The sequence below is a fragment of the Anser brachyrhynchus genome (genome assembly GCF_964034855.1).
Source record: "Anser brachyrhynchus genome assembly, chromosome: 29".
Taxonomy (NCBI): domain Eukaryota; kingdom Metazoa; phylum Chordata; class Aves; order Anseriformes; family Anatidae; genus Anser; species Anser brachyrhynchus.
In genome coordinates, this window is record NC_137722.1 from 1496909 (window position 1) to 1601908 (window position 105000).

A 105000-nucleotide genomic window follows, 5' to 3' on the forward strand; every position below is an offset into this window, starting at 1 on the left:
CCTTCCCCTCGCATCGCCAGGGCGCGGGGGGGGGGCTCTCATTGGGGTCGGCTTCGGGGGGTGAGGAGCGGGTGTCGGGGGGGCCACGGATGGGGCTGTGCCGGGGGGCGGCTTCTCCACCGAGCGTCAGGGTCCTTGGGGTGCTCTGAGTGTCCCCCCCCGGCCCCTGCCCCTTCACCTCGGCACCTGGGGGGACAGCCCCCCCCCCAGCTGAGGACAGGGCCCTCCTTCCCTTTTTGGGCTGAAAAAGTGAGGAGTCAGCTAAACAGAAAAAATAGCTAAAGGCGAGGGCTCCGCCGCGCTCCGGTATTCGAGGCACGTAGCCCTGAGCCCCGCGTTCCCGCTTCCAAGAAATATTAATCTAAATTACTATTAATAAGGGACAGCTACAAGTTAATTGGCATTACAATAATTCATTTCAATTTGTTAATATTAAATGAGCAGAGAGCACTTTTTGCTCAGGACGTGCTCGGGCTCGGGGCTGCCTCGCCAGCCCCCCGCCTGCCCCACGGGATGGGACGTGCCGGCGAAGCCGGGTGCTCGAGAAGCTCCCGGTGCCTTTCCACCTCCCAGCCTCTGCTGCTTTTTTTTTTTCCCCCGTCTCCCTTTTTTTCCCTCTTTTCCAGGAAAACGCGCCCTCGCCCCCTCCGCGACGCATCCAGGCCTGTGCTCCAAAACCCACCGAGCCCGCGTGCGTCCCCCCCCCCCCCCAGCGCCTCGCCGCCCGCCCGAGACCCTAATAAATATTTACGCCTCGTATCCCGCTATTGATTTTATGGAAAAACGCTCCGCTGCTGGAATTCATTAGGTTTGAGTTACCCCGCTCCTCGGCTGGGTAAAAAGCCCTCTCGTCTCCCATCTGTTTGCATCCCGCGGAGCTAAACAGAGCAAAGCGCCTTGATTAATATTTACGGGGCTCTGCCTTGCTGGCTCCGCGCAGGCAGCCCTTGCCGGGCCGGGGTGCAGGTGGTGCTGAGCCAGCGGGGAGAGGTGGGAAGAGGCTGGGATGAAGGGCTCCGGGTAAAGGGCAGAAGCATCGGGGTGGAGGAAAAAGGGGGGGGGGGCTGCGCCCCGGAATCCCCCCTTTGCCTTCAGTTCTCAACGGGTGTCCTCGCTTCTGGGGTTCGGCTCTCTTTTTCTGTCCTCCCCCGGGATGAAAAGTGCGCAATTTCTGTAAAATTCCAACTCTTGGCCAGTTTGTGGACTTTTAAAGCCAGGCTGGGGCGTGATCTTGCTGGAAACGAGCACCTTTCGCAGCGAAAACCCCGTTTGCAGCAAATTTTCCTGCTCCCCGTGCAGCTGAGTTAATGTTTTTAATTGGGGTGGCGGAGGAAGGGATGGGGCTGCAACACCCCCAACTCCTGGCATCCCCTTTCCAAGGGAAAAAAAAAAAAAAAAGCAAAAAAAAAAAAAAGCCCTTGCAGGGGATTTTGGGGGGATTCCACGCTGTTTTGGGGAGGAGGAGGAGTCAGGGGAATATTTGGGGTGAGGGCTCAGAGGGTGGGATGCGCTGCTCTTTTTTTTGCAGCACACTTGGGCCGAGAAGAAACTTTTTTTGGCACAGGTTTTTGGCCAGATCAGCAACCAGAGCTGCACCATGGGGTGGGGGGGAAGGGGGGGATGAGCCCACAGCCAGCGCATGGCAAGGGGAAGGGGCTTCTCCTCCTGGCACCCACCTCCAGGCATCAAAAGGGCCCCAAAGAGCCCCAAATAAGCAGTTTCCCCAAGAGGGGGGGTGCAGCGATGGGAAGCAGGGCGACGTGCCCAGTCCACACCAGTTCAACCCAGTGCGCCCCCAGCAAGCAAGGAGCTGTTGCCCCGCTCCCATCACCTCCGAATCCCGGGAGCATTGAGGTGAGCGGAGCGTGTGAGGACGTGTGGTGCCGGGGGGGCTTGGCAGGGGACAGCAGCTGCTCGTGCCTGGGGCCACCCATGGGTGCTGATGGGTGCAGGGGGCTGCCTCAGTGCCAAATTTCTCGCTGCATTCCCCAAATTGCGATTCCATCGCCCAGATTGCAGTTGCGTCCCCAAATTCCAGTTTCCTCTCCCATATCGCAAACGCACCCCTAAAATTCAAGCACGTGCCCCAGGTTGCATCCCTAAATCGCTCCCCCAAGTCACTCTTGTAGCCCCAAACTGCAGCTGCGCCCCCAAAATGCAAGTGCATGCCCAGGTTGTGGTTGCATTCCCAGGCTGCAATTGCACCCCCGAATTGTGACTGCAACCCTAAATTGCATTTGCATACACAAGCTGCGATTGCACCCCCCAAATTGCAGTCGTACACTCAGATTGCAATTGCACCCCCAAATCGCAATTGCACCCCCGATTTTACAATTTCCTCCAAAACACAATTGCATCCCCAGCTTGCAGTTGTCTTCAATAGGATTGCATCCCCCAGATAGGGACTGCACCCCCAGATCGTGGCCGCATCCTGCAGATTGCACCCCCAGATTGTGACTGCATCCTGCAGATTGCAATTTGACCCCCCCCAAAACCGTGACCCAGGCTGCCTCTGAGCCCCGGGGGGGTCTCCTCGTGCCTTCCCCTTGGCTTGCAGGGCCGCCGCGGTGGGGTTTTGCCTCTTGCTATGTGGTCCTGGCGCCTCCGCACCTGGCCTGAGCTGCTCCCCAGCGGTGTAATACAGCCTTGGAAGGGGTTCAGAGGAAAGGGCGTGCGAAGGAGGTGATTGCAGAGGCTGCAGGGGCTGAGATAAGAGCGGAAGGAGGAGGGCGTGCACGGTGCTGCCGGGGACACCCCAGAGCAATCCACAGGGCCTGGTGGGGAGATGCCAGGAGGGAGAGAGGTGATGGGGGGAAGGACAGGGGGATCCGTGCACCCTCTCTGCGCGTCGGGAGGTGTGAGGCAGGAACGGCACCGAGCTGGAGCTGCATTGCCCCAAACTGCAGTTGCATTCATTCTACATTGCAATTGCACCCCTGAATGAGGAGGGAATATCTTCTCCTACGCTGCGATTGCTTCTCTTGTATGAGGGAAGACCATTATTCCCCAAACTGCACCTTCATCCCCCCAAACTGCAGCTTCGTCCTCCCAAATTGCTGTTACATCTTCCAAATTGCAGCTTCATCCCCAAACTGCAGCTTCATCCCCCAAATTGCAGTTACGTCTCCCACATTTCAGTTGCATCCCCCATACCGGGGAAAAGCATCATCCCCCCACATTGCAACTGCGTCCCCCAGGTGAGGGAGGGACATCCCAAACTTCAATATCTTCCCCCCCAAATTGCAATTGCAAATAGATCAGCAAAAGTGACACCCGGGTGCCCACTCAGGCATGGGTGCATCTATCTGAATACATCCTTTCCCCTAAAAAACGACCCCAAGACACCCCAGTAGAATCCCCAGCAGCCCTCCAAGCAGTGGTAGCCCTCTTTGGGGTGCCCCCATTGCCCCCCCCGGTCCCGGCAGGCGGCAGCACAGCGATTCCCTGCTCGCGCCCCTCCTGCCTTTGCATAACTCAAGGCTCTTGGCACCGGGCTCTTTAGGAGAAGGATTCTCCGGTCAGCCGCAATAATAAATAGATAAATAAACCCCTGGAAAGTCTCAGGCTAGCCGCTTAAATACATTTTATGGGGTGATTAGAACAAGAGCCGTCCGTTTGAGTGGTTTATTTGTAGCCTCGCTTTGCGCTGGCAGAGGTGTTGGAAGCGTTTCCCGTCCTCGTTAGGGGCTGACTGAGTGTTCAGCAGCAGCGCAGCCTCGGTCTATGAAAAAAAAAATCTGTTGAAAACAGACATTTCCCCCCATAAAAGTTAATTTGATGGTGTAAAAACTGCACTGATCTGCCCCGAGAGAGGCTGGTTTAGGGGGTTGGGATTTGGAAAAAAAAAAATCCCCCGAATACACCCAGCTCCCCGAGAGAGCCCCGGCGCGCGGCGGGGATGGCTCCATCACTCCTAAAGCATCCTCGACAAATGGGTCCCCCCGCCGGGAGCCGCTCCCCGCGCGCACCCCGAGCGGCTCCCAGCCGCCTGCTCTGCCGGCCCGGCGCCGACGTCATGCCTGCTGCTTCGCTTAATTTGTCCCCGCTGCAGCACTGCTCTCTCTTCCCGTTTGCTAATGAGAGAAACGACTCGCCGGCCTCGTTGGAGCAACCTTGGCCATATTTGCAACTGCAGTTCTGCTCCAGCGTCTTGCCGCAAGTCGGATCGTCCTCGCTTTCCCTTGGTAAACCAGGATTTGGGAAGCTTCCAGCTGGGTTATACAGCAACCACCCCATACGGGGGGCTTGTTTTCATCCTCGTCACAGTTTGAGGGGAGGTGACAATTGCCCTTGGATGTCTCCATGTCCCTAGTCCACCGGGAAGACTACAGTCCTTTGCACAGAAGTTCCTTTTTGCTCACTTTGCCCCAAAATCCTTAGGAACTGAGTGCCGTGTTTGGGCACCAGACAGCAGTCTTGGGAGTGGGAACAAGAAGCCAAGCCCTTGAGAGTGAGGAGCGAGTCCTGTTGGCGTGGTGGGACGGCACCTCACCCCATGACTTTGTTGTTGAGTTGGGACCCAACCCACTGGTTGAGCTTGGCCATTACCCAACGGCTGAGCTTAGCCATAACCCAACAGTTGACCCTGGCCATAACCCATTGGTTGAGCATGGCCATAACCCAATGGCTGAGCTTTCCTATAACCCAAAGGTTGAGCTTTGCCATAACCCAACGGTTGAGCTTGGCCAAAACCCAATGGCTGAGCTTTGCCACAACCCAGTGGTTGAGCTTGGCCATAACACAATGGTTGAGCTTCACTGTGGCTCTGCCAACCCCACCTTGGACTCAGCCACCCCGAGGAAACCGTAAGGTTTGGCCACCGTGGAAAACAAACCCACATTTCCCCTTTCCCAAGGACTCTCCAAGTGGATTTTCACCATTTCTCTTACCTAAACCCTGCAGCCAGCCAGGCACCTCCGTGGTTGCACCACACTGAGCCTCCTGCCTCTGTCCATCTCATCCCTTCCCCATCGGGGGCAGCGGGGACCCCATGTCCACCCTGAGCATTTCCCCTGGGCTTGCACCTCATTTCCTACCTGGAGCCCCCAGCCCTGCTCCCGCTGTCCCCTCCACATCCCCCCTGCCCCGACCCCGTTCTCTCTCTGTTTCTTTGGGCTGGAGCAAGCCCAGGCGCTGCCCCCATGCTAACCACAGGCTCCTTCCCAGCTCCACGAAAGAATTACGATACCTTCCTCCCCTGCGTTTCTGTATTTATTCCCACTCTCTGGAAAGACGCAGCAAACTCTGCTTCACCCCGAGCCCTCGCTGGAGTTCAGAGGATGCGAGGACACAGCCTGCCCTCCTCTCCTCCAGCCAAATACCGTCCTCAGGGCTACGGGGGGAGAAGCAACCATAAATTCCCCGTATTTACACAAGGAGACGGAGCGCGGGGCTGGGCGGCGGTAATGCATTTTGCACAGGGTGAGAATATCGCCTTTGTGCTCCCGAGGCTGCCCGGCGCAGGCTGGGCTCCCTCCGGGGCTATCCGTCAGCTCGGGCTTTCTCTCTTTGCCTTATTTATTTGTTTGGCATCTCAAAGGGCGGCTGGCGGGGCTGGGAATCGTCTGGGGCTGCCCGATGCTGGGAAATCTCGGGGTCTGACGATCTTGGGGTGTTTGGGAGGGTTCAGGTTGCATCTGGGTCCTTTTTGCTCCCTGTTCCTATTCCCAAACCTGGGAGTCACAAGAATGCAGAGAAATGGTGAGATTTTTCAATTTCTCCTTGGTGAAATGCTGCCACAAGGAGCAGCCCAGGTGCTTTTTATAGATTTTTTTTTTTTTAGACCCATTTTCCCCATCCTCAAAGGTGGCTCTCGGGGTCCCCTCCCATTCCAGCATCACTGCCAGTGTCCCAGCGTCTTCTCATTGTCCACCCTTGTGTGGTGCCCCCAGCCACGCTGTGGCTTTCTGCATGGAAAGGGCCACCAAGCGTGGGGCAACGGCGCCAGGGTGCTGGTCCCTTAGGTTAATTAAAGCTAAGGCTAATTAAAGATAGTAATGAGTTTCTACAGATGACTCTATCTTCAGGGCCTCTTAAAAGGAGGAAAAGAGGATCCCCGGGTGCCTCATCCATTCATGCAAATCAGGGCAAGGCATTTCATTGCTGCTCATTTTGGGGCTTAACCCAGGCCAGATCTGACCTTAAAAAAAGATAAAAATAAAACCAAAGAAAGAATCTTTGAGATTTCGCTGAAGCCAACATAGCCAAACCACGGTAGGAAGCCTGTTTTCCAAAGGTAATTCCCACGCTGAAATATTTTCCCATGGTGTTTTCCACATCCAGCATCATCCCAGCTGGTGCCATGCCCCGATCCCAAAGGGATTCTGAGCAAAAGGTACCCGCGATGTGGCCACGGGTGGGTGTTTGCACGACAGCATCACGAGGGCCAGACATCGGGTCCCTCCAGGCTCACCCTTTCAGGTGACTTTTGCCCTGGCCAAGGGATTTGCCCAGCATCCTGCATACCGGGGGGGCTCTGACCTGGCTGGGGCTGGTTTCTGAACCCTCCCCGCCAGCCCGAGGTAGGAAACCTTAAGGAAACAAACCAAGCATGGTCAGAGCACCGGTGCTGGAGGCAGGCGGCCGTGGATCAGTGTATTTATGGCCGCAGGCAGTCCATTCATCTGCAAAAGCCTTATAAAGAATCCCTAGCAATCACCTACAAGCAGTGCTGCTTGTTAATGGGTATTAGCTGTGACCTCGAGATTTATGTCCCGCTCCCCGCAGGACTGCCGAGCCTCTGCAAAGCAGGGCAGGGACGCACGGGGAGCCGGCGTCGCCGTCCGTCAGTCCGTCAGTCTGGCTGAAAATCACAGCCTGGGGGCAGAGCTGGCAGCGGGGGTCTTCTCCGAGCTGGGGGTCTCCTCTCCTGGGGGCAGGGCACATTGGCACCCCAAGAGCACCAAGAATTTCTCCTGGTTGGTGTGAGTAGGTGATGGAGAGATGGCGAGATGGGGACAGATGGATGGAGAAGTGGCACTTCGCCTTCCTCCGGGAGCAAAGACCTCCAGCAGTTGCACAATCACCCCGACACCCAAAAGCCACCATGCATGGGGAGCGTGGGGTCCCCCATCCCAAAGCACCCCGCTCCCATCCGCGGCACTGTGGGCACGCAGGGTTCCCCTCCTCCCGATGCACAGGGAGCCCAGCACCCATGGGAGAGCATCCCAAGGGTGCATCCTCTGCATCTTGCTGAGCAAGGTGGAAGGAGGAGAGGATGCTGGCGCCAAGTCCTGCCTCACGGACCTTTGCTTAGGGCCGGAGAATGGAAGCAAATTGCAAAGCAGCAGGAAAAGAAAAAAAAAATAAACCACCACGGTCTCCTCATCTGTCCGCTCGTGGGAGCAGGCAGACTCCTGTCATATTAATATAAGCCAGCCTGGGAAGAGGAGAGGGAACATCTTTATCTCTTCCATTAGGTGATACCTTGTCCTCTCTCTCTTTTATGGCTCATGACCGCTTTGCTCCCCTCCGCAATTCCCCCTTTGTTCGGCGCTGCCAGTGGGTCCGCGCGCCGCAGCGGCTGCGCGGCAGGAAAAGCCACTGAAGCATCTCGAAATATAATTAGAAATCTAAATATGACACCGCTGTTGCACTCCGAGACCTGGCACCATAAAACACCCGGGCTGTGATTTGTAAAAGCCGCGGCAAGCCGCGCCGTGCCGGCCGGCGCAGGATATACACCCCGCCACCCCGACGGCTGAAGTTCATGATTGCTTAAAGATTACCCGGGAGTTTTCAATTACCTCCTATTAATGTATTTACTCGGCGTATCTTTTATCAAGCTAAACGTTGTTTTATTTTTTGCTCGGAGATGCCTTGACTTTCCTAAATGGCACATATTTCAATATTAAAGCCGCTTACTATCATCGTGGGCGTGAGCGATGCCTGCGAGGCGAGGCGGCTGCGCCCGGCATCTTCCGGCATTTAATTAAGTGGGTGCTCGACTTCGCCTGGAGCCATTCGTTAGGGACGGTCATTGATGAAGCCACTGAATGAAGGAGGCTCTGGGAAGGGCCTCCAGTGGAGGTGAGGCAGCACAACGGGGTGGGAGGCTCCATCCCCTCCTCATCGTCCCCAGCACGCTGTGAGCAACCACTTTCCCTGCCTCAGTTTCCCCTTCTGAACCACAGCTCAGTCCCTGCCTTGCGTTTCTCCAGAGGTTGCCCCAATTTGGTGCAGTCTGGGATGCAAGCGCTGGGTTCTCTCTGCTTTGAGCTGAAATGAGTTGAATTCTACCCAAACAGAGGAGCCTGTCCTGCCGGGGCTAGGTGGTGTCTCTTTGGGGTTTGCAGCGAGGGTGACGGGGGCGGTTTTGGGTTAGGGGAGAAAGTCCTCAGAGGTCTCCTAAGATGCGCTGCCCATCCCAGGGCCCTTTTCCGTCATCCCAGCAGATGGATTTGGTGATTTCACATGAAACCCATGAGTTTCCCATTGCCTCCTCCCTGGGCATCAACCACACCAAGCAGCCACACCCGAGAGCCTTCCCCCACCCACTGGGGCCTCGTGTTTTTGTGCTGAAACCCACCAGCTGCACCAGCATCAGCACAAGCTGGGGACCAGCCCAGCCCCAAAATCCCCTCTGGCTCAGAGCAGGGGGGTCCGAAGGAAGGATTTTCCATCATCCCCCACCCGTAAGCTTGATGCTGAGTGCCTGCTGGCCGCACAGTCATTTTGGGGCAATTCACTGAAGAAAAGGGGCTGAGGACCACATGTGCCTGGCAGCGATGTGCGGAGCTGCTGAGGAACGAGCTGTTGAAAGCCAAAATGGTTCTGGTGCAGACTCATCCAGAAAGAATCCGAGCAGTGCGAATATCTGGACGGAGCCGGGAGCAGTTTCCATTTCTGGGCCATTTTTCATTGCATTGTGGCGGCGTTTTTGAGCCTTTTATCAAATACAGAGAAGAGGGAACAAGTCTGAGGCAGAACCGAGCAGTTTCACCACCGAGCCGCGGGGAGGAGGTCCTCGGTGCTTGCTTTCCCTTGGCTTCCTTTTTTAGTTTTTTTTTTTGCCCATAGGAAACTCATTTTTTTTTTTTGTGCTTGCTCCGTTTCATTATTTTTTCCTCCTGCGCGGGGCACGGTGCCCCAGCCCTTTCTTGCCAGGCCAAGTCCTGCTGTGCTTCTGCCACACTCTGTTGGCCAAGCCTTCATGGAGGTCTCAAAGCTGATGCCTCGGTGCTGGTGTAAATCCACACGTGGATGCCTGCAGAGGTGCCCAGCTCCTTGAAGAGCCCGTCGGGATGTAGCCCGGCTGAAGACGTTGCTGTTGCCCAGAAGATCCCAGTGGTGCTTCCATGGGTTTGCCTGAAGCTGACGAGGAGCCCGGTGGTGCACCCTTGGGTGGGTGCAGCTCAGGTGGAAGCGTCCCTAGGAAGGTGCCTGTGTGGGTGGGCCTGCTGGGGACCCATCTGTGCAGGTGCTGGGAGCCCTCTTGCCATGGGACAAGTCCTGCCAAGGGACCCATCCCACCATGGGACCCATCCCACCATGGGACCCATCCCACCATGGGAACCATCCCACCACGCGACTCCCACCCCAACACCCTCCCAAGGGCCAGGTGAGTCCCAGCCCAAAAGCCCTGAGCAACCTCCAGCATCACCCTTCCTTCTCCTTTAGGGAGAAAAAAACACAGATGATTTCATGACCACCAGCACCCCAAAAAAACAAGATAATTACCCACCCCCCCACACACACACAAAGGAGAAGGCAAAAAGATGTTGCTGTTTTTTTTTTTAAATGCCACAAAACTGAATAAGAGACAGATTTCTTTTTCTTTTTCTTTTTTTCTTTTTCTTTTTTTTTCTTTCTTTCCCTCCCCACCAGCTGCTCTCTGGCCCAGCCCCAGCTCAGCCCTGATGCATGGGATGCAGACTCCCCTAGGCCAGCAGCCAGCCCCAGGCTCTCAATGTTGCTCTGGGCCCTTTCCTCACTTTTTTCTCCTCATTTCCTTCTGTAGGATGCATTCCTACTGGATCTGTTCCTATACAACACATTCCTATAGGATCTATTTCTCTAGGACACAGTGCTACAGCTTCTGTACCTCTAGGATCCATTCCTAAAGAGTCCATCCCTATCGGATTCTTTTCTCTAGGATGCACAGCTACAGGATCTACTTCTGTAGGACCCATTCCTTTAGGATCTATTCCTACGGGATGCATTAACCTAGGATCCATTGCTAGAGATTCTGCACCTCTAAAGCACCCCTTCCAATAGAATCTGTTTCCCTAGGATGCATTCCTATAGGATCTGTTCCTATAGGACACATTCCCACAGGATCCGTTCCCATAGGATCCATGTCAATAGGATCTGTCCCTGTAGGATCCAGGATGCACTTCTCTAGGCCCCATTCCTATGAGATCTTTTCCTATGAGATCTGTTCCTATGGGATCTGTTCCTGTAGGACCTGTTACACTGGGTGCATTCCTTTAGGGTCTGTTCTCCTTTCCCATGCTTGTCTTTGGGGTCTTCCATTCCTGCTGATGGGGCTCAGGCTGAGTTTAGGGAGGTGACACTGACCAGGGACGGGTTTGGGACCAGCAGGAGAGGGCGCAAAGGCAGGATTTCAGCTCACTCTGACTTCTTGCTAAAAAAAGCAAATGCTGTCCCGGGAGCACGGCCAGGCCTGCGAGCAGAGCGCTGCAAAGATCCAGACGTGATTGCTGCCTCTGTTATTATCTTTATTTAAGGGCCGCGGACACCCCGAGGGAATATTTCTGTTCTGGTGCCATAATATTTAAAAAATGCATTGGTGTTTACTGCGCAATCGTGTTGACTCTTCAGCTGGGAGTAGCTTCCACTTCTAAGTGATAACCTTTCTTTTTTTATGGCAATAATTATGCTAACGATAACATTATTAAACTGCATGGGAATAACCCCTAAATCAAAGCAGAAAGTTGCCCCTTCAAGAAAATCGCAGTCCATCGGATACTTCTGTCCCCGGGTAAATCGATCAATTGAAGAAGTCAACGTCCCCCCACCCCCACCAATGACTGCGAATTCGGAGGATATATATTTTTTAAGAAGATTATTTATGGTTTATTTTAGACACCAGATCATTTGGCGCTTGTTTCATCAATTTGTCACTGTTTTTATTGTCACCAATTGCCCATAACTGGAGTGCATTTAAAATGTCATTGATCTTGATATTATGGTGTCATAATATGACAGTAATAGTTGTATCTTGTACAGAAAGCCCACTTCCTAAGATTGATGGCTTTCACCATACCAATTATATTCTGTCCATCTAAGTGATAAAGAGAGCGTTGGAGGCATTCAATAGATAAATTAGATATCTTTTCAATTATTCCCTTTATTTTATAGGGTCACGTGCCTGATTAACAACTTTTTACTTCTGTTATTAGCCAGCGAATTTTCGATGCTCACTCCACGTGTTTTAATTTTGTGGATATAATGAAAGACGTTGAGGGCTTTGTGCCGGGCTCCGTAATTGTCTTCAATCCTTCTTGCTGGTGAGTCTTGCTCTCCCTGGTAGTCCGCGAGTGTTTCATTCCTTTTTTTTCCCCAAGATTCAAAAAAAACCACTTCATTTCTCTGGAATCTGCCCTGAGCTGTGAGTTCAGCTGGGTCTGGATGATGTTTGCCAGCAAAGCTTTGCTCCGTAGGATCTCAGCTGATTGTAGAGAGAGTTTTGGGATGTGGAGTGCCCCGTGCCAGAGCATCCCTGAAGTTGCGTGCTTGGCCCATGGAAGGACGTGGTGGTTTTGGGTGCTCTCTGGTCACTTCTCTCAGTCCACCAGTTTGGGGACTTTGGTGCTGGTCGCTGCTCTCACCAGCCCACCCAGGAGATGCTTCAATGACCGCCTCAAGGACCTGGCTCTGCAGCAGTCACGGGGTGGTGAGATGGCTCTTGGCTGCCTCCATCTCCCATGGGCACTCGTCCCGGCCCAGACACGGCTCTCTGGTGGACGGAGTCAGGCTCTGGACATGCCGAGCTCTGTCTGTTGACTTGGCAGGGACCCTGAGCACCCACGTAGGTGGGACCTCATCTCCTGGGCGGCCAAAATGACTCCAAGTGATGGCTGGGCTGGTGGCAAAACTCCCGACACTGCCCTGACCACGTTCCTGCTCCCCACCGGGCTGGGACAACAAGGTCTGTGACCTGTAACACATCAGATCCCCAGAAAGCACTTTTTTTTTTTCCACATTTTTCTTCCTCTGGAGCCAGCCTGGCCCAAGGATGATCTCCTCCAGCTCGGTGCCGCCTGCGTCCCCCCGAAGACGTCAATCCGTGGAGGCGGATGGAAATATTGCGCTGGCGAGGGGGGTCTGCATCTCCCCCCGCCACGCAGTTCCTCATCCTGACCTGCGACACACACAAAGAACAATTCAGGTGGAGTTCCCGTGCGGAGATTTATGGCGTCCGGGGAGGCACATGAGATTTGATACCAAAGCATGAATCAAAGCGGGACAGCCTGGATGTATTTACATTTGTACCGCACACGCATGAATATTGCAAGGAGAATACAAAGTCACCCAGGCGGCGGTTGGCGGAGAATTGCAGCCTGTGGGCTTTGAGGGTTACAGTGGGGGCAGCTCTGTGTCTATGTGGGTGTGGAAGGAATAAAAAAAGGACAATACTGAGAGTAAAGTTGGTTGTGTTTGTGCTGCAGGGCTTCTCCTGTCCAGGCCAGGGGATATATCTGAGTGGGAAATCTTCAGATTTAATAGTGGCTGTGGATGGAGAAGCCACCCCAAGCCTTGTGTCCTCTCGGGAGCTGGTTGCACACGTTGTCTCTACCTTGATATCCTAAATCCCCACCCGTGCAAAACCCAGTGTCAGGAGCAGGACTCAGCTCTGCTTCAGGCTCTGCAAAACCAAACCCGCTGCCTGGCTTCGCTCCTTGCTGCCCAGCTCTTCTCCAAGGGGAGTGCGCTCCTTCTCCACAGTCTGTGCTGAACTAGACACCCCATGGTGGCCTTTGCCACCAGCTTGTCCCCATCTCCACCACCCACAGGGGCTTGGGGAGGAACTGGGGAGCCATGGGTTGGGGGAGTCCAGCTTAAAGAGGGGGCACGGGGGGAGGAAAGGGGTCCAGGGTATGCATTGGGCCACCACAGTACCCGTCCCAGCAAGGGTGCACGGAAGGATGGAGGTTGATTTTTGGGCCTGTTCTACCAAGAAATGGCCAATCCCACATGAGAACACCGAACCCATGGCCATGACCTAGAATGGAGGTTTTTGTTCTCCATCAGGGCTTTCCAGAAAGGCTCGCCCCACACTTCTGACGAATGAACTTTTAATGGAGAAAAATAGACCGCCCGGTTTTAAGTGAGGCATTCGGGTGAAGCTGATGATTTAAACAACTTTAAGTCCATTAAACAAAAGGGGAACTTGGATCTTACAGTCCTCATTCATTCTGAGAAGCGTCTGGCCTGGGATAAACATGACATTAAGTAGCCATCTGAGCATTGCTAAAACATACATATGCCTTTGTAATAAAATGTTTTTGAGATATAATAATGGTTACCTTGAGAGTGGTTCATGCTAGAACCATTTAAAATCCCTCTGCTGAAATACTTCAAGAGGTGCCCATCAACTAATGGAAACCAGACATTTAGGAGATATGAAGATATTGGCAATATTTGGGCCTTTTTTTTTTTTTGAGGAGATGGGGGTACAGGGAGCTGTGCCAGCCCCCAGATTTTTCGCTCCTTTGGTCCCAGTGGATGGAGCTGAAAGCCTAGTGTGTCCAGCGAGGGCCTTGTATCTCCATCACTGACAAGCAAAAAGAGAGGTGTTAGCCCAGCGGGCACCGTGTTTCCATCAGACACACCTGAAGGCAGTCCATCAGAGTCTCAGGAGATGCTAAAGTAGCTCTTAGGATAATTATAAAATGTTCAAAATTCCTCCTTTGTTCATTATTTTGGGGCTTCCTAACAAGTTACCAGGAGCCTTGTGACGAAGGCACCAGGTCCTGCCTGGATGAAAGACAGGAACCCCAATTTTGCCCAAGGAGATAAACTTTCTCCTCCTCTCATCTGTAGCAAACTGAGCAATAAACCCCCAAAATCAAGGAAATTCAGCTCAGGAATTTAAAGAAAAGCTTATGATTTTAATGCCCAGGCTTAATGAAGCACGGAAACATTTGCCTGACTTTAAGCATGTGTTTAGCACCCTGCAGGAGCCTGGAGTTGCAGGAACACCGGTTTTCCTCCCCAGTTTGTCCACTGGAGGAGCAGAGCAGGGAGGCGGTGAGCCAAGGGTCCAGCAAAGAGCTCAGCAAGATTTATGGGAGGGGAAGGGACCCGCTTTCTTTTCTGTGATTAATAAGGAGAAGACAAGAAACCTCCTCGAAGCCCCGGTGGAGGCATTTCCCCTCTCAATGTCCAGTTTGATGGGGTCATTTTGAGCCAAATTCCAGCACGATTGCTGCTGTAGATACCATTTCCTCGGAGGGTCCGATACTGCTCGGGGCCCCCTGTGGTTCCCATCCCCTCCCATGGATCGGGGGCAGCAGAGACACGTGGGTTGGAAGATCTTCTCTCTCCATCCTGCTCCAGGACGCGGTGACCCTGCTGAGATGTTTGGGGGTCACGCTGTAGATGGCAGTGGTGCAGTGACATTGCCTGGGAGGAAGCCGGGTGAAATCGGGGTCTGCCGAGGCAGGTCCCAAATGGGAACGGCCAGGAGGGGAGGAATTCTGTGCTGGAGCCCGTGCTTTGAGCGTTACGCCATCGTCTGCAGAGGGGGAGACCGAATTGGGGTCAGATTCCCAGCTCGGGTGGGGAAATGCCTGGCTGGTTCCCAGGGTCTTGTCCTGGATGAGAACAAGGAGGCGAAAGGGGCTGGAATCAGGGCTGGAAAAAAAGATTAAAAGGTTCAAAATCCCTCAGGAAATCGCATTTACCATCACTGGGACCTTCTCCCCCAGGACAGGAGGTGTGCTGACGGTCTCAGGTGCCAGCAGAGCCCCGTGGATGCTTCAAGAGTGATTTTCCCGGTTGCTCCTCCTGCAGCGTAGCTGCCTCACTCGCAGCCCTGCCCTTGCACATTGCTCGGTCTTGCGTTTCACCATGCGATGTGTCACAAAAAACCCTCTCAGGGCGGCCACAACTCACACGGGTGGCAGGCTGGCAGCCCAGCATACGGCTCCGACATGGAGCGGGTGATTCGCCGGCTGTGAGCAGAGCGGAGCCCGAACGGGGACACTGGGCTGTAATTCTTACCTTGGGGTCACCTGCCAGCCTGCCTCCCCGGTGGCATATAGATCAGCTGGAGGCGTGAATTTAAAGCGGGCGAGATAAATTACATTAAACCCGCGCATGGAGCTGCTCGTTCAAAAGGCAGCCAGCCTTAATTCGGTTTAGCTTTGCGAATTAAGCTAAAGTGAATTAAACCAACTCTAATTCTGAATAAGTGTCCAGAAAGGGGCTTTATGTGTTCTAGCTAATCCACTTTCAAAGTTGATTTGGATTAATGCTGATGAATGTCCCCTTATAGATATGTCTCAGTGCTGCCGGGCTTGCCCAGCTGCCAACGTGCCTCGCAGCGAGGATTTACAGCACTCTGGCTCCCAAACCCGCCTCCCTTGTGTCCTGATCCAGCATCACGAGCTCGCTTGTCCTTCCAGGGGATGCTGAGGCTGAGATTCAGCTGCTTTCTTAAAGGACAGGATCCATCTGGCTTCACCACCCAACCAGTGTTGGGTTTAGCCAAATGTTCCATTCCTGTGGTGTTGATGGAAGGAGACAAGATGGATTTGGGGCACTGATTTGGGGGTTTCCCTTTCCTGGTGCAGGATTCCTGGTGGATTTGCAATGAGCACTTCAATTAAGTCCTGAAGGTGCTTGTCTCTCTCCATTGACCATAGAGAGGATTTGGGGCATGAAGTTCCTAATTTAGGCACATCTATTAAATGACTAATGTTACGCAGATGAAAAGTGCCCACCCAACTGATGAATATTATTTATTATGGATATTATGAAATATCATAATATGAAATTATCATACTATGAAATGATCAAATATTATGAAGGCAGGCATTACAAGGACCATGGCTGCCTCCCAGTCTTTGCGATACCACGGCTGCTTGTGCAAGCTGGGAGCGATTGGAAAGGCCAATGAATCACAGACCAAGAGGCTTGTCCACACTTCTGACAGCCCACCCTAGACCATAGAGCAACTAAACCCCAAACATCCTCACCTCCTGCCAAAAACAGCCTGGCAAACTTTCTCAAGAGTGCATCCCCTTGACTTTGTCCTTTCAGAGTCCGCTGACGCATTAACAGCTAATCCCGTGGCTGCCGGCTTCATTTCTCTTGCAGAACAGCCAATTGGCAATGGATCAATACAGGAGAATGTTAGCAGGATGGTAGCTAAGAAAATTATTTCCCTTCGGGAGGCAACGTGAAGATGGCTGAGAGCAGAGCACCTCGCAGTCCCACAGCCTGCAGATGGGGCTGGTGTAGAGCAAGCTTTGGGATGGTGGAGCCTGGTAGGCTTGCTGTCTCCCTACCGTGACCTTGCACGTGGCTAAAGAATGAGCAGATTGGGTGAAAAAGGTGAAAATTAGCTCAGCAAATCCCCATCCCACCAGAGGACTGTTGGAGTCTGCCTGGCACCACGTCCTTGTCTTTTGCACAGCCCCATGCAGGTCGGGCATCGCTCATTGAAGTAAGGAAAAGCCTGGGGAGGGCAGAACATTTTTTTTTCCAGCACTAGTGGTGGAATTTCCTTGCTCAAATAGAAAATATTGGCATGGATCAGTTGCCCCATCTCCTTCCAAAGTCAACGGAGAAAGGTGGAGCACTCTAGTTTGGGTCCTGAGCATCCCTTTGGAGGATGAGGGAGTGAGCGCCCACCTCTCCCCAGAAAGGGGACAGAAGGGGGAGGCCAGACACTGCCTTTGTAGCCATGGGATTTGGGATGAAGCCAACCTGGAGGCCCTTCTGCCAGCTTCGGGGGGCCTCAGGCTGGGTCCTGCACTGGGGATGCGCCTGATAGGGAACACGCGGGCAGGCAAATCTGAATTAACTAAGGGTTTGAGTTTAAAGTGCATTAATTTAAAGTGCATTTGAAGTGCATGCAAAATGCATGCAAAGTGCACTTTGGTAGGGATGAAAGTGCTCCTCAGTCAATGGAAGGTAATTTACTGCCGCTCCCCCGGTGTTTCGGTCAAGATCCATCTCTCTTTACCGTAGACGCCCGCAGGTCCACGAGCTTCTCGTCTCAGCTCAGGGAGAGAGAAAAGCATCTCCCTCAGCGTGGGCAATTCCCCGCCACCCCCCGTGGCTTACGGGATGCAGCAAATGGCTTCCTGCAGCCGCCCCTCTTCCCCCATTGCCTTTGGGAAGAGGATGGGCAATGCGTCGCAGGGGAGCGAGCAACCGGGAGCCGGGGAGAGCATCCCACCCTCAGGCTGAGCACGGCACGAACCAGACGCCGTCCTCCGTGCCTCCCAGCCCTGCCTCCCCCCGGCCTCGCATGTGCACTGGCTTTGTTTGCAGGGGAAGGCTGATGGTTTTATAGGTCCCACGAAGCTGTATCGGGAAGCCGGCAGCCCCGGGCAGGCAGCTCCGAGAAGCTCAGCCGGAGCCGTGGAGCATTGTGTTGTAACATAAAGGGCAGCCCACCGAGCACCATTAATACCAAGGGCTGAGTGCCAAGGGCTGGGCTTTTAAGCCCAAACAGCTGAGCTTGAAAGAAGTTCTCTCCTAAAAATGGACGGGATGGAGCACACCAAAGTCCTGCTGAAATCCCCCAGGTCAGGGCTGTCTTTGTGGCAAACTAGGGTGAAGCCACCTCTACTCTTTCTTTTTTTTTTTTGTTTGTTCATTTATTTGTTTGTTTGTTTTCACTAAGAAATTTTCAAGGGGAACTTGGGCTTTGGAAGAGAAAAGCCAGCAGGTGTGAGCACCCCAAATGCTCAGGCAAAGCGTTGGAATCGCCAGCGTTGATGTGCAAAGCCAGGGTGCATTAAAAGGATGAGCAAAAGCAGGGAGGAGGGAGGATAAATTCAGCACAGTGCTTCCCACGGCACTGTAACCAAACCCCTGCTTTTCCAGGGCGAGAAAAAGGGTGGAAAATAGTTGAGCTCTCCTAAACCCAAGCACGTCAGCGTGAAACTCAATAATCCTTGAGCGGGGCCGAGTCTTCAAGCACAGGGCAGGGGCGAGCCAGGGCCGTGAGCTCCTTACCAGGGCTTGCCAAGGGAGCGAGCAAAACCAATTACCATAATGAGCAGCAAGGCTTTTTTAGAAAGGATCTCGGGCTTCGAGCTCGAGGTTTTAAATCAATCTCTTCCTAGTGAAGGCCGGGCAGATGAGCACGACCGAGGAGGCTGTCACCGTTTAACAAGCTCTCACCCCTTGGCGGGGCCGCAGTGACACGGTGGTGGGTGATGGGGATGGAGGGAGACAGCTGGGAGCCCTCCGTTTTGGGGTGAGCAGAGAACTTGCATTATCTGGCTCTGCGCAAGCCCTCGAGATGTGTTTTTGTTCCCCTTCCAGCTGGAATTGCCTAAGCCACCGGCTCACTCCTTGGGAAGGGGTTGGGTCACTTTGGGGTGTTTTCCTGGAAATTCCTGATTTGTGCCAATTCTCTCCACTGACTCCAGAGGGAGCCTGGGTGAACCACGACGAGGGGTTTATACCCAAAATGACCTCCACCAAGGCCAGGGATGCACTGAGGCTCCTACATCGCCATCCCAAAGCATCCCTCCCATGGACACTGCAGGAGGGATGTATCAGTGGCTCATACCCTGACCGAGCACCGCCACCTGTAATTACCAATCCCAGCCTCATTAGCAGGATACATTCACCCTGTTCGGGGCGATCGTTCCCCCCCAGCAGCAGGAGGTGACGACATCCATCCTCTGTCTTTTTGGAAGGGCACCCCAAAAGGTGCCCAAGGCACAAGGGGCAGCAGCGGGCGCTGCACCAAGCTCGCAAGGCCGCCGGCACCCACGTCCCCGCCTCGAGCCCCAGAAGTCTATTTATTACTCGCAGCGATTAATAAGCGAGAGAAGGGGAGGCAGACGAGCATTTCTGCTGCCTGTTGCTAATTAGTGCGCTGCTCGGAGGAGCGGGAGACGGGGAGACGAAGGCTGCAGGGAGCTCGTTCGCCCACGACGCTTAATGAAAGCAGCACAACCCTTCGCGTTATTTAATTTAATAGAAGAATTAATATCTGGATGGAGGGCGATCGCCTCTGCTCTGCAGACGGGGGGACGGATGCAACATCCATCTTGCTTTATTCCGAAAAGCGTCTCAAAGGCGATTTGATTACACGGTAATAGGCGGGTTTTGGTGGTGTTGGTGGTGTTGGTTTTGGGGTCGGTTTTCCCTTTTCGGCTCGGTGGGGTAGAGGCCTCCATCCTTCCATCGCCCAACAAATGAAATCCGCGCCTAACCCTTCACCCAGCGCAATCTGCTGATAAAGTCCCCCAATCTTAATTCAATCTGTAAAGATTAGGCCAGCAATAAGAAGCATCAGAGGGCTGACGTCCGCGGAGTCTCCCCGGGGCGGGTGACAAATGGCTTTGTGACAGTAATCGCAAAATTAGAATCTGCATCGCAATCCCCTCCGCTCGCATCCCGCCGCCGCGCCGCGCTCCTCCCCAGAAGCCGGTGCAAAGAAAGGTCACGCAGCGGCACCGAGCGCCTTGCATGCTAATGCACGGGGAGGATTTCGGGTTAAAAAAAAAAAAAAAAAAGAAAGAAAGAAAAAAAAAAGCGGGTGTTTATTTATTTATTGTCCATTGTTCTCGCGCGGCGCTGGGAGAGGGCTGCTGGCGCGCTGCAGAGCATTTGAGCCAGAGTCTCTTGCTTGATGCACCCGCGGATGGAGCGGGGGTGAGCGGGTTTCCAGCTGGGGATTTCCAGCGTGCTGGGGGCAGCCGGTCCCCGGGGCATTTCCAATCCAATAATGATGAAGGCAAATGGCTGGGCCATGCGCCCTGGTCTAGCAACGAGGCCAAACCACGCTGCCCGCCCCGGCTCCCACCGGGCTCCTGTGCTCTGCGTCCCAAGAAATCCGCTCCTGGTTGTGCCCAGCATGGTGAGCCAGGGAGATGCTTTGCACCGACACGTATCTATCACCCCAGCCTGCTCCCACCTTTTTGGCTGCAGTTCACAGCTGCATTAAATCCGTACAAAGCCGCACGTTGCACGCCTGCGCGAAGCCACCTGCCCTTTGCCTCATGCATGCAAGGGTGTGCAAGGGGCCTCCTGCACCCTCCCGAGGGCTGTGGGAAGAAGCCCAGGAGGGGAAGGGGCTGGGGCGGCCCCCACTCGTCTCGTTAGCGCGGGGCGAGGCTGCCTGGAAGCTCTCATTACTGGAACGCCGCGAGCGCGAGTCCCGCTTGACCTTTCCGCCGTACGAGGTGCAATTGAGTTAGCGCCGAGTTGTGATTTAATTCCCGGAATGGAGTTGTAATTCGCTTACAGCAGCCATTTTCCGGGCGCGCTCGAGCAGCCGGCGAGCTCCCGGCTCCTCCGGGGTGCCGGCATTTCACGGCAGCAAGCAGGGTGCCCGTCGCCCCCGGCTGGGGCTTCGGCAGGCAGAAGGGATGCAGATCCTCCTGCTGCCCTCATCTGTCCTGTGCAAAAACATGCCTTGCACAATGGTGCCACCCCAAATATACACATGGGTGTGCTCATGAATTAGGAAAACACCTGCATAAGGGAAAACACACCTCTGCACCACGCCAGGGCATGTGCACACATGTCTAGTAGCATTTAGCCCTCATCCGTACTCCAACACGCACAGGAGATGAATAGTCATCTAAAGGAGAGAAAAATGCACCGAATCTGCAATTGGACGGGATTTGCACTTTCTCTCCTCATTTTTCACCCTTGCAGTGGTTGCTCTTGCTTGCACCAGGTTCCTTGAAGGGGACTGGGACATGTCTCTTTCTGAGCATGGTGCCAGCTACCCGCTTGCACCCCCAAGTTTGGCACCCAGGAGGATAAAGTCCTCCCCCAGTGGAATAATAACTGGCTGGTTGCAACGCCGGGCAAATCATCTCGGAAGCCATGAGGGGGGCAATAAAATAGACTTGGAAGCAGCGTCCTTGTCCCCATGCAGGATGCAGGATGCGGATGCAGGATGTGGAATATGGATGCGGGATGAGGGACGTAGGATGCGGGATGTGGGATGTGGATGCAGGATGTGGATGTGGGATGAGGGATATAAGATGAGGGATGAGGGATGAGGGATGAGGGATGAGGAATGAGAGATGTGGGATGAGGGATGCAGGATGAGGGATGGGAGATGTGGGTTGTGGGATGTGGGATGCAGGATGCGGATGCTCCTGGGTGCTCGGGAGCGGGATGCAGGCGCGGGGAGGAGATGCTGCGGGGAGGAGGCGGCATTGTGCGGGGCTGGAGCGGGCAGGCGGCTGCATACAAACCGGGAGATGAAAAGGGTGAGAGGCCTCGCCAAGCGAGGGCTGTCCGGGTGATTAATGGGGGTGAGCACAGGGTGAGGCCCCTCCTTCCCGAGAGCCACAAGATGGCAAAGTGATTCTAAGAACAAGAGAGCAGTGTTCGCCGAGAAAGCAGCCCAGAGAGCCTCCTGGAAAAAAGAAAATACACTTTATTCCCAGCAGCTTGGAGAGCCAAGAGTTCCTCTCCTCCTTGCCTTGTTGGTTCTTTTGTTTGTTTGGGGTGGTTTGTGTTTTTTTTTTGGTTGATTTTTTTTTAACTATTTTAATGAAAATAAATAAGTGCGACGAGGACGTGTAAATGGCAGTGAGAATTGCAACGTGCTGCTAGGTCAAAGCCGCCTGGGAGCTGCCGTATATTTACATCTCTATTTGCTTAGGAAACAATAACCCACGGGGAGGAAGAGGGGAGACGCCGGCGGAGCGGGAGCTGCACGACATGGCTCTGGGGGGGCTGCTGCAGGGGCCCCCACCCTCCAAAGCCAAAAAAAAGAAGAAAAAAAAAAAAAAAACGGGGACCCAGAGGAGATTTTTGCAAAGCATCCCAAACCCGCTCATTTCTCTCCCTTTTGCTCCGGCACCGTGCCGATGCCGGATTTCGGCTTCTCTTTCCGAATAGCTGCATCCCCGGGGAGGGATGGAGGTGGGCAGGGGGGGCAGCGCTGCAGAGGTGACCCCACACCTGCCCCAATTCCTGTCCCCAGAAGGGATGGAGCGAGGTGGGAAGCCGGCGCTGCTGCCCGTGGCCACGTCTCGCCCGGATTGAACCTGCCGGCAGCCGGGGGCCAAATGCGCAATGCTGTTGGGTACACAGAGCTGTGGGGTTTTCTTAAACGACATAATAGGGCCACAGCAATTTTCCCAGCCCCTTTCCCATGGCAGGAGGCCTCCCCCCAGGCAGATCCTCGCCAGCTCCCCCCCAGGCACAGGATACGCCACCAAATCTCTGGGGCTGGGGGGTGGGATCCGGACCCAGCCCAAGCAGGTCGCTCCGAGCAGCCCCAGGGGCTCCCCAGCTGATTTAACCCCCTCATTTTTGGGGGAAATCATCAGAGCATGCCAAAGATGGGGCAGGATGACGAGCCCCCCCCCCCCCCCATAGACCTGGGTCTGCTCTTCCTCCCTCCTGCTTTTCCTTCCTCCTTTCTTTCTTTATTGCCACCTCTCCCCATCCATCTCGCCGTCCCACCGTGCCTTCTTTAATACGCAGCTAACCAAAGTGACAGCAAAATATAATGCCTGCCACCTCACGAATTGAGATGCAGGAGTTATGCCGAGGGCTCGGAGCCGGGATTAAAGCTCGCCTCCAGCCCAGGCGCGTTGTTTTAAGGAAATTAACGGAGGTTAAGAAACCACGGGAGGCGTCGCAGCGGGAGCCGGGCGTTTTGGTGGTGATGCCGGGGGGCTGCGGGGCTGGGGAGGGTGCTGAGGACGGGGTGCGAGGCAGCATTGCCGTGCCCCGCGGCTGTGGGTGCTATAGAGTCGGGTGTCCCTAGGAGCAGCAGGACCTCGATGACATATCCCAAATGCTGCCGAAATGCGGAGAGAAAAGCTATAGGAGGCCTATAGGAGACCTATAGGAGGTCTATAGGAGACGCCAAGCGACGGGAGGCATGGGGAGGGGTTGGGGGTTAGCCAGGGGTGTCTGCTGGGATGTGCAACCTCCCATGAGATTTTGGGGGAAAAAGACCTGAAAGTTGTCCCCTGGGAGAGCCTCACACGTCTGTGACGTGTCCTGAAAGGGACGGGTGACCGTGGGGTCTGCTCCTGTTTGAGCTGGGGGGCCCTGGGTGGGTTCAGGGGGTGAACAAGGGGACCCCCACCCTCCTTCATGCCCATAGGTGAACCCACCCGAGCAGCACCCTTGGCAGGGTGAAGTCCCCCTGAGCCCCATCCGTGCCAGGTGACACTGCCTGGGGGGCCCAACCGAGCCCCCTCTGCGGATGCGCATCCATATGGCCCGCAAGGAGAGTAAGGAAAACAGAAAAAATATATAAACGCATAGAAAATATATATAAAAAGTACAGAAACAGCACCCTACAGAATTGCAGACATCCAGAAACGGGGACATACAGGCCCCCCCCACGTCTGTGGCTCCGTCCCCACAAATCACCCCACAACCCCCCCTCTGCAGCTCTGTCCCCGAGGCACGTCTCCGCAGTCGGCACGTATATAAGGCTGCCTCTGTGCAGGGCGGTATAGCGATGCTGCAGTTTTGGGGCTGGCTGCAGGAACCCACACAACCTCCCCGGGCACCCCTCGCTGCTCACAGGACCAGCACACGCACAGGCGTAGATACGTATGGAGGCACGTATAGAGACAGGTACATAAAGAGAGAGACGCGTAGTTATGGAGGCATACTTAGAGGGTCATATATATATAGAGGCACGTACATATGGAGGAACATATAGAAGAGAAAGGCACATATAGAAAGAGACATAGAGAGACATATATGTGGAAGCATATGCATATGGAGGCACGTATAGAAGAGAAAGGCACATGTAGAGAGAGGCACATACATATAGAGGCGCATATATATGGAGGCACATACATGTAGAGGCACATATATAGAAGGCCATGTACATATAGAGGCACATGCATATAGAGGCATACAGAGAGGCATGTACATATGGAGGCATGTACATATGGAGGCACATATATAGAGAGGCACACACATATGGAGGCACATATAGAGGCACGTATATAGAGAGGCACATACATGTGGAGGCATGTATAGAGGCACGTGCATAGGGAAGCATACACATATGGAGCCGACGATGCGCACGGGGACCCAGCTGTTGCGCTGGGTGCCAACCACCAGACCCAGGCAGCAATGGGGGGGCCGCATCCTGCACCGGGCCTGGGGAAGGAGGGGGGCACGGCGAGGCGGCCGCGCACCTGCACGCCGCTCGGCGCTGAGCCCGCTTCGTTAGCTCGGAGCATAAATTAGACATGTGCGCACACACACACACGGGCACGCGCACACGCATGCACACGCGCGCGCGCTGGCCCAGAAAGCGATTAGCTGCGGCTCAAATTTGCATCTGATTAACATTCCCACAAGGGTTATCCTACAGCCCAGCGCGGGCGGGGGCTCGCTGCACAAACCCATTTGCGGCACCAAAAAACAAAACAAAACAAAATAAAATTTTGGCTGATGCAGGAGGATGAGGCCAGGCTGGGGGGGGGGGAGGAGAAGGGGCTAGGGGAGGAAGAGCGGGGGGCACCAGGGGAATGTGTGGGGGGGGAAACGGCGTCAGGATCTGGCCCCAAGCAGTGGGAGACGCATTGGGAAGCGAGTCACGTCGAGTAATTTATGGTTGATGCTTCTGCGGGAGTTTAAGACCTCGATGCCTTCCATAAACTATTTTACTTGTTTAAAACCCGCGGTGGCGGGGGCTCGGAAGGAATTCGGGGTGGGGGGTAGGTTTATTTGGATTTCCCTTGGAAAACAGGGCCGGGGGGGGGGGGGGGGCGGGGGGATGTCACCCTCGCCCAAAGCCATCGCTTGGGGGGGATTTGGGGGGATTTTTGCACCCCGTCTCCTGCCACTGGTACCTGCGCGGAGCCAGGACCCCCCATCCGGGCAGCGCTTGAAGAGCAAAGCAATGGGGATGGGGGGGGGGGGGGGGACACGCAGCCCCCGAGTCTCATTCTCAATTAGAAAGCCTTTTACACTCTCGAAACGCAGCAGTTGAGAGAGCGAGCGAGCGAGAGAGGCATTTCCAATAGTCACACTTGTCAAGTGAGACCATCTTTTAGCCCTCAGGAACAGCAAATCCCCGTGAACTCTGGGTGAACCAAGATTGAAGCCATAAATCAGCCCTACAAAAGCCTGCTGTTGGATGCGGGTGCCGGGCTCCTACCTTTAACGCTTTCGCGGGCGAAGGAAGGAGGAAAGGAAGGGGGGGGGGGAAATGCAAAAAAAAAAAATAATATAGCAATAGCAAAAGTTCAAATTATCTGGGTGGGGTGTGAGGAAGAGAAGGGAGGGGGATGAATCTCTTCCCAGGGTGAAATGAAGCCTCTGAGCCCCTCCATGGGGTGGGGTTGGGTTTTTTTGGGGGTGCTGGGGTGGGAAGGGTGGGGTGTAGCTTGGAGAGGAGGAGGTGGGGGGGGTGGGAGGAAGGAAAGGGGTGGAAGGGGAGATGGAGGAGAAAAAAAGCATTGATTAGTGAAAGGAAATAGCTGGCATAATGGATCTGGAGGAGAGGTCTCTTTTGCGGAGGGGCCATCGATCCGCTAATGGGAGAAAGAAAATGGGAGAGAGAAAAATATATAAAAAGCCTATTAAGAAATACCCGGGAGTGTGCGCGGCATACAGATGGGCCCTGGGCGAGCCCCGTGGCTATCTGGGACACGCGTGTCCGTGCTCACACGTGTCTGTGTTCACACATGTCCTTGCACACGCGTGTCCCTGGGCACACGCCAAGGAGGGTCTCGCTCCTTTCAACACCCAACTTCCCCCCTTCCCGAAAAGCAACCCCCCCTGCTCAGCATCCCTCCTGCTCTTGGGGCCAAAAAATTTAAAACAGAACCAGGGAACTACCACCCAGCTCGGCCCCAGCCACGAGAAATATTGCCCCCACCCGCGTCCCCTTCTCCCGCGCGCCCCGCTTGGCTGCTCGGAGATGACAAACAATATGATGGATCTGGTTTATGTTAATTCGCAGTGCCCTTTCCTCCAGAATTTAACTGTAAGTTAATGTACACCGGAAACTCCAGCTCGCCGTGCTTTGCTAATGGGCTGAGGTATTAGCTGCTTCTAACGATGCATACAAATGTACTTGTCTCTGTGGGCTGCCCCAAGATTTATGGCTCTTTTGCCTTCTGTAGCTGTAAACAAGGGAGAAAAAAAAGCCAGTCCATGCACCGCTTACTACCTGAAGGAGCCTTAAAAAAAAAAAAAAAAAATACAACAACCCGGGCTGGAGGAGGGCGACAACCGTGCGTGCAACTTTCTTTTTTTTCTCTCTTTTTTTTTTTCCCCCCCCCCTTTTTTCAGGATGAAAATGCTGGCTGGGAAGCGGGGTGGGGGGGGGGTCGCATTTTGCAGCCCGGGTGCGGAGAGCGGCGCAGCTCCGGGGAGCTTCGGGCGGGGGGGAGCGGCCGGGACCCCCCCTCCAAAGCCGCTGGGGATGCTCGGGGGGCGCGGGGGGCCCGGGGCAAGGAGCGGAGCTGCGCGGAGGGGCCGCGTGGCTTTGGGTTTTCATAAATCCTTTTTTTTTTTCCTTTTTTTTTTTTTTTTTTTTTAATTTCTATTTACACAGCGAAAAGCACGGCGCGCTCTCTCTTTTTTTTTTTTTTTTCCTCCTGCAGGCATTCCCGCTGCCCCCGGAAGAGATTGCGGCTTAAAAAAAAAATAATAATTAATTAAGAATAAATAAGAAGAAAGAAAAAAAAAAAAATCCAAATCGCAGCGAAAAAAAAAATAAGGAGCAATCTGGGGGAAATCCGCTTTTTCCTCCGGCGGAGATCGGGGCGCGGAGCCGCCGCCGGGTTTGCAGCCGCCGGGCTGGGGCGAAGACGCCGGAGTTTGGGTGCAAATTCCAAAGATTTGGGAAGAGTTGGCTAGCTAGAATTATTGTGTTTCTTGAGCGCTGCGGGCCGGTAGGTGAACGCTGAGAGCCGGGGCGGTTTTGTTGGCGTCTCCGTTGGGTTTGGGTCGTTTTAGGGGCTCCGTGAGGCCCTAAAAATGCGTTTCAGAGGGAAAAAAAGGAAAAAAAAAAAAAAAGGAACCGGAGGAGGGAGGGTTGGAAGCGGGATTCAAAGCCCGGTTAGGTTCCTCCTTGCTTTTATTGTGGCTGTTATTGGCTTTTTAGGAAATGAACTTCGGTTTCTTGGCAGAGTTATGGTTCTCGGGGCATTTCGGAAAGTGCCTTTTATCAGCAGGACATCACTGCGGCTCCATTATATATTATATATATATATACAAGCTTTTTTTTTTTTTTAATATATATATATAAAATCCGAAAGCTGCTCGCATTGCACCGAGGGAAAAAAAAAAGAAAAAAAAAAAAAAGGCAACTAAAAACTCACCAAACTACTCCAAGGAGGGGTGGGGACCCGCAATTTTTCCCCGCTTTGCAACCCGGGCTTTGGAGCACGGCTCAAGACACCCTCCTCTCTCCTCCCTCTCTTCGTGGCCGAGCTAAATTTTAGAAAAAAAAAGAAAAAAAAAAAAAAAAAGCCCCGGCCAGCAGCCGCCGCCTCAGCCCTTCCCGGCTCGCCGAGCCGCTCGGAGCAGTTTAATATCCATTTAAGACCCAAATCGGTTATTTTCGGCTGGGCAGAACACGCCTCCTCCTCGTTCACATGTTGCCAATTTAATCTGGTCGCTCTTTAGAACCACTTCTATTTTATTATTTAGGGGAAAAAGGAGGGGGGGGGGGGGGAAGGCAAAAGAACTTGGACGGGGGAAGGAAGCCGAGCCCGTGTGATGGGTCGGAGCCACATGGTGCTCCTTAAAATGTTCGCTTTGAGATTCATAAAATATTTAAAGCCCCGAGTCAAGCCTTTTCTATTTATTGCAGTGTATAATTCAAAATTATCGTGTATTAATAAGCCAATAATGATAATCTCTATAGGAAAAGCATGCTAGTTGTGCTGGTTTTATGGCTGCCCTTATCCTTTCTAATAACCTTTGGCTCGGCTCTGTAATAACTCACCGCCGAATGAGCAATTGCCTGGAGTGCCTTAAATATCTCCCAGCCTTTTCCACACTCCGGACCCCCCCTTTCCCCCCGCCCCGGCCCCGGGGCTCCCACGTGATCCCCGCCCCGTGCCCAGTTCGAGTCCCCGCTCCTCCTGCTCGGGTATAGTGCAGGGTGCAGTGCGAGGTTTGGGGCTAAAAGTCCTTTCTTTTTCACCCTCCTCCCATTATTATTATTATTATTATTATTATTATTATTATTATTATTATTATTATTATTGAGCAAACTTTTGGAGTTCGTTTCCTTTCCAAAAACCAAATCCCTCAACTTGGGAATTCAGGATGAGGATGCAGAACAACTCCAGGACCATGCCTTCAACCCGACCCTGCTCGTTTTCCATTTTCCTCCGCATTTTTGCAAGCCCCAGCTCCTCCAGGGCCTGGCTGGGCCGTCCCCACGAGGGGACAACACGCGTGTACAGCACACGCACATGCCAGCACACGCGACACACGCACGCGTTCCCTGCGCGCGGTGCAGGATCATCGGCCTCCAGCGGCAGCGACTGAGTGCGAAGCAGCTTTTCCACTGAAGTTACTTTTAATCAAGAGCCACCAAGGCCTTTTCCTACAGCTCCCGGGGGGGGAATCGCGGCTGCTGGCGCTTGCAGGGCTTTTTTTAAGAGTTGTAGGTAAACACCGGGCATGGCTTCAAAGGCAGCGAGGGGACACGAACCTGCAGCGAAGTCACCTGTGATGGCACGGGGGGGGGAGGGGGGGGGGGGGGCGCACCGAGTCACAGCGGCTCTTTGGTGGGAAAGGGTCGGAAATGGGGTTTTCTGGAAAGCGGTGTGAAATGGGGATTTGGGCCATAAAAAGGGCTGAAAGGTGGATTTATGGCGTTTCTGCCTCTGCAGTGCCTGCCGCGGCCTCCCCGGGCTAATGCACGGCTGCAGGATGCGCACCCCTACGTGCACACACGCCCCTACATGTGCAACACATCCCTACGTGTGCAACGCACCCCTGTGTGTGCACAGACACCCCTACATGTGCGCACACACACCCCTACATGTGCACACACACCCCTACATGTGCACACACACACACAAGGTCCCAGCCCTGGCTCTGACGTACACACACATGCGTGGCCGCAGCCCCCCCGTTGGATGAAACGTGCCCAATTGCACCCCCATGTACAAAAAAACCCCTCGTGCATCCCCCCAAATCAACCACAGAGCTTTGGCCGCGCACTAGCGCAAAGCCAAGATTTTGCACAGACCTTCCTCCCCAAGAAACAGTGCAAAAAGGGCCAAGGTGTCCCTGTCCCCGTGCCCGAAAGCCGCGTGTGCAGGCAGCACACAGGGAACACGCAGCCAGGGGCACACGCGCAGAGCACGCACCCCAAAGGCAGAGGCTTCCCCCCCAAAAAAAAATACCCCCCCAAGGTGCACAGTAAGCACAGACCCCCATAAACACACACCCTGCAAGGTGCACAGCCAGTGCAGACCCCCCCCCCCAAGGGTTCAAATGCAATGAAAATCCCACCCAAAAGTGCGCACCCAGTGCACCTCCCCCAGCCCCATGTACGGTGCAAACCCACCATTAATGCCTGCCCCCCCCAGACACCCCCATACCCGGGCGGGGGTCTTCTCCAAACCCCCCAGAGCCCCCAAACCTCATTTTCCCAAGCAGCAAACCCACCCAGAGGGGCTGGGGGCAGCATCCCCTCTTACCTGGGCCCCTCCCACCATCTCCAAGCCCCCCCCCCCCCAGTATAAAAGCAGGCCAGCGTTGCTGGTGATCTTGGGCCTTTCTCCAATAAAGCCTGACCTCTGGGTGCCCTTCGGTAAAATATGCAGGGAGACAAAGCCCCAGCCCCCCCGCAGGGCTGCCGGGGGGGGGGGGGGCACCATCCCCAGCCCTCCCTGAGAGGCCTCGCTGCAGCTTTTTTGGGGGGGGGAGATGGGGCTCGCAGCACCCAGCCTGGCCCCCCTCCTGGTGCATGTGCAAAGGGGGGGGCACAATCCTGACCACTGCACCCTGCTGGGGCTGAACAAGCCCCCCCCAGTCCCCAGGCTTGCACTGGGTGCTTGCACTGGGCTCAGCACCACTGTGAGCTGCTCAGCAACACACAAGTGCACACACACATGCCAGACATATTTGCACACTGGTCACACGTGTGTGTGCGTACGTGCCCACCGTGATGCACAGGTATGTGAGCGTGCACCGGGCATGTGTGTGCACACTGATGACACACTCAATGGCACCCATTTGTGCGTGCAAATATGCCCAGCAGCTGCGTGCAGAGGTGTCATACACACCTCTGGGTGCACACGCGTGCATGCACACATGTGCACAGGTATCACCCGTGTGCAAACACGCACGCATGAACACGTTTACACACGTCTCACATTCCTGTGTGCAAACACGGATGCTTCCAGAGGCCTGGAAAAATAGATTTAAATTAAAAAGGCCTGGAAAAAATAGCTTTAAATTAATAGGGGACATAAACCGACGCATTCAGGGCAGGGCAGGGTGAGCAGTGATGGCCTCGGACCCTTGCTGGAAGCACCGTGTCCGTGCCAGGAACTGGGTCCTTATTTTGGCCCCGCAGCATCATGATTGGGGATGGAGCCTTGCAGGGATGTGACCACCTCTGCTGCTTGTGATCCCTCTGTGGCGAGGGTGTTTGAGCAACGCTTGGTGCCTCTGTGCTGCTTCTCCCCACATCTTCCACGCAAAGCCCCTCCAGGCTCTGATCTCACCAGGTTCGGCCCAAAGCAGGTCTCAGATCACCTTTATTCTAGGAGAAAACCCAAGCCCTGAATTAAGAGCATCCACTCGTTAGCGCCCCAGCCCAGTCTCATCTTTGGATGGGAAATTTGGGCGCTCGCCGTGGCGCTGGAGAAATGCTGGGGGGATGCAACCGCACCTCGATTTTCTTCCCCCTCGAGTTGCAACCAGGGCTGGGAAAAAAAAAAAAAAAAGAAAAAAAAAAAAGAAAAAGAAACCAACCATAAACCCCGCTCCTCCAGCAGCAGCAGCACAATATGGTAGGTGAGCGTGTTTGGCTAATCAAGATAAATATTGTATGCATCGCAGGAGCGTGGCAGGCCCTGCTAACGAGCAGAGGGGCGGCCGGGGGAAGCGGTGCTGGGTTTGGATGCTGCGGCTCTGCATCGCCATGGTTACTGGGGGTTAGAACAGCCACATCTCCCCCCTCCCCAAACCCCTTCCCAGCTCCAAGGGGTGCAGGGGGGCTGCACCAGCCAGGCCAACCTCCCCCCCAAAGCTTCCTGCAGGAAAGCAGGGTGGAAAAATAAGCAAAATTCAGGCTTCGGGAACATGGAGATTTTTTTTTCCTTGGGGTGTTTTTGAGGATTTTCCGAACCAGAGCAAACACATCTCCTTTTTTTTTCTTTTTTTTTTTTGGGGGGGGGGGGTAGAGGAAGCTATTATAGGAAACAATGGATTCCATCCTGGCTAATTGTCTCCAGGCTTTTGCTATGAGAACATGCCTGGCATATGCGGATGCACTGAAGAAAGAAAGGGGTGTTGGGGTGCCTGCCCCCATTTCTCTCCCTTCCCTCCTGCCCTTCCTGGGGGCCTTGCCCTGGGGATTTGCCCCATCTTTCCCCCCCCAGTAGAAGTAGAGATGCTGCAATGGGGGGGGGGGGGGGGGAAGGCTGCAGTTTATATCGCTCCATGCTGCAGCTCCCCGGAGAAGGGCGAAGGCGACGGGTCCCAGCCAGGGAGCTGCTGAGCTCCAAAGGGATCAGGTGGGAAGCGGAGAGAAAATTGGGGTTGAAGCATGGGAAAAAAGGAGGGGAATCGAGCACAGGCCTGGCCGGTGTGATGAACAGCGAGCCGGGGCGCGGGGGGAGGGAAGCGCGCTTTAAAACATCTGCTGCCAGGGTTATAAAGCAGTTGGATTTACAGCTTGCCTCCGCCAGACACCCATGCGGAGCCTGCTCAAGGAATCCCCGCTTTGCAACGGGGGAAGACGGGCAGCGCGCACACCCGCACGCAGCCCGTCCGCGTATCAACACTATGGGGCCAGGAGGGTCCCCAAATCTGGGTGGCACCTTGGAGGGGGGCACCCTGCACCCAGGTGGCACCTGGTGCACAGCTGGAGTGCGCCCTAGGGCGACGTCCCACATCTGGACGGCCCCGCGGTGGCAGCACATCTGGGCAGCGCCCGAAGGTGGCCCCTGTGATCCGGGCACTGCCCCACATCTGGACGGCGTCAGCGGCCCCCACATCTGGAGAGCCAAGCGAGCTGGCACCGCACTTCTGGGCACCCCACAGAGGGTTGAGCCCGACACCCAGACCCCCCCTCCCCGGCTGGACACCGCAGGGGGCATCGGCGCACATCTGGATACCTCCACGTGGTAGCGCCGCCCCACACCTGGATGCATTCCCCCTACCCGGACACCCTGCCTGTAGCAGCACCCGCAGCAGGACCCAAGGCTGGGTGCCCCTGAAAAGTGTCTCCCCACATCTGGGCATCCTCCCAAAGCAGCACCCCACATCTGGGCATCCTCCCACATCTGTCCATCTCCCCCCCACACACACACACGCACGAGTATGTGCCCGAGCCGTTCGCTGCAGCCAGGTTTTTCTCTGCTCCTGACCTTTCTGGGGACCTTCCCACTCTTATCTACCCATATTTGGGAAAAAAATGTTTCTTCCCTCCCGGGAAGATGCTTTCCAGATAGCGGAGGTGTTTGGATTAACCGCCCACCACCCCGCGCCCTGCGTCCCAGGGCCCCGCAGGGTGCTGCAGTGCGGGCACGGCGCTCCTGAAAAGCCCCAAACCCCCCAAAAATAAGGGTGGGGGGGACTTTTAGGGCTCTGCCTTGCCCTATTCATCCCTCAAAGTTAGGCTGCGAGGTCTGACCCCTATATTTTCAGAGGGGAGGTGAGAACCCCCCTTCCTTCCTATTGCTCTGCATTTCTCCCCCTACTTATTTCCCCTCCTGTGCTTCTTTCCTTTAAAACCTCTTTGATTCGTTTTTATTTTAAGATAAGGAGGGGATTTTCCCGGGATTATCTTTTTATTTTTTTGGTGAAAAAATAAATAAATTAAAAAAAAAAATAGCGAGCAGGAAAAAATCAGCAATATACTCACACGTTTTCCTAAGGGGGTAAATGGCATTAACTGAACATTTGCCTTTTCCTTCCCTGCAGCTGGATGCAGTCCGAGGATGGAAGAAAAACTTTTCCCTCGGTGTAGCCGTGTGCACCCGGACATGCACGCACACATGTGTACGCAAAAACATATTTAGAGCTCCTTAAATTACACAAATGCATGTCTAATTACATCTCCGCGCAATTACGTCTCCGCAAACGCTGCTGCCCATTAGCGCTAAATGCCCCACGTATTATTGCTAATAAATATTTTCTAATAATTAAAGATGCTCCTGGAGTGCTGATGCGTTTTTTGAAGCCCAGCCGGGAAAATCCTGAAGCTGGCCCCGAAGGTGTCCCCCCCCCCCCGCCAAGACACCGGCCCCGACCCCCAGATGTTATCGGCAGCAAACTTGCTCCATGCGGCCAAGGCAGAGGCCCTTCCCGGCGGCTTTTTTTTTCTGATTTTTTTTTTTTTCCCAATTCAGAATGGGCTAAAAAAGCCTTTTTTTCGGCTGCAACGTGGCATCTGCCGCTACGCTAAGTTGGCAGCCGGCGGGGGCGGCGGGGAAACTCCAAGGGATGGGGAGAAGGGGCAGAGCCCCCAAGCCCCCTGCCCCAACCTCAATCCAGACCCCCCCCCTCAGCCACTTTGGCCCCCCGACTCATTTTGGGAACGGAAAGGGACAGGGCGAGACCCCCCCCCTGCGCGAAATCCCTCCAGCCACCATGGCAAACAATATATATCTTCATTATTTCATATATTACAGATGTATATATATTTTCTTTTTGCCCCCTGAAATGAGGGTTGGGGGAGGATCGGGGTTTTTCTCAGCCCCCCCCCCCCACGGCTTCGGCACCCGCAGGAGCTGATTTCTCCCCAGCAGGCTGGCCCCCCCCCCCCCCGCCCTGCGCCAATTCACCTCCACGGCGGTGAATCACCTCCAAACTACGGGGAGAAATCGTTAAAAACCTGCTAAAATCCCACAAATCCAAATAAAAGCGCCCGCGTTAAATCAATCCCGGCTCGCAGCCCCCTCCCGCACGCACCTCCCCCCCCCCCCCCCAGCTCCTGTCCCCAAATTTGAGGACAGACCCATCAAATTGAACCTGCCGGCCAGGGGCTGGTGGCCGCCCCCGCCCCAGCCCCCCCCCAAAAAAAGCCCCTTTTGTCCTGCTGTCCAAAGCGGGGTCATGACCCAGCTGCTGCAGAGCCAACCTGGACGTAAACACTTTATGGGCTCTTCTTTAAATATTTAGAGGCACTTCAAGGAACCTGGGGTGGGTTTGGGGCTGGGAAGATTTCAGAGTATCTGGGATTTGAGGCGTTTGGGATTTTTTTTTTTCTTTTTCTTTTTTTTTTTCTTATCTCGCGTCCTCTGCAAAACGCCGCTGCCCATCCCTGCGCCCTCCTCCGAGATTAAATCCGGGCAGGGGGAACAAAACGCAGGGAATGCCACGCGTGGTGGGGGATTTAAACGCGGGGGGTGTTCGGGGTTTTAGGCTCGGCGGTGCTTAAAAAAAAAAAATCCCAAGGAATGGCAGAGTTGGGGCTGCAGAGAGCCACGCGTGTCCGTGTACCTGCGCGATGCGGGACACGCGTGGGTGTCCCCGCTTTTATTCCTCCCCGGGCACCTCAGCTCGCAGCTCCCTGCCTTGTGTGACTCTAATTGTCCCTGTAAAAATGGGGGATAATTATAAATTATAATTATGAATGCATCTCGCCGGATTTCTCCGCCTGCCCATGCTCGCTCAGTGGTCCCTATAAATAAATCCATATGTGCTGGCTGCGTGCATGGCTGGGCATGGCTAAAAGTGCACCCGCGGCCGCACTTTTATTTAAAAGTCCCCGATTTTGGGGGGGGGGCAATGCGTCTTCGGAGGGGTGCCACCCCCCACCCCCCCCGGCACACGGCCCAGCACTGGGGGCTCCCCCCGCAGTTTTATTTCCAGGGGAAAGTTGGGAGTAGAAAGCCTCAAGCTGCCAGGTTAGCACTAAAAAATTTAAAAAATAATAATATCTTTTAAAAAAAATCCTCGAATTCCCGATTCTCGACCCACTTTCAGCTTGTTTAAGTTCCTGATCCTGTAACGACGGAATTAACTGGGGAGAGATGCCGAGAGGGGGGTGAAGGTGCGGTTTTTTTGGGGGGGGGTGGGCTGCTATAAATCACCCCTCCTTTCCCACCTTCGGGTGGGCGCCTTCCGCTGCTCAAATCCGTGTTTTATGGCTGCCGGGGGGGGGGGGGTTGTTTGGGCCCCCGGGGATGTTCTGCTGGTTTTCACCCAAACTGGTGGTGCTGCTGAAGGCAAGGGGGTGCGCAGCACCCCCAGGTAAGCCGGGGGGGGGCACAAGAGCCCCCAGAGCTGGGGCTGGGAGCTGAGTGGCAGCTGTCAGCAGAGCGGAGCCGGAGCTGGCAATAGGGAACACACGGAAAAGGAAAAAAGTTTGGGGGAATGCTTTGGAAAAGCCCCCTGACAGCCCCGGCGGGAGAAATGGGAATTTTGTGCCCGAGCAGCGTCGTTTTCCCCGGGTGCTCCTTCCTCTTCCTCGCGGGGCAAGGTATCAAAAAGTGGCAGCAAAGCATCAAACTCCTCGAAAAGAAGGGGAGGGAAAAAAAAATCCCAAATCCGCGGGTGAAGCTATTTTTAGTGCGAGAGTTTCGGTAGCAGCTGAAGGATCTGGAGCAAAGGTTTAAGAGGAAAATAAAAAACAAGTTTCCTTTGGGGGATACAGCTAAATATTCCTTCTGGCGCAGGGAGCGCTCCCACCTCTCCCCTCTGCTGCATCCCAGCGTATCCATTACATGGCTCGGGAAATTATGCGATACATATGTTGGATTAGAGAGCAAGGAAAATGTTAATTAAGACATGGGAAGAAAAGTTAATCATTTACAAAGCAGTATTTAATTCCCTACACAGAAAGGGATGATTTATTTATTTACCTATTATTTATTTTGCTCACTCCACGAGCCTGGAGCTTGTCCCATGCACATCTATTCTCCAAGAAAAAAAAAAATCACCCCAAAACACTACCAGCACGCTTTTTTTTTTTTTTTTTCCCCTTTAAAAAGAGGCGAATCCGGCTGCACTGAAGCAAACACCCAAACAGGCAGGAAGAGGTGATATTTGAAAATTGCTACCAGCATCCCCACCGCGGCTGCTGGCTGTTTGGAAAGGAAATCCGAGTCTTTCACTTAAAAAAAAAAAAAAAAAAATCCCAAAATGTTTAGCTTGGTACCTTGCCCATCAAAATTAATCACGGCGACAGATTAGGAAGTACATAAAACTATATCTCTGGATAATGATATACGAGAGCACAATAAATAAAAGTTGCACGTTGGAGGTGCTGTCAGGGCTGGGGCGAGCCAGTAACTCACTCGTTTAACCCCGGCTGCGTGTTTGCCTTTTAATCCCAATTAACGCCGGGGAGGACGAGTTTGCAGCTCCGGAGCCGGCTGCCAGAGCACCCGCAGCACAGCCCCGGGGCAAAGCGGGGGGAATCCGGCCCGAAAATGAGAAGGAAAGGGGGAAAAGTTCTCCTCCGGCCGCGGGCACCTCGCTGGGGGCCGCTTATCGCCCCGCAGCATCTCTGCAGCTCTGGTTTTTCCTTTCCCGTTTTCTCGCCGCCTCGGCGTACAAAGGCTTCCTGGCGGTTTTATTTATTTATTTATTTGTAACTATTATTTCCCCCCCCCCCCCCCCCCCCCCTTTTCTGGCCACCTAAGCCCTTCGCAAAACGGCTTCCCCAGCCCTCCTGCAACCCGGTTCCTTAAAGAGAGGGGAAAGCGCAATCCAGCTCGGGGCTGCGGAAGGAACCGCTGCAACTTCGCGGGCAACTTCCGAGCAAATCGGGCTCCAGGAACACGAAAGAGGCAAAAGAAAAGCAACCGAACCCAAACGGACCTCAGCTCTTAGCCTGAGCCCCCCAGAAACACGTCGGTGCTGGGAGTTTTATAGCCCCGTATCAAAGTAGGGGGAATTATCCGAGCGGGAACAATGCAGCAGCCGGGTAGGGGGGACACATCCTGCGGCGGAACCTGGAGGTGCCAAGGCCAGCCCTGGGCCCTACAGCCTGGGGGTGAGCAACCCCTGCTTCCTCGGGGGGGGGCACACCTTCCTTCCAGCCGTTTGGCTGTCTGTCCTGCCGGCTGTCCATCTGCCCCCCCCACACCCTGCCCACCTCTGCCCACCTCGCCCTGCAGCAGCCCCTTTCCCAGCCCACCCCAAAACCTCTGCTCCTGGTCACATCCCAATAAACCCCCCCAGCAAAAAATAAAATAATAAAAAAAAGGAACTTTCCGGGGCTCACTTTTTGCTCGGGATTGGTTACGTTAGATTATTTTATTATATTTTCTTTTATTTTATTTCTTTTATTTCTCTTTTTCTTTCTTTTTTTTTTTCTTTCCTTTTACTTACGTGGCTGGGAGCGCTCCTGGGCCAGCCGGGAAGCGGAGCAGCACTGGAGGAAAAGAGGGAGAGAAGTTTGGCCGCCACTTCCCCCTTCTCTCTCCCCTTTTTCTCCCGGCTTATTTCGGAGAGGAGACAATGCCACAACACGCACCGCGTCCCCCCCCCCCGGGCTCGAAAACCCACAAAGCCGCTCACCAGCGCTGCTGCTGCCTCTCAGGCTGGGGCCGCAGACACAGAGGGAACACGGGGGGAGAGGCAGCGGGTCAGGAGGGCTCCGGGGTCAGCCTCCTCGCCTCCAAAGGAGCTGCTGGCACAGAAAAGTTGGCCTCTCCATGAACCCAGTTTTCCCGTTTACCCCAACTTCAATAAAGTTTCTTTCAGCCTCCCTCCATGGAGGCGTCAAGAGGCTGCGAAGGGACGGGGCGGCTGGGGCTTTTTTTTTTTTTCCCTTCCCCCCCCGCCCCCTTCTCCCTTAACACCCCTCCAACCCTATGTTTTAAATTTATTTTTCATTTTTCCCCCGCCTCCCTCGCCTTGTGTCACGGCCAAGTGCCGGGGCTGGGGTGCAGAGCGATGCCAACAGGGACAGGGGCGCTGCCCGCCCCCCCCCCCCGGGTGCCACCCCCGCACCCCTCCCGAGAGCTGGCTGGGAGAAGTAGGGGGGGCAGCACCCCCAGAAACCCCCAAACCAACCCGCAAAACCCTTTTCCCCCCCAAAAAAAAGGGAGAAATCCCATTTTGGGCCATGCTGCGTCCTCCCCATCCTCCTCCAGCGCTGCCCCCCCATCACCCAGGGGGCTGGGGGGGGCTGAAATTTGGGGAGGGTGGGGAGGGATTGCCCCCTTTTCTCCGCAGCTTTTCTGCTGTTTCAAACCTCCCTCTCTCCCCTCCCTGGTGCCTTTTTTCCACCACCTTTTTTTTTTTTTTTTTTTTTTCCCCCTTCTCTGCTTTGATTTCCTGTCTGTCCAGGAGGATATTAAAAATAAACCACGGCACGGGCCGAGCCTCGGGGTGCTGTTTGCCCGGGGTTTTTTGCTTGGGTTTCTTTTTGGAGGGGTCTGGGCTTTATGGGGCTTCCCCGCCTGAGATGTGCGGGCTGGGATCTGGCTCGGAAGAGCAAAAATCCCAACCGGCTCCTCACGGGTCCCTGCTCTGGGCAGGAAACGTTGCAAGAGGAGTAATGGAGCCCTGCCGAGGTGTTTTATCTCCCCAGCCTCGTCCCTATATTAATATCACTAAAGCAGGATGTTAAAAAAAAAAATAGCTGATGAGCTTTACATACAAACTCCCCAGGATAAATTACAACCTTCGCTTCATCCCTTTAAAGATCCGCGTCCCCCAGCTATCACAAAGGGTTTGGAGCCCGTGATTTGTTTAATGGCAGCTTAAATCGATTTTGGAGAGAGAGAAAAAAAAATAAACCAAAATGAAATAAAGCCAGAGGAAGGTGGCTGCCAGGCTGCTCTGCCCTCAGCCCGTCCCAGGCCTCGCTCCCCAGCCCCTGGGCTTTGCAGCAGGGACCTGAGCAAACTTCCCAAAGCCAAGGCCTAAAAAAGGGGGGGCCCAGCCCCAGACCCCCTCCAGGCCCCCCCTGCCCTGCCTGGGAAGCATGGACCCCCTGCACCTTCTCCTAAAATCCCCCCTTGCTGCCAATTTGCATGCTTCCTCCAAAGGCCAGGAGCGATGAATTACAGTTATTAGCACTATTACTACCATTATTCTCATTATTGTTATTGTTATTATTATTATTTAACAGCCTTTTCATTGCCTCTCCAAATTCAATAGGACCTCTTGGCTTTAGGGGCTGAACGAGTCAACAAGAGCACGCCACGACAGCAAAAGAAAATAATAATCATCACCATAATAATAACAATAATAATAATAACACACAGGAGAAAACTTCAAAGCAGGGAGAAGAGATAAAAATAGACAATTTTACGTTGGGTGGGAAGAAAATAAAGAGGTATGAATGGAAGCTAACCCCAATCCACAGCACTGCCCTTGTCTGAAAACCAGATTTATTTTTTTTTCCCCCCATATTTACAGGTTGGGAGGCTCTGAGATTTAAAGTCACTGGCCACGTCGTGATGTCATAAAATCTGGAGTACAGAGTTATCGTTATGTTTGCTTAAACTTAACTTAAGCAGTAACTGGTGCACATGGGATCCATTGCACATCGTCCCAGCATTTTATTATCCTTATTACTATTATTTTGGGGCGGGTTAGGGGGGAGATGTGAGGATAAAATAAGTCACCAGACATAAAAGTAAAACTAATTCACACTGACTGGTTTATTGAACACTGGGACTTTCACATACACACTAAAACTCTTTATTGCAAGTTTACAATGATCATGTAAAATCAGTCCAAAAACACAAATAACCACGACAAAAAAAACTAGCTACTGACTTTTTAAAACCTTCTTCTGCTTTTATTTCTTAAATATGTCACTCTTTCTCTCTCTCTCTCTCTCTCTCTCTCTCTTTTTTTTTCTTCTCAATTTCTCAGCAAAGACTCGTCCACCCTTGTGTGCTGTTTCGTATCTGGTTTTTGTTTGTGGGGTTTTGTTTTTGTTTTCTTTAAATCGTGATTTTTTTAAGCTTATTTCACATTTCTACGAAAGAACTTCATAGCTCCTTCGCTCATTGTGCATTTGTAATGCGGAGGGAAAATATACCTACATTCGCCTGTTTTTTGTTTGTTTGTTTTGCCGTCAATATTATTCCCATTTCTTCATTAAATTCATCTAAACAGAACATTTACCTCTTCCTCCCCCCCGCCCTCCCCCTCCGCCCCCCATCCCCCCGGCTTTAAAAAATAAATAAACCCCTGAAATGGCGTAAAAAAACCTGCAGGTACAGACACCTGGCCTCATGCTATCTGACATGCATCTACAGCCCGTGGTCTTGGGGAGACCCATTGTTTTTTTATACGCGCCGAAAAATAATAATTATTATTATTATCATTTAAAAAAAAAAAGAAAAAAAGAAATCGAACCTACGAGGGAAAAGGGGAGGGGGGGGGGGGGAACGGAACCAAAATATATATATATATATATTAGCTTCTATAAATAATCCAGAGTCATTTGTGGGCGGGTGGGGGTGTTTATAACCTGGTGATATCCTCCGGGCGCGGGTCCTGCGCGGCGGCGGGGGGCAGCTCCTCGCCCCCGGCCGTGCTCGCCGGGGCGGCGGGGGGGGGCGCCGCGGTGGCCGCCGCCCGCACTTTGGTGTTGGGCAGCCTGTGGTCTTTTTTCCATTTCATCCTCCGGTTCTGAAACCAGATTTTGATCTGCCGCTCGGAGAGGCAGAGGGAGTGGGCGATCTCGATGCGCCGCCGCCGGGTCAGGTACCTGTTATAGTGAAACTCCTTCTCCAGCTCCAAAACCTGCTGCCTCGTGTAGGCTGTCCGGGAGCGCTTGGGCTCGCCTCCATTGTAATTGGGATTCACTGGAAAGGAGGGAAAAGAAAAAAAAAAAAAAAAAAACACAAGGAAAATTAGCATGAATGGAGAGAGGGACGGGGGAGAGGGAGAGAGGCGACTGGAGGAGCCGGGAGAAGAAAGTAATAGGCTAAATAGGTAATAAAGAACTTTGGGCAGCTCAAGAGTTTCTATTCTAATAGGAAGGGGTTTCCCTGGCTCAAAAGACTGAATTATTTATGCACCCCTTACAAAGCTTTCGGAGTTTCACACATACATAACAGAACGAGCCACATGGCTAAGGCTGCCCACAGTAGCTCGGCTATAAAATTTATGGTGGGTGTAATTACCCATTCGGAGTCGTAAATCCAGTTCAATTGTGCTAACCCAAAGACTCTCATGGAAGGGAAGGAAATAAAAAAAAAAAAAAAAAAAAGGAGAGAGGAGAGAGCGAGCGAGCGAGCATGGTGTGAAAATAAGAGAGCAGAGAGACAGAAGAGGAAAATAAAAGTTGCATACCAGTACTGACGTGGATTTTTTTCATCCAGGGATAGACTATGGGTTGTTTGGAAGCTGTGCTGTTAGGATGGTCGGGGTTTGGCTGGTTGCAGGCTGGAGGGGCTGGGGAAGGAGTGGTGGAGGAGGTGGAAAGAGCAGCCTGCTCGCAGAGCTGCTGTGCTTTCTCTGAGAGGTGTTGGCCTCCTGGAGTTTGCCCGTGTCCCCTTTGGTGCGCGGCCGGGTTGCCGGGAGCTTGGATACTACCGCAGCTGAACTGGCGGTCGGGGAAGGAGGGTCGTGGCACGGGGTACAGCTCCTGGTGGTGATGCTGGTAGCTGGACTCCCTTGTCCGGCTATAATATTCCGGACTGTGGTCTGGGATGTAATTATTTTGCGAATATTCCTCGCATGGAGGAAATTTCGGATCGATGTAGTTAGAGTCCATCAAATAAGAGCTCATGATCATTAATTTCTGGAGTGGAAAATAATTTTTCTCGCTTTGTCGTTTTTCTGCTCCATAAAGCCCTCCTACTAGCTGGCGACCCCGTAAAGTTACTTTCACCATGTGACTCCCCCGGCCAATCACACCCGCCAGCCCAGTCCCCGGATAAGGAACCAAAAGCTTTTGCAAAATGTACCCAAATTGGGGGGGGGACGACGGGAGTGGGAGTGGGAGAGAGGGCAAGGCTCGGGGTGCACTGCTCCGGCCGGGGGAGCCCGCGGGGGAAGCCCCTTGGGGCCCCCCCCCGGTGTTGTGGGGTGGGAGGTTGGGGGGCGTGGGAACAATGGGGGACCCCACAAAGGGAGGGGGGGGGAGGGGGAATGTGGGGGGTTGGGGCTGAAGGGTGTCCCCCCCCCCCACCCCGGAGTGTGGGCTGGGAACAACGAGCCCCCCCCGGATATGGGGGTCATGGTGTCCTGGCCGGCACTGCAATGACCCTGCAGTCCCCCCCCCCCCCAAAAAAAAAACCTGTCCCCCTGCAGCCCCCAGCTCCTTCACACACCCCCTATCCCTTATCCCCGCCCGGGGAGGGGACAGGGCATTCCGGGGGGGTTGTCCCCACCCCCCCTCCCAGCCACCTCCACTCCAGAGTGGAAAGGGTTAAGCACTGCCAGCATCTTTTTTTTTTTTTTTGGGGGGGGGGGGCACAAGTTACCTGCAAGGTAGAACCGGGCGTGCAGATCCCACGGGTGTTAGTGACCCTGCTTTAAACCAGGGGCGTGCAGGGACACCCCCCCCCCCGCCTACACAAACAGGGACCCCCCCCCGACCCCCCCCCCACTGCAGGCAGCAGGGGGGACCCCTCCTCGTGCTCCCCAAATTCCCTCCTCCTTGCTGAGCCCCACCACTTTGGGAGCAGAGAGGGGTTTTGGGGGGGGGGGGGGCACCCTGCTTTCCCCTCGACCCTGGGTGCTGCAAGTAGGGGACACCCGGGGGGGGGCAGACGGGGTGACACCCCCCCCACCCCACGCGTGTGCAACACACGCGTGTGCACACCCAGGCCGCTTTGCCCTTGCACCGGGCATTTTACCTGCTGGCCCTCAAGCTGGGGAGGGGGCTCCCGAGGATTTTTTTTGGGGAAAAAACTAGAGGGATGCGTTAAAAATGGCTCCCAGCGCCCAGCTGGCAGCCCGCAGAGCCGCCCCGGGCAGGTTAGGGAGCTGCAAATGGATGTCAACATTTTGGGAGGGTTGTAGCTCCCTCAATTAGGGCTTTTTATCTACGGCTCGCCCTAAAGAGAGGGGCAGAGAAGGGAGGTGGGGTATTCCCTCCTTGTGCTTGATAACAATTATAGTTGAAAATCATAGCTTGCAGGGCATTGCCATATTTTACTTGATAACAATAAAAGTGACACATAAAGTTAACTGTTTATGTTTTATTTATTAGACTAAATGTGCCAGCGGTGTCGAAGGCTTTTGGCTGGTTGTTACAGCTTTTTATGGGGTTGTAAAACGCCATAAATCAGTCACTGCGAAATGGTCGGGGCTCTTTGTGCTCTTGGCTGAGAGTTGTGTTTGCGGTAGCTGCTGTTTCTTCTGGAGATGAAAAGTAATAATGGGATTTTATTTTGATTATTATCACCCCCCCCCCCCCGCCCCCCCGCTTCCCAATCATCGCGGTGATTTCGCTCTACCTTTTTAACAAGCCCGCTCCGGCGCTGCCCTGGCAAACGGCAAACGCTGCTTTGCACTTGAATAACTACCTTTTAAAATGACATCAGCAGGATTTGAGGATTTAATTAGAACCGCTGCAATTAAAGGGAATCAAAGGAAAGCACAACTTTCCAAGGCTCTGGCATCGCCCATATATTCCCCTAGAGACGAATTTGTGACTTGGAGACGCTCACACAAATTCGAGCCTACAGGGTACATATAGGCGACGGGAGGGCTGGGGCCGGGGCTGCGGGCTGGGGGGGGCAGCTGGGCCCCCCCCAAAAAAAGCCTGCCCCGGCCGGGGGGGCTCTGGGGCTGGGGGCAGAGGCCACTGCTGGACCAGGTTTGGGACCCCCGCAGGCACGGGATGCGCCTGAACCCCCCGGCTGAGCCCCCCCAGACACCTCCCCCCCAGCCAAGCCCCGTCTGTATTTTGCTCCCCCCCCCCCCCCCCGGAATCCCTCGTTTGCTCGCTTTATTGTTGCCGAGCGTTTATGGGGTTTATTGGCAGCTGATTTGCAGGGCTTGACTAATTGCTTGCCCCGTGCGCTGACAAAGCGTGCTCCTTCCTCAAGTTGTAAATCCAGGACTTGCACAGGGACACGCTGCAGATCTGGAGCAGCAGGTACAGCCCCGGCTCTTCCCAGAAGAGACGGGGACCGAAGGGGGATGGGAGCTGCGAGGCTGGGAAAAAGACATGAATAGAAATGTATTCCGGAACCCAAAACATTGATTTAAATATCTCCAATAAATTCCTTTTCTCCAGCTATACTTCATTCTGCCCAAACACCTCAGACTCATGCAGGGTTTTGACATTTATAGTTCAGACTGATGCAACAACTTTATTCCAAGGCTGAGGGAATATTGAATAAAGATGGAGAGTTAATAAAGTAATTTTTACCTACGCACATCCTTCCCCCCACCCCTTGAATATATGGTTTTCAATAAGAACCAGCAGAATAAATAAATATCCACAGGTAGCTCTCTTAAGGATATGCTGGGTGGGTTTGTTTAAAAAGCAAAATAATCCGCGAAACAAACCAGCAGCAATCAAAGCACTACAAAATCCGAGGCGTGAAGGTCACCTAAACGCATTCCTGCCGCTGTCCAGCCCCAAACTCCCAACTCCTTCGCCAGAGGTGGGGGGGAAACGCAACTTTATTTGCCCCGGCTGCCTCCCCCCACCCCCGGACTCCCCCCAAAATTCTGGGTTTTGGAGCTCTCCGCAAGGACCGGCTCCTCCAGCCCTCTCTTGCCGTCCTCCATTCATCCTGTGTGTGTGTTCGGGAGGGGGGGGGCTTGCCCCCGATGTCTTACAAGTGCACAAAAAATCCTATTTTCCCCCTCTCTTTGCTTGTCTTTCCACACCACTCCCCCCTTTGCCTTTTTGCCTGGAGTTTAGAGCTCCAAGTATCTGGAGGATTTTTATTTTTTTAACACCTTTTTTTTTTTTTTTCCTTTTTTAAAAATTGTTTTCCCCTCTCCGTAAAATAAGTCTGCGGGGACGTGTGAAGAATAGTTGTACAAGAATCTGGCTCTTTTGTCTATAAAGCAGCCCTCCCACCGCTCTCCATCCCTCGTCCCCCCACCAGCACCGTGCCGATGAACACTTCGGGAGTGACAATACCGAGAGCAACGCAGCACCTCGGCAGGAAAAAAAAAAAAAAAAAGGAAAAAAAAATAATTCTGAGCTTTATTTCCTTTTCCTAGCCAGGAAGCAGGCTGCAAAATATACGTCTGGTTACCATTGCGGGGACGTTTTTAAGTACAAAGCGCCTTTTTGACAGTACTGAAGAAAAATAAGTATGCATTGTCTCTCCGGATTCATTGTGTTAGCTATTACCATACTGACCGTTTGGTAACCTGTACCTCAGCCCATTAGCAATCTGTGCTTTCCAGAAAAATGAAGTACCTATCTACTGGGGTTTTGTTATCCAATGTTTAATAATAATAGTAAAAGCAGGGTAAAAGCTCGCGCGGTATGAACTCTGCCTCCTTGAGATTCAGGAGGTGGAAATAAATTTTGGAGTGGAGTTTTATTCCGAGCATTTAAGGGCTTGTTTTGAGGTGATTATTGCACAATAAGTTACATTAGTGGTGGGGGGAGGAAAGACGGATATATTTATATACAATCTTATTTTTTTATTTTCAGGGGGGAAAATAGTTGGATTCTCTCTGACATAAGCAATGACATATAATTAATTAAATTTTAATTTTTCTAACAACTTGAAAGCAGTAAGTGCAAAGAGACCTTTTCTTTTTGTTCCTTCGTAATGCAAATAGACAGGTCTAATTTATGCAAAGAAATATGCAAATGTTTAATTGATTTTTTCTTAAATCTGTTGTCAGTAAAAGTAATGAATCGGCCTAAAACGATTTTAATAAGCAAAGCCTGTCACCCAAAGTCCTAGCCTTCACATTTTTCTTTTGAGCCTCTTTCGTCTCAAAGAAACTAATAATGTAAATATTTATCCCTTCATTTTAAAATATTAAAGATGAATCCCTCTTGTTTGTTTGCGGGGGAAAAAAAATATATATATGCAAACCAGTTTCTCAATCTCTCCCTTCCCTCCTCCCCCCCCCCCCTCCCCTTCTCACCCCACCCAGGAATTCAATTTTCTTCAAATCTCGTTGAAAGTGGCTTTTTAAAAAGTGGGCGCATTTTAATATTGGTTAGACAGCGTGACCTGAATTTCACCTCAACTGTTTGACTTGATCCAATAGGTCACTGCCAAGGAGTTATTGATGGGGGAACTCCATTGAAATTTCTCTCCTCACAAATGGCCTTTAGATCTTCTAGCGAGTTCAATAACTAGTTATAATGTAGAAGGGGAAAAATGAAGCCCAGAGGCAAACTAATTTGATGTTTCATTTTTATGCTGGAGAAATTGTTGGTTTTTGTTCCTCTCACCTCCCGCTCTGCCCCTCTCTCCTTCTCCAAAACGGAGGGGAAAAAATAAAAAATAAAAAAATCCCCAAATCTGGTGTGAGCGAAGACCCCTCTCAGCCGAGCCGAGGTTTGTCTGGGATACAAATATCTTCTATTTTATTTAGCATTTAATTGGCGCTGGCGTCCAGCCCGTGACCTCCTCGGCACCCGGCGGAGCGGGGAGCCCAGCAGAAGTGTAACTTGTTGCTTGGTAGGAAACGCACTTTTTTTTTTTTTTTTCTTTTCAGAAAGGATTTGTTCAAAATAAATCAAAGTAGCTGGGAATCAAGTTTCTATCTCGATCCGCTCCAACTTCTCGTGCGGTTCCAAGCAGGGCTGGGGAGCTCCTTCTTTGTGCTGCAGCCCTGCTCGCCAGCAACCCGAGCCCTGAAAGAGCAGCGCGGAATTGGATTTAAGCAATAACCCTCGGCTCGGCAGTCATTTTAGTCCTTGGGTCCTTATTTGTTTGCTTGTTTGCCCTGGTTCATGTGACTGCGTCTGGGCTCTTCCCTGGTTTCTTGGTCTTGGGGGGGTTCTTCTCTCCTTGGCTCCCTTTCAGATCCATTTTTAGCCTGAAAATATTTATTTATTTGCTGCCGGGGGGGGGGGGGAAGGTCCGGTGGAGCCTCCCCAGCCCGGGCAGGGGAGGCAGAAGCAGAGGCTGGAGGATGCTTTCAAGTGCCATAGACACCGGAGCGAAGGTTTCTCCTTGACTTTTCGGAGACAAAGAATACTTATAATGACCCACCGGATAACTGCTGAACCCTGGGTTAAGTTGAAAAGAAAACATTGGGCTTGTATTGGAGAAAGGGCGGGGGGGCGGGGGGGAAAGTTGCAGGGGAAAGTGTTCAGGGGCTACAGAGAGCCCATTAACAGATCTCTAGCTGTTATTGTATGGGGTGGAAACATATACAAACTTTAGGCTGATCCCTCCTGTTGGAGAGAGCTGCTGCTTGAGTGGTACTTACTGCTCGCCCCTTGGAAATCTTCCTCCAGGATGACAATATTAATAATTAACACCCGCCTCCGCTCCCGGCCTCCTCTCCCGGACCCCCTCGTGTTTACAAACGCACTTCTGAGCCCCGATAACGCCCGAGTCTGGCTTGGGACGGGGATGGGGATGGGGATGGAGGGGGGATGTTGCAGAAGTTTCTCTGGATAATGGACAGAGGCGACAAATGAACTCCTGTCCCCCCACCCAGAAAGTTCATCCAGCCCCAGAAGGGGTTGGAGGGGGGGATTTGAGGGGAAAAATAGAAATAAAAAGCCCTGCTCCGCTGTTAGCTGCAGAGTAAATGTGGCAGAGATTTCTCAGCCTTTGTTTGAGGTGGTGCAGGGACCCCTGGCCAGGTTGGCACCAAGCCGGGGGGGCGAAGGGGAATTAAAGAGCCTTCCCCGAATTGCAAAGCAAAAACTCATTTTTTCCCCTTCATTTTGAGTCCTCCCAGAGCGAAGACGAAGCCCAGGCTTCAGCAGGCTGGGCTCATTCCTTTTGCCACCCTTTCGCAATTAAAAGTCAGTCCGGCGGGGGCAGTCCCCGGGGACACAACCTCATCGCCGGGCACTTTTTTAAGCAAAGGGCAGGGAAGGAAAAAATAAATAAATAAATAAATGAAAACCACTTCGTTTTTCCGCTTCGGTGTTCAAATGGCCGCGTTGCTCTTAGCGAATGCATCCCTGAGCACATCCCTAATGAGATCCACAGCCCTCGTCGATACACCTTGGCCGCTGCCGAGAGCTCGGATCAATAGCCCGCTGTTATTAAAAACCTCGGGTCCCCCTTGCTCTGGGTGGCGGCTGATGAAAGGCGGGGGCGCGGAGGGACGGACGGGAGGACAGGAGGATGGGGAGACGGGAGGACGGGAGGACAGGAGGATGGGGAGACGGGAGGACGGGAGGACAGGAGGGCGAGAGGACAGGAGGACAGGAGGACGGGAGGATGGGAGGACGGGAGGACAGGAAAAGAGAAGGACGGGAGAACAGGATGACAGAAAGACATGGGTACAGAAGGGCAGGAGGACAGGAGAACAGGAGGACAGACGGACAGGAGGACAGGAGGACGGAAGCCCCGCGCAGGGAGGCAGAGCCCCGGCAGCATCACATGGAGGGCAGATCCCCAGCAGCGCGCACCCAGCCGCAGATGTGGAAGCCATGGATCAAGGGCAGGATGATTTAGAGGACCGTTTTATCGCGTTTCGGGCCGTGTTTCAAACTCTCTAGCTGTGTAAACACGCTCTTAAATCCGACATTACACATGCCGGCGGAGAGGGGCACACAGATGCCCGCAGCTCCGCGCACATGTGCGGAGGGAGGAGGACCCCGAGCCTTGACAGCTCGCAGTGAGTCAGGGAAATTTGGCTCCCCCCGGGGCCGATCCGGCTCTTTCCGCTCCCCCGGACCCCCCACCACCCCAATTTGGGGCTGGGGGCTGCGGGACGGGGAGGGGGATCTTCCCCACGCACACAGCCCGCAGCCGCTCCGCCCAGATATCACATGTAGTTAGATCTTAACAATAATTGCAATAATAATAATAATGCCCCGAAAAGACACCTCGGACACCCCGCAGCCCCGGGGACCCTCGTTAAGGCTGGAAACAACGGCTATAACGCTGGGAAAGGCGCTCCCCGTTCCCTCTAATGTTTATTTATTTTTTTTCACTAGGGTACTTTCAGTTTAATCTTTCGCAGTGCAATAAACTATTATCTTAGTTAATCCCCAAGGCGAATCCATCAAAACCTTTTAATAAAAACGTTTCTTGGCTTCCGCGGGGGCCGCGCCTCCAGCACCAAGGGTTCAGGCGGGGTTCGCAGCGATTTGCGGGGTTTTCTCCCCAAAATGTCCTGCCAGCAAAATGCGGGGAGAGGGTCTCCCCCTCGGCGGGGCCATTAGGATTCCGGCGGCATGGGGAGCTGCAGGAGCCATCACTCACAGCCCCGGGAGCAAAAGGAGCCGGGTTTGAACAAGAGGAGCCGCGGGGATGATATACAGAACCAGGCCGCCAGCATCAATCCCGACCTGATAAGAAATCGGCTGCTTTCCTGAAAAAAAAAAAAAAAAAAAAAGGAAAGGAAAAAAAAAAATCACGGCCCGCTCGCCTGGGCCGTAGGGGGAAAAAAATCCTCTTTTCCCAGCCCTAAAGGTGTCCCCTGTCCTTTAGGTTTGCTGGGGAAACTAGGAAAGGTGAGCTGTGGTTTTATGGTTATTTTTCGGGGTGGGGAGGAAGGGAAAAGAAGGGGAAAGCAGCCCTTCTCCCCGAGGACACGGTGAGGGGCGCTGCGGGGAGCAGCCAGCTCCCCCCCAGATCCTATTTTAAGCCCCAGCTCTGACTCGAAGCATCGCGTTTGGGCTAAGTGAAGAATTAGGCATTAGCGCAGGAGCGTTGCAGCGCGCTGCAAGCCTCACATAAAATATAGGTTTGTTCATACTCCACTTCTCCCCTTACACATGACCCAGCGACTCGGAGCCCAGCCTATTTTTTAAAGCTTTCTATTTCTCCACAGTATTATAGGGAATTAATTTCGACAGAGACAGGTACCGAAGAGGAGCAGACACAGATGTAAAGTGTCAGCTTGAGTCTGCAGGTAAATATTTCCCGGCTTCCAGCGTCCGAAAGGCTTTCTTCTTCCCCGAAAGTGCCAGGGAAGGAGAAGAACAAAAATACCCGGAAAGAGGGAATTTTGGTTGCTTGCTTTTAAACCGGAGCGTCGCCCGCAGGCCGATATTTGGGGTGCAAGGGGCTGGGTTTCGGCGGAGCACGGAGGGATGCGGGGGTCGGGGTGCCCCCCCCCCCGCGTGAACACGCATCCGAGTGGCCTTTTCCTAGCAAATCCCACCCGTGTGCTCCAGAGGGAGAATGAGCCCCCCAGTAAGGAAAAGGAACCCCCACCTCAGCATCTACACAAGGCTTTTCTTGGGGGGTGGAAAAAAAAAACCAACGTATTTCTTCCCCTAAATCTCTTTCAGCAGATGAGGAGGGTTGGACGCAGCCGGGTGGCTTTATTTGGGGGGTGGATTTGCTTAGATCCCCGATTTTGGGGGGCGTTTAGGTCAAGCTTGCTGTTCTGCTGGATGCTGGCTGCCAGTGAAGGGTGAAGATGAAGTGTGGGGGAGAAGGAGATGGGGGCCGGGGCGGGGGCCGAGCGACTTCGATATTAATTACAGAAAGCCATCAAGCTCAGCCTGCAATACCCTCTCGTGAAGGCTAAACCCAAAAGGGACGGGTCTTCCACCTCACGCCCCAAAAGGGGGGTGTCTGATCTCTGCAGGAGCTGGGTGCCCCTAAACTGGGTCCCCCACTAAGATCCAGTACAGGAGGAATCTGCTGGGGGGGGGGGGGGGGTTAAAATAATCCCAGGAATGAGAGAATGAGGAGAAAGGGTGGGAAAATTCCCAAGGTGTCGGCGGAGCTGGGCTCTGCTCAGGGGCTGCTTTCTGTGGGTTGTGGGGTGCCTCCGTTTGGGGTGGGAATTCAGGATTTGGGGGGTGGGTGACGAGTGGGCGAAGGAAGGTGGAAAATGTAGGGGAGAAGAGAGAAAGAAGGATGAGGTGTATAGAAAGAGAAAAAATGAGAAGGAAAGAAAAGAGAAAGAATAAGAGAAAGGGGGATGGTGATGGTGTGAAGAGGAGGAAAAGGAAGGAAAGGGGGGGAGAGGAAGAATAAGAAAGAGAGAAAGAAATAGAGAGAGAAGAAGAGGGAGAGAGAAAAAGAAAGAGGGAGAGAGAGAAAGCGAGAAAGAAAATGAGAGGGAAAGAAAAAGACGGAGGAAGGCAAAAAGAGGAGAGAGAAAGAGATGAAGAGAAAGAGAGGAGGAGAGAGAAAGAGAGAAAGAGAGAAAGGAAGGAAGAAAATAAATGAAAAAGAAAGAAAGAAAGAAAGAAAGAAAGAAAGAAAGAAAGAAAGAAAGAAAGAAAGAAAGAAAGAAAGAAAGAAAAGAAAGAAAGAAAGAAAGAAAGAAAGAAAAAGGAAAAGAAAGGAAAGAAGAAAGAAGGGAAAGAAGAAATGAAGAAATGAAGAAAAGAAGAAAGGAAGGAAGGAAGAAAGAAAGGAAGGAAGAAAAGAAGAAAGAAAATTAGATTTTCCAAGGAGAGGGAGAAATGAGGGCAGGGGCGGAGGTGCACTCGCCGCTACCCGAGCGTGGCAGGAGGGCTCTCCCTGTGTCGCGTGTCGCGACTTTTGCCGGTGTGCGGCCGGGGGGGGGCTCCCCCTGGCCCTGAGCGCGGCTGCGGAGCTTGGTGCGGCCGGCAGATCACAGCCGGCTCCTCGCTGCGTGCCCCCCGCCAGTACCGGGCCCTCGCACAAAGCCTGGGCCCCCCCTTGCGGGACACGGACTGGGAGCTGAGCACCACCCCCCCCCCCCCCTCCCCGGCTCCCCAAACCGCAGGGCAAAGCCGGAGATTTGGGGAAGGAGGTGGAAAGGGGGGAGCTGGTGTCTTGAAACCAAAAATTAAAAAGAAAAAAAGAAAAACCAGTATTGCTTACTGGCTCCCTCTTCATATTTTTTCTTAATTTTATTTTTAATTTGGTTTCTTTTTGCCACCGCCAAAGCCCCAGGAAGGAAAATGCCGTGATTTTGGAGGCGGATGAGCTCGGGTTCTGCCACCCCGCCTGCAGCGAGGTAACGAAAGCAGCGAAATACCAGAGGTCAACAGTAGCCGCTCTCCCTTCCCCTGTGATTATTTTACCGCTGAGAGCGAAGCAGAGAAATCCGCTAAGTGCCGAGAAAACATTTAAATATCTCCGTGTCTGTTTACACAAGGGTGCGCGCACGCACGTGTCTGCGCACACGCGGGGCCGGACCCATGTGGGCAGGCTCCCGGCCGCCTATAGATGCCCACGTATAGATCCCTGCCGGTGCCCCGATGGAAATCTGCCCGGACACACAGCCCAAGCAGGAAGAAAAGCAAAAAAAATATGTGTAAAGGCGGAAATTAGATTTTTTTTCCCCCGCGTTTTTGGCCAAACCGCGTTGCCTTGACCCTTTTTCCCTGCGTGGTAAGGAGAAGAAAAGATTTGGGGATAAAGAGGTGTAAAGCATGTGTCAGTGGAGCGAAAGTAACGTGTGTTTGTTTATTTTCCTTCGTCCCCTCCTTCCTTCCTTCCTAAAAGGAGAGAAAGTGGAGGGGAGGGTGGCAAGGGGGGGTGGCAGCTCCCGCGTTTGCCAGGCGAGAGAAAAATCGCAAGCAAACCCCCGAAAAAAAAAGGGAGAGGGGAAAAAAAAAAAAAATCGATAACTCGGAATTCAACTCTTGACCGGGAAAACCCAGATCAAAACATCATTTGATAGGAAGGCGCTTTGAGGAGCGGATAATAAATCAATAAAATCAATCCATCAATACCATCGGCGCGGCTCTGCTGGGGAAAGCAGGGGCAGAGCGGAGCCGAGCTTCCCAAATTCGCTTTGCCCACCTCGGGGAGCAAAACCCTGCGAGCAGCCACCCCCTGCTGCCCCCATCAGCGCCCCAGTTCCCCCCTAGAAACCCATTTTTCCAGCACCGAGCCGGAGGCGAGCAAATTACAATCCCCTGCGTCATTCTCCGTAGGTTTTTTTTTCCCCTCTCTCCTTTTCCTGTCCAATTACGCAGAAAATTATTTTGCTTGGTACTATCAAGTGGCATCTCTTCTGAACTATTTAATGTTTTTTTTTAACCTAGTTCTTTAAATAGACGACCGGACCTGGGAGCAGCACCCCCAAAGGCGAACAGCGTTCACGCTCAACCCCAATGATGCTCAAGCGAAACCCCAAAACCTCCCGAAGCGCTGGCGGCAGTTCTCCAGCCCCAACATTTATTTTTAATGAGTCCCCATCCATCACCGAAAGGAAGAGGTGGAAAAGGAGAGGGCGCACGGGGAAGAACCGGCCAAGTTTCACGTCGGTCGCCAAAACTTTCTCCCTCCAGCCCCAAAATTTGCGAAGCCCCCGCTTTGAGGGGTTCCTGCTGGAGCCTGGGGCATCTCCGAATCCCTTTTATATCCTCCCAGGCTATGAGCGACTTCGTGCTGTCCCAGAACGCGTTTTTAGGTTCTTTTTAGTGGTTTAGGGGTGATGGGAGGGGGGAGACACGACCGGGGGGCTACTCCAGCCCCTGTGCACCCCCAGCCCAGCGATGAAGCTCACCATATTTTTGGCAGGGGGGTTGATTTAGATTTTTATTTTTTTAATACCATCTTTTCCAACTATTAACGTCTGGGAAGAAAAGTCGGGAACCGCGATATTTCTCAGCACCGGAACGATACCGCAGCCCCCAGTGCCACCGGAGGGGGGGGGGGGGGGCGGGGGGGACCGGACCTCCACCCTGCCTGTGGGGCGACAAAAAGGGTGCTGGGAACCCAAGGGCCCCGAGCTGGGGACAGTGGCCTTGTCCCGCAGCCCTGGGGACATCACGCTGCTCCAGGGGGTGTAAAAAAAATACATGTATTTATATTTATTTTGATTTTTCGTTCGGTTTTCTACTCTCTTTTGACATTTTATGATTCTATAGCCCCTCGGTGACTTGCTCTGGGCAGGGGTCTCAGGGCATGCAGACCTATAAGGACGAAGCCCTATAGCGCCCTATAGATGCCCATTGCTGCATAGGGCGCAGGTAAACGCCCCCCCGGGGAGGTGCACACGCCTTCCCAGTGGGACGGGGGGGGATTTTCCCCTCCACCCCCACGACGGAGACCAAAACCCGGCCTTCAAGGACCACCCCCGTGTTTCTCGCCAGACCTCGGGAATATTTCGCTCCGGGGGCAGCCACAGGGGGAGCCGAGGACAGAGACCCCTGCTGAGGGGGGGTCGGAGAGAAAAGGATGCTGACGCTGGAAATGAAGGAGATTTCCGCAACGCAGCGACCTGCCGGGGGCTCCGCATTGATTTGAGCTGCCTGGACGCGGACCCATCCACGCACCCACACCAACACCAACCCCCCAAAAAAAAAAAAAAAAAAGCCCTGCGTGCCCCAGTTGGCGATTCATTGGAAAAATGCCGAAAAGCCGCCAGAAGCCCCCCCAAAACATTCCCTGCGCCCCCCAGGTTTGGTCTTGGCAATGGCCCCATTTGGCCCATGCGTGGCCCACGGCCCTGGAGCCAAAAACAGGGTGGGGGGGGGGGTCAAAGAGGAGGGGGCAGCGAGGGCTGGGGGTGGGCTAAGACACCCCCACCCCCCCCCACAAAGCATCTCGAGGAGGGACTTAAACCCCTCCAACAACACCACAGGGCCGAGGGGGCTGCCCAGGTCCCATTGCTGGGCTGCTCTCTGCTTTTTTTTGGGGGGGGGGGGCTTGACCCCCCCCACGGGGCTATGGAGATTAGTTTTGGGGTCCCTAAGTCTGTCACCGTGCCCCTGCCTCTCGCTCCGGCCTTACCCCAGATTTGTCCCTGCACAAATTGGCTGCAACCCTGCTCCCCCCCGGAGCACCCCAGGGTGGGGGGCAGCCCCCTCGCCTGCTCCCAGCCCAGTGGTGGTCCCTGTGAGGGGGGCTCAGCACCCACAGAGCTCCTGCACCCACAGGGAGGTTGCACACGTGCACTGGGGGGGTTGTGCGCGTGCAAGGCCCTGTGTGTGTTCACACATTTTTGAAAGGGGGGGGTGTGCACAGCTTTGTAGGCACGTGCACACTTGTGTGCATGCGTAGGAGCATGCAGTCGTGTGCCTGGATGTGTACTGGCATGGGTGTGCATGCGGGTGCATTTGCACGTGTGTACAAGTGCTCATGCATTTATGCAGGATTTGCTTCCTTGCATGTGTGTGTGCACGTGTGTGCATGCGTGTGCGTGCCTTTTGCACGCCTGTCCGTGCACACACGTGTGCATGAGTTCGTGTGCGCATGCACACGGGGGTGTAACAGGGCGTGGGTGGGTGCTCCCAGGTGGGAATCACTTCCCAGGGGCATCTCCTGCACGTAAAGCCCCGAGGGTCTCTCTCACCGCTATGGGGGGGGGGGGGGGGATGGAGCCCCCCCATCAGAAAAAAAAACTCATTTCCCCAGCCAAACGCACTGTCCCAGTGTCACACGTGTGTCCCAGCCAGTGCCACCAGGCCGGGGGGGGGGAGGAGGGGGCTGATCCAGGCGCATCATCCCCCCCCCAAAGCCCCACATTAGGAACCTGCAGCTTCCCCAGAACACACCGATCGTGCCCCCCCCCGGGGACAGCATCCCCCCCTCTATACCAGGCTTGAGGCCTGGGGTAAACCCAGGAGGACGGGGCCTAGCAGAGGGGTGCAGGCCCAGGGGGCGGGGGGGCACAAAGCTGAGATTCACCCCCCCAGCACCCAGAGCAGCAGGACTCCCGTGGAAAATAACGGGGGGGTGCCCCACTGCTCCACCCGGGACTGGCTCCACGCAGGGGGGACCCCAAAGTGGGGGTCGAGGGGGCTAAGCCACCTCTACCCCCCCCCCCCCCCCAGTTCCTTGGCTCTGCTGCAAGTTTGACCCCCCCGACGGGACCCCACATCCTCTTTCTGCCTTGGGGGGGTCTCCCAGGGCCCCCAGAGCTTTCCAAGCACGGGGGGCTCCCCAGACTCGGACGTGGGGGGGGTTGCAGCCGCCTCCCACGCGTGGCCACCCCACGGGGGACAAACCGGCGGCTGCCAAGCTGCTCCCCTGCCGGTACACGGCGGGGGGGGGCCGGGACACCCCCGGAGCAGCCTCGGGAGCGGCCCAGCCTCCGCTCACCTGCACCGGCCTCGCTCCCCCGCCTGCCTCCGCCTCCGCGCATGCACTTCGTCAGGGGTGCGTTTTTTTTTTTTAATTTCCTTTTTTTTTTTTTTTTTTTTTCCCTTTCCCCTCCTCTCTTTGCAAAGCCCAACTCTCACCGCACGGGGAGGAAAGAATAAAATAATAATAAAAAAAATAAATAAATCAATGTTCAAACCCCACGCAGACACGAAGAAATCCGCTCAAACTCCTCGCCACGGGGGCGGGGTGGGAACTGGGGGCCACGCACCTTCGGGCTGTGCCCCGGGGGGGGGCCGGCTGGCGGGGGGGGGTGGGTTGCTGAACCAGTACCATAGAGACCTCTTTGGCCTTATCTCGTCTCCAGCAGCCCTGGGGAGGGGAGAGGCGCTGAGATTCCTGCCCGATAAGATGCTCGCCTGCAGCTCGCCCCTTGCAAAACTGCTCGCATTCCTGCCCAACTCCCACGGAAGAAGGGGGGGGGGGGGGGAGAGACTGATTTTAGTTTGCAATTCTACGACCAAAATAAAAAAACAAGGACAATAACAAAGAAAATAATAAATAAATGAATGATACAGAAGGCGAGCCGGGGAAAAAGTGTGAGCAAGGCAAAACTTACGGAGGTCGCCGGGGGATGCTCGGGGTCCGCGCTCCGCCTGGAGCCCCGCCGCCGCCGCGCTCCGCACTAAGCGCCTGTCCCACTGTCCCAGCATTAAACAGCTCTAGCAGCTGCGATGGTGGACAGTTAAGATTATATATGATGTAAATATATTGTGGGTTTGTCAGCTCCCCCAAACCATAAAACTTAGTTTAATGACATCACGTGCTCCCTGAGAGCCATTCAGGGCTTTTGCTTAGGGCCATCCACATAAATAACCTTCAAAAGTTTTAAACTACTAAATTCACATAGAAGCCATGAGTATTTCTGCTAATGTTCTCATGTTCTCGGTGAAACTAAAAGAGCTTTGCTTTTTTAAAAAAAGTCCTGGATTTATATAAAAAAAATGCAACTTTGGTTTGTTTGTTGTTTTTGGGCCATTTTAAGTTCTCACTGGGTTGACACGGATGACGGGGCAAGGTAAGTCCTTTTCTATTTCCTTCTTGTTCGGCAGAGTCTTTGGGAAGGGATTGAGCAGCCGAGAGGGGAAATAAAAGGCAAATCTCTTCAAGACAGCACCAGCAACAACATCCACCAACCATCAACCAGTCCCGAGCAAAATACCCCTAAAGAAGAGAGGGACGAGGGGTCCAAAGAGCCCCCCGGGCCCCCTCGCCCCCCTCCCCAGGGCAGGATGAGCGAATAATTAATCATAAGTAACTGCCTCCGCTCCGCAGGGTGGAAATCCGAAAGTTTGAATTTTAAAGTCTTAGGGTTGGGTTTTTTTAATTATTATTACTATGATTATTTTCGACTGCTCTCGCAGATAAAACACGAGTGGTCTCCGAGACGGTTAACCCTTGCCTTGACAAAACCAAGACGCCTTGACAGCTTCCCGGTTAAAAAGGGAGAGAAAAGACGCTGTTAAAGTACGAAATGTAATCAGAATACAAATAATAATCAAGAGACGGCGCAATAATACCGGTGAGAGTGAGGGTAATACATTGTTTAAGAGAAAATAGAACGGAATAATGAGCAATTACCAGTACACGCCAAGAGGTTTTTGTGCCTGAACAACCAGTCAATAGATTTACACAGCATGGGTAAAAAATAAAATCCTAAAAGGAAATGATTGGAATCGCTACGAGCCCTACCAGCCTCGCTGCAATCACCCCAGGCCCCAAGTCAGGGAGCCCCAGTGGTGAGCGAAAACTGGCTCAGGCAGCAAATAAATGTGCAAGGCGAGCGCTGCTTGGCTTTGCAGTATTTCACTCCAAACGGACGGCAAAATGACAGTTGGGACAGCAAAAAATGGGGATTTTCGCCTGACTGTTAAATGACAGGAAAATTAAATGTCGCCGGGCTTGCGCGAGCATTCTTTGCGGCTCGCAACTCGCCAAATAACCAGAACGCAACGTCCACAAATCATAAATAAATGCAAAAACTAGAGAGAGAGATAGAAAGGAAAAGCCCTCCAGGCTCGGGACGCCTCGTATAATAGCGAGAGATTCCCCACTTGAGCACGCTGTGCTAATTGTACCCGTAAAGGCAGCCGGAGCTGCTGCTGGAAGAAACTTTTGTTTGCAGGTTCAGGAAATTGTTCCATTGTTTCCGCTGTGTAAAGGAAATCCTATAAAGTTTTATGGAGCTTATTGGCTTCTCCAAGCATTTGTTTCTCCTGCAAAGAGCTCGCAAGACACAAGAGGAGTGACCCTGCGTGTGTGTGTGTGTGTGTGTTTGTGTGTGTCTGGGTGCACGGAGGCATGTGCCTGCGAAATATAGGTGCAGCTCTATGCAAATATTCCCGCAGACGTATAGACGTGTGCGCGCACCTCGCCGCGGTGCACGAGCGGCTCTATAGGGTTTTTGCGCCCGCCGTACGCGCCCGCGGGCGGCGAGCACGTGGAGAGGCTCGGGGAGACCCTACACAAACAATTTTCGCAGCCCCGCGCCTATGCCATATGGCTGTAGGGTTGGAGAAGTCCATCTGGAGCCAAGTGTGAGCCTCCGGGACGGATGCGCACTCCCGCTGCAACGCGTGTTTCCACCCCGGGAGCAGAGCCCATGTGTTCCGCATTAGGCCCTCCGCGTTAGCAGAGAGCAAATATACCTCCAAATATTTTAAAAAGCCAAGGAAAAGGTGTCTGGGGGCAGAGCAGCAGGGAAGCGAGGAGGGGAGCAGCCCCCAGCCCTGACCCCAGCACCTCCATCAGCCCTGGGCCCAGCACAGGGGCTCTGGGGGGTGCAGCCCCCCCTTTCCCCAGAGCATCCCTGCAAGCAAAGCCTCTCTCCTGGCTGGGGGGGGACGGACACAACAGGGCCTGGAGCCCCCCCACCCGCCAGACCGCCCCCCAAGCCCATCCCAGTCACCTCCAGTTAGGCACTGGGACCTCCTTGCCGAGTCCAGGTGCTGCCCAACCTGCGGAGAGAGGCACCGGCTGCGAGACTTTGGGCAAAATCCCTTATCCCCGATTACACATTTGGGGAGAGAAGAGGAGGGATGAAGGGGGAAAGGGGTGGGGGAGAGAAAGAGAGAGGGTAATTTTAAACCGATATTCCTATTAAAATGCCATCTGCCAGCCGAGGACACCAGCCTGGAAGGAAAAGCCCGAGAGAAAAAAACAATAAAAAAAAAACCAAGCCCGAGCTGGGTCATGAGCAGCTCACCGGGCACGTCCATAAAGGCCCAGCCAGGAGCTAAACACCAAAAATAAATAAATAAATAAATAAATAAATCTTTTTGCCCCCTTCCCAATACAGTTCTGGGAAATAGGAAGAGCAGCACGTACATTTTCCGGGGAAGGGGAGAAGGACATTCTGCGCTAAAGCACCCCTCCACCCTCTGCTCTCCCGAAAACTGCTTTTAAAAAATAGGAAAAAAAAAATAGGAAAAAAGCAATATAAAGAATCAATACTTTGCCAAAGTAGCAGGAGGAGCCGAAAGCTGCTCCGAGACGGGGAAGGAGCACAGAAAGGCATCTGCCCGGCACGCCAACTTTTTGGGTTATTTACTGTTTATTCCATATGACAAAATATAAGTTTCATGGTCCTCTCGCACACAAAACGGCAACCAATAAATATACCGAGAACATTATTGCGGAATTAAAGAAAAAAAAAAGTTACTGCAATGGACTGAATTTAGACAAAGATGTACAAATCTGGGTTCGCCTTGGCCTTTTAATATATATCTTAGCATTTAGCAAATCTACATTAATTACGCAACAAATAAATACACAATAATATTAAGTCCAGAGGCTATTTCTCCCTCCCCCATCTCCCATGCTGCACTCTCCTGCTCGGAGATTTCGGAGGGTCCGCGCAAGCCGGTGTCTCCCGGTCTATTCATTTCTTTTATATGCAAATAATAATAAAATAACGCCATCCGAGTGCCACGAAAAGCCCCCCCGGGGACCCCCCCGGCCCCTCTGCGAGGCTTCGCGGGGGGCTGAGGACAAGTGCAGGGAGGCAGCGGTGGGGCTTTGCCGAGCCGCAGCCAGGGTCAACATTTTCCTTCCGACTTCAGGGAGCAGAGCGGGGGGGTCCTGCCTGAGCATCCCGGCAGGCAGATGGGGGCTCACCCCCCCCCCCCCCCCCCCAACACACACCAGCCATTTCCTTCCCCCAGAAGGGCGAGCAGAGGGCAAAGAGGAGGCTGGGACTTCAGGCTTGGCGTTTGGCTCTGGGTTTTTTGTTCTTTTCCTCCTTCGCCAGCTCTCTGATTTTTTTTTTTATTTTTATTTTTTTCCTATGAATATTGCGATTTTTAGAGCTGACGGATCAGGACCCAGCCACCCTGCGGATTTATATTTTTTTAGCCTTTTTTTTTTTTCTTTCTTATTTTTTTTTTTTTCGAGCAACCTCACGGTGATTTTTTTCCCCAAAGAGCGCACAGGTTAGGACACTTAGTAACAACCTAAAGAGCGATACACTAAATTTTGCATGAAGCTAACAGCGGGTTTTTGCATACTAACAAGAGATCTCCTTTGTCTGACGGATTTGTGAGGGTACGGACCAGAGTCCATTCAGCATCTCCCTCCCTCCCCACCCCGAAATAAAAGTTTCCTCAAGGTAGCTTACACCAGAACTCGTGGAAAGAGCTGGACCCCCATCTCCTGCGAGCCCACCTAAAGAGCCTCTTTGCTTTTCAACTTGGAATCTTTCTTCCACTTCATCCTCCGGTTTTGAAACCATATTTTGATCTGTCTCTCGTTCAAGCACAGGTTGTTGGCTATCTCAATGCGCCTCCGCCGGGTGAGGTATCTGTTAAAATGAAATTCTTTCTCCAGTTCCAGAGTTTGGTAGCGGGTGTAGCTGGTCCGGGACCGTTTGCCATCCGTTTCTGGAAAACGCAAGACACCACATGAAAAGCCAAACCGATTCTGGAGAGATTTATTTTTGTATTTTTTATTTTATTTCATTATTTTTTTTATTTGTTAAGGATAAAATCGGGGTACAAGAGCGGGATACAGAGAAGTTTGCTGGGGCACTTCGGGCACTTGGGCTTTGGTCACGCAGGGAGGCTGGGAGTGCAGGAGCCTGAAATCCTTCATTCCCCAACACCTTCAGCCCCAAGTCCCCCCCTTCCTTCCAAGGCACAGATCAAACGCATGTAGATTAGCCAGAAGTGAACCTGTTTCCTCTCAGACAATAAGGAAGTGTACAAAGGAGGGAAATATCTTTTCTTGGGGCTCTCGCCTTTCTCTTCCTCAGCCCTGGGAAGGTGGAGGGGAAAATTCTGCCCACGCTTCCCTCCCTCCACCTTCGCTTCTGGTGTCTTTTTTTAAAGCTCACCCTAAAAGAACATGTGTATTTCAAGTTATTTTTAACCCCCCCTTCCCAAAAAAATGGAATATTGCCTTTTATACACGTTTTGTTTCTATGATCCAATTATGCTGTCATAAATTTGGGCGTATATAGCCTCTAAGCCTTTTAGTGGACAGTTTTACGAGCAATTGATGCCTTAGTCGTAAAATTTACGACCTCAGGTTTTTTATTATTTGCCCCGTATGGCCTATAAAACCAAGGCAAATCCTGTGAAACAAAATCAAGAAGTGAAAGTTTTACCATGGCTCATGTGTAGTTTGGTCATCCACGGGTAAATTTGTGGAGGTTGTTGCTGCTGCAGTTGTGGTCCTCCTTGTTGTGCTGTTTGCACGGGCTCAGCTTTGATTTCGCCAGAGCTCTTAGATCTCTCTTCCAGCGCCGTGTTAGCAGTCTTCTGACTGTAAATTCCGGGGTTTAGAGGTGCCTGGTCGTCTCTGGCTAAAGGATGCCCTGAAGAACCCATGACCGTGCAGGAAGGTCGCTCGGGGTTAGCTCGGGGGGCTGCAGACATGTCCAAGCCGCTCAGAGAGTTGGCAGCCCCAGAGGAGGGGAATGTGATGCTTAGATCCAAGCCACTGTAGCAGTACCTGGATGACTGAACCTCAGGCACACTTCCATAATTTCCATAACTTTGCATGGCATAGGCAGGAACATTGGGACTTTGCTTATAAAACGAATTGGCGACGTAAGAACTCATGGCGGAGGAGGGGAAAAAAAAAAAAAGGGGGGGAAAAAATTTGGGGAGGGGGGGGATATATTTTTTGCCTTTTTTTTTTTTTTTTTTTTTTTGTGCAACCGCTTTGATTGGGGTGATTTGTGGCCCTTTGAAGTTCAGGGGTGGGGGGGGGGGTGTGGGGGGGGGCCCGTTTTGTTCCTCCTAAAGTGCAGAATTTATAGGTGGGGATTCTTCTTTCTTTTCCCCCTATATGCTCTGCCCAAATATGGGATATTTAAGTGGCGTCACGTGAAGGAGCCGGCCAGTCATCAATTTGCCTTGATGACCCCGGGCGGGTTATTGATGGGCGCCCGCGAAGCGCCGCGGAAGGCGCGGGGGTGCGCGGGGGGTGCGCGGGGGAGCGCGCCGCGGGACGGCGAGGCGGCAGCGGCACCTAGCGCCCTGCCCCGGCACCGCACCGCCGCTCCGCACCCCCCCGCGCAGCTCCGCGCCCCCCCCCCATCCCTCCGTTCCCACGTTTTTAATTTTTTTTTCCTTTTTTTTTTTTTTTTAATTATTACTGTTATTATTTCCTCCGCCTTGCGCGCATCCCCGGATCGCATCTCGTGGGAAAGGCTCGGTTTTGAGTGGGTGCGAGCTCGCAGCAGCGCGTTGGCTCCGCGTAATAAATCTTGGCGTATTTTTTTTTGCTGGCTGGGTGGAAGGAAGCACTTTCCCCGTTGCTTTTTTTTTTTTTTTTTTTCTTTCCAGATTTAGGGAGTGGTGGCGGTCGGGGAAGCTCCTTAGCGCTATGCACGGGCTGCTCCTCGCATGTAGCTCCTCCAATGCGCCAAAGTTTACATTCCTGTTACCTTTCCCCCTGCAATTTATTGCTGGCAGAAGCCTGGATCTTGCCTGCTGCTCGCTGAGAAACCAGCCCTCTCTTCAAAGGGCACTGCGAGGGAAATAAATGCCTCCAAATCTGACTTTCCAGCCCTCCCTTCTGCACTGGAGCAGGGTGTGTGTGCGGTGGGAGACGAGCAGCACCGAGCCCCCCAGCCTGCTGCGGCTCCGGGCACCGCATTACAGACCTGAGCACATTTCTTTCTATTCGGTATCCATCCAATACCTAGATAATGCCTTCAATGCGCTGGGTGTTGCATATTGCCTTCCTTCTCTCTGTAGACGCTGAATTATATATGTGTGGTGGTGGGTATACGTATGGTTTTGTCCTTTTTTTTTCTTTCTTTCTTTCTTTTTTTTTTTTTTTGAAATTCAAAATGGTTTACACCCAGGGAGCCTCCTGCTCCCTGTCCAGGTCGCTACCCTCTTGCAAAACGCTCTTGGCTTGTGGTTGGTGGTGGTGTTTGCTTGTTTTGTTTCGTTTTAAGACAGATTTTTTTCGTCTTTCCTGCGCCTTTCAAAAATCGCCTGCACATTCCAGGCTGGAGACGAGCAAAGGATGGGCTGAAAAATCCTCCCCAGGCTTTTTTTTTTTTTCTTTTTTTCCTTTTTTTTTCTTTTTTTTTTTCCTTCTTGTCCCTTTTATTTATTTTTTTTTCCTGGTAATGGTCACTTAACACCGAATCCTGGTTTTTTCATAAAAAAAACTTGAAGGGGACTAAGCAGCTTCCAGGGCAGTGTTAGCCCCGGCTGAGTGCTACCTAGTGAACAGCCGAGCAAATAGGAGAGCACTGACAAAGAGGAGAGAAAATGCAGTTTCTTATCCAGCCTTCGTAATACATTATCCGAGCCTGCAATCCACAGCACTCCCATCAGCAGGGTTTGTTTCATAGCGTTATATCGACAATTTCCGCTCTCCCAAGGATGAGTTTCTGGATAAAAGTGGCTCCCCCCTCCCTGGAAAGGTTTATTGGGTCGAGATAGGGCTGAGGGGAAGTGGGTCCTTCCGCAGAGCTGGCAGATTCTCAGCTTTGGAGAGGTCGAATTAAATCAAAATAATAACAATGGTAATAAAAAGAATCAAAACCTTGGAGCTGGTATTTGACTGAGGAGGTTGCAATAAGAAATATATACTGTTTTGAACTTTGGAAATCCATTTTAATCATGAAGCGAGAGGTATGGCATAGATTCCTGATGCCACCGAACAATACAGTAACAAGACTAATTCAAGGAGACAAAGCAAAATGTATTTTTTCCCCCTTTTTTTTTTTTTGGAATACTCTTGAATGAGAGAGGTATGAAGGAGGGAGAAAAAGGAGAGAGGGAGCTGATTTTCAGGAACAACACACAGAAGATAAGTGAACTTTCTAACAGGCTGTTATCAACATGAAAGGTTTCAACTGAAGCTCAGAGGCCATTCTATAAACTTTAAAAATAATATTCAGTTTTTATTAAATACTCAACATAGTCCTCTGGACATGACCTTTATACATGAGAGGGTGTAACACAAGATTTTTTTTTTTTTTCTTTTCTCTTCTACTGCTATAGAACTCCATTCACTTTATACCGTGGAACATTACAGTGCTAAACATAAATATAAATACAGGTACCACAAACACAGTTAAAAATATTCACACAGAAACTGTCACAGTTTGTAGTATGCAGTGATGAGCCCAGGTATCTGCTTAAATACAAGTAGGGTACTCTCGGAAATGCTATATTTACGTGGAAGGAGCTTTCGCAGGGATTCAGATTTTTCACCATGGGAGGAGAAACTCGTGTGGCTGGCGGAAGGGGAAGCGGGGGGGGGGCTGAGGCCGTCTCCAGGGCCGTGCCTCTCGCAAGCCCAATTTGGGGAAGGGGGGGGCAGAAGGTGGAGGAGGGGGGGGGCTTGAAGGTTGGGGGGGGGAGAGGATAAGTGTGCGGTTGGAAACAGTCTTATTCCGAGTGAGATAAATAGGCGATGTGTGTGCGGGGGGAAAGGGGGGGCACTGAAGAGAGCGGGGAGTTCTGAAGTGTGTGGGGGGAGCGCTGGGGGGGTTCCACATTTCCACATTAGCCTTTTTTTTTTATATAATTCCCCCCATTATTCTTCTTTTATAAGAATAATTATTATTTTTTTCTTTTTTTTTGTCTTTTTTTAACCGTAGCCAAACATTGTGCCAGTGATAAATAGGGGGGGGGGGTACTCTTATTTTTTTTTGGGGTGGGGGTGATCGGAGGGGGTGGGGGGCGGGGGTGGGGGGGGTTGCGTCCCTTTTCACTCCTTCTGCTTCTCCTCCTCTGTCTCTTCTCGCTTCTCCTCCTTGGCCAAGCTATCGGCGGCGGCTGCGGCTGCCCCGCCGCCCGCCCCGGAGAGGGTCGAGCTCAAGTTGCTCTCCTTTTTCCACTTCATCCGCCGGTTCTGGAACCAGATTTTGATCTGCCGCTCCGTCAGGCAGAGCGCGTTGGCGATCTCGATGCGCCGCCGCCGCGTCAGGTAGCGGTTGAAGTGAAATTCCTTCTCCAGCTCCAGCGTCTGGTAACGGGAATAAATCTGGCGGCCCCGCCGGCGGTCGGCCCCGTAGCCCACTCCTAGGGGAGCCGAGACAAAACAGACTAAAAATCGTGAGCGCGGGGGGCGAGCGCCCGCGCCCCTCCGCCCCCGCGCAGCCCCGCGCCGCCCCACGCCCCCCCCCCCCCCGCCGCCCCCTCCCCGGCACCCCCTCATTTTCCTCCTTTTTCATCCCCCCCTTGGCACGTTTTCCCTCGGGATGCTGCCTTTTTTTTTTTTTTTTTTAAATCTCTTTTGTATTTGTGTTTTTTTTTCCTCCTTTATTTTTTAATTATTTTTTAGGGTTTTTTTTCCCTTTTCACTTATTTTTTCCCTTTTCACTTATCATTCCCTTGTCACTCATCTTTCCCTTTTCACTTATCTTTCCCTCTTCACTTATTTTATCCCTCTTCACTTATTTTTTCTCTTTTCACTTATTTTTCCCTTTTCACTTATTTTTCCCTTTTCACTTATTTATCCCTTTTCACTTATTTATCCCTTTTCACTTATTTATCCCTTTTCACTTATGTTTTCCTCTTTCACTCATGTTTTCCTTTTTCACTTATGTTTTAATTTTTTACTTATTTTTTCATTTTTTACTTATTTTTCTTTTTTTACTTATATTTCTTTACTTATATTTCTTTTACTTCTTTTCCTTTCTACTTCTTATTTTTATACTTTTTTGCTTCTTACTTATTTCCCTTTCCACTTATTTCCCCTTTTTTATTTATTTCCCTTTCCACTTATTTCCCCTTTTTTATTTATTTCCCTTTTCACTCATTTCCCCCTTTTTATTTATTTCCCTTTATTTATTTCCCCTTTATTTATTTATTTTTCCCTTATCTTTTTTTTTTCCCCCTTTTTACTATTCATTATTCATTTTTAACCCCCCCCTCCCTCCGCCATCTCTCTCCTTTTCCAGCCAATTTGGGGTTGCTTGGGGGGGGCGGGGGGGGGGCAAAGTGCCCCTCGTCCTGCGGGGAGCACAACCGCACTTTCCGCCCCCATCATTAAAACTTATTTTACCCCAGTAATATTTTGTGCTTAACTCCCGAGCAGAGCTCGCTGCACTTTATTATAGATATTTTACACTCTCGAAGTCTTTTAATTAGAAAGAGCATAACAAGCCATATTTGCTTGCAACAACTTAACAAATAAAAGGCCTGTAGCTGCAACTGTGAAGGAGCTATATTATTGTTTTTATGGGGCCATAAAAAGTCGCTCAGCCTGTTCTGCTAGGGAGAAGGTCGTAAAGATGGTTCAGTTTATTTAATTTATATCTCCGAGCTGTAAAACTTACCACTGTGGGAGTTCATACGCTGCATCCATGGGTATATTTGAATGCTAGTTTTTTGTTCTTGCGAAGTGTTCCTGTTTTGGTCACTGGTAAAATCCTGTGCGATTGATGTCTGTGTATTATGTCCCATAGAATTTTGCCTGCAGCTAGAAAGCATGTCTTTTTCTTGGTAAAAAGCATTAGATCCATAGTCATAAGGTCCTCGGCTGGAGCTAAACACAACATTATCTTGCGGTGAATAAAAAGGAGAAGAATAAATCCGGTTTTGAGCAACGGCTGCTCCATAAGTAGAAAAATGCCTGACAGGGTCATAGGCAGTTGAATTGAGGGCTACGTTGGGAAGCACCTCTTGGCCACTGGTTAGATGGCAGGATAAAGATGGGTTTGTAAAATAGGAATTCATATCGTCCTCTATACCTGGCTGTGTGATTTCTTTAATATTTATTTCTGTCTCCAGTTTGTAGTCTGAACTAGATTGTTATAGGGAAGGCTCTGCTCCAGGACAGACAAAATGACAAAGTCAGCTGACCCGGGGGGAGCCAATGGGGAGGCGGGTGTCAAAAAGGGAAAAATTGCTTTTGCTTCTGTTGATTCCCTAGTTGAAACTAAGTGTGCATTGAAAGTAAGTCCTGCACCCCCAAAACCCCCCAAGCAGCCCCGGGGAGCCCGGGGGGGGCCGGGGGGTGGCGGCGCTCCCGGAGCCATCGCTGGGTCCTGCCCCGGAGGCAGCTGCGGCCAAGTGGGAGCTGGTGCAAATTTCCCAACCCAGCCTCAACTTTTCTCCCCCCACGCCCCCCTTTTTCTGCCCCATGGACACTGGGCTTCGGAGGCACCGTGTGTTGTGTTGTGGTTTTTTTTTTTTTCCCCTTCTTTTGGATTTTTTTTTTTAAAGAAATGTTTGCTTAATATCTTGTAATAAAATAGCTCAGAATTCACAGTAATAAATCTCAGATGTCCACAGAATATTAAGCCATAAATTATCCCGATTTTTTTTTTTTTGTCTTGTTCTCATGTAGCATTGGTCAATGTTATGGAATCAAATGGTTGTGTTCCTGATGAGAAAATATTACATAAAGAGAGGGGGAAAACATGGCGACTTCTGAATTGATAACGTGTTTCAGAGCATTCCTAAAGTATGTCTTTGGGAGGGGAAAAAAAGAAAAGACAGACAAGAAACACACAACATTGCGAACTCAGGTTAGCCTGGAAGTTAGGTTTCTCCTCTAGTGCAGTTTGACATTTCTCTCCTGCACGTTTCCCTGCTAATTTTCAACGTGTGGCAATGCTAGAGGATATTTACATTTTCAACAGCAACTACAACAACAACAACAAAAAAGAGCACTTCTATCCGTAATTGAGAGCAATTGGGAGCCTGGGCTGGGGACGCAACCTCGTGTTTATGTTTGCAGAAATTTATAGTTTCAGATATTTACAACTGATTGGGAAACTTCTATTGCAAATATTTAGTTAGATGAAAGAGGGGATTATATTACATCTTCTCTGGGTAGATTGCACCTAGAACTAATTGAAATGAAGACAGCTAATCTAATTTTAATTTCAATCTAGAGCCATAAATTGCCCCTTAAATGTAAAACATACCTGCTGATCTGTAAATATTGCAAGGTATCTTTATCATTCTGGTGGCTTCCTATTTAAAAATTCAATTATGGCGGGGAAACCCTGGCCTCCTCTCTCTTTTTTTTTTTTTTTAACCTCCTTCGTGTCCACATTTTTATTTTAAATGTAAGGGTGCGTGGGGCTGCTGACAGGAGGGTTTCTAGGTGCACACTCAAATTCGAAACTGAGAGCATTTGTTTGTCCTGTTCTCAATCAATGGACTTAATTCCTTTTAGCGATGTATCTCTAAAAGATTTTAGCTGACAAAGAAGGGTTGGGGGGGGGCTGTATATTTTTTCCCCAGCTATAACAGGAACCCGGATGCCAACGGATTTTATGCTCTTTTTCCTCTGTGTAACAAAGCAAAGTAATCAATGGTAGCAATAAAACCATAAACGAGACTACAACTGAAAAAAAAAAGCTCGTGTATTCATCTTCTATAACGTTAAGGCTTCCCCTGAGTGTCACTAGGGGAAAAAATAAAGTTTCTAACCAAAAGAAGGAGATAGCTGCAAGTATGCACCATGTTATTTAGCACATGTACCTTGTTAGGGAGCGCAGCCTGACTTTACCTTAGGCTGCCCAACTTGTAGCCAGCCTAGTACAGATATAAGACTCATGGACATGGGGAAGATTTACAGGCGTTTTCCCCAAAAAAGCGAACTTCAGTTTGCTTTCGTTCCCCTCCTCTTCCTTTCCCCTTTCCCCCAGCCCTCTGGCAGAGCCTACCCGGGAATTTATGGAATCCAACAAACTGGAGAAAATAGAGAAAGTAGCAAAGAAATGCAATTACAGAGGGCTTTTTCCGCCTTCTGCTTCTCCCCCCCCCCCCCCCCAAGCCAGAGGCACTCTCAGCTGGACATATCTGGAGAGCCAGGGCTGTGCTGCAAATATTGTTAGCTATGGGCACATCTCTGAACCCAGTCCTTTCAGGGCATGGTTACTTTGGAAACCAACGCTAACCCTGAAAGCTGCTTCCAGATATTAAATTGTTGCAGGGTCCAACAAATGGACTGGCCGGATAGATGGATGAATGAGGGCTTTGCAGTTATTGGCGTGTTGTCTTACCTTATGTATTGCTTACAGCCCAATGCAATTTGGCGAGTAAATTAAAAGTAGCTCCAGCTCTATGGGTTGGACCTTTGCTAGGGCAGATTCACGTGGGGAGTTTCACCTATGGAAGGGCATTTATAATGACGCCAACCTTGCCAAAGTTTGGAGGGAAGTCTGGTGCTGGAAGGACACCCTCTGGGCTGCTGTTTTAATTATTATTATTCTTTTATTTGCTTTTTGCTTTTGCTTCCCCCCACTTTTTTTTTTTTTTGTATAGGTGCTCGGGGGCTGTTGTATCCGAGACCTGTGTGATAACCGTGTGACTAGGAGTCGAGAAAGTTAAGTGTTTTATTACTTCTCTAAACAGAGGGCAAGTCTTAAAAGTCTGGTCGATTTATAGTGAACAGAAACCAGCTGCCGTAAAGAAACTTAAAATAGAATCCTCTCCCCACGTTAAAAATCAGGTTTCTGGGTAGAAAAGAGAGACACAGAGAGGAGAGGGTAGGAAGAAAAAAAAAAAAAAAAAAAAAAAGCACAGCCACCCCAAAAAGCTTCTGCAAATACAAATGAGGCATCATTAAAGTATGTTTTGCTCACTGCAATTCCTCAGTCTCACGTTTTGAATGCACTGGATATTTTTTTCCCATTGATATTTTCTAGCAGTTTGGGGATTTCTCGAAAGTATTTCATCAAGATATGTCACTACCAAAAAGGTATTTATTTTTTCCCCCATGAAAACATGTACAGGGAATATGTGGGGCGCTTTCTGGTTAAATTGGTCTGCAAACAATTATGTAAACTCATCAGCAGAAGCAAGAACAGATGTTTTATTAAAAGTGCTACACAGCAGTAGAAATATGTACAAGTCTTCGAGTAGCTCTTTAATAGGAGTTGCTCTTTGTTCCCAGAAAAGAAAAGCGCCCATAGAAATCTGAAATAACATTCACCACTCATAAGCCATATTCCCCCCTTTTTTTCCCCCTTCTCCCCACTCTGATGTTCACACAGAGAGGGAGGGGAGAGGGAAAGGAGGGGGGGGGGGGAGAAAGAAAAAATATGTGTCGGGAGATTTCCTCCCCCCTCCCAGCTATAATTAGCGAATTGATGAACTGATTTAGAAAAAGGCTTCAAAAAAATGCAAGCCCAACACATGTGTTTTCTATCCCTCAGTAATTACTGAAAGGAAACAAATCCAAATCGGTGTCCCCCCCTCCCTCCTTAAACAGCCTACAGCCTTAATAAACCGCTACTGTCAGGCTCGCATTCTGCGCAGCCCTGCGAGCCGCGGGTTGTTTGTTTGAAGAGGGGCTGGGTGGGATTTGCCTGTTTTGTTCCAGCCACGTTGACCACTTGGGTCCGAGCCCGGCCCGGGGAGCAGCCGGGCCCCCCCCGCCTACCCCCGCGGCCATGCCATGCCCGGGGACCGGGACACACCGGGGGCACCGAGCCCCAACGTGCCCCCCCCCCCCTCCTCTCCGGAGCAAAAAAAAAATCCCAATGGTACAAGCAGGGTGTGTGTGTGGGGGGGTTGTTATGCCAAGTGCTTGCAAAACGCCTCTTTTTGGGATGCTGGCGGGCGGGGGGGGCACCCGTGTGCTGCAGAGGGGCGATGCCCCCCCCCCAGATGTGCCCACAGCCCTGAGTGTGCAAGGCGCACACGCGCGTACACGCCACTGACATCTGGCCATAAGGCTGCGTGCTCACATCTGATTAAATACTTGAAGCTCTTAGAGGTAAATACAAGTGATGCCATTAAAAGCCTTTTTATTTAAACTGATTTCACCTTGTATATGCTATCTCTTCCTTCCCCCCCTTCCCTTTGCTTCCCCCCCCCCCTTTTTTTTTTTAACTTGACATTTATGGCACACGTGAGTCCTAATTATTTATTTGGGTCTTTCGCTGGGAATTTATTCCTGCTCTTTACAACAGGGCTTTCCTAGTCAAATATTGCTTTTGCTGTAAATAACGCTTAAAAAAAAAAAAAAAAAAAAAAAAAGAACAGCAAAATAAAAAGGGCACCACGATAACAACAACAAACTCCTGGAGGTTTATGTGGAGCATATTCGCCACGGGCTACCTCTCCCCCAGCCTGAAATGGCTCGCATTGTTTTGGAGCCGTGTCTATTCTCTGCTCTCTGTAATTACAACCTCGGAGTCAGAGTCTGGGCAGCTCTTGATTAAAAAAAAAAAAAAAAGAGAGAGAGAGAGAAGGAGAAGAAGATGAAATCTCTCCTTCCCCTGAATACTTCTATTCAGAGCTTGATAGACTGTTTAAACTTTACTCCGGCGCTGCAGACAGCGCGATTTGAAGAGGGTGGCCTATTTGGGAGGTTTATTTGCCAATTAAAAGGCATCTCCCGCACAAAGATGCACAGAGCCATAATTAGCGAAAACACCCATTTTCCCCCACCGCCACCCATATCTTTCCAAGAAGACGGGTTAAAAATAAATAAATAAATAAAAAATAAAAAGAAAAAAAATATAAAAAGAAAACAGCGCCGTTTCCGCGATTTTTTTAATGCGAAGCTCCGCAACACCCAGTTTCGCCCTAGGTAGATAAAGAAGGGAGCATTCACCGCCCCGCGGATGGGGTTCCCAGACGAGGCAGTTCTTTGCCTTCGCCTTTTCCTATTGATTTTTTGCTGCGTGGCGGTGGGAAATGGCCTTAAACGTGTTGTTGTTGTCCTGGTTTTATTCTCAGAGTTGGGTTAGGAAAGTGTGCCCTTCGGGCGCCCTGCAAAGTTCAGGGCGACTCCAGGTTGCAACGCGGAAAAAAAAATCATATATATATATATATATATAATAACAATGATAATAAAATAATAGTGGGGAAATACCCTGGAGCCGGGCTTTTCTCCTCGCCTGCAAAAGCCCTCATTCTCTGCACACATTTCCAGGGAAAGGAATGGGGTGGAAAAAAAAAAAAAAAAAAAAAGAAAGAAAAAAGGCAGAATTCTGGAAATTGTCAAAACACATGTCTCCTAAACAGGAAGCTGGGAGGTGTGTGGGGAAGAGAAATTAATGTGGTCCTACTTCTGAAATTTATCCCTTCATTCTGCCGAGCCTTGAAAGCACTTTCTGACACTTTTAAGCGTTTATTTATATTTTCTCCGCGTCGATATTGCGACGGGCGGAGGAGGCTTTTCTTTCTGAAATATTCTGCCTAATCTGCGGGATTGATTTATTTCATTTTTCTTCTCCTTTCCCCAGATCCATTGGCGACCCCCGGCCCATCCAAAGGAGGCAGCACCGAAACCGAGCCCGGCCGGGGGGCTCCCGCAAACGCGGGGGCAAAAACCCCGGGCGCTGCAGCTCCACGCCAAAAGCCCGAGAAGTATCTCCAGCGCTAGGAAGGGGAGCCAAAAAAAGCGAGAAAGCCCCAATATTTTAGGAGATGTGAAATCGCTGAGTGGTGCATTGTTTACAGGGAAGTGGCTGGCGGCTGCGAAACATTCCTGCTGGCTCCTCCGCTAAAAGTGCGGGCGAGTGGGTGGATTTTTTTTTTTTTTTTCCTTCGGCCTCATGCATGGAAATGTCTTTTTTTGCCCCAATTTTGCCGGGCGGAGGGGTGGGATGGCGTCACGGCGTGCCCGCAGGTAGCGGTGTCCCGAGCGGGGCGTTGCAGCAGGGAAAAAAATCTGATTTTTTTTTTGGTTGTTGTTGGTTTCCTTTGGGTGTTGCTTTTCGCGACGGACTGGAAACGTTCCCTAAAATCCCGCTGGAAAAATTAAAATGGCAAAAAATGAAAAGGACAGTGGCACTCGTGACGTCACGCTCGTCACGGACAATACTTGGTGGCGTAAAATCCCCCCAAAACGCTATTTTGCTGCATATGTGTGTGCACCTACATGTAAACATACGTACATACATGTACCAACGCGATTGCTTATGCTCGGTGTACAGATTAAAAATAAAAAGGAGTACGATGTTATTACGTTCCGCAAGGATAACTCAGCAGTGAAAAATTGTTGTCATTAACTATAGGCAGTTTTACACTTTATTCTTTGCAGATATGAAGGCAGAAATTTAATCATAGGTCGCAAGAAAAAAAAAATAATAATTCAGGAAACAATAATAGTTGCCTTAATGATGTTTCTTTTTAGAGGCGATCACTTAGGCAGAATTAAACTATATATTTGGAGACAACCTCTTGAGTACTTTGGCGAATTTATACATTTACATCGTCTTTAATCGAGCAACAATTTAATATTTCAGGATTTGCTTAAATACACTCATATTTTCAGGGGGAAAATACCGTTCCTGAGTTGACATGCCTTATCTATTTTTATGAGTTCACGTACATTGGAATGATTTAAAACACGGTAACACGGAACGAAAGGCGCTTAGGAACAAAAAAAAAAAAAAAAAGGAAAAAAAAAAGAAAAAAACTCTCGAATTAGCAGAAAGTGCAACCGAGGAGTTTCGAATGGCTTTGAGAAACTTTGGGAAGTTTGGTTCAGCTCAGGCGAGGGTTTATGGACGAGCGAGGAGGGGGCCGGGGGGGGGACACACACGCCTCAATGTTAAAGGGACTAAAACTTCTTTGCAAAGTGGGGTTTTATGGCGGGATAACGTTTTGCAGACGTTTGCACCCTCTCCCAGCAGAGCAGGGTTATTTTTCCTCTCCCCTCCCCGTCTGATCCTCTGTCGCCCACCCCCGGTGTTGTGTCTCCCCCCCCTCCCTCCCCCCCCCCCCCCTTTTACACAAACGGAAAGAGGGGGGAGGAAAAAAAAAAAAAAAAAGGCACCAAATTGCAAAATTGCTGGATTGCAAGTTTCTGTCACTTGGTGGCAGTATACAAAACAAGTAAACAAAAACGTGCAGAAATTTAAACACTCCCGGGGGGGGGGGGGGGGGAAGGGGGGCAAAGGGGGGGCAATACCTGTGGGACAATAGCCCCGTGCCCCCGCATCCCCAGCTCCGGGGCGAGGACTTTGGCTGGAGGACGAATCTGGGGGGGTTGTGGGTTTTTTGTGTGCTTTTTCTCTCTCCCTCTCTCTTTTTTTTTTTTTTTCCGCATTGCTCTCTCCCCCTCCTTTTTTTTTCTTTTTTTTTTTCTTTTTTTTTTTTTTTTCTGGGTTTCCTCTCCGCCCCCCATTGAAGTCTTGGGTCTTTAGTCTGGGGACAAAGCCTTTTACAGCAAGGTGTGTCCCCATGCGACAAAGGCAGCGGGAGCAGCGTGTCCTCTGCAGACTGCGTCCAGACACCCGCAATTTCGGGGACTTCTGCCTTTTATTGTGTTTGTGTCTGGGGAGGAGGGGGAGGGAGACGGGGCTGCTTCTCGCCTCCTTTCCCCTGCTCCCACCCCCCCGATTTCCCCTTGCACCCCCGGCTGGAGGTCACCGCGCTGCTGTAAAACACTTTGGGGCGCCCTGCCCCGATTTCCTTGCTTTTCCGCCCAAACCCGAGCCCACACTTTCTCTCCCGGCGAACCCAAACCCGAAGGGAAAGGCCTTTTTCTGTTAGCCCTGACCTCAAGCACAAACACTGAAAATCACAACTGTTGTGGTTTTTTTCCCCTTTTTCTCCATTTTTTTTTCCCTGAGAGCGCGAGCTGCAGGGATTACAGCCCCGCCAACACCAGTAACAAGATCTCCAAATCTCTCCGCCAAAAAGAAAAACCTTGATCCCCCAATGCTACGCATCATCTTTGCCCAAAGTCCAATTTCTCCTCTATGACGAATTTTTTTATCACTCTGACCCATCGATATTTTTTTTTAATCGCTCCGAGCCTCGCTTTTTTATCCCTCTCCTCCCCAAACCCAGCCCCGCAAATTTCCCCCTCGAAAGTCTTTGGTGCACAAAGCTCCGGGCAGAAACACGGCCAAAAATAACATTTAATCGTGCAATAGCTCCTGAGATACGGAGCCCGTAGAAAATCGATCTGGACGCCACCACGCTCACCGCTCGCACCTAACGCCAGCGGTGGTTTGGCACGAGCTCATCTATTATTTCTGGTGGGTTTTTCTTTGATTCGTTCCCCGAGCCGAATTCCTTCACACGACAAGTTGGGAAATCGCCTGGTTATCGGCGGCTCTTTGCAGCGCCAGGTTTTTCCAGGCGCTGACAACGCGGCGGCTTTGGCACAGGGAAGCAGCCCCACGCTGGAGCTCCGCGGTCCTGAATTCGGCGCCCTTGGGTGCCAGCCGAGCTAAGCGCCCACGCGTGGGGCAGATCGCGTCCCGCAGGGCTGCGGCTCTTCCAAGCAAAACGTCAATCCCTGCTCCTACGCGGCTGGGATTCGCGTCCTTCGGAGGCGAATAGGTTCGCAGGCAGTATTTCGGTGTAAAACGCCCCTATAAATAAACGAGGAAGCTTTTGGGGACAGCGGAATTTCCATTTTTAAATTTCTCCACGATCCTGCCTTTTTTCTTTTCTTTTTTTTTTTTTTTTCCCCTACCGACTACATCTGTCGAAAAGCTATTATTTCCCTGCAAGTCCATGTCAATAACACGTGGCAATTTTCCTATAATCCCTCCCGAGCACTGATGTTAGAGATACGAGACACAATTTATTTCCTCTGGTTTAGTCTGGGAAGAAGAAGAAGAAGAAAAAAAAAAACACAACTCGAAGTGTATAAATCATTCCGTTATTCCTGCTCTACGTCCTAAAACGTTTCTCGGCATTACGGGTATATGAAGGATGACAATATGTCAGGGGAAACCGAAAATCAATACATTTAAAATTGTTTTTGGGGAGGCTTCCAGGCCTCACGGAAGCGGGGAGCGAGCGAGCGGCCGGGGCCGGCCAGAGGGAGCAGACGGATTTGGTCTGAAAACAATAAAAGATCCCATTTCTGTAATCATGTGGTTCCAATAAACACTCATTGTTTGCTCATAAAATGTCTTTACGACTAGCAGCGTTAGAGGCAGAGCCTTCACACAACGGGTTTGTTGTTGGTTTGGTTTTTTTTTTTTTTTCCCCTGCGAACAAAACGAAGGCAAAATCGTCTCTTTCCCAGATTTTTTTTTTCGCGTCCCATCCCCAAACCATCTATTTATTTCTGGAAGAAAAAGAAAAAAAAAATCGGGGAAACGCGAGTTGCCTCTGCAAAGCTAAAATAAAAAGATTTATTTTTAGGGGAGAACTGCGGTTGGTTTTGCTGCGGGCAACCCCCGAGAAGCCGATAATTTCCAGCCCCAAAGGCAGGCGCAAGGATTTACCAGATTTCTCAAAAGAAAAGGGAAGAGAACAGAAAGGCTGATCCGGAACTTTTGCAACTTGTCTTTTTTTTTTTTTTTTTCCACCCCACCAAACTTCTTTTTCAAACACTCTCAGCACACCGCAACCAGAAACCACCCGAGAACTTCAGCAACCACTTTCGCTAATTAACTTCTGCGAACGTACGCTGGAAATTAAAATAAGGGAGGCCATTTTTATTTAAAAACCACCAAAAAAAAAAAAAAGGCAGCCAGGCAGAAAGTGAGGAGCCAGCGTCCTGCAGGCTTCCCCTTTCTCCCAGCAGCTCCAGCAGTGCCCCTGCCCCTGCCGCCACGGCGAACCCCCAAAATCGCTTACAATAAGCCCAAAAAATCGCCTCCCCCACCCCTCCCCCACCGCACAACAATGTCAGGCTTTATCGTTTATTTGTTGTCTGCCCCTATATATGTGTACATCTGTCTGTCCAGCCCTATACGTGCACACACAGCGCTGCCATCCCCAGCAGCAAATCTCTGCACACACACGAGCTGCTTTTTGTTATTTATTATTATAATATATATATATTTTTTTGAACAAGGAGAATTCATCAAGACAAAAAAAAAAAGGGAGACAACCTCGAGAGGAAATGAAGTCACTACGTTATATATCTCCTTACACGGCACCGGTATATACACGGAGATAGATAAGATTAGATGATGGATGGGTAGGTGGGGAGGGAGGTGGATGGAGAGGTAGGTGGGGAGGTTAGCAGGGGAAGGGTCACCCTTTAAATCTCACGCCTTAAACCTGAATTCAAGTCGCTGCCGGGGGGGGGAAAAGAGAGAAATAAGGGAGAGAGGGGAGGGACCTGCATGCAAATAAAACCGAAAAGCCAACACCGTGTTAACCACTTCGCAGGAAAACCAGAGCGCTCCTGAAACTTGTTATTATTATTATTGCTATTATTATTATTTCACGACAGGGAGCTGGTAGCAATTGCTCCTTGCAAGGTGGGGGGGGAATTCAATCAAATAAATGCTCAGCACCCCTCCCGGAGAACTTTACGCCCGAAAGCCGCGAGGTTGCAAAAATAAAGCGACTAAAAGGATGAGCCTTAGGGTGCAGAGATGTTTTTGTTAATCAGCCAGCTCTTAATATTAATTATCGGCCCGGTAATGAAGCTCGCAGCCCCGCGGAAGAGGAGCAGGCCGCGGCCGCTGGCCCTGGCCACTGGGGGGGGGCTGCGGGGGGGGGGGGGGGGGAGGAATGGGCGTGCAAGGCCGAGCCTTGTGCACACAATTAGGAGCGCAGCTCATTAAATATGGCACTACCCCAGCCTTGGACGACCCACCCGGGCTGCGCCGGGCCGGCCCCTCCGCGCATGCGTCTCCCCCCCCCCCCCCCCTTTATTATTATTATTTATTTAATTTTTTTAAGGAAAAAGTTGAGCGGATGAATTTTTGCTTATTTCTAGACACAGATTTTTTTCCTCCCCCTGCTCCAGCGCGCCCCCAGCCCCCGGCCACCCCCCTTCCACATCCCCCCCCCCCCCTTCTTTTTTTTTTTTTTTTCCCCAGCCCCGCAGCCGGCTCCCCGACCTGCCTCCCGCACCCCGAATATGACATCAGCAGCAGCAAACCCTTTTTTCCCCGAATTAACTGCATTTCTGCCGACCCGCAGCAGCTTTCCCTCATATCCAAGCTACACCCCTCGCCTTCCCCTCGCTCGCACCACGATGCATCATTATCCTTAACACCCGGGCTATGGATCATTAGTTACACATTTTAACCAATAAGGGAACACTTACCAGAGGCTCCTGTCTCCCCCTCTCCCTCTCTCTCTCTCTCTCTCTCTCTTTCTGTCTCTCTCTCTTTCTGTTCCACTGACGCTTGCAGCTCAGCTCCACAGAAACATTAAAAAAAAAAAAAAAAGGAAAAAAAAAAAAGAGGGGAAAAAAAAAAGAAAGATGGAAACAAAAGCCAAACAGTTCTTCTCTGGTTGGGCAAAGGGATGGGGGAAGCTTAAGGAGGAATCTCCCTCTCTCTCTCTTTTTTTTTTTTCCCCCTAAAAAAAAAAAAAAAAGGTATTTACAACTGCTTGTGCCCCCTCATCATCGCATCCTGCAAAGGAAATGCATTGCGTTTTGCCCCTAGGGGTGGGGAATAGGAGGCGGCAACCAGACGCAGCAGTAAACTCATTAATGCCAAAATGCCCAAAGCAACCAAGAATTCCAACCCCAAGGAGAGAGGGGGGGAAAAAAATCTAGATTTTTTTTGGAAAAAAAAATAATAATCATCATCACGCTAATAATTAAGGGGGGGAAAAATACCATCCTACCCCTGGCACTGCTTGGACTGTTAAAGGAAAGACTACTGCGAAAGAGTCATAAGAGAAACCACAATAAAAAGTTCACGTTCATGGATGGAGTCCACATGACTTCCTGTGGCCAATCCAACTTGTGATTCAGTCGTAAACTTTTATTGCTTAGCTGTAAATTTTCTGCAAACAACCAGGAATGCGTTGCATTTTTGTGACGAGTGCAAATGCTCTCGTCTGTCGCCATGTTTATACAATTCTTTTTTAATATTAGGATTTTTTTTTTCCTCTTCGGCCCCCCTCCTTCACTGCCCCCCCCCCCTTTTTTTGTCTTTTAAGCGACCGCGTTAATATCGGGGAGGTTTCTTTCTCTCTCTCTCTCCTTTTTTTTTTTTTTTTTTAAAGATAGACTCGTTTTAATTTGCTGGTTATTAGCTGCTCGGGTTAATTCTCAGCATTTTAACTAAGGAGATCTGGCCTTCAGCACAGAGTCTCCGTGCTGGTAATTAATAAGGGGGGGTAAATAGAGAAAAAAAATCGAGGAAGAGAGGCAGCGGAGATAGAAATGGAGTACGCTGCCTTTAAAATTTGAATGAATTAAATGATGACGGTATGTTAATTATAAAGGCACGGAATTAGACATGAAGAACAAGACGCTCGAGGAAAAAAAAAAAAAAGAGCACAGAAAATGGCCATTCCCGACAGCCCCGCCGGGGTCCCTGCGGGACCATCCCTGCTCTTTCACCCAAGGGTGTGTCCGCTGGAAAAAAAAACCTTCCCAGGGCGCAGAACTGTGGGGTCCCCCCGGCCCCGACCCCAACCCTCGGGGCGAGCCCGGAGCTGCCCGAATCCCGCCCAAAACTTGAGCCCGAGGCGCGATATTGACCCCGAAACTCTTGCCTGCTCCCTTCTAAATTTCCTAAACCCACCCAGCGTTATGATTTGCTGGAGGGATATCTACATACGTGTTTTTAAATCATTTAAAGCCTTCCCTATCCTTTTTTTTTTTTTCCCTCCTCCAGCCTCCAGCCTTTTGTTTTATCGCGCCATGGTGTCGGGGATGCGACGGTTTATAAAAGGCGGAATTATTTGGGGGCCCTTTGATTTTATTTTATTTTTTTTTTTTTAGTTTTATTCTTCCAGGCGAGGGCTCCGTGTAGAGGCTGGGAAATATTGATCGGGGGGGCGAGCGACATTTTTGAGCCGTGTAGAGGCCTGCTTTGGAGGCACGTCGCGAACCACAAGTTGTGTAAATAGGAGACCGCAAAGCCCAGCCTGCTCAGATGCTCCAAAGCGAGGAGCCGCAGAGCTTTCTGATGCTCTTCTCCTTACCCCAAGACGGACAGAAATACACCCACCAGCCCCCCCCCCCCCCCCTTTCCAATGCCAAATTTTAGCACCCAGGGCCAAGCAATCCCATGCTCGGGGAAGTCTAGCACATTTTGTCGCAACAGCTTTTCCTCCCCAATTTCCCCCTGCGCCTGCACATTCCCAGCGACAGCACAATTCTGCAGGTATTTCTCCTTTCGGCGCCTTAATTTATTTTTAATTGAGAGGGGGAAAAAAGGGGAGGGGAGGGAGGGGGGGGGGTCTCCCTCCCTGCCCCTTTCATTTATTTATTTTTTCTCCCCCTGGCTGGATGCGTGTCTGTCTGCCCAAACAACACAAAGGTTGTAATACAACCGGATGGAAGGGAAATTACTTTATTCACTTTACAAACCACCAATAAATTTTATAACAGGTAGTTAAAAGTTACGAGGGGGGAAACTACGACCACAACAGCTTCCAGAGCACAATGGAGACCCCATTTTCCAGAGAGTAGACAAGATAATAAATTCCATAATGTGAACAGGAAATTTTATCCTTGCAGGCAGAAAGTAACCTGTGCACACATTTCCTCGGCAGCATTTCGGGCGATCACTTCGCTCTTTGCATCAGCCCCGTCTATAAAACCGCCTCCCCTCTCCCTTTCTTGGGTCCTGTATTAGCAAGGCTATTTTCGGGGCGGAGGATAAAAGAGTCCGGCATTTAGGGGGGGACAGAGGGGGGGGGAAGTCTGGGAGGCAAAAATAGGACGAGCTGGAAATGGGGCAGAATCGCCTTTTCTTCCCAAGTCTGGCTCGCAAACTTTCCCCCCTCCTCCGCCCCGCTCCCCGGCGCATTTTCCTCGCCACCCTCCTTCCTCGCCGCAATCCGCGCAAAAAAAAAAAAAAATTTAATGCCCGAGAAATTCGTTTGTCTCTAAAATATAATCTGTGCCCATTTTCGAGTATAAAATCTAAACGAATTTTTTCGCCTAATGGATGCATTATCACACAGCGGCTGCTGTGATTAGAATAATAAATTAAGGCAAAATAAGCAATATGCTCAAACTCAGCTTTTCAAGGAATTATATTTTTCACAAATCACAATGGAGATCCGAAGGAAATTTGATTGGCTAATAAAAAGCGTGGAATAGGACGATATTTCTTACTTCAGGCGGGTAGATGAGTCTAATTTCAGTAATACCGAAGCTATGATCATTTCTGAATAAGCCACTTTGTGGAGAGCGAATCTTCTTTCAAATTACTTTACCCCATAAAATGGTCTCTTCTCTTTTTCTCTTGAAATGATGGAGTGATTACAGAAATAACTGATGTCATCTGAAGATGCGACTCTGTTGTGTTGACTACAGAACATAAACATTTACCCCAAAACTAACTGCTGCGGCTGTAGTTTCAATAATTTAACTCCAGACCCTTTTGATAGATAAATGTCATTCCATAGTATTCGTTCATATAAAACTACTTAGATTTGTGGATTTAAATATGATGGATGGAGTGCGGATACAGCTTCTTCTTTTTTTATTATTATTTTTAAACACTTTGATAAGTTTTCTCTCTCCTTTCCCCCTCGTTGGGAGCAATGTGGGTATTTTCTCTGCGAAGGTTTTATCACGATTTTTTTTTTTAAGTAACATAGAAGATTTTTTTTTCTCACTGAGTTTTTTTATCGCTCGAATGAATGAGCACAGATACATCCTATGATAGCAAGCGGAGGGAGAAAAAATCCCTTGTTGTAAACGCTGGATAAATATCCCCAAGAAGAAAGCTCTGTTAGAATAAACCACTCTGTTTTATGACTAATAAAACTGCTTACCTTACGTGCCTGCCCTCGACATGGAAAAGTCTAGAATAAACCTTATTGGTGTTTTTATGCATTTCTTGGGAGATTAACGCCCGTTAACGAGGACATTACAGGCTCTGCGATGGAGGGGAAATATGCCTGTGGTTGTATTTGGTGCAATTCGGAGCGTGCACACACCGGAGCTGCACACACGCATCCCTTTGGCGTTGCACACGCACGCACACGCGTGCACACGCGTACAGGGGCTGCGGCGGCTCAGCCTCATCCCCGGGCAGGATCCGACCCCGCTGATGCGGCTTTCGGTGCCTTTCCCCCCCCTCGTCCACCCCCCCGCCCCATTTGCGCTGGCATTGCAGGGGCGTCCGTGCTGCATGCCATGGAATTACGGGGAGAAAAGGGGGGGAAAAGTGGGTGTGGGGGCACCCACCCGAGTCCCTTTTTGCTGTGCGCCGCACAACTTGGCTATTCCTCCTTTTCCAGCCCTCCTGGGCAGAGTCCAGCAATTTCAAGCACTGAGGCATTTAAATCCTTTAAGCTTGGAGGGGTTTGGGTTAAGAATGTCTGAAGCCCACAGACGATCCTCCAGACATAGTTCAGTACATCAGGCTGCATCTGAGGAGCCTTGTGTTTTCTTATCTGCAATATCTGGGTAAACATCCCGTCTACTTCTGCATCCCTGGGCTCTATATGATGTAGTCCATTTATCAACAAGAAAAAAAAGAAAGAAAGAAAGAAAGAAAGAAAGAAAGAAAGAAAGAAAGAAAGAAAGAAAGAAAGAAAGAAAGAAAGAAAGAAAGAAAGAAAGAAAGAAAGAAAGAAAGAAAGAAAGAAAGAAAGAAAGAAAGAAAGAAAGAAAGAAAGAAGGAAAGAAGGAAAGAAAGAAAGAAGGAAAGAAAGAAAAATACAGATAGACCCGTTTTTACAGATCAATAGACCTCGTTCAACGAAATGAGGTTGGTGCTAAAGGAAATATTTATAAAGTTCACCTTCTACCCGAGAACTACCAGAGAGACCTGAAGGCATCACCGCCAGGTTTTGCCGAAAAACAGAAAAAAAGAGAGAGAGAGACAAATAGAAAAGAAAAAAAAAAGGAATGATAATAATTAAAATTGTATTAATAATGCTAATAGTAGTAGTAGTAGTGGTAATAGCAGTAGTAATGTAGTAATAGTAGCAGTAGTAAAATAAAGGATAGGTTAAGCTGGGGATGGTCTCCGTGGGTAAGGAGGTATGGCTTTGGGGGATGAAAGGGGCTCAGATTTTGCGTCTGGGAAAAGAAAGAAAGAAGTGAATAAACTGCTTGCTCGCCAACTTCATTTTTTGGCGTCTCTCGCCAGCTTTTCCTATAGGGAAATGCGTTGCCACACAGCCCCTGCCTGGTGCCCAGACCTCTAAAGCCCGTCTGATTGCACACCTAATGCCTGCCCAACCTCGCCAACATTCGCCAACGACCGCCTGCGAGCACCGAATTGCCCCACGTCTGGAAGGAAAACTGCGTCCCCTGCCCTGCTGGCACCGCCCGGGCACGGGGGGACCGGGCAGGAGCGGGGGGCTGCACTTCCCCACCTCCCAAATGTCATTTCCCAGCTGGGAGAAGCAAAACCCCCTTGCACACGCTTCACGCCCCCCCCCAAACACACACCATTCCCCCCCAAAACCAGCTTTTCCCACGGCGAAGGAAGACTTAGCACCGCAGTCATTGCAACATCTCGTTTTTTATTCTTCTTTTCTTTTATTTATTTCTTTATTTATTTTTGCAGTCCTACAGCTTCAGCCAGGCAGCATTCCCGGCGTTATTCCCGATTTTCGCGCAGCAGAGGCAGGAGGATGGATCCTGCTGCGCCCCCGAGGTGCTGCCCGCGCCAGATGCGCCCATTGCCTCGCAAGTTACCACCGGGGCTGGGGGCTGAAGGGTGCCAGGAGGGGCTGGGGCACGAAATATCCCCCAGAGCCCCCTCCTCGCCCATCACAGCACGTCCCAAATAAAGACATAGCAGGCAACGCAGTCCTTTTAAAATCTTTTATTATTATTATTATTATAATTATTATTATTTACGTAATGTCTCACGTATACAATACAAATCCACGGTGTCCAGATTTTTTTTTTTTTTCTGGCTGAAATTGCTACATTCAGAGGTTGAACACGCAGAACTATGCTTTTACATAAAACAAATGACGATTTTTTTTTTGTTTCGAGCATGTTGCATTAACAGATAAGTCAAGACAAATAGATAACTATACATTCAGTGCAATTTAGTTCTACACTACTTTATAAGCACAATAAAATAATACAATACTGTGCGTTCTCAACTAGGCAGTTTCAGTTGTTGGATTTTTTTTTTTATTTTTTTTTCAAGAAAATAAGCAGCAACAAACGACAATAAAACCGCATTACAAATACTTTCAAAGCATGACTCCTTCTATAGGTAGTGATAAAGTACAATACAAGGTGTTTTTTTTTTATTATTTTTTATTATTATTTTATGCTACTTAGTAGCTTGCATCAGGGCAGAAACACAGCTCTCTCTCTCTTAAATAAATTCTGAGCAAGTAAAATTTAGGATACGTAAGCCCCATGTTGATAATAGATCTGATAATTATTGCAGGTTTTCCCTTTAGGTAGTACATGAAGAATTTCGAGTGCTCACACAGCCAGAGGGTAAACAGCGCCTATAGAAATGAAGGGGGGGGGGGGGGGGGGGGGGATTTTGGCCTATCTCAGGGAAAAAGGCATTTTTTTATATACAGCCAGAGCCCGCTGGAAATGGTGCGGGTGTCTGCGGGCGCTCCCAGGTAGGGTCGCCCGTCCTTATCCCGTCCTTATCTCGCAGGGGCTGCAGGAGCGGCCCCTAATAGGGAGCGGATAAATGGCTTGGGGGAAAGAAGCTCTGCCCAACCAGCCCCTACCCGACCAGGCTGAGGAAGCTGGAAGCACCCTCGCACTTCCCCTGGGGGCAAAACCAAGCGAAAAAGGCAAAGTCAAAGCTGTTCAAATAAATACATCTCCTGCACCCATCGCTGGGTGCAGCGAGGCAGGGGGAGCAGGGGCGAGCAGTGACATTTGCTTCCAGGCTTGCTTTGGGCTGCTGGGTGGGGGTTGCTTGGCTTTGCTGGATCATTTTTTTTCCCCTGCTGTTGCAGTCAAGCCAACTATGTATTTATTGAACTAAAAACGCAGCTATTTAAAAAAAAAGGGAGGGGAAAAAAAGTAGGGGAAGTTTCTATGACAATAAAAAAGGCTACAACTGTTTGACAGGTAGTTACTGCTGTGTGAGCCTCTCCATTCCTATACTCTATAAAAGCAAATGACCGTCGTAAACATCTCGATTTATCATCTGCCATAAAACGAGACTTCAAGGGGCTGAGAAATCAGTCCTTGCTTTCTTCTTTTTCCTCCTCTTCTTTTTCCTCTTCTTCATTCCCTTCTTCTTCCGTTTTCTCCTCGTCCCTGGCCCCTGGCAGCTTATCTTTGTTGTTTTCTTTTTTCCACTTCATCCTCCTGTTCTGGAACCAGATCTTCACTTGTCTCTCGGTCAGTCCCAGGGCGTGAGAGACCTCAATCCGCCGCTTCCGTGTCAAATACGGGTTGAAGAGGAACTCCTTTTCTAACTCCAGGGTCTGGTACCGGCTGTAAGTTTGTCTGCCGCTGCGTCTTCCGGGAGCTGTAGGACACACAAAAAAAATAACTTCGTGGCTCTCCCCCATCGGAGGCTGCGCTATTCCCTCCCCCGGCCCCCCTCGCCTGGATTTTCCTAGAGAATCTGCTGCCCCCCTCCCCCCCCCAAAAAAGCCCCCCTTCAGCCTTTTTGCATACTGAAGGCACTCCGAGAAAGTCGCTGGGTTATTAGGGTTAATAATCATATCGCTGCTATGGGGGGCTGCTAACGTTAGCTGGCTGTCCCTCCCTGGCTCTTTCTGGGGAATATTCAGCTCTGGCTGCTTTTGGATGGGTGTGGGGACGTGGCTGTCAAGCTCATTCACAAAAGAGATGTTTCCAGTTTCCCAAAAGGTGATTCTGTATGGTGAGTCGTGCTGGCCAGCTCAATTAAAAAAAGAAAAAAAAAATCATTTTTTTTCTATGAAGGCTGCATTGTTCACCGTGAAATCCTCCCAGCCTTTCTCCTTCTCCTCCCATTCTCCCGTTCATTTTTTTCCTTTCTTTTTCTTTCCTTATTATTATTATTATTATTTTCTAAAATGTCCACCTCTGTTTTCCTTTTCCAAATCTTGTTCCCAAAATACAGGCTCAGGGTCCTGCTGTTTGATAATATTTACGCCCTGAGAATTAGGATTTTCCATTAAATTCCCTACGCCTGTCCTCTCGGTTATGTATGTCTCTAAAGCACACACATACAGAGATGGATATGTGCCTGTGCAAACACAGAGATTGCATTTAAAACAACTCGAGGTGGACATTTGTAGCAATAGTCAAAGAGAAAGAAAGAGGACGTAGGTATGTGCAGCTGAGCCCCTGCACTTCCTTCTGCAAAGCCCTTTCTTAATGAGAAAAACAATGCATTTGCAAAAAAAAAATATATGTGCTTCAGCTTGAAATGATTGCATCCTTGAGACTACCTCTAGGTCAAAGCTTAGATAAATATCATGTTTTCCTCTGCGTCTATCTCCCAGCCTCTCTGGGCCACATCCTCTCTACATTAGCCAGAGCTCCTTCCTATTTCTTCTCTTTCTCTTTTCTTCTTTCTTTTTCAATTTTCTAGGCGTAGGGAGCTAGGGGAGAAACTTTGGTGCTCTGATTGTCCTTAAAATTAACACTAACCTTCACATGTTTTGAATTAACAAGGCTTCTAGACAACCTTGGTCCTTAGGTGGGGGAAACTTGTACTTTGAAGTATTTAGGTTTCTGTGCAATTATCTGGACTTCACATGAGCAAAGTTCCATTCAGCCCAAATTATTTTGAATTTCCCACCCCCTTCTTTAACCCAGGACAGTATAATGTTCTCCTCCACCCCACCCCATAGCTCTGAGCTAAGTTTCCTTTTCTGCTTAAACTTTTATCTCTAGGCTTTAAGAAACAGATGTAAAGTATTAGTAATACTTATACAAGTTCCCACCTTTCAGGCTTCGTCTCCAAGCGGTTATGAAAGGCTATATGACATTTTAAAGAGCAGTGTATTATCAACATGCAAATAACCTCGTGGGAGCTGTATCTTATTGCCTATCCTCAAGGCAAGCAATAAAAAACAAGTTTTACTTTATTGTGATTTAAGCCTTTTGCAGGGAATCACCTTGCTGGCTCTCTAGTAACTGCTGTCTTGTTTGCTTTCAAAGGTCTTCCTAAAAAGAAGAAACATTAGCACAAAACTGCTCATTCCTTTCATATTTTACATCTACGCCTCTTATATTTATATATATATGTATGCATATGTGTGTACGTGCATGTATATATATATACATATGTTTGTGCTTGTATATGCATACATACATATATAGATAGACAGACAGACAGACAGACAGAGGGGAGGGAGAGAGAGAGGGAGAGAAAGAGAGAAAAAATAAAGGAAAACATTTAAGGAGGAGGAAAAAAAGGTCCTAACCGTGAGGTCTCATCCATGGGAACATGAGACTGGGAGACGAATTTTGATTTAAATGCCCTTGTCCCTCGCTAGAGTTACTGTTGGAAGACGATTTACAGTCAGGATATTGTACAACAGTCGTCTCTTGCTGAGCACCATAAAGCGATTGCCTCGGTAGAGCTTCATATCCATAGAATTTAGAAGCGTCTCCGTGACACGCCAAGGCGCATGGGTTTTGCTGGTATCCAGAGTTGGAGATGCTCGAGGTTCCGTGGTGGAAAAACTCTTGGACGTGGTGTGAAGGGTGCTGGAAGGTGGGAGCAGTAGTGCCCGGACCATACACGAGAGCATGGCTCCTGCTAACACTTTGTGGAAATCTGCAGTCGTAGTAAGTTGGCTCCAGCGATTCACCGCCTTTGTACTTGGAAAAGAGAGGATTTACAAAGTAGGAACTCATGACCCTCGCATGCAAAAAAAAAAAAAAAAAAAAAAAAAGGAAAAAAAGGAAAAAAAAAAAAGACGGCTTTAATTCTAGATTAGTGCGAGATTGTCCCTGGACTGTCTCAAGTCCTGCTTTTTAGTGGCTTTTTTTTTTTTTTAATGCGATCTCAAAGGCGTTTCATGGTGCCTCTGTGTGTCTGTACGGTTGGTTCTCGGTGCTCTTGACTTCTCTTGTAATCTGTCGGTAGGTAGAGCTCTCTCTCTCAATTTCTCTGTAACTCTGCTCCTTCCCTTTAACACCACAGGCAAATTCCTCAAAATCCCGGTGGTGTGGCTTTTTTTTTTTTTTTTTTTTTCCTCCTCTCTCTCCCCTCACACGCGATATGTACACATCACTCCGCCACACTGAGACAGGCTGCGAGGGAAATGACAGCGATTTGGGGGCGCTCGGGGGGGTTTGTTGGGGGGGGGGGAAGGGGTGAAGGAAAGGTGGTGTGTGCCGGGGGGGGGGGGGGGCCACGCATAGAGCCCTCCTTCTGGGGGGGGGAACCCACACCTAACGAGTGGAGGAGGGTGAGGAAAGGTGCGCATTAATATCCACACCCCCCCCTTTATTTTATTTTATTTTTTTATTTTTTTTTCCCAGCAGCAGCCTCTTCACTGATGGCAGCAAATACATGCGCTGGGAGGTCAGCCTAGGTAACCTCAACAGGTAAAGGGAGCCCAAGCAGCCCCCCCTTGCCCTCCCCATCACCCCCCACCCCCTCCCCACCCCACCCCCCCCAAAAAAAAAAAAAATCGGGGTGAGCTTCTGCAAGGGCTCAGCCCCCCCTCCGTGGGGTCGCCCGCTTGCAAGGGGGGGCTGGAAGGGGCTAGGGGGGTGCCCCCCTGTTGTTGTTGTTGTCATTGTGTTGGGGTTGGGGGGGGCTGTGAGGGAGGGTTACCTCTGTGGGGCTGGTCCCACCTAGAGGGGGGAGTAAAGGAGGGTGGGGGGGTGCTTGGAGGCGCAGAGCCCAGATTCCCCCCCCCCCTTTTTTTCCCCCTTTTTTTGGTTGGTTTTGCTTTTTTCCCCCCTTTTTTGGTGGGGTGTGTGTGTTGTTGTTATTGTGGTGATGGTGGTTGGAAGATTGGAATCAAACAAGCAAACAAAAGCAAAAAGGCAGCGAGCGGGCGAGGGAAGCTTCTCCTTATTGATTGGCTGCTTCTTGCTGTCCTTCTTTTAAGAAAATAAAGGCAGAAAATTATGGGGAGTTATTTTTTTTTTTCGTGCTTCCTTTCGAGCCAACCACTGAAAATCCACGGCTGGAAATAACAGGGAAGCGTCCTTCCAAGGGAATAAAGTAGACCATTGCTTAAAGAGAGCTACTTTGGAAGAAAGAGGAAAAGTGAGACAGAAAGTATGTGCTCCCTTTTGTGCATGTACCAGGGGGCTTCGCCTGTAAAAAAAAAATAACCATCGGCATTTTTGCTCGCTCTTGCACATTGGGATTTTTCCGTCGTTGGCAGTGGTGTTGGCGTGCCCCTCTCCCAGACTTTTTGCACCGTGAGTGACCACTCGCTGCAACATTTCACTTCGGACACTTCATTTTACGACCGCACGAAGGAACTCAGCTCATTAAAAAATCACCTCAAATCACCGGGATTCGCCTTAATTTTTCAAGGCGTGGGTAGGGGAGTGGGGGGGGGAGACACTTCGCAAAGGAATATTTTCCGTAGAGTCCCGAGCCGCCAAAAATATCCACCCCACGTCTGTAAATGACATAGTGTTATACCAGTCCCCGTGTTTCCTTCAAAAGTCTACAGCCCTTTAAATGTTTCCCTCATGTTCCTCCACAAAAAGCAGCCTAATTATTTTCAGAAGAGACCTGGGGAACTCTGGCCGATTTCAAGTGTGGAGGGAGAAAATCCCACCTCAGCTGCGCTTGCAGAGGTGATTTTAGGTGTTTTTCTTCTCAGCAAAGGTCACATTCTCGATTTTTTTGAGGCACGGGGTGGCTCAACCCTCTGGTGAGACAGAAACTGGATTTTTTAGCAGCTCCTTTCCCAAGAAGAGGAAAAGGCACAGTAGCTGCTCAGTCCATCTTTATTAGATTTTCAGAAATAGGGGGTGTATTTTTCCCTTCAGAAGGGCTACATGTGTTGGGTTTTTCCTCCCCGTATGCAGACAATGAGCTGTGCAGGAGAACAGTGATTTTTCCATCGCCTATTGTGAAAATACTTTTAAAAAACAAGCTGCGTTAGTTGTGAAGAAATAGTCTCCATACCCGAATAATCTCAAGGACGGCACAATGACCATATTCATTTTGCCAGCACGCACCCACCTTCGTCCTCCCTTCCCCAGGTTGCCCATTCCCTAGAGAAACCCCCCAAAACAGGAGAAAAGGGCAGCTAGGGACAGAGGCTCCTTAATTAACAGCTAATAGTCGAGGTAACTATTTTCCTCCTCTAATCAATAGCATTTCTATTTTTAAAATCCCAGTGCCTGCCCATGCAATAAACGCTGCTGTGCAAATAGAAGGATGGGAAAGCACAAAAAAAAAGTTGTCAGATATGGGCATTTCGTGCTGCTATCGGGAAGAAATGCTGCATTTTTCAAACCTTTATCCCCGGACGCAGTAAGCAAAGGTGCACCGAGTATTTCAACAGCCGGAGTCATACCTAGGCTGGGAAATAAATGTTTGCCTTCAGTGACTGTGAAAGAAAGGATCCCCCCCCACCTTTCCAGATTTCATGAAATAAGATATATGCGATTGCCTACTTCATTTTAAAGGAAATATCTTGACATTTAGTGTCTGGGGAAAGTGCTGCTCTTTGTCTCTACTGTTTTGGCTGTGTTTGGAGGTGTGGATGGGTGTGGGGTAATGTGCCTTGCGGGTGCATGCGCTTCACTCTGGCGTTAGCGGTGCGGCTGTATTGTACTTTTAGGTGCTTCATTGTACACTCCCGGAGTTTATTTTATGCCCCCCCCCCCCCCCCTGCCCTGACCTTCACTGGAAGATGTCATTCCCTCCTTCCCCACCCCAAAAAGGAAGAGGCTTTGGAGAGATACGTGACGTGAGTCAATAAAGGAGAAAAAAAAAATAATAAAAAAACACGCTTGGATATAGGCAATTTCTCTGCAAGCATTTTTATGCATTTATGCGCTCCCCGCGCCGTCAGATGTCAGCCCTGAGCGCTGCTCCGCGTTAAAATATACATATATATATAGGGGAAAAAAAAAAAAAAGGCAATTTATATTTTTCTCAGCGCGGTGCAAAGCGGAGGGAGGGGGTGGAGGTGAAGCCAGGCGGCCCCGTGCCCCCCCCCTTCCTTTTCTTCCATCCCTCCCCAGCCGGACCCTGCGCGGGGCCGCTCCGCGGGCGCGGGGGAGCCGCGGGTGCGGGGCGCGCTCCCCGCTGCGCGCAGCCCCGCGCTAAGATTGGGCAACAGCGCCATCTCGCGGCCGCCGTGGGGCGCAGCGCCCCGGGCGGTTTGGGGGGGCCCCTGCAGACCCCCGAAGGTCCCCGGGCTCTGCGTTTTAACTGACCCCCCCCCTTCACCTCCTCCTATTTCCCCCGGGGGGGCGAACGGAGCCTCCAGCAGCGCAGCGGGGCGGCAGGGAGCACTATATAAACACAAGGATTTTTTTTTTCCCGGGGGGGGGGGAAGACTGTTTTCCTCTCTCCCCCCCAGTCTTTCACCCATTAAAAAAAAAAAAAAAAAAAAAAGCAGCACAATGTGTGTACACACGCACGCAGGGCCAAACAAACCCACCAGATGTGCCACCCCCCCCCACCCCCCACCCCCCCCCGCAGCCTCCCCGCTTTTATCAGTTTTGGCTTGGGGTTGGGGTTTTATTTTATTTTTTTACCTCCCCTCGTCCGAGGGGGTCTGTTGTTTGTAGCTTGTAGACAAAACATTCCAATAATCCGGTTTCAAAGAGAAGAGCACCCACCTTATTTAAACCATAAAGCAATTAAAGCCAGACGTCTAGCCAGATCTAGGGTCCTGTTTTGTTCGCTCCTATTCAGCCCCGCATAGCAGTGAGACAAACAGAGTTGTAAAAGTGGCATTTTTTTGGCTGCGGAAATGTACCTATGGACAGCTGTAGGGTCCTGTCGGTTTTGTGTGCCTTACAAAAGGGCAGATTTGAAACCCGGCACACACAAACCACACACGCACCCGACACACCGAGGACCTTATAGACACGCACATATATTAAACATACATATTTCTATCTCCGTGAGCACGGGCTGAGCCATAAGCACATCTTTACCTCTCTCCCTGGGCAGAAATACATGTGCATGTTCACCAGCGCAGGCACACAATAGCTGTATCAGTATGCGTCTGCACACACGCGCCATATGTCAAAGAATGCCGAAATTGGAGCATTTTGATGCATTAATCCGGGGAAAGGCTGGCCACGAGCTGTGCTGCTCGGTGATGGCCGGTTGCTGTTTTTTTTTTTCCTTTTTTTTTTTTTTTAATCTTATTATTATTATTTATTTTAAACCACACTGGGGTTTTTTTCTCCACTGGAGGAGGCGAGGGCTGCGGTGGCGGAGAAATTCAATGGCTGAGCTGCACCAGCGCAGCCTCCCAGCAGGGCCAAATGGCATTTTATAACTGGTGCAACCCTGCACCGGGGGGTGAGGATACCGGGGGCCTTGCACATGAACTAAAACTGCGGCAGGATTTTAACCCAACCCAACCCACCACCAACAAAAGAAAGCCCCGGCAGCAGCTCGGTGCAGACAAAGGGGCATCTCCTCCGCTGCCCGTCGGCTCTAATGGGACCGGAGGCTGAGCGGAGGCTGCGGCAGGGAGGAAGAGGCTGGGGAGGGAGGGGAGGGCTGGGGGAGGGAGGGAGCAGGCTGTGGTCTCACTGGAAATGAGATCCGTTTGAATGAAAGGGGGCCAAAATGAACTTCCATACATCATGTCTTTTCAACATCGCTAAACACTCCTGACAAGCCCCTCCAGAGAGCCGGGTCCGAAACTGCCTCCAAAGTCCTGTCCAAATGATGATTGGGATTTTCTCTTAATTAATAACAATAAAACGGAGAGATTTCTCTCCTCTCGCCAAGAGGAGGTGGGCGAGCAGCTTCTCAAACCTGCAAGATTTCATCCTTTATTCGAGCCGGGATGAACGCAGACAGAGAAGCAGACGGGAGGGAAAATAATATTAATAATAACAATAATAAAAATGAATTGACACGAGGTAGAAAGATCCCCCCCCTCCTTTTTTTCTTTTTTTTTTTTTTTTTTTTGGTCCATAAATCTTCACTCTGCTAAAATGTTTTCTAACCTGACCATTTCATTGCGCTCGTTAAGGTTTTCCAAACAGACCTAGCACAAAACTGGGATTGTAAAAGGGCTTTTAGCTTCCCTTGCTCCAGGGATGGCTCCGCTGATAGACCGCGGTGCGCCTGTCCCCCGCCGGTGACAAAAATAGAGCCCGCTTTAAAAGCGAGGACACAAATCAGGGAAGAGAAAAAAAAACTCCAAATGCTTAAGCAAGAAATATTAAAGAGCAATATTTTATGAGATCAGCAGAAGTAATCGCTTCCAGATTTTTTTATTTCGGAGGAACTGGGACGAGGGCGACAAACGTATCTTGCTCGCCTGATCTGGTTTTGATTAGAAAGATTAAAACGCTGCTCCACTCATTTCATTAAAGAAAGGGACCTATAACAAGTTTTTATGATTAAACATCCCTCGCTGCTCATTTTTTATACAATCTCCTGCCTCTTGTTTCTCATTCAGCAGCCTGGAAAGCGCCCAGAGAAGGAGCCATTGATAAATCCCGGCTCTAGCGCGCTGTGGGCAGCGTTTTCTCGCCTCTGCACAAGCCCCTGCAGCTCCAGAAAGCCCCGACCCACTTCGCCCTGGCAGGACGGTGGGGTTTGACCTTTCCGCAGCCAACAGCCTCCCCCCCCCCCCCCCCCACTTTTTTTTTTTATTATTTCCTCCCCGTGTAGGGCCAAGGGAGGGAAATCTGCCTTTTTGTCTTCTAGCCCGAAAAATCGCAGAGTGCCGCATCGCCACCACGCATTGCTTTATTCCCCTGCTCTTTCTTTCCCTCAGCTCCTCTCCACCCGAGCCTTTTTTTTTTTTTAATCCTTTTTTTTTTTTTTTTTTTTTCCCCTTCCTCCTGGGCAGCTCCGGCTGTCTTGCGAGGAGCAGCACTTCCAGCAGTGCTCCAAGTTTTGGCAACCCATCGGTATCGCAGAAGCTCCCCCTGAGCGGATGGCAGAGAGCGGATGCCTTTGCCAGCTCCTCTATTCCCAGCATCCATATTTAGGCTTTTTACATATACTTCGATTGCCTGGGGTCATAAATTAGTACAATTAATTATCCCAATCTAAAAATTGATGGCACATATAACCCTTACCTCAGCGCCTTTTATTATGGTACTGTGAAATATAAAAGTGCTGGGGAAGGAAGCAGAAAGCTCCGCTCTCCTCTGCCTGCGGGGGATGCCCGGGTCCACCCCGCCGAGGCTGCGGCACCGGCACCGGCAAAGCCCCGGGGCTGCTCCTCTGCAGAGGGCTCTGAATAAAGACACCTCCATGATGAGATTTTTTTTTCTTTTTTTTTTTTTTTTTCTCCGTGACGTTAGGTATATTTACATAGAGCTGCTCTACAATAGCGAACATAACAATATTACAGAACGGTTCTGAGACGAGAATAAAATACACAAATAAGTACAGCAGAAACGTTCAACACCATGACAGAACATCATTGAGCCATATTCCCTTCAGTCTCTTTTCTCTGTTTCCTCTCTTTTGTACAAAATATTCACTCACGAGCTCACGGAATTAAAAAATAAAAATACTGGATCAGTTTAACTTATGAAATAAAATACTAAAAAAAAAAAAATTCAAGTACTTCTTGTGTTTGTTTTCTGAGGAGGACAAAACAAAAAAATGAGGAAGAAGAAAGGAAGAGAAAACAACCCCCCCAAACATCTTTCTTTTATTTAGTTGCATTTTAGAAAAGACTCGTGTCCCAAAACGCTTGCTGTGTTTGCCTATAATGCTAAACATTCATCCGCACATTCAAAGTCAGAAACATTTCAACCCCCAAAAACAGCCTCTTTTTTTTTTTTTTTTTTTCCACCCTCGATTCTCATTGACTGGACTTTGCCAACTTTATTGCTGTTCTTTATCGGTTTTTTCTTTATTCATTTTCTTCATTTTCATTCGCCTGTTCTGAAACCAGATTTTGACTTGGCGTTCAGTGAGATTAAGGACTCTGGCTACTTCGTACCTCCGGTCCCGTGTAAGGTACATATTGAATAAAAACTCTTTTTCCAGTTCCAGGGTCTGATACTTTGTGTAAGGACATCTTTTCTTCCTCGTGGAGCGCGCATGAATCCAATTTGCGACGGGATTGTCTGAGAAAGAAGATATTTTTTTTTTTTTTTTTTGGAAAAAGAAATCAATGTATACAGCTGCCTTTCTTCCCTCCCCCCTCCACGTCCTGGCGTGTCCATAGAAAGAAACCTGTTTAATTAGCAGATCTTACCTAAATATTTTAAGTGACCTTCAGAAGAGTTTAATCTGTTTATTTTGGAGGGGTCATTTCCTTTTCTTTTGCTGCTGTTCTCACATAAAAGTTTCAGTAAATAAAACTGTAGCAATGGGTTTAAAATAATAATTATCCACATGACTGCTACTAGCAGTAATCTAAGAACATAGTCATAAAAAGTCAAAATTCCCACCATTTCATAGGCCCATAAACTCTTTTTACAACCTCAGCTCTCCAATACTTTCCCTCGAAGCTTTCACAGACCTGGAAAGTCCGGTTTATTTTTGTAATATCTTAAGATGACACTCGAGGTGCCCCCCTGGCTCCCAGAAATAGCTTTTTCCTAGCCTTTAGGACCTCGCACAGCCCCACTCGGCTGGGCAGGGAGAGCGGTGCTCGCCTCCTTCGCTCTCTCCCCGTTTTAGGGAGCTCCCTGGCAGCCAAAAGGCAGGCGTTCGCCCCCTGATTCCTCGCCTGATTTTTATCACGAGGGTGCCTGGCACCGGCCCGCGTGTAATAAATAGAGGTGTGAGATAGGCAGCAAGATACAGAGCCACAAAGGTGCTCCCAGCTGCTGCCACCCAGCTCAACACTCGAAAACCGCCTTTCCAGCCCAAAGTTAGGCCAGGAGGTGCAGCCTGCACATGGTGCACCCCGGCCCCCCCCGCTAGCCCCACGGCTGGGGCTGAGCCCAGCTCCAGCGGGGGTTTTGCAGCAGTTTTGAGGCAGACCGGGTCCCCGCTTGCAGTCTGGAGGTGCGGGTGGTGCTGGTGGTTACCTGACCCCGCTGCTGCCCCCCCCCTCCCCGTGTTCAAGGTTTCGTGGTGCTTGTTTTTTTTCCCTCCCTCTCTCACTTGGGCTGCAGAAGATGTTTCTTCAAGTGTATGGTCCAATGTCCTGCGCTCGCTGCCTTTTGCCCCCAGCTGCCTGCGCGCACTCAGCTCTTGCCTTCCCCATCCCAATTTTCCTCCTCGCTCCTTCTCCCCCCGGCCCCCCCGCCCAGGGTACCCACCTTTTCCTTTATTCCCACGTGCTGGGATATTTTAGGAACAATTGCACGGGTGCAGCTCCTCTTGATTTTTCAAACAGATAAAGAGACACCTCTGCATTTATTCAGAGAGCCTCCTTTCCCCTCCCAAACCCCCACAGCAACACGTTCACTTCCAGCCAGCAGGGAGATAGCTGCAGCTCGTCCTCCTTCTTTGAAAGTGGAAATATTTGAAAGCAAAGAGGGTTCTCCCCCTGCCTAGCCCTCTCGCACACGCACTCCCTGCCTTGCATTTCCTTCCTTTTTTTTTTTTTTTTAATTCCCCCCAGTGGAAGGTGATGAATATTTGATCAAAGCAGCCAACAGCCCCCCTGCAAAAATAGCCTAAACAGCCCAAAACAAAGTACAGATATTCGCTCTCAGGCTCTGCTAGGCGGACTCTCTCAAACCCCCAGATCTTCCTGCATATCTGGAGTTTTAGGGTCGGGCTCTCTAAGGTAATTTCATTTTATTGAGTACGGTCCTGGAAGCTGTAATGCCTCCCCGGTTGTAAACAAGAATGACTTCGACTTACTAGGGTCTAATTCGTGCTTTTCTTCTTTGTGTTTGCTGGAAGCGATGGCTTCGGACTCCGGGGAAGGAATTGTCTGCGCTGCTCTGTCTCTCAGCTCCCCGGGAGCCGCGTACATGTAGTCCGGGTAGCCGCGGCCGTCCGCGGGGCCGCATTCTGCCCTCCGCCCGGGGAAGGCGTCGGGTTTGAGGCCGTAGGGGCGGCCGCCGGGTGCGAAGGCCGGGAAGGAGACGGCCCCGGCGAGGGGCTCCAGCCAAGTCCGCATGTACCTGGGCTCGGCCCCCACGGGCGCCTGGGGGGCGTACGGGTGGTAGCCCACGGACGACTGGGAGTGCACGGGAGCCCAGGAGGTTGTAAAAACGGCCGGCTTGGGGGCGAAACTGCAGGAAGGAAAGTCGGCACAGTCCGGGACTAATCCTGAAGGTCTGGCAGCAGCCGGGTGGGAGGCAGTGGTGGGGAACCTGGAGGCCAAGAGCTCTTCGTTTTCATGGCTTATCAAGGAGTCTACATAGTAGTTGCTTATGGGGCCAGAAGCCGACATGGTTCCCCCTCTTTTACATTCATAAGATTATTGTATGAACTGTATGTGTACTTTTTATCTTCTCATAGAACAATCAGGGCAGGTAATTATTTTTTCAGCCTTTCCCAGTTTGCCATTGGCTGCCCGCCCTCACGTGATTGTATTTACCCAAAAATATAGCGTGGATCAATCCGCAGGTCTTTTTTTAATAGCGCCTATGCGACCTGGCTTTTGCTAAAAGCGCTGGAAATAACGCGGAGCGGGGGAGGCGGGAGGCGGCTCCGCGGGGGCCGGGGGCTGCCCTGCCCGAGCCGGGCACGGCGACCCCAGGGCTGAGGAAGGTGGAAGGTAACCGGGGAAGGTAGCGCAGGAACTATTTCTTGACGTAATTTGTCTCTGTCCTTCGATTCTGCAGCTCCCAGGCTAGGCTGGCTACGTGAAAATTGAATATCTCGGGTGGCGAGGGGAGCGGGGCGAAGTGGGCTTAGAGTTGGGCTCCCCACCGCACTTCGCCAAAGGACCGTGGGGGGAGAGGCTTCTAGGCACAAACGGAGCTTTTGTCATCTTTTTTTTTTTTTTTTTTTTTTTTTTTTTTTCCAGCGATGTCTAAACCGTCAGCCTGCCTAACAGCTGAGAAATCTGGGGGGCACAGGCACATCCATTCCTGCTTTGCAAAATAAGTGTCTTCCGGAGGAAAACCAAAATGTGTAGATGTGAGGAGCACCTTTGAAAAGAGGAAGGGAAAATAATAACACCACCACCACCACTTAAAAAAAAAAAAAAAAAAAAAAAAGGAAAGAGCTTTTGCAGTGAAAGGCTGCATTATTCGGCAAGTAGTCGTGGATGTTTTTATGTCCTTCAATAAAATTTTTACGAGGATCATTTGATTGTTCATAAATGTGTCGTTCATTAAATAAAACTGTAAGACTGACTTTCAGCTATAAGGCGTAGCTGAGGATGGGAACGCTTTTGCGTATTAGGAGCGAGAAACAATGTGTGGTTGGCACATGATTGTTCTGATTTTTGTTTTTTTTAAACGCGTGGAAACTTTTCTTTTTGCACCAAATCGATTGAAGAAGTTGGGAGCGTTAAAAAATCCGTGATACCCTGCCTGCATTTTGAGAGAATAACCTTTCCTTTGTAAGGAAAGACAGGTAGGTAAATAGCTCACGCCCATTGGAGTCTGAAAGAATGGAGTTAGGCTATTTCTCTGGAAAGAAAGAAAGAAAGAAAGAAAAAAGATACCGAACCAAAAATAACCTCTCATTATTTTTTTTTTCAAGAAACCAAACAAGAAAATAATAATCTGGATTGTCTAGGCTCTCCAGGGCTATTCATCACCTCGGGTTTTATAGGACTGGGGTGACATGGTGGGGAGAGAGGAAAATGGTCAAAATTTGCAAGAACAAGAAAAAGTGTGGGCTCAGAAAGCGGTGGTGGTTCCTCCTAGGGAGAGACAGGCAGGCAGGAAGGCACAGGGGGTGGGCAGTGTGTCTCCAGTGATGCAGCGTTCACCAGTGACACACGCTCTGTACAGTCTGTGCAGGTCCCATGAACACACATGACAGAATTGTATTCCCTTTTTTTTTTTTTTTTTTTTTTTCTCTCAGCAACTTGCATGGGAAATTCGAGCATTAGGAGAAAAGGGATTAAAGCAGATCCGGGCACAAACAGGCAAGAAGGCGTGATGCTGCGAGGAGAGCCCCCAGACCCTCCAAAGTTACATGCCTCAGCTGAGCCAAGATAAAATCCTGCACCTTAATTCGAGTAAAAAGCTGCAGCAGGCTGCCCTTGCAGCTGCTAGAAATAAGATTTCCCTCTCAGAAAATAGGGAAGGCTTTAAAAGAAAAATATGAGGGGGGGGAGGGATGTTTGTGAAGGGATTCAAGGTTTTCCAAATTCGAAGGGAAGAGACATCAACTCGGTCACCCACAGAATTTATTCCTCGTTCCGTTTTAAGTCCCCTGCTTTATGTGAGCCCTTAAAGGGAAATATTCCTGCAGGAGTAGAATGTCTTCTTTGGCCTTTATCGAGACCAATTTATCTGTCAATCACAACCCTCCAATGACGGTTATTTTTATGTTCACGAGAAAAAAAATATATGATCATCATTCTTTTATCTATTCCCATTTTAAAAATACTTACTGTGCAAGGCTTAATATACTGGGAGGTGACATGTGCAGGGGAAAAAGCAGCTTGGCTTTTCTACTTTGGTGGAATATTCTTAAGAAAATCCTTACAAAAGAAGGGTTGTCTGCAGGCATATATGCAGAAGGGAAGAGAGAGAAAGAAAAAGAGGCAGAGAGAGAAGGAGGGAGAGAGAAAGGGACTGAGCATGCAGAGGGAGAGAAGCACCGAAAAGCAGAGGCAGTGGGGACGTTTTCCAGAGGAAAAATATGTCAGAATATACCACAGACGAACCACAAAACGAGCAGAAATTACCCAAGCAACAGAGTTATAATGAGGAGCAGCAGTTTTTGTAACCTTAATGCAAGCAGACAAGGTCACTAAATTAGTCGTGGATGGTGCATTTTGGTGTTACACAAAGGCAAACGTATCTTGCAAAGATTTCTTTTATTTACACGGAAACCTCCAGCACATAGAATTATTCACTCCCCATATTGTGGGATCTACAAAAAAAATCATAGCGCTTGTAATACAAACCCCTTCCATTCAGAGCCTGCTCGTCTCTGAGAATTAAGCTGTACAAAGCAGAGATGGAGACACTTCACCTTAAAGCAAACTAAAGACACGGCTCAAGACAACGTTTTCTCCCCGGTTAGCTGCAGAATCCCAAAACACGATGTGAACCCACATGAAATATTCTCCTTTCACGCTTATCTCGACATGAAACCATCCCCATGGATGAATGCAAAGTTACGTGAATAAAGTCCACTCAGAGTGCAGGGCAAAGAAAGCAAGATCCTGAGATATTCTTCTTTTAAGTAGTAGTGGCTCCAAGCAAACATCCACACAGGAATTAAAACACGCCTTGCTATTGAATTCAGCAGCTACAAGGTTATCTCACATCTTTTATGCACGCTCCAGCTAGACTCTTATGCCTCCACAAAAGCTTCGATACTTGTTTAATGGGAGATTACCTCTTCTGAAATGATGGTGAACTATCAGATCCCTTCCAGGCAGACTAATATCTTTTCCTCTCACCTCCCCTTTTGAATCTGCAGGGGGAACAAACTTAATTGCATTGAGAAAAAACTAACACTAGCAGTCCACAAGCTGTAGGAGCATTTTATTTTGTTTTGTTTTATTCCTGGCGGAGGGAGGAAAAAAAAATCGCTTCGCAAATTAGGACGTTACAGAAAATCAAGCCTTTGTCTGAGCACTGTCCTGGCCAGTTGACTTCTGACACCTTTTCGGAGCTAAATGCTTCTTCCCATGTTCGCCCTGCTCCCTGCAAGTGCTGTGTGTGCTCAGCCCGAGCTGCATCCCTTCCCTGCCCTGAGCTCTCCGCTTACTTCGAAATCTTTTAGTTTCGCTTTGAGAAATTCTCCCCTGATTGGAAGGAACGGAGACAAAAATAATCCTAATAAAATAAAAAGACAGAAGAGGGAGGGGAAAAAAAGAAACGCTACTGGAGAGCCTGCTCACTGAAGTGACACTGCTGTCTTTGATTTTTGCATTTTTAAAAAATAATCTTTTTTTTTTTTTTTGAGAAAACTGATGGTAGGGAAAAGGCAGCAACTGGGGGTGGGGTGGGGGGCATCCGTGCTGCAACTGCAGGCCTGAGAGCCAGCAGCAGCCGCCGCCTTCCTGCAGAGAGGGGCTGCGGCTGCTGTGCCCGCCCGGGGCACCCCGAGGCCGGGACCGGAGCCGCCCGCGGGGGCAGCCCGGGGGCTCCACCGGGGGGCCCGGGGACGAGCAGGCACCGCGCCCCCCTTGACAGGCAGACAAACGGAGCCTTCTCGCACGCACACACACAGGGAGGGGAAAAGGAGGGGAGAGAGGGAAAAAAAAAAAAAAAAAAGAACAAGAGCATTCCCCCGCTTTCCCTCGGTTCAATTAACACTGTCAAGTTCGGATTAAAAAAGAAATCGGCGTTTTCTCGCCGCTCCTTCCCCCCCGGCCCCGCTGCACACCTCCAGCCGTGCCGGAGCAGGGAAGGGAGGTGCTGGTTCATATCTCTCCATAAGCGAAACGAAAGTCAGCCTGCAGCCAGCGCCAACTTCCAGCCAGCAGCACGCCCCTGCGCCTGCATCCCCAGCCCCAGCCCAGGATGAAGTTCCCTTCTTTCCCCTGCTTTGTCTTTCCCCATTCCCTTCCTCTTTAGCCTGCCCAAGTTCCTTCTGTCTTTTGTTCCTTTTCTTCACTCCTCCTTTTCTTTTATTAAAAAAAAAAAAAAAAAAAAAAAGAGAGAGAGGGAAGAAACTGTACACAATAGATTGCACGAATGTAAAGCAGACTCTCTGAAGAGGCTGCAAAATACTTCTTGATCCCCCAGATGCCTCTATTTATTCCAGGATTGTCTCTTAAAGTAAATAAATATGGAGAGAGATTAATTTCAGGCCAGATACCATCCGTGGTTCTTGCAGCAGCGCGATTGCAGGCTATAGGCTTTGCCTTTCCCCCTACTAAATTCTTTGGCTGCTCGAAAATCATATTTAATCAGGGTTTCTTACAAGTTATCATACAGGGAAAGCTCCCCAGGACAACAACTGACCGGTGGAACTTGCACGCACAGCCCCCTATATCAAAGTGGAAACTTCAACCTAACCCAATATGGGAGCCATAGCTAAGGCAAATAAAATCAGCGTTTAGTTAAAAGGACACTGCAGGAGTTTTTTACCTGCTTAAGTGCTTTCTCCCCCCCCCCCCCCCCCCCCCACTCTGTTTGTTGCTAAGAATTCCTGTCTCTCCAGTGTTGGAGGTACGGGTAATAGACAATAAATTCCGAGGTGCAATTAAAGCTCAGAACAATTTCTTTAAGTGTGTTATGGTGTCCTTTTCCAAAATTTCAGGTCTCCACCAGACGAAGCCTACTGCAGATGTTCACAAAACAGCAGCTTGTCTGCAGCAGCCGGGGAGGGCACGAAACGAAGCCCCACGCCACGCTGAGGCATACCAGGTTAGCTCGGTTTTGGGTGTGATATGAAATGCAGGTCAAGAGAAGGGGAAAAAAAATTTCCCAGAGAAGTAAATTAAAAGAAGAGCAAGAAAACAAGCCTGAACCCAGAGAGGCGAACTGTATACTGCCTGAAGAAACATATTTCTATACTTCTCCCTTTACATTTATTATGTTTCTGTCAGACACCCTGTAATTAGCATAGATAACTATAGTTGCAAGCTCCAAGTTGTGTCTGCAAATTCTATTGTTTGGCTGCTACAGTTGCACACCAGCGAGCTTGAAAGCAAGCACAAGGTGTTAGGAAGAGTCTGGTGCCCTCAAATAAGACAATAACCCCACAAAATGCATGGGGGGGCGGGAGGGGGGCGGAGGGGCGAAGGGTGCTGCTTTAGGCGATGGATTCCAGCCCAAGCTGCATCGCAATATCTCTGGCCTGGTGCAAACGTCTCCTCCAGGAGATCAGCCCAGTGCTAAACCTGCCTGCATCTGCCACAGATATGGCTTAAAATACAGAATATTGAGGCGATGCCCCGTTCCTGCCCTCCTCCACCCCTCCTTTCCAAGCAGCTCCTTGCACAGCTCCTCTGCGGAGCCCGTTGCCTCTGCAAGGACTTGGTGGGCACCCCGACACCCAAAGGGAACGACCTGGTGCGGGGACATTTGCTGCCACTTACGCGGCTCCCCCCCGGCAGCCCCGGTCCTTTTGCAGCCCCAGAGCGGGCACATCTCGCAGGGAGGTGCTGAGCCGTCAGCAGACTTGCTCCAAGTCCAGCGGAGCAAATATCTGCGTAAACCAGGACTGCTTGTTTGTTTTCTTTCCTTTTTTTTTTTTTTTTGGGGGGGGGTGGAGAAGGAAGGGGGGAAACCAAACCAGAATATAGCCCACTTCTTCCCCTGCTGCAAAAAGGGAGAGTTTATCAAAGCAACCCCATCTTCCCACAGCCTCCTACTCAACTTCTCCGACCCATTGCTTTGGCTAGGAGGTATTTTGCAAAACCACCCAAAGTCATTCCTAGCAGCAAAGGATAAAGTTCATACATAGGCAATGCGCTCACACACGCACACACACGAGCAAAAGCCTCCAGGTTTTAAAATTACACCTGCTGGGAGAGGAGCATTATACAAAGAGACGCAAGAAAAATTATGCAATCCAGCGTATCGTAATATCTCTAATATTTTACTCTGATAACAGCATCAGAAAGTGCATGAACATTAGCAACAAAGCAAACAATATTACGTGAAGAAAGATGAAGGCGAACAGCATGGTGTCTTTTTGACTACCCATGTTTTTACATAAAAAACAGGCACATCTATACAAAATAGTTGGAGCAATAAATTCCCACCGTCCTTCTTCCTGATCTAATATCATAATTAAAAAACAGTAGGGGAGATTTTAACTTTTATTGCATTTCTGGAGTTGGGTTGCTAAACATATATTAACTTTAGATTCTTCTCTTTCTCTCCAGGGGGGTGGTCTCTCAGAAATAAAATCAATCTTAATATACAGAGAATAGATATTGTTTTGTCTTGTACATGCTGTTAGAAGAAAGGGAAAGAAATCTGCAGATAGTTAATACAGAGAAGGCAAACTCATCATACATGTAATGAATCCTTTAAATCATTCAATTATCACAGCACTAATATCAAATAATTATGGTTAAAAGTACCAGTAATCAACCTTGTCCCTGATGAAATATTAATTTACAGTATTGTGAATGAGTTTCTTCCATTTTTTTTCTTCCCTTACCCTTTTTTGAACTCGCTTATTACATTTTTCCAGCCTGGTGTATTCAACCTAAAAGAATGATGAAAATAGTCGTACTCCATGCAACATTGCTTTGAACCAAAATCAACAACTATTCCGTCTTTTTCACACTTAAAACACAGCATATTTAACACAGCAAACAAAGAAAAGCGACATGTTTTCAAACCGATGCTTAAACATACACATTTCCTTCATCGCACGTGATTTTATTCCGGAGACTTTGTCTCAGTCTGGGTTATAACATTTAGACCAAGAGCCTGTCCTGTG

At 50.5% G+C, this 105000-nt stretch overlaps 6 protein-coding genes and 1 long non-coding RNA gene across 12 annotated transcripts in view; 1 reads left to right on the forward strand and 6 right to left on the reverse strand.

The window, feature by feature from the left end:
* Nucleotides 1-40392: 40392 nt before the first annotated feature.
* Nucleotides 40393-78818, reverse strand: HOXC4 (homeobox C4). 2 transcript variants are annotated; one of them, XM_080570801.1, is made up of 4 exons: nt 78684-78818; nt 43653-44355; nt 41539-43554; nt 40393-41048 (listed from the first exon to the last, which is right to left on the reverse strand). In XM_080570801.1, exons 3-4 carry the CDS (start codon nt 42080-42082, stop codon nt 40705-40707), a joined length of 888 nt encoding a protein of 295 aa, XP_080426927.1. In that variant the 5' UTR covers nt 42083-43554; nt 43653-44355; nt 78684-78818; the 3' UTR covers nt 40393-40704. The 2 variants fall into 2 exon arrangements, with proteins under 2 accessions (XP_080426927.1, XP_080426926.1); XM_080570800.1 differs by having other exon boundaries at nt 41539-44355.
* HOXC5 (homeobox C5) lies at nt 60496-63417 on the reverse strand. The gene is made up of 2 exons (XM_080570822.1): nt 61918-63417; nt 60496-61192 (listed from the first exon to the last, which is right to left on the reverse strand). Exons 1-2 carry the CDS (start codon nt 62372-62374, stop codon nt 60978-60980), a joined length of 672 nt encoding a protein of 223 aa, XP_080426948.1. The 5' UTR covers nt 62375-63417; the 3' UTR covers nt 60496-60977.
* Nucleotides 63558-78837, reverse strand: HOXC6 (homeobox C6). Of its 5 annotated transcripts, none has more exons than XM_080570809.1 (3): nt 78684-78837; nt 67069-76032; nt 63558-65809 (listed from the first exon to the last, which is right to left on the reverse strand). In XM_080570809.1, the coding sequence occupies exons 2-3, from the start codon at nt 67466-67468 to the stop codon at nt 65496-65498; spliced, it is 714 nt and encodes a 237-aa protein (XP_080426935.1). In that variant the 5' UTR covers nt 67469-76032; nt 78684-78837; the 3' UTR covers nt 63558-65495. The 5 variants fall into 5 exon arrangements, with proteins under 5 accessions (XP_080426935.1, XP_080426936.1, XP_080426938.1 ...); XM_080570810.1 differs by having other exon boundaries at nt 67069-73453; nt 78684-78826; XM_080570812.1 differs by having other exon boundaries at nt 67069-67277; nt 78684-78821.
* A 661-nt stretch (nt 78838-79498) lies between these two features.
* Nucleotides 79499-85574, forward strand: LOC308184091. Its single transcript, XR_013942576.1, has 2 exons — nt 79499-80706; nt 84079-85574. It is a non-coding gene; the product is annotated as an uncharacterized lncRNA (long non-coding RNA).
* On the reverse strand, nt 84637-88574 carry HOXC8 (homeobox C8). The gene is made up of 2 exons (XM_080570807.1): nt 87875-88574; nt 84637-85980 (listed from the first exon to the last, which is right to left on the reverse strand). The coding sequence occupies exons 1-2, from the start codon at nt 88308-88310 to the stop codon at nt 85688-85690; spliced, it is 729 nt and encodes a 242-aa protein (XP_080426933.1). The 5' UTR covers nt 88311-88574; the 3' UTR covers nt 84637-85687.
* Nucleotides 88575-95233: 6659 nt separating this feature from the next.
* Nucleotides 95234-98048, reverse strand: HOXC9 (homeobox C9). The gene is made up of 2 exons (XM_080570806.1): nt 97369-98048; nt 95234-95672 (listed from the first exon to the last, which is right to left on the reverse strand). Exons 1-2 carry the CDS (start codon nt 97904-97906, stop codon nt 95428-95430), a joined length of 783 nt encoding a protein of 260 aa, XP_080426932.1. The 5' UTR covers nt 97907-98048; the 3' UTR covers nt 95234-95427.
* Nucleotides 98049-103326: 5278 nt separating this feature from the next.
* Nucleotides 103327-105000, reverse strand: part of HOXC10 (homeobox C10) — a 9617-nt gene continuing 7943 nt past the window's right edge. The window contains exon 2 of the mRNA XM_080570527.1: nt 103327-105000. This exon is cut by the window's right edge and continues 4179 nt beyond it. The gene's annotated coding sequence lies outside the window, so the exon portion shown is untranslated.

Bases quoted from the DNA above. Each gene is read 5' to 3' on its own strand.
- HOXC4 (XM_080570801.1), bottom strand. From the start codon at position 42,082: ATGGTGAAAGTAACTTTACGGGGTCGCCAGCTAGTAGGAGGGCTTTAT. The intron at 41,049-41,538 runs GTATGCAACTTT...CCTCCTTTCCAG, and splicing joins AAAAATCCACGTCAGTACTG to TGAATCCCAATTACAATGGA.
- HOXC5 (XM_080570822.1), bottom strand. From the start codon at position 62,374: ATGAGTTCTTACGTCGCCAATTCGTTTTATAAGCAAAGTCCCAATGTT. The intron at 61,193-61,917 runs GTAAAACTTTCA...TGCGTTTTCCAG, and splicing joins CAAACTACACATGAGCCATG to AAACGGATGGCAAACGGTCC.
- HOXC6 (XM_080570809.1), bottom strand. From the start codon at position 67,468: ATGAATTCCTATTTTACAAACCCATCTTTATCCTGCCATCTAACCAGT. The intron at 65,810-67,068 runs GTAAGTTTTACA...CGGCTCCCCTAG, and splicing joins GCGTATGAACTCCCACAGTG to GAGTGGGCTACGGGGCCGAC.
- HOXC8 (XM_080570807.1), bottom strand. From the start codon at position 88,310: ATGAGTTCCTACTTTGTAAATCCTCTCTTTTCCAAGTACAAAGGCGGT. The intron at 85,981-87,874 runs GTTAGGACCTTT...TGTGTCCTACAG, and splicing joins CCCATGGATGAGACCTCACG to CTCCCGGAAGACGCAGCGGC.
- HOXC9 (XM_080570806.1), bottom strand. From the start codon at position 97,906: ATGTCGGCTTCTGGCCCCATAAGCAACTACTATGTAGACTCCTTGATA. The intron at 95,673-97,368 runs GTAAGTCGAAGT...CTTCTTTCTCAG, and splicing joins AAAGCACGAATTAGACCCTA to ACAATCCCGTCGCAAATTGG.